Source organism: Haliotis rubra, unplaced genomic scaffold, assembly GCF_003918875.1.
Source record: "Haliotis rubra isolate DU_JTF1 unplaced genomic scaffold, ASM391887v1 Scf640, whole genome shotgun sequence".
In the NCBI taxonomy this organism is placed as follows: domain Eukaryota; kingdom Metazoa; phylum Mollusca; class Gastropoda; order Lepetellida; family Haliotidae; genus Haliotis; species Haliotis rubra.
Window position 1 is genome coordinate 300,317 of NW_025767347.1, and position 144,179 is coordinate 444,495.

Consider the following 144,179-nt stretch of genomic DNA (forward strand, 5'->3'; position numbering starts at 1 on the left):
ATAGCAGATTGTATGATAGCGGATTGTTTATATGATAGCGGATTGTATATATGATAGCGGATTGTTTATATGATAGCGGATTGTTTATATGATAGCGGATTGTATATATGATAGCGGATTGTATATATGATAGCGGATTGTATATATGATAGCGGATTGTTTATATGATAGCGGATTGTATATATGATAGCGGATTGTATATATGATAGCGGATTGTTTATATGATAGCGGATTGTATATATGATAGCGGATTGTATATATGATAGCGGATTGTATATATGATAGCGATATATATGATAGCGGATTGTATATATGATAGCGGATTGTATATATGATAGCGGATTGTTTATATGATAGCGGATTGTATATATGATAGCGGATTGTATATATGATAGCGGATTGTTTATATGATAGCGGATTGTTTATATGATAGCGGATTATGGTCTATGTTTCATTATTGATTGAAACAAATTCAACCGAACCTCATTCATATCCCTTCTTATAAAGGCAGATGCATTTTGGCCACACGGGAATGCTTGAATGACACCCCTTGACCTCCAGTACACTGACCAGTGAGTGAATACTTTCTGGCACACCATGATGTGGAGAGCAGATGGAGTGCATCGATCATCCCTCGACCTCGACTTGCACCCTCTCGTCCATCCAGTGACCGGAAGTACTGCGGACAAAGCCTTGCAGATAGTCGGACCAACTGCTGCAGACACTTCAATGGCATCAGTGGACGTCTCACGATTTCTGGTCCCAGATTCCACGTACAGGTTGTAACCAATGTCTATGTTAATTACCTATGGAGGAAACAGACATAACTTTGCCATTTGGGGTGATGATTGCAGATAATGAAAATAATATCCTTGTGCAGCAATATGCGTGTGTCTGGTACGTCCTGCCAGGGACCATATAATAGATATATGGTCTCTGGTCCTGCAAGGGATCATATAATAGATATATGGTCTCTGGTCCTGACAGGGACCATATAATAGATATATGGTCTCTGGTCCTGCAAGGGACCATATAACAGATATATGATCTCTGGTCCTGCCAGGGACCATATAATAGATATATGGTCTCTGGTCCTGCAAGGGACCATATAATAGATATATGGTCTCTGGTCCAGGGACCATATAATAGATATATGGTCTCTGGTCCTGCAAGGGACCATATAATAGATATATGGTCTCTGGTCCTGCCAGGGACCATATAATAGATATATGGTCTCTGGTCCTGCCAGGGTCTCTGGTCCTGCCAGGGACCATATAATAGATATATGGTCTCTGGTCCTGGAAGGGACCATATAATAGATATATGGTCTCTGGTCCTGCAAGGGACCATATAACAGATATATGGTCTCTGGTCCTGCCAAGCGGACAAGGCTTCATCTTCAACTGCGGCGTTAGTCATGAGGCGAAAGAAAACAAGCTCATCGTCAGATAATAACAAGTTTCGATTATTCGAAAAAGACAGATTCCATTGTAAAAGGCAAAGCAACGGTGTAAGTTACAAATAGATGGATGAAAATGTGTGAATATGTTGGGTATGTACGGCATACCGGATGCGCCCACCCCTCAAATAATTACAACTGAAAGAGTAGGTTTGTTACCTTACACCACACAGCAGAAACCAGACAGGCAGGTGATGGATCAGAATATCCAGTGATACCATAACGCATTTACTGATACCCCTGAAACCAATTACCCATAAAGATCTGGGTCTCCAGCAGCCAATGCTTGTCGTAAGAGGCGACTAACGGGATCGGGTGGTCAGGCTCGCTGACTTGGTTGACACACGTCATCGTATCCTAATTGCATAGATTAATGTTGATGCTGTTGATCACTGGATTGTCTGGTCCTGACTCGATTATTTACAGACTGCCGCTATATAGCTGGAATATTGCTGAGTGCGGCGGTAAACAACAAACAAATCATGCAACTAAAACTATATATTGACGTATATCTGAATACAGTAATTCTGCTCTTTTAAGTACAGCAAAACGTTCAATAAATAATACCTCAAGTGATGACGTACCGTGACGTACCAATGCTCATGCTCTCAACCACTGTAATCCTCAGATGGCTAGTGTATGTACAGGAGGTCGCGACAACCGCAATATCATTAAATGCGGCAGTTAATAACATTCACTCACTCACTTAAAATGATCAATTCCATTTCTACTTGCTCGTCGACGAAGACCTTCAAGCGATACCGTTACTTCATTGTCTGATGCTTCCTTGCCGAACACGTGCTATATATACCTCCACCTCGCAGACAACAGAACACAACTCCATAAATCAAAAAGAAACTGTGGCTTAATTACTTTCTCTTCCACAGATGACAAATCGCCATGCGGCTCTGCAACCTTTTGGGTTTTTTCACAAACGTATGATGTAGGCTGCCTCACACTGCACACTGCATGTAGAGCTCATGACAGTGCATGAGTCATCCGAGCTCCATGCACTGCAGGCGAGTTCATTCTAATGCAGATTCCACCTGCGGCTATGGATGTACAGTCAAGCGGAGGGTAGCCCGCGTCAAGAGCCACTATGGAAAATCTGTACTTTACTTCAAAATTTAAAAAAAACCCGTTGTAGTGGTAGCAGATGGAGTTTAACGCTGTTACGGTTACGCAGTTTCGGTTTATTCTGCCAGATATATGTGATTTGCTTGGAGGTAAAAGTTGGAGTGCTTGATGTTGTTTGAAGATGTTCCGGCCGCGGGCACGTTGAGGAAGATGCCTACTTGGGGATGCCGAATAGCGGTGATGTGGTCTTCTAAAAACTGGTTGTTGTGTATGGAGTTGAACGCCGTCACGGCAGCCGTTGGTGTGTGTTAGAAGCTCGTTAGACATTCCAACATGCTCTAGCCTGATGACCTCATAAGATTGACATCTTACTTGATTTCTTTACCTCTCTCTGCTGAAAATGGTAATAGGTTCTACTTAACGATGTCAGTAGGTACAAACTTGCCTCCGTGAAAGTGGTTCGTGTGTGTGCGTCTGTGATTGTTTGTATGCGTGCGTGTGTGTGTGTGTGTGTGTGTGAGAGAGAAGATTTAAGTGTGCATGCGTGTGGTTGCATGTTCATGTGTATGTGCGTCGGTGCTTGTTGGTATGCACGGGTGTGGGGTGGGACGTGTGTGTGTGTAAATATAAGTGTGCGTGCAAGTTGGTGCATCTACGCTCTTTGTGCGTGCGCGCTGCCTTGCTGTACATGTGCGTGTATGCCTGTTTGTACGTGTATGTGTGTGTTTATATGTGTGCGTGTATGTAAGCTAAATTTCCTACTAATATGTTTCACACGCATTTACACTTAATGGAATACAAACAGTCTACAATGAGATCTTTGACTCGGTGCGCTAACCCTTTGCGAGATCGCCCGAATACATCTCAGGTAGACAACTGCAAGAAGCACAATGTGCCAGGTCAGCAGAATGTGATTGTTGTTGCATTGGTGCTCATGCACCTTGCCAAGCCCCAGCTAGACTAGCCTTTCTCACAGTCCCTGAACCACATTATTTCTCCTTCTGCCTAGATCCCCCTGCACTACTAAAGCCCTGAATGAAGGAAGTCTAGATTCCCTCAGGTTCTGAATTTCCCATCTGACTCGGGCTCCCTTTCAATTTAAATGGACCCGTGATGCTCATGTTGTTGATCACTGGATTTTCTGGTCCAAACTCGATTATTTACACACTGCCGCCATATAGCTGGAATATTGCTGAGTGCGGCGTAAAACTAAACTCACTCAATTTCAGTGGGATTATTTGTTACTGTCAAAATTATATATATACAGGGACTAAGCGCTAGTTTACAGTTAGACCTTGTTACGTCTGGATTAAGCCTGATACAGCCAAGGCCACGTGACACGGATTACGTCGTTAAGATAACCAGCAATGATTCATTATAACTGACATCATTGCGCAGCTCCGTCAAATGGTTATAAATTAACAATACAAGGAGGCCGTGAGTGACACCGGAGATAAGTATCTAGATATGTAATGGCAATTGTATGATGCTTGACATATACATGTCACAGATACAGGTAATTATCCTTGAAGTACATTACTCATCCAGACAAACGTTATCTTGAATGGGACGCCATGACAGCACATTTACCATGCGTCAAATTAGATACTCGTGAAGAAGTATGGCCACAGTATGTCACCCCGGCTGGGGAAACTATGATACTAATTAATGGCTTAATGTTTCATAGTAGATATTATAAATCCCTTTCCTTCCGAGACACAGTTACAGGTCCTGATATATCATCTTACAACACCGAACAAGCTAATAGATTAGAAAAACTTCAACTTGAAGCAGCGCGCATAGTTACTGGTCTTCCAAGATGTGCATCTTCCAGTTCATTGTATTATGAAACGGGATGGGATTTACTTTCTGAGAGAAGGAGAAGACGCAAATTAACATTATTTTATAAAATTAAAAAATGCCTGACACCAGTTTTTCTTCAAGATTTACTCCCACCTGTAGTTAGCAACCAGACAAGTTATGAGTTAAGAAACTCAAATAACTTAAGTCAACCATATACAAGACTGAGGTACTCAACGTCATCTTTTATTCCATCAACAGTTAAAGTGTGGAATAATATTCCCTTAGCTATTAGAAATTGCAACTCTGTTGCCACGTTTAAATCTTATATCCACGTGAAGGAAAAATGTGCACCTATATATTATTCATATGGAATAAGGAAGTTCAATGTTATGCACACTAGATTAAGATATATGACGAGTACACTTAATTATGATTTATATAGAATAAATGTCCAAAAATGACGCATCATGTCAATGTGGCCATAGATGTGAGAATGTTTTTCATTACTTCCTTGAATGTCCTTTGTTTACTATTCAAAGACATAAACTGTTAAAATCTTTAGAACATATTGTCAAAAATAGAACACTGGTTGATATTATTCTTATCTTACAAAGCAATGCAGGTCTCTAAATCATTGACAACCAGAATGTTTTCAAATGTGTACATATCTATATCTCTCAAACAAAACGCTTTCTCAGTTAACATCTGTTGTACATATCCTAGCCTATGTCTGTCACTTGTGTACTTTGTTGTAAGATGAATTGTGTAATTATCTGGAGAGGGCTTTTCTAAGTTGGATAACTTGTGCCCAATCCTTTTCTTGAATGAATAAAATATGTTTAAAACAAAACAACACCGAACTTACTTTGATCAGAAACAAATCTCGTGCCCTTGGGACACACAATAAACAACACATGAATGAATGAATGAATCAACGATGAACTGACTGATAGACTGACTGATAGACTGATAGACTGATTGATTGAATGAATGAATGAATGAATGATAGACTGTCTCTCTGACTGGCTGGCTGAATGAATGCATGAAATTAATGAATTAATGAATGAATTAATCCGAAGATCATACAGAGGCAAGTACATTGTTTACAATACATTATTTTACATTACTCTACTATAAATAATAAAGGGAAGAGATTAGACTGCCCTTGATTCTCTAAACTGAACATATTTTTTCAGAAAAAATAGTTTCCAAATTATATCCTCAAAATATAACAAAAGGGGCCCAAAGACTATCTTCATTTTCAGAACTGTGGAAATCTAGACTTGTCACATATTCCAGATTTTCATGGGTTGTGTTGGGTATATTTGTTCCAGGGTCTGTACATGTGGTATACAGCTCTTTAACACAGGAGCACTTTACAGTGTACAATTTGTGAGAGGTGGGAGTATGTATCTGGCCGATATACATTACAGGTTCCCTATGAAGCGATGTATTCTCATGTATTTTAATCAATTTCGTTAATTAAGTCATGAATATCGGCGCCGGGAAACACTACCAGTATATCATAGTTTTCAAGTATATCCATTTACATATGCATCACCATTAGTTCTATCAGTCAGACAGACAAGGCATGATTTCTGTAGGATAAGTATTCTTACCAAGAAGTCGAGACCTTTGGAACCTTTTTCCAGATGACATTAAATAAATACAATTTTCTAAATCTTTCACGACCCGTGAAGATCCGGGTTAGAATGAATCTTCAGTAACCCATGCTTGTCGTTAGAGGCGACTAACGGGATCGGGTGGTCAGGCTCACTGGTTTGGTTGACACATGTCATCGGTTCCCAATTGCGCAGATCGATGCTCATGCTGTTGATCACTGGATTGTCTAGTCCAAACTCGATTATTTACAGACCGCCGCCAAATAGCTGGAATATTGCTGAGTGCGGCGTAAAACTAAACTCACTCACTCACTCTAAATCTTTCACAGATAACATCTCACACACCCCAGGTATTAAAGTTTCATATGATACAAATTTTGAAATTCTGTGGAAGCCGCGGTTACTGAGCGGGTTAGGCGGCTGACTTTGTGTGCTGGCGATTAGGTGCCTGACTCTGAGGGTGTGGGTTCAAATCCCGGATGGGACTCAACCCAACAAAAGTACTAGAATCTGTGACAACCGTTATTGGCATGAGTATAGTACATGATATTCATTTTCAATATAATGCTGGTGACTGGCTCTACAATAAGGACATAGCCTTTGGTTATATTCAATTCCATTATACCTGCCACATTCAACAGCCGTATTAAAATTACTGCATGTAAACATTGATATAGCAATTCTTAAATGCATAGGGATATCACAACACAAATATCTTTCAACATTTAACAAAGTTTTGAACACCTTGTAAAATCTACATTTAGGAGATTCACTAGTTGATGAGAACCAAGACTGTTTTAAGTTATCACCTAGCCTTAGCTTGAATAGATACACAAACTATTCCACAGTTCCAATTTCTTGGCTTAGCCAAGCATAACCAAATCCATATTAAAACAGGATGTGCCTAACCTGTTTTACCCGGGTATTATAGTCTAAGCTATCTAGTGATCTTAACATTACATAACATTGATGTGGGAGTCTATTTTCTACACCAGAATGTGATCACTCTTGACATGTACAAATGCTGTAATGGGAGTTTGCCACACTCGCCAAGAACCATACCATTTAAGGTAGTTTGTTTCACCCTTAAGTATTGTTTACAAAATTTAATTTGCACAGCCTCTATTATTTTGGAGTGACATGTTCCCCAGATTTCAGAGCCATAACAAAGAATAGGCACAACCATTGAATCAAAAATAATAATTGTAAACCTACTGTAAATTAATTCATTTCATTTGACCAAATTTAATGTCAGTTAATTATTCTTTGTGTTTCTGTGGATACGTCAACCAATGTTGTTGTACTGGAGCGACATTAAGATAAGCATTTGGCTTGTTTGTCAGTCCTGTTCATTATTTATATGAATAAAATGTGTTTAAACCATAAATATTCAAAGAGCAAAATGATATATCAATCAGAGCCATAGATCTTTCGATTGCAGTGGCTACATTCGTTTCACACCCCAGGTCGTCATCCGATTTTAAGTTGCAGGGGATGTACATGTACACAGAGATGCATTATATTATGAAGAACGTGTATTTGTAAGTCTGTATGAACTGTATAGTGAGAGATCTGTTCTCTGTGCTAGTCTACCTCTCCACTTTCGTTCATTCTCCGAGATAAGTCTAATTGCCAGAGCTCGCCAGGATCATTTGGTTGAGAACTAACCGCTGTCAGTAAATTCTTTGATATAGCAGTATATATCCATGTAAGATATGCAACAATGAACAACATGGATATCTTGTTATTTATAACAATAATAATATTTATGTTCTCGTTATATATACACTAAAATATATATCCTTGCGATATATAATTACGAACATAATGTATTCAGGAGATATAAATTCACAAACAGCTTTCATTCTGCTGCTACAGATCATCACCAAGGCATATTGCGTATGCGCATTTAGTTAAGTAGCGTCTTTAATAAGAAAGCCCAGTCGAAATAACCTCGGTACTTGAACCTACTTGAAGCGTTTCTAGTGGCCCGCCCCGCGTAGATTCCACTTGACTGGGTATCATCCCCCATACCGTGAGGGGAATTAGTCTGGCTGGCTTATAGCAGCCTCTCAAAGATCTTACCAAACTCTTACGGTCTCTAAGACCACCCTGGGAAGCGTGGCGACGTCTCGCCGAGGCGTCAAGCTGGTCAATATATAACACAATGTTCATTTCAGCCATGTTTTTTCACTCGGCAAACATCGTCAGTTTTCGTGTGGTAATGTCGTCGTTGGAACATGAAGGTAAACAAACTTGTATCCGGGTTTCGCCGGTTATAAAAAGTGTGAAGCGCAATATAATTGAATAACCAGTCTGTTCATTTTGTCTAACCAGTACCACGCGTGACTCATCTGTGATAAAAAAAAACAAAAAAAACTATAGAAAGCAATTCCCTATTTTGCGTTCTTCCGTTTTTAGACGAATAATTGACTTGCCTTTGAGCGTATTTGTGACTTCATCACCAACTCGCAAACGTCTGATATTTTTACTATTTGTACACTGATTCATTAACACGTGATTATGATATACTCATAACAGAACACTAAACATTGAAGCAGAGGTTTCCTGTGATTGCGGAAAAGATTTTGTTGCTATTATTTAAGATCCCAAACAACACCAAACAGTCGTGAGACTGAAACAAGGTCATTTATGATAGTTAGATAACCTGAGTCTATTATGAAATATGAGCACGTGAAACCCATGTCCGGTGTCCCCCGCCGTGATATTGCTGGAATGTTGCAAAAAGAGGCGCAAAACCTCATGCACTCACTACCCGAAATATCAGCTCCTGGTGCAAGAAAACAGTGCTACCAGTTGTACAGGACATGCATTCCCTTTTCCCGAACACCGGGTGTCATAACTAATTTCAGTGATATCCACTAATTTGCTTCATGCAACAACATTTTCGGTGGATAATCTAGACTGGTTACCTCCTGGCCTTGACGTGTGTTTCCTATATAACTGAACGTTTAATGACCACAAGATGTGTACCGCCATGTCAAACATTGTCATCCCCAGGCTTAGGAATGGGAAGTGAGACAGAAAGAACTACGTGGCTGAAGATGGAAGGATGGCTGATGGATGGCTGGCTGATGGCTGGCTGATGCATGGCTGATGGATAAATGGCTGATGGATGGATGGCTTATGGATGGATGGCTTATGGATGGCTGATGCATGGCAAGAAATTACTTTTGGCTGATGATGGATGGATGGGTTGGTGGATGGATGGATGGCCTGGCGGAGGGGTGGATAGAGAGGGTGGATGGGCGGACGGACGTGTGTATGGATTGGTGGGTAGGTGGATGGATGGGTGGGTGGATGCATGAATGGACGGATGGATAGAGGGATGGATGCATGGACGGATGGACTGGTGGGTGGGAGGATGGATGGATGAGTGAATGAATGGGGAGTGAGTGAGTGAGTTGAGTTTTACGCCGCACTCAGCAATATTCCAGCTTTATGGCGGCGGTCTGTAAATAAGCGAGTCTGGACCAGACAAGCCAATGATCAACAGCATGAGCATCGATCTGCGCAATTGGGAACCGATGACATGTGTCAACCTAGTCAGCGAGCCTGACCACCCGATCCCGTTAGTCGCCTCTTACGACAAGCATAGTCGCCTTTTGTGGCAAGCATGGGTTGCTGAAGACCTATTCTACCCCGGATCTTCACGGGTCAGTGAATGAATGAATGAATGGATGGATGGATGAATTGATGGATGGGTTGGTGGATGGGTTGGTGGATGGATGGATGGATGGATGGATGGATGACCTGGTGGAGGGGTGGATAGAAGAGGGGGTGGATGGACGGACGGATGGAATGGTGGTAGGGAAGATGGATGGATGAATGAATGGACTAATGGATTGATGGGTGGACAGATAGACAAATGGATGGATAGGTTGTTTGATGGAGGGATGGATGGATAAATAGACAGATGGATGTTACAAAATCACAACGACCACTGGGATCAAGTGTAAGCTCCATCCCTGCATCCCCGTGTCTGATATGGTTCGAGTAATGGATTTCCTCAGGTTCAGTCTGAACTTCTCCCTAGGGCTCCTTTTCAATATAAATGGGCTTGTTTGTTGCCAGGTTAGTCTAGCTCCATCACTGCATCCCCGTGTCTGATATGGTTCGAGTAATGGTCTCCAGACCAGTAACGTAACCCACTCCCCATAGTTGATTATCACAGCTCAGACTGTATGTCAGCTCAATCCTTCTCACAGCTCAGACTGTATGTCAGCTCAATCCTTCTCCTCGGACTCCAAAATCCCACGGCTCAGTGTTATTCTTTCGTGAACTATCTCCTACAGATTGATCTACAGTGGATCAACATTGTGTCGACAGCAGAGTTATGGGGAAAAGCTAGGCCGAATTCGACACCAGTCTAATGGCCCCCCTGCGGTTGTCTCTTTCAGTCGCCGCTAAACTAGCGGCAATAAACTCAGGTGTGCTTTCAAGAATCGGAACACCCTCCCCGAGACATAGGACAATGGGTTCATTCCGTCCTGGACAATGGGTTATTGCTGGGTCATAGACACAGGATTAACTGTAGAAGTACTGGGTAGGTGTATGTTCTACTTGTAAATTACAAACAAGGCTAGGTTATATGGCTGAACTAGATTTGTGTGAGGCATTAATAAGTTTTTATTTGAATTTGACAAATGTTGATAAATAACCACCAGAATAGGTTTGATTTGAGGGTTTTGGAATCCTAGAAAAGACTCTGTTCATTGTCACGTTTTGATAATGTTTTTAACTTCACTAAAGGGTGGCAGGCAGTGTGACAACACAGTGTCCAGGGCAAAATGGCGCACTGGCGCGCTTTGGTTAATATGGACGCTCTTTTCTTATTTTTGTAAGAGCGACAACACGAAAAAGGCCCTCCTGGCATTCCATAATACCTATTTGTGGATTGATGTTTGGGTGAGACCTTTGTTATAAAATTCATTGTGCATCATTTTGACCATGTTATAAATGTTCCCGCCACATGTATATCGATCCGGGCGCCCCGATGCCGTTCTGCATTTGAAGATAATTATAGACTTCAAAATGCCAAGAGCTGGGACGTCAACAATCTCGCATGATTGTGAAAATTTATTTCAGACATACTGATGCCACTTATTATCTCAATCAACAAATGTGCGAAGGGCTCCGTGTCCTAAGAGGCGATGTGGAACGGGCGTTAAGGCTCGGAGATTTGGTTGATGGCGTGGCCTCGTTGATCTTTGTTCGTAATATCCGTCACTTGATTGTCTGGTCCAGACTTGACTGTGTACAGGCCACGACATACAGCTGGCACGTTGCTGAGAATGGCGTTAAACAACACCCGCGCGCAGATATACAGACGCACACAAACGCATACACACTCTCCGCCCCCTCTCTCTCTCTCTCTCACACACACACTCTCTATCCCTCTCGAACTCAATCTCTTTCAACCTCACTCCTTTTCCCACTCCCTCTATCACGCACGCATGCACGTACACACACACACGTACACACACACACACACACACACACACACACACACACACACACACACACGCGCACGCACCACGCACACGCACACGCACACACACGCACACGCACACACCAATAACTTAGGGCTTCCCTTGGAGGTTATTCTGACGTACTTTCAAAGTGATAATGATACACCCGCTCCACAAACCTCAGAACTAACATGCTCTTTGATAGTTTTTCGATGCAAACCAACGAAGCACTTCAATGACTCATAAAAGGTGTATTTCAAATGCGAAGTGTTGTTTCTCTGAGTACAACATTGTGATGAGGTCACACCTCACATGATTGTGTCGACAATGACCCGTTTAGCTCGAGTTGGTTTTGTGATGTTTGTGAAATAATGGATTGGGTTTGTGGGGTAGGTGGGTGTGGGGGTGTTGGTGGGTGTGGGATAGGTGGGTGTGGGGGTGTTGGTGGGTGTGGGGGTGTTGGTGGGTGCGGCGGTGTAGCCCAATGGTTTAAGCCCTTGCCGGAATGTTGCTAAAAGCGGCGTCAAACCACATTCACTCAGATGGCTAGAAATATTATGTTAAAGCTACGAATCAATATGGAATTGTAACAAAGGTGCCTCTCCATGGTGACAGGGGCAGAGCAAGGATACATTTTAATGTTTGTGATGATATTTGGCCTTAAGATGAAAGGGATTCTTTCAACAATCCGACTTCATGAATGTGTGGAATTTGCTGGTTTCCAGTATTTCGGCTACAAGCGTAATCATCACCATAATGTGGTTGGGTGGCCTCGTGGTTAAAGCGTCAGCTCATCACACCTTGTTCGATTCCCAACAACGGTAAAACGTGTGAAGCTGTTTTCTGGTGTCCGCCGTAATATTGCTGGAATGGTGCCAAAAGCGGCGTAAAACCATACTCAGTCACGTGACAATATGGCTGCCCGCGCCGTAAAGCAACATTCATTAACTCATTACAGCGACCGCTGTCGTAGTTGTAGCATCGATGTTGACAGGACAGATGCAGATATCCAAACAATTTAAATGTAAATACTTCATCAATTAAAACCAAATAAAACCCGGGGAAGAGTGTTTATGTTAAACCGTTTCCGCTGAGTATATATTTGTCTGATAACGACCTGACAGATTATCGTGAGGGGATGCCATTTAAACCAGCGGGCCCATAAAACAAACATGGCGTAAGGATCTTGGCACGCTAAGAAAAATCTCTTTAAGACGTCGTCATGCTTGATGAAATGCTTGAACAACCTCGAGTCGATTACTGATATTATTCAGTACAGTAATTACATATCTTCCACCAGTTAACCGCTGGAGATGATTTAGGGCATGTTTCCGTCCATGCGTCAGCCATGTCAGCTGGAATATTGTGTAATGTGAAGCGTTATGTACAACAACTACATCCACGAGAACACGGTGGTTGTGTTGACGCCGATGTAGCATCACTAATGGCAGCTGTGCGTGAGGGTTGTTGCATAATTGTCGACGTCGTCGTGATCACGCCGCCGTTGCTGCGGGAAAATTACAGCTGGCGTTTTTATTAGTTTATGATTATATTGTACGAATGGAATTAATTGCTGTGTCTGTGAATATCAAATGTAAAATGAGCGGGTGTAATGGGTTGTGAGAAATGCATTCTCCTTAGGTTCCAACACGCACGTATCTGGTATTTGAACGAGGAAAAACGGATGCAGGAAACGTTTGATGTCCTAGAGCTTCCTTTGTTGTGTTTCTGTAATGCTTCCCGGTCAACACAATATGTAGTGATGACACAGATGAAAGTGATGATGAAAATGAAGATTATTGTGATTGTGAAGACGTTTTTGCTACTGATGGAAATCGTCATAAACAAGATGGTGATTACGATGCTGATGAGCATGAAACGATAGTGAAATGTCATGTATGTATGTATGTATGTATGTATGTATGTATGTATGTATGTATGTATGTATGTATGTATGTATGTATGTATGTATGTATGTATGTATGTATGTATGTATGTATGTATGTATGTATGTATGTATGTATGTATGTATGTATGTATGTATGTATGTATGTATGATTGATTATCTTTATTTCCTCCAAAAATATGAAGATTGTTACATGTTACAACAAAGTGTCAAGTTGAATATACAATGAATCAGTAAACAGTTAATTGTGCAGATATTTTAGAGTGACAGACTGACATAAACTCAGCCACTTATAACATAACTCCCTCCCATTCTGTCATATACTCATTGTAGGTACTGGTATACAGACTTCAAGCACATACTCATTGTAGGTGCTGGTCTACAGTCATCAAGCACATACTTATTGCAGGTACCAGTCTACAAATCTCAAGCACATACTTATTGTGGATACCAGTCCACAGACCTCAAGCACATACTTATTGTGGGCACACGTCTTCAGTTCTCAAGCACATACCCATCATATAGGCACTTTCAGTTCTCGAGCACATACATATCATTGGCACCGATCTTCAGTTCTCAGGCACATATTTACTTACTTACAAGCACATACTTCGACCAGCATGATGAAGTAGTCTCGTCTATCTTTCAGTCTGTTTATTTGAATGTGTCCTTTTAATCTTTATATAAATTTATGTGATTAATCTTATCAAGGATAAGTGATTCGAATTTAATACTGTTTTGGATCTGAGCTTAGCTGTACAGAGGTTGACAGCCAAGAAAGCCCATTTCCTGATAATCATATAAATTACCTCTTATTTTATTTTCATCATATAAATCTATTATCTTATCATGGTTTATGATACACGACCCCATCTTTATCTTGTACTATCTTATCACATATTTATAAATGTTCTTCACATAAAAATTAGATAAGCATTATATTTGACATGTTAAGTATGTAAGTAAGTGAAGCTGATAAATCTTCTAACAGTAAGCCCCTGTTTACAGGCCAGTATAATGAGACATGGACCTGCATTTATTACGCGCTAAATTTCGTTCGCCACGTGATAGCTCATGGTGCTGTATCTATACGTTTAACGCTTCATCTGAGTGGCTAAATGTGTGATGTAAGGATAAGTGAGTGAGTGAGTTTAGTTTTACGCCGCTTTTAGCAATATTCCAGCAATATCACGGCAAGGACGAAAGGATAAGTGCACGAGCTGTTGATAGTGCTAGCATATCTTTCCGGCAAAGACACCTACTTAATGCTAAATTGGTATATTTGGAATAATTATTGATTTCTTCCATATACTACAAGGAATACATCGTCCACAACAGTCATGACTCTACCAGTCCGGATTACAAGGGTTCTATTCTAGCGCTGATGTCACGTGGGTGTTAATTTGTTTGTTACGTAGCGTCACAGTCGGCATGAGTACATTGTAACGAGTACATTTAATATATAATGAGCAACGAACCACGCGGTCTGAGTACAAAGACACGCACTTAACCATGTCAATCGAGTAAAAGCGTTCTCTCGTCACGCCGAAGGCCAGGGTGATTCCCCACATGGGTACAATGAGTGAAGCCCATCTCTGGTGTCCCCCGCAGTGATGTTGCTGGAATATTGCTAAAAGCGGCGTAAAACCATACTCACTGACTATATTTAATGTCATGTCATGAGACATCGCATGTCCTTAACGTCTTAGTGGTATACTATACACTTTGTGATAATCAGTGATCCTTGTAAAATATATAATCCGGACATAAGTAGCCTCAGCCAAAGTATTATATACTCAAAAAATGGTTTCTTCCTCTCATCTCTAATTTACATTGTAAAATATTTCACAAAAAATAAAACGGTTATGATATTCTTAATGGACGTAAAGAGAGATGATATTTCGCCAATAATCCTTTCGTCTTGGGCATGGAAGAAAGCTGAATGTTTGTTCGCTGACTCATCAATATATCGGCACAGAAACTAGATATATACTCATAATAAGAAATAAGAGAACGGGTAAAAATACTGTTCTCTTCAGATGTCATCAAATTATCTGCCTAGGGAAAATTGAGCACCGCTCTATAGGTCATTATATATCTCCAGCTTTAATGCATTTAATTTCAGAAAAATATGCCGATGACTTTGATCTCATATTTAGAAAATTATAGGAACACTGGTCAAGGAAGGTGTATTTTCCATGGAAGGTCAAGTTACAAGGTCAAGGTCATACATAGAGCAAAGTAGCAGAGGAAATAATGAAAGTAAATCAAACTAATTATTGGTAACATTATGCTGTATTTGTATATTCAAATCAATTATTACAATGAAACTTTACATAATTATACTTTAATTACAAGACATGAGATTAGTCATTTGAAAATCGATTTCGCTTTCTGAAATTTACAATTCGAGTATGTCACTTTGTAAAACAGTTTGTTTTTTGTCAGGACGGTAATCCTGTATTTGTTGTAACTGAATTATATACGGTGTGCCTAACTGTTGTCAAGGCGTGGGAGCCACGGGGAGAAATGATAACTTCATGATCAAATAACTGTGTCTCCTTGGGACAATTTACACCATTACATCCGTTCCCTTATTACTTTCCATGAGTATATACGAGTGCCTAAAAACATCATGTGTAGAAGGGCGGTGTCGTAGCCTTATGGTTCAAGTCTCGCTCGTCACGCCGAAGACCTGGTTGTAATTCCTCACATTGGTACAGTGTGCCCCCGCCGTAATATTACTGGAACATAGTTACGGCGTAAAACCATACTCAGTCAGACATGAGCAGAAGCAACTGTCACCACAGGCGCGTCTCGGGCCCATCTGAGCGGATCTCAGGCAGAACCAGATCAGAACCGAAGGCTTTATCAACACAGGATCTTGTCCAACTTGATACAAACAACATAAAATACGGATTTTTTAGAATGATTTATATCAAAATATTCAATGCAACATTGGCAAAAACAAATGCTGGGTGATGACGTCACAATGGCGAGAATATCGAGAGAAAATATGATAATGAGCAGAGCGACTGTGTTGATTTATCACGATTTACCAGACTATATCGAACTCTCAAATTTTATGTCCGTGTAAATTCTGCAAACGGACCTTCAGTTTTTTTAAACACACAAAATTAGGTAGAATGAAAACGTATCTAAAAGTGGTTCGTGAGACATTCAACATGTCAATGAGCGGAGGGACATGTTTAGCAGTCGTTAGTCTGGAAGTGAAGGATCGAATGTGGACATGGGTTTAGTGAGATCCTACATGAAGGAACGTACTGTCCTGGAATGTGGACGTGAAGGATGTGGATGGTGGTGTAGTATGGGCGGAAGTGGGTCGGTACGAGGGTAGATCGGTATAACGGGTGGGTGTAAGGGTGGGGTTTGGTGTGGACACGGTGCTGCTGGCGGGGTAGCTGTGGGGTACACAGGCCAGCGTTTGTTCTACACTGTAGGGCAGCGCTGCTGAGGTTGGGAATGTGGACTGTTGCCGTTGTAGAAGGTAGGCATGCAGGTGAGGATGTGGATGTAGATATAGGGTGTGTATTGGGGGGGGGGGGGGTGTCCGCGACTACTCTGCAACGATTGGTCTCATGACGTTCGAGTACATGTCACAGTATCTTTCTGTATATATCTGGTACATGATACTGCAAAACGTTAACAAAGGTCAAAGAAAACCCAACGCCCTCCACTCATTAACATACATCCAGCGCACACTTTACACCTGCACACTATGTCTTTGTTGCACTCAGCAATATCCCAGCTATACGGCGGCGGTCTGTAAATAATCGGGATCAGACACTCCAGTGATCAACAGCATGAGCATCAAATTGAATATATCATTACCACAATACACTTGAGGTCCTGGCCATCAGAGAGATGATATATGATATACAATTATGTATGAGATGTATAAATATGACCATCGCAATAGCCAATCAAACAAGGTAATCAAGTGTTACCGTGAAATTTGCAAAATGCAAATTTCACACAAAATGTAAATTTCACAGAGACTGGTTGCCCTAATGACCTAGATATGATATATACAGCAGTCGGCACAGCGTGAAATAGGTCAGTTGAAAACGACGATCAAAACAATTACACGCGATTGACAGGTGGATCGAAACCTTTCGTGGCAATCGCTAGAAACACGGAAGAGATCGAATCTTTTCCAGGAAATCATGATAAATCAACGCTAGTTTCAAATCTGATAATAGCATAAACAACATAGCATGCAAATGATTTTCAGGTTTCTTACAAAAGAAATCAATTACAGAAAAGTACGCCACTGTTTGAAATGAATCACAAACGACAGCACATCATTGCTCAACATAAATATCATATATCGTCAATAATGTCGTTAATATACCGCAGTTAAATACTGGTGCCCAACCAATATACATGATATACAATAACCGCCGTTAAAAACGGTTTATAACCTACGCAGACACCACTTACAAGAAGTGAAAGACCACCAGTCTTTCATATCAGTATAGTTCTGTCATCAATTCATCTGATGACGTCGCCTGTCATCACCATAAGCTATAGCGATATGAAAGTACCGGCGGTCTTTAACTTTTTTAGCGGTATTCCTTCACTGGAATGGGTTCCGGGGAATGGTGATGTTAATTTCATACTGTTTGTTTACACGTGTTCATCACAGTCGTGAAATCTACATGAAATTGACAACATGAAACATGTTCAATCACATTTGGATCTTTTAAATATTGATTTACGCCGCTTTATGCAATATTTCATCAATACGACGACGGGGGTACTATACAGATGTTCTTCACACATTGTACCCATGTGTTTCGAGAGCACTATTTGTTAGACAATCAAGGCATGTTCAGCCTTTCACAGAAAGAGTATATTCAACTTTTACTTCACAGAAAAATGTCAATTTCAGATATATATTTTCTAAATTATCCCTAAATTGCGCAAATATCGTAACAGTTAAGTAATTTTAACAACGCAATAAGGCTCGTATACTTTTAATGATAAATCGATATACAACCCAAGCCAAAAGTATTTTCTCGCCACAACTACGACGCTGAATGAGGTATGACGAATGTAAATGTCATACCGTATATTCCCTCCTATATTCACATGGTATGTCATACATATTTGACGATATGGTCCTTTTACCCGACAGTCGAGATGATATAAATAGAAAATGGAACAATTTGGTAATTTGGTAAATTTTCAGAAATAACACAAAATGCATTCTTTGTATGTGGCATTTCAAGATAAGAGCCGATACTCGCATTAATTTGTTGACGAATTAATTTGTGAAATTGAAACTGTATATTTCAACGGGTGATGGAACACATGTAAACAACCTCCTCTTTGTGGTTATATTCTAAATAATTTGAATATTTGTAATAAATTGCACTTTCAAACAGACTGTACAAGGTATCCATTAAGGTACAGATGCATCTCGGATTTCAATACAGGTATCTTTTCAAATAGGCATGAATAATCATAATGCACAAATTCTCGAATACACCCGATTTAGTAACAGTGATGTCTGTTCGTGTTACACAATACATATCAATTTGTACAGTTCAAGATTGTGTAGCGAATTGTCAAAGTCAAATCCGTGTCAATTTCAAATATAGACACCACGGGTGAAACTCACTAACAACAACCGTCCCATGTGTAGTCCAGTGGAAAGTTTCTATTGCTTTCATTAGATGTCGAGACACAGCGATGGAGGAATATCGGCATCTGGCAGCAAGCCGTGTTGTACATAATTACATTCACAACATCGGTTTAATTCTTTAAAAGCAATTTCAGAACACACGTCTCTGTTGCTGGTGTAATTTCAAAGCTGATCAGGAATTCCCAACACTGTCGGCACAGAGGCCTCGCTCGCTGAAGCAACGAGTATCACGTTTTTCGCCGTTGCCTGGCAACAGGAAACCTCTCTAATTAAGGAATCATACAAATCGCAACACAGACCACAGATTCAACAGTTCCACTGTGGTGTTTTTCCTGCTGTCTTGCTGCTCGGTGCTGGGGGATTGAATACTGGGAGGCCGCGGGAAGATGAGTCTATAGGTGCACGACAATCGACTACCCAGGTCAAACACAACATTGTCGATCGTTCCAATACGACACACCATCCCGTGTAATGAGTCATGGTTCTCCCAAGATAGACGATGCTAACGATTAAACACATACACGGGTCTCGCTTAAGCCACTTTCAACAGCATCCATTTCTCTTCTCTCGGCACAAGTTGTCTCCCCTGTCTGCCATTAATCATCTCACGTGACATATTGTCATCGGTTATTTGTCATATCATTCATCTTGAAATTGAAATTGACATCTTGACACAGTTAACTATCGCCGTAAGGCACAGACTCCTTTGTACTCGCCGTGGTGTCATAGTCTTGAGGTAAAAAGTCACGATTTGTAAAAAAAAATGTCACATACAAAATTTATTTGTAATACATTTTCTACGTTTCTGGTATTTTTTGGTGTGTGTGGGAATGTATACAAATCACTCCCGGTGCCTTCGCTTTTCGGTGTTCTGTCCAAAAATACACTTCCACAAAACCTCCAACAAAACATTCTTACTCGCTCCATCATTTGACAGAAGATTCCAATACTTCTGAACATCCATCGCGAATAGCACTTTCAAAACCTTCTGAGCAAAACAAGGTCACCGCGGCCTTGAAGGCAAGGTGAGAGGTCAGATCAAGAGTCATAGGTCATGTGAAGCATGTCTGTTGGTGCCTCTACATTATCCAAGGTCGTGAACTTTGTACACACGAGGGATAAGTGCTAAGTGTGTTTCTATGTTGAGAAATGAGACAAATAAATATTCCAGTTTGCACAATGTTGAGTGTGATTGGCACACTTGTGTTGGTGGAAACACAGACTGGGTGAATACAATGGATTCAAAAATGTTTTGGGTACATACAAGAAGAAGACTTCCTCCATCTTGAGATTGTTCACCAACACCCCTGACACACGAGGATGAATCCACTACACAGATGTGCCGAGTCTTTGATATTGTAATATCAACATGAATCACGATAGTTGTACACTTTGGTCCAAGAGTCCACGGGATCCTATTTAAGTCAGGTCCGAACCAGAACCCACGCAGGTGGCCATCAATACCTTACCCACATCACTATCATATATCAGTTTATGCACTTGTTTCCGTGTGGGTCTGAAGAGGGACTCTCTCTGGTCCGGGCCCGGCCCCACCGGGTCTCTCTCTGATTTGAGCTGTGTGGTGAAGGGAGTGGGCAGCGATGAGGGGGTGGTGGTGGTGGGGTGGGTGATGAAGGGTGTGGTGTTTGGGTAGGCCCCGGGGTGGCTGGTAGGGCGGGGGTGGGTAGTCCTCAAACAAAAGCTGCGCTGGGAATGCCGGGTGACGCATGTCCTTGACATATGTTGCATGCCTTGCCCCGTGGGCGTGGGGGTGGGGGTGGCCGTGAGCGTGACCGTGACCATGGGGTACGGCAAGGTGAGTGTTGATGCTCTCATAACTCCGTCTCTCCGGGATAACCTCATAATAGTTCTCTGAGCTCGACTGGCTGTAGTCCGTTTGTCCCTGATCGGACAGGGACGGGTTCACGTAGAAGACGTCGTCCTGTGTCATGGTTGCTTGGCTCGACGTCACGGAGCTGCCCTTATTCGCAGTCCGGTTCCGAGTTCCCAGGAGCCACAACGCGAAGAATATGGCAGCCAGAATGAGGGCAACGCCTGCCACCACCCCTAGACCGATAGCTACAAACATGTACCTATCCGTGGGAGCGTTCACAGGAGGAATGTAGGTCTTAGCAAGAGGGTCGTCCTCACACTCGCCATAAAATCCAGAAATATTAAATACATAGTTCAAATTCAACGGAGTCTTTGACCCACAGCGACTGAGAGCGAAATACCAAGTTCTGGGCCCGCTTGATCGGAATATTCGCTCCCCGAGACACACATAGTAAGACTCTCCGGTTTTGTTCCAGACATTGCATCCTACTGTTTTGTTGTTCTTGTACAACGGGATCACTTGATTGTTGTTGGCAGGGAGAATGTTCTCCCGTTCCTTACAAGTCATCCCCTCTTTTAGTTCCCGAATCTGATCATCGTAGTATATAAGCAGGTTGGTGCAGCATTCCGACACGGGGTATGAGATCTGGTACTGAATCTTGGCCCAGTCTTGGTGGAAAGGTTTCTGAACGAGATAACCGTACCATTTCAGTTCTGTATATACACGTCCTTTCACTGTACACACGGGAGGGTCCTCGCCCCTCACGGGGAGCTCACAGAGGAGAACTAGAAGAATAAATCCAGGGGTAAAACCCCGCACAAACATCCTTGCAGTGAGAGAAACAAACGCCATGTTGGATAGCTCGGTAATCTAGCTTACACTGACTACAGCAGACGATCAATACCCTTCAACCTGGAAAATCAACATGGCGGGAGAAGCAGACGACACGGTGCGGTTACCTGCAGCCTCCGAGGAAAGCTCGCGATCTGAGTGGAGGGCTTGTTTACTTTTCGTTGAAATATGTCCGGAATTCCGTCGTCTTCGATTTTCAGTGAAATTTTATCACTGAAATCCTGTCTGAGGTTGTTGTTCACGTTTGAGTTAAGATGACGGGTTGTATGTTTGATAGCGACCGTCCGTCAAACGTCTTGATGATTCTCTCAGTATTGGTTTTCACAACAGCACAGATATCTCACAAAACTCCGCTGTCTTCGGAAACGAATATAGATTTGGTTAGTTCTAGCATTAAAGGTCGGTGTGGTTTAAGTTGTTCCTTGAATATAGTCCCTTGGTATATTCAAATTCAGAATTCACTCGAGATTAATTCCTTAATTCCCTCAATATGAAATTCCTCGATATCACAAGACAATATGAAACGTGTAGGGTAAATCGGTAAACAGCAAAATCCTGAACTCTCCTCCGATCACAACACTTTCAATCCACAACAATCCCCTGTCCGTGTACGATCCGAGAATACTAAGGCCCGCTGGTCCTCACAACAGCTGAACACTCACGCGACTCGGCAGTCGAGTACCACACCGCTAGCCCTCCGCTTTGTTCTGAGAGGGAATCTCTGCTTTGCCTCTGATCCCGTTCGTTTCCCTTGCTCGACTGTGTGGCTCTATCAGCTCCGAGGAGAGACTACCACTAAGACACTACGGGCAGGGCTGCAGCGCTGTGGAGCACCGCTTCATGTACCAGGCAGGTCGTTCAGCAACAGCTGGAAGGGCAGCAGTATTGGCAACAGTTGGTGAGACGGGAGGGGTCGGTTGTCAGTGATGTGTGGCCGTGGGTTTGGGTCGGGCACAGTGAAGTGGGGATTGTAATACGATCCCTTTCTTTATCACGGTCTGTGCGGATTCTGTTTCACTATCGTTCTTTGAAAACCGCCTCAAGAGATGTCGTCTGTTTGGCGATTATGACTGTCCTGAAATTTGGAAGAAATTTAATTCCACGTCGTTTGTTGTGGATGCACGCACCTAGTGAGATGACCTCTGTTTTAGGTGTTACATCCAGTCGGGAAAAATGTGGCACACAAACTGTCGTCTGCTTACATTCGCAACCAGACGATTCCGTTGATGTTATCAGCAACCGGCGTTTGTTATCACTAACTCAAACAGGAAAATTCCGAGGATGCACAATGAGTTTCGGGTTTGTTTCACGTCCTCACCCCGTCTTCAAATGACACATACAGTATGTCGTCTGCTGTGGGAACTGTCGTCTGCTCCAAGTAATCCCGTGTCAGCAGACGATCCTGGCTCACAAAGACACGAAGGAACGCGGGGATTGCAGATCGAGAGTTTTGGGGGGATCAACAATGTTTAAAGAGCATTCCTTGAAACTTTTCTCTCTGCTCGTGGAATTACTGGCATAAATATCTCTCTAATGATGGCGAGCTTCGAACAATGCACTCGATGACAGACGTCGCATTCGGAGATTCCAGTTATCAAAACTGAACAACATAAAAACTTTGAAAAGTCTCAAATTGTTCCAGCACAAAAATGTGTCACTGTGTTTGAAAGAGTCCTTCAGGTTTCAAATCGCAGTTTACTCTACACTTGAAATGAACATCAACTCCTGGGAAGGATGGCGAATTATTCAACCCCAAAGTTTCATTTGTTCTCTCACTTGAAGTAATTTGTCACTTCTGTCATTAATGACAATTCAAATAGTCCCTCGTCAATCAGGGTTGACTGACAGGTCGTCCAGCGATTTGATTGGGTGATCACCAGACCACCTGCAAAGGAATAAAGGCTATAATTAGTCATCTGTGAAATTGACAAGCAATGTAACACTGAATAAGACATCATTAGTGGTATGAATTGGGAAAGGCACGTTAATAAACTTGTAATAAATGATGCAATCTTACCAGTAATAGGACTCTTAGTAGTAATACTATAAATAGAACACACGTGTTCAACATTTGCGTGCCCAGAGGAATACCAACACGAATTCCACAGCTACATAAATAACATCATATTTATTCTATGGCCTTAGTAATGCCCCGGAAGGCATATTCCCCGAAGATATTTTAGTTATACAAAACTAGCTGATTATATTTTGACAGTTATGTTTATTGTTGTTTGTTTACTATTCAGCGAAAAACATGGCAAGTGCACGTGCAAGTGTTTGCCAGTTTATCATAGTTACTGAAGATCTTGATGTAAGCGTTGAATACAATCACCCATATTAACAATATACACAGGCTTCACAATATTTATAACAACAGTTGCGCAATAATAATAATTAATATCATATTAATAATTTTCTTTACAATATGATGGTTATTCGTATAAAAAATCATAAGAATTTTATTATTGTGAGAAAAATAATTTATTTAATAGTGTATAGCATCATAACCAGTGTGAGCGTTGTATGATGCCACTGACGAAGATATTCTAATTCCAACCACCTAACATGAAACGTCGTACTTTTGCTTTACCGTTGACAGGTTTCCACCCAGAAATTCAATACATATAACTACACCATGTATACATAAAACACAATGTGTTGATGCCTAACACAATGTGTTTAGACCTATCAAATATTTGCCTATCTTACACATCATGCACACATAACGCAATGTGTTCCCTTAACACTTGACAATACTGTTCTATCTATCCAGCACATTGAGAACGTAGATTTTACCTTGAACAAAAAAGATTTCTATCCCGCTCTAATAATATCTTATATTCGGACAACGGCGAAATCATGACGAATGGCTGATTGTTTTATGACGAATATGGTCAAATTACAGGTGGAAGGAGATTCATGAAATTGAGCCAGCAAAATTATCGCAGCACGCGTTCCGCAAATATTTACCACCTGTATTTCCAGGTAACACAGTACTCAAAACATATGTAATAACAGGCATACTCGGAGAGCGGCGAGATCAAAGAGATTAGTTGCTAACAAAGGACATAAGACGATGATAAGATATAAGGTAGAACGTGATAAGTATTATTCGGCACGTGTTTATTATCGTCAGCGGTGTGAGCGGAACAAAACGCTGTGTTGGGTTTGTGAGATTTTATGATTTAATTAACCTGTATTTCCCAGAACTGATAAGATATGTGCAATTAGACACAGGTGGCGGCTTGTTATGTCAAGAATGTTCAGGTAATAAGCTGATCGGGTTTATGGTTTTACGGCTCAGGTATCGCAAAGTAGGAATCCATGTTTGTTGATTTACTTTGAGCTGATTATAAACAGATGACGTCAGAGAAAGGAATTTAAATCAGAGAGTGTGAGTGAGAATAATGTTACGCCGCATTTAGCAATATTCCAGCAATATCACGGCGAGGGACACCAGAAATGGGCTTCCCATGTGGGGAATCGAACCCGGGTCTTCGGCATGACAAGCGAACGTTCTAACCACTAGGCTAACCCACCGCTCCAGTTCTTCGTGGAGCGTTTTGTCAGCTGGGTGTATTTCCAAGGTGAGTGAATGAATATGGCTTTAATACGCACGCTACGACGTCAGTAATGAGGGTGCATCGGAAATGAGTTTTAAAATAGTATCGCATCTGGAACCTGATCCAAGTTTTCAGCGTAACCAGCTAATCTGTAGACTAACGCTTAGTTTCTGAATTTATGTAAGTTTGTTAGAAACAAATAATTCATTTAAACTGAAAAGGAGCCCCATTGAGATTCAGAACCTGAACCCGAGGTTCTAAACTTGCTTTATTTAGGGCTTTAGCATTGCAGAAAGGGAAGGCGGAAGGGAAAATAATGTGGTTCAAAGACTGTGAGACAGATCATCCAGTCTGTTCCACAAACCTTGGCAAAATATACCCAACACAGTCCATGCAAGTCTACAATAGTTGGCAAGCCTTGATCACTGTAGAAAATAAAACGAGTTTCTGGATTCATTATTATTTTGTATTATGATAACTCAGCACTATTTTGTTCTGTAAAATATATTGATTTCCATGACGAGATGTAAGTGTATGTGATGAGCGAGCACCACCCACCAGACAACACATCGCCCATCCTGTCTTGGTGGGCAGTGAGACTGGGTTATCAAGACGCTTGGGTGAGTGAGTGAGTGGGTGGGTTGGGTTTACTCTTACAGCAGCTATCAGCGATGAAGTAATTCATCATTCATATGTCGGCTTAGCATATATTTCCGTCTTGGAACTGTCACAGTAAGTGGGACTATAGTGCCATCAATGTTGTGGGAGGGTCGCCATATTGACTCAGGACTGGAACGTATATTTGACTAGCATTGATTTTCTAGTATTTACCTGTAATTGTATGTCGGCAAACAATTAACACAGGATACGTTTTATTAAATGTCTTACGCGAAATATACACAGAAGGTGACTGAATAGTTTCCACATTTGTTCATGTAATCGCATCACGGGATAAGTTTTATAAAGGCAAACTTAATGGTTAACAAGTTTTTTTATTTCTTCACATTCACGAAAGTTGTTGTCCATAAAATGTGTCTATATTGTACTTCCGAACATCTGACATAGCACTCAAAGAAATATACGTTTTATTAAATGTTTTACGTGAAATATACACAGAAGATGTGTTTAGATTTTATTGTGTATTATTTTTGAAATGTTTTTTTTTTAAATTCAAAACATTGAAAAGGATCCTGAAATATGTTCCCTTATCAAGCGTCAAGCGTTATATTCAGCATGTAAGCCACGATTCATATTCAGTATATACATATTTAGTATATGCATATTTACAAAAAAATTAAATTTTCCGTTACAGTTGTTGACATGTGTCGGAACTAAGGAACCATGCGTTCCATTGGTATGCACATAAAACTTTATTAATAATTCATTGTTTAAACCTAATAAGAATTTGTGTTTGTAAAAACATTGCAAAATATATAAGCAACTTGTTGTATAAGTTTCCATATATCATTAACTTTTTACAAATCTTATCCTGTATTGAATTTCAGACAATACCCATTTGTTCGAAATATACAACCAAACTCGGTTCAGGAGCTCTCCAGGAAATATTCGAGATGAGATAGTGAGTGAGATAATGAGTGAGTGAGTGAGTGAGTAACTATCTGGATAAATATTATTGATCATGCATAATCTTATGATCTAGTATTGATGGCATTTTAAATATTTATGAAATACAAATCAGTGGTATGTGCAAATATTTTCAACAAAAACAGAAACATAGGTATAAAATTACAGAAGTGTTTTCGCATAACCTTTTTCCTCGAGTATATTAATTTTTCATAGATCAAGATAATCCCTGGTGGAAGTAGTGGGTTAATGGGTGGGGAAGGATGTGGAATGACGGTAGGGTGGGATGGGGTCACGTAGGTGGGCTATACCACACACTGAGAATTTTCTGTTGTACAAGGTTGTAAAGTGTGTGGACTCACTATGGCGGGTGCTATTTGGTATACTCGACAGGTTGAATACAAACAGTGATATCTTTTCTTGTGTGTGACACCCCATATAACATTGGATAAATAATATATACACCCACACCTGATAATGTAAATATAATAAGATATTGGGTAAGAAACAATTCAGTAGTTGACGTCGATAATGCATGTTTATAATTTTTGTCTATATTTTTCCAAAGTAAAGACATTGCTGTGAGCTCGTAACATCGAGGTTAATATGTCAACAAATGGCCAAGGACGTGCACGAGTTTGTCCTACTATTAGGCTATCTGCCTATAAGCCCTGTTTAATGTATCTCTGGACTGGTCAGTAGTGAAGAGTATTTTATCAATTCTAGTCAAGATATCATTGAATATTGTTTACATTTATGACGGTGATATCACTGAATATTGTTTACATTTATGACGGTGATATCATTGAATATTGTTTACATTTATGACGGTGATATCACTGAATATTGTTTACATTTATGAGGGTGATATCATTGAATATTGTTTACATTTATGACGGTGATATCACTGAATATTGTTTACATTTATGACGGTGATATCATTGAATATTGTTTACATTTATGACGGTGATATCACTGAATATTGTTTACATTTATGACGGTGATATCACTGAATATTGTTTGTTTACATTATGGCGGTGATATCGTGTAGGAACTATTCAGTATATCACACTTCCTTTATTTAAACAACTTTATCGTCGTGCAACTCACAGGTTTAGCACCGTAACAACAACCCCAACAACATCTCACATTGTCTCAAAGGCCTGTTTGATATCTAACGCCAAACTGCGAAGGTATACAAGCTACAAGACTCTGAATTCAGATAAACGAGTCTGGATCAGACCAACCAGTGAATGATGACACAACCACTGCGAACATCGAACACAGCGTCTTTATACCCAACACTCCGTGACATGACGACCAATCATTCCAGTCTCACCACCCGACATGATCACCTGGTACGAGAATTAAGCTAAGATTGATGGCGACCTAGTTCACGAGGACTCTGGGGCGTACAGACGTACAGTAGGTGGTACAGTACATCACGACAGTTAACATTCACAAATTACAGAGTACAGGTCGTGCAATCAAGGAGGCCATTTTCAGCCTGTCACAAAGAAACTTGTAGCCCCAGCGACCAGTTCCGTCATGGCAGCAATAACTACATGGTGTAAAACTGGGTGGGGCGTCAACGTTCAGAAATAACCCAGATTAGAGTCAGATGTTGACGTTTCGTCCAGACACTGACAAAACAGCTGTACAATTGTTATTTTGTTGGGAAGAATGTGGCATACTCTTTTTCCCAGTCCTCGCGGCATATAAACATTATTTTACCTTGTCACTTATCCCGAGGTAAGCTGGAAGCTTGTTAACTCAAGACGCAAATACCTCGTACATAATCCCTCGTGTGTGGGTTACATGTCGTGTTTGGCAACTACGTCCCCGGGACACGCAACGTTTATGTCTTGCCCGATGCATGAGACTTTCCAATGAAGGTTCGACAACTGAAAGCCCGAATATGTATTTTTAATCGATGCGTATCGTATGGGCACAAGTGTCCTAAAACACGCCTGTGAATATTGAATGAAAGTGAGCGAGTTGGTATAATGGCGGAGCCTCAGTTTGGTGTCAGAGGAACCCCTGGAGCAGATCGTTCACCAATTTGGAAAAAGCCACTGGAACATTATGGAGCTGACAAAAACAAAACCAGACCGCGCAAGGACTCGGACCCACGATACTGGGTATCTGCCTTGAAGAAGATTGTCTCGCGATACATAATGTTCACCATTACGTCTTGAGATCCCACATTTTTTTATGACTGGTGCCGAATTTCTTTCTTTGTAAATTACGTGTTTGGAACATTTTAAGGGTATCCGTGTTTGGACATTTTAAGTCTATCCGTGTTTGAAACATTTTAAGGGTATCCGTGTTTGGAACATTTTAGGACATGTATCCGCCATATTGAAAGTAAGAAATATGCTTGGTCGTATTGGTGTGTTGTATACATGTAATGCTGGATTAACATTAATACTATAAACATATATTAGATATATACAAGCAACTGCATATATTTTATACAATGAGAATTAGCCTAAATGAGATGGAAGACTTCGTAGAGAACATTTGGAAAATCTCGACTTACTTCATTTAGAGCAGTGGAATTACAGAATGGACCGGATAGAAGGCAAAAATACTGTTCATGGACTTAAGGACATGTTAGTATTTTACCGATTTCACAAGTGAGTCAGGAAGTATTATCAATAGGGATATTAAATTACGAAATTTACATTGTATGAGCGTATATCCTCAGAGACCATGATAGACTAGTCTACAACAATTAGACAACTACTATGTTCTGATGAAGAGATTATCTAGGATCCTAGACTAACATTTGACCAACACTGGATGCGAACTCGTTACAGGTTTAACCATCAATGAACCTGTGGCGCCAATGTTAACAATATCAACTGACTATCGAACCAGTTATCAATATACACACACTCCAAGTACTGTATGGTTTGTGTCCATGTTCTACTGAGGGCTCTAGGTACAATGATTAAATCAATACTACCCGCAGAGTTGTACCTAAAGCACCGTGGATATATTTTATTCAGCAGTAATATTTGCTACATTGTATATACATTGTCTACATAATCACCGGCATTCCTAGATGGTACTGATATATCGACTGGCCACCTGGAATGCCCCTTACTGCATATCGTATACCACATTCATATACCACATTCATATACCACATTCCTATACCACATATCCAGGTACATAACAGGTACAGGTTTCCAACATATCAAACGTTAATGTCAGAGGTAGTTTCGAATTAAACTGTATTAAAATGAATACGAGTTAATTTCCAAAGTTTTTCAAAAGAAAGGAAAACACATTCTTTAAACATTCTTTAAAATGAACGGTATTCGCAGACCACTTTACGTGAACTTTATCAGAGGTATTGACGTCACAGGGTTCGGGTTTCAATTTACTTTTTTACAATTTGTAGTTTCGGTATCGCCATTTGACGTTATTAAGGTAACAATGACCTCTGTTTACGGCGGGGGACACCAGAAATGGGATTCACACATTGTACCCATGTGGGGAATCGAACCCGGGTCTTCGGCGTGACGAGCGAACGCTTTAAACACCAGGCTACCCACCGTCCCGACCTCTGTGAAACCTGGGTTCAGAGGGGTGGGTTTAGACGGAATCTTAGTCTATGACAACATTTCTTTAAAATCTATTTTTCACATAAGGACTTTTCCTTCGCTGTTGTTTTCGTACGTGGATTCAAGAAAATATACAGGGTTTAGTTTTATCCGGACTTGCCAAAGTTTTTAGTGAAAATGGCAAAAAATATAAATTCCACAGTCGTGGTGTAGACCACAGGTAAACACAGTCTGCACGGTATTTCAGTTGTAAGCTCACAATGACACGGGTGTAGAAATGGTTCTAAAATGTGTAAGTGTCCCCTGACCCCCTGACGCCAATGTGTGACTAGTTACAGGTGTCTAACGAAGCCCATCAGATATCAACAACTTCATCACACGGCTAACCGACTCTAAAACAGACGCTAAAAACATGTCGGTAAAAATGAAGAGATTCTCTAGGGCCAATTCTAATATTTATCTGAGGATAAAACAAAACCCCACATCTTAAAACATTTACATTTCAGAGACATATAAGTATCGACCTGTCCCAATCCCACATAGAAGGGTATGCTGTCAGCGTTGTTTATAACCCAGCGAAACGCTACACGTCCAGGCATATTGTTAACGTGAAATCCTGAAGTAATACACTGACAACGGCCGATACTTATCCACAGAGCAAACAACTAAATCACCCATCTAAGACCTAAGACACGTTACCTTAAGCTACAGGTAAAACGCCATCGGTATATCCAGTGACTTAATATCCCAAGCCTTCAAATGGCAAGCGAGAGATGGTTGAACCTTCGCGTTCCACGTCTTGCTCAGAATGAGACACTAGTGTCTCTACAGGTAAATCGTCGCGACCCCTGGTGGAGGTCACAGCCACATTCCAAACAGGCGGGTTGTGTTTGAAAGGCCGACTGGGTCGGGCCGGGCTCTCTATGTAATTACCCCTGGGTCAAGAAACATGATATTAACAGGTCCTCTTCACAATCTCCCAGACTCAATGAAGCATTGTGTGTAGGTAGGGAGGGGAGAGGCCGTAGTTAGTTCGTGTATGCCACGTCGTGTGTGTCAGTTTTCGCGGCAGGTAAAGAAAAGGGGACTGTTATTTTCTCGATGGATTCTGGCATGCAACACGGCTTTTGTGCGTATGTGGGTCACGGGAACTTGAGTGGATGTTTCTAAGGAGGTATAACACTGAGTGTGTCTTTTTTTGGCATAGCTGAAAGTAGATTATAGTGTTTGGGAGATAGTCGGGTCTCGGCTCGCGACGGAGTGATAGGGTACGTTGTTGTTACAACAAAAACATCGTCATTGAATTTCAGCGAGATTGACTTGAGTGAGATTGCTGGTTTGAGGGGTTGATTTAGAGATCGTGTTTCTTGGTGATAGCTAGCTTCTCAAACTTAATATACATCAGCCATTAGGTAGCTGACATGTAAATGGGTGTTTTTTTATGTTTTTTGAGAACGCGGTATCCTCGTTCTGTTTAGTCATGTGAGGTAAAAATGACATAAAAATGACAATTCTGTGTAGGAGTGTGTGTTTGTTTGCCTTTAACGCCGCAGTCAGCAATACTTCAGCTAAGATGGTGGACTATAAATGCTAAAGTGTGGACCAGACAATCAACTGATTGAAATCATGAGTCTCCGGTACCGCTAGTCACCTCAAACGGCAGGTATTGGTTGATGAAGCCCATGTCACTTGGTATGAATGTGCCAGCTGATTTAAATATTTATTTGTTTGTTGGTTGGTTTGTTTTAATTATTTGCTTAAAGCATGTTAGAATAATGTTGCACAGAGCTTAAACGATTACCGCTCTTCGGAACTTGCAAACACGCGTATTTGGCGAAAGGACTAAGAGTTATCGTCAAGGCGAATCTGTCATTGGAACCCAAGACCCCCAATTCCTTACGTGGCTCGTGGCTCCAGACAGAGAAATATACCACTAGGCTACAAAGTCTATAGACCACAATCGGAATAATGGGAAAATATTCGACACGTTATTTACCTTGATGGAACAGTAACGTAATGAACTCACGTTATGCTCAACGTTATTCCACGTCACACGTTTACTCAAATTCCTCAAAGCTCCACAGCAGCGCTAGTATCGCTACCGTCTGACGTTAAATGTTTACAATGGTGAAAAGTAGCCTTAATACATGGCGATATATTCGGCTTTGTCAGAGCTTCGGGTCGTTAAAATGTCACACTGTGGTTATATATTTGCTCATTAGGTAAACATTTTCTTTTGAGAGTTTAGTTTGATCTTTGCTTGAAAGTCAACTAAGTAAAATGACCGGTCCCTTGGCGTCAGAAGCCATTTGCCCTTTACAGACTATTGTCCACACTGCGCAAAGAGGTATCGCTTATCACACATTCGCTCTCAAATAAATGACCCTACAATGCAAAGAGTCTGTATCCTCCAATACCTTATCTTGGACTTGGTAACTTATCTGTCCGGGGCAATATGAGGGATCGTTCATTATACTCTAATAAGGCGAGTGATTCAATATATCTGGTGCTCGGATGTTTCCGGCAGTGACAGGTCATATATCGGAACGTTCTCAACGCAGCTTCAATTTGTTGGGAGTTATATCTGGAAAGCTGGTGTAAGTGTGCTGTGTGTTTAATCGGATTTGAAGACTACAGTAGCACATCTTTTCTGGGTCTGTCTTTGTACTTTCGTTCAGTAAGGCTGCGCTTGTATAAGGGCCTCTTCATGGTATTTAGAGAATGAGCTGAGTTGATTGGACAATCAGAGGTTTCAAATCACATCACATGCCTATTGTGACAAAGCATCGTCTGGTCTTTATGCCTGGTATTTAATTTAGGACTAATTGAAAACTATCTAACTTGTCTAAAATACTCTGGTGTGATTGCTGTGGAAGGTTTCAAATCACAGTTATATGCCTGAAGTAACATGGTGTCTTTCTGTGTCTTACGTTAGCTTTGTTAACACTTATAACTGTATGGCGTATATAGAAAATAGCCAGATATGATTGATCAATCAAGAGTTTCAAATGCATTTTGAAAAAAACCCAACTATGTAACATATTCAGAAATAACCTCTGCTGTGTCAGAGGTTTCAAATGACAGTGTCAAATCAAAGTATAAATCTTGAAGAAAACTCAATGTATCTGACAAACATACCATCGAGAATCGGCAGGACAACAAACCATAATAATGGGTGAATGAGTGAGTGAGATGTACATCGTTTTCAGCAATATTTCAGTAATATCACGGTGGGTGACAACAGAAATGGGCTTCACACATTGCGCCCATATGTGGAATCGAACCCGGGTCTTCGGCATGACAAGTAAACGCTTTAACCACAAGACTACCCCACCGTCTCCCTTAATAATATTTCTTAGAGACAGTCTACACGAATAATGGGTGAAAATGGATAAAACGAGCCAGTGAGGGATTATTCTTTAGCGCCTTGTATTTAAGAATATCACGATTGGTCCACCCGGAAATGGGATCCACCCGATGTAAACATGAGGCGAATCAAACCCTGACCTTGATGATTGAAGAGAATTCCAGAAACTCTAATCTTTCAGCGTGTAAAACAGTCGGAATATTCGGTCTATATATATTTTTCGATTACTGGTAGACGGACCTGCATTTCATTCTTACTGAACAACCTTCGTGCAAAATGTCATCTCATTATAGGAGACAGTAGATTTACCATTACTACAACGGCTCGCTATGGAAAGATCCACTGCATACGTCAAATACGAGTCTCCAAAGTTCGGAATATTCTGTGGCGGACAAGATCGATAGCCACGAAACAACATACGTCGGAATAATGCATTTGCCCACAAGCAAAAACTATATCAGAGACCTGTTCCACAAAGCGATCCCAGAGCTAAGGTGATTGTAATTGCTATACTTTACATAGGCTTACGGTCGACGTTGTGTTTAGATCGCCTTGTGGAACAGCGCCCAGACCAGGGTTTAGAGCAGAGAAGATAGAGAGCCGGATGTTGCGAGAGGAGGATATATCTGTGGAAATTCGTTTATCCATTAGTCCGGTTAAATGACATGGCACTAATATTACTCCTCATACCATTTGTCACCATTATTCTCATAATTTTAGAATTAATTGACAAGCAGAAGATTGGTTCTGGGGTTGGGTGGGTGGTGGACAGTCAGGCTGGTCAGGATCACCTCAGTCACCTCTGCTTAAGGACGTGACTTCAAGAGAGAGCAGCCGATTTGAGCCAACTAAGAACTTTCTGGAAAATATGGAGACTCCCCATGTCTGAATCAACGAGACTGAGAGAAGGGCTGTGGTCCGAGCGGAGACCATGGGTTCTCTCCTGACTTCCGATAAGGTCAAGAGGTACCAAACAGGCACCGAGAACAGTGGTCAATTGCTCAGCTGTGCGCAAGTCATGGTTTCTTATTAACTCTGCGCAAAGAGTTATAACGGTTTTCAGATTGTGCTGAGGTCGTGGTACAGCTCATCAAATGGATCTCGGTACTACAGGTCCAGAATACAGGCCGATGCAATATCAATATTAGATACCAGAAACAGTGTGCGAAATAAACACTGACCCGCTAGTCCGTGGCTAGTAAAAATCCAGTCGGGCCAGTAAATCTCACGGCCTTGGCCCAACTATGGACCAGACAATCCTATGACTGACATCGTGAACATAGGGATACCTTACATGACTTGGGAGGCGGTGGCGTAGCCTAGTGGTTAAGGCGTTTGATCGTCAAGCTGAACATCCGGGTTCGATTCCCACATGGGTACAATGTGTGAAGCCCATTTCTGTCTTCCCCTGTCGTGATATTGATGGAATATTGCTAAAAGCGGTGTAAAACCTCTCACTTACTCGCTCACCCAGTACTTGACCACCACCACTTCCCTTCCCCCCCCCATTTAAGTCGCGTCTTACAAGCGTAGGTGTTCCTCGCACAAAGGGGGTCGGAAGTGACCACAGTTTGACCAATGCGTCATTACGAATACCAAAAACACCTGCGCAGGTCGTTATGAAAAAAATATTCACATTAATTAACAAAAAAGGTATTCTCTTAATTGAATGGGATCTGTCTTAAGTTTAGCTCAAAAGCATAAGCGGCTACAGTCACGACTGTTCGTGTGCAGCAACGTTGTAGATGCACGCACCTGCCGTCATTACGTGGACGGCACTGTGACACACATATATATCTAAGCCACCACTGCCTATGTACATTGCTTATTTCAAGCATATCGATTTCTATGTCTTGGTTTCCATGGAGATAAAAACCTCTCTATCACGATTCGTTATCTAAGCGTCTCCTGTTGCCTGCGGAATTCTTGCTGATCACACACATGAGAAATTAACGTAGATAAGATAAGATTTGAGCATGTCACGTGACATCACTCGCTTTCCAATTTCACTCATTATTGAGCTGAATGTGTGGCAATAAAATCGGGAGATTTCATTTATAACTATGACGGGGGTAAAATGATTCCTTGTCACATCATGTAGGTGTTGAAATTAGACACATAAAATATTTCTTTCTTTCTTTCTGTAACGCCCCTCGCTCATCAATATCACCGCGATCCTGAGAATAATCGAATCTGCATCAGACAATCCAGTGATTGACAACATGAGCACTGATCAATTGGGATACGATGACTCTATTCCAGTTACATGTGGGAGGAAAACCCAGGTTACTCAGTGGTTCGGGCCTCAATCACCAGAATCGCGGTACCATGACGACTAAATACATGTATATAAAAATAAATCGAACACGGGCTTGAAAAATTAGTGATTGATATCATAAGCATGAATTATGCCATTGAAGTGCGGCGGCACCGGATTGCCCAGTTCACCAAGCCTGGTACCTCTACCCATACGCGAGTGAGTGAGTATAGTTTTCCGCCGCCTTTAGCAATATGCCAGTACAATCACGACGGGAACACCGAAAATATGTTTTACACATTGTACCCATGTGGGGACTCGAACCCGGGCGTTTGACCTGACTAGCGAACGCTTTAACCACTGGGCTACCCACCGCCCCTCGACGCACAAGTCTTTTGTTTCAAATACATTTGCATGGATATTTCCATTCTCTACTATCCGGGTATAACATACATACATTATTATTATTATAGAGTATAGCTACATTGAACGTTGGAGTATACGAACAGAAAGATGCAGCGGCGAATGGCAGGCAGAGTATGTCAAGAAAGAATGGACACTCCCAAGATACTCGAGGATTAATCGCCCCCACCAAGACGCTGTATGTAACCACGCACACTTTAATCATCAGATAATGTAACCAATAACATATCTTAACCATTCTAAAGTTATCGCGTTTCACCAACACCGAGAAACCTCCACGCCCAACCCTTTGGATCTCAAACATCACATGCATGGTTGTGGGCGATGTAAAGCATGACACGTTCCAGTGATTCCATATTATAAACTGCACAACCTGTGTCTGTGAGGAAAAGGTTATCCGGTGGTCTTCTGCTCCAGCAAGCAATATCACCAAGCTCCACTTCACCTCGAAGCGCTAAGCTCATATTTTATTCAGAGCATCCCCTTTTTTATCCTTATCTGCTGAAGAGGGACGTTTGACACATCGAGGGCACCTAGAGTTGCATCTGAACACACGGATGCTCTTACTCAGCAGCATATAAGCACAGATCCATGCATACAACCACTGATCAATCCATACAAACAAATCCATGCATACAAGCACAGACCCATGCATACAACCACAGATCAATCCATACAAACAAATCCATGCATACAAGCACAGACCCATGCATACAACCACAGACCCATGCATACTAGTGTTGAGATATTGGTAAAAGTCTAATAATTGATGATTGGTCCATTACAACCGATTAATCATCGAAAATAATTGGTTAGCGTCATTTATCAAATGTTCCTGTTATTTTTTGTTAATGCACACAAAAAATAAAGAAAAAACATGTAGTGTTTTGGGATTTTTGCAAATTGCATAAAATCCATTTACAAATTTCGCATAGTTAAATGATGATAAGTATGTTAGGAACACAGATTTCCTGGATTCTTTAAGATAAATTCAATCATGACTTGGAACGAGCTTGTAGTGCTTATGACATGTAAATTTCATGACACAGACAAAACCATCCCTGTGAAAAATATTGTTAATGCAAACAAGTGTTCCAAGATTGTTTGTGTTCGATTATGAGAAAGCATGTTCGATTGCTTGGTCGTTTAGTCACTGCGACCAATCTTCGATTATTTCAATTAATCGGACCACCACTAATGCATACAAGCACAAATTCATGCATACAGCCACATACAAATGCATACAACCACAGATCTATCCATACAACCACAGATCCATGCATACAACCACAGATCGATCCATACAACCACAGATCGATCCATACAACCACAGATCGATCCATACAACCACAAATTCATGCATACAACCACAGATCGATCCATACAACCACAGATCCATGCATACAACCACAGATCCATGCATACAACCACAGATCCATGCATACAACCACAGATCCATCCATACAACCACAGATCGATCCTTATACAACCACAGATCGATCCTTACAACCACAGATCGATCCATACAACCACAGATCGATCCATACAACCACAGATCGATCCATACAACCACAGATCCATGCATACAACCACAGATCGATCCTGCATACAACCACAGATCGATCCATACAACCACAGATCCATGCATACAACCACAGATCGATCCTTACAACCACAGATCGATCCATACAACCACAGATCGATCCATACAACCACAGATCCATGCATACAACCACAGCACATACCCATGCATACAACCACAGATCGATCCATACAACCACAGATCGATCCATACAACCACAGATCGATCCTTACAACCACAGATCGATCCATACAACCACAGATCGATCCATACAACCACAGATCGATGCATACAACCACAGATCAGATACAACCACAGATCCATGCATACAACCACAGATCGATCCAACAACCACAGATCCCATGCATACAAGCACACATCACATCCATACAAGCACAGATCCATCCATACAACCACAGATCGACCCATCCATACATACAACAACACAGATCCATGCATACAACCACAGATCGATCCATACAATCACACATATACAACCATCCATGCAAGCACAGACCCATCCATACAACCACAGATCGATCCATACAACCACAGATCCATGATACAACCACAGATCGATCCATACAAGCACAGATCCATGCATACAACCACAGATCCATCCATGTATATTACAACCACAGATCGATCCATGCAACAACCACAGATCCATGCATACAACCACAGATCCATCCATACAAGCACAGACCCAAGCATTCAAGCACAGATCGATCAATACAACCACGGATTCACGCATGTTTCTAAACCAATACACAGATCACTGTCAATTTTATTCAATGTTTTCATCACTGTCGTTAAAATTTGACCTATTTAAAACATTTTGTCGCAAAAATCGTGATCAACTGACATATTATCTGCTTTCATTGAAACATGTTTGTTTGAAACACCCTATACAAACTAGACAGATTACAGTGGCTGGTTTGTCCATTATTATTTAGATATAGTGATTAATTATCATTGCCTTCGCTTTACTGGGACTGTCTGTTTTGAGGCATCTTATTAAGCAGACATACTATCGTTAGGAAGCAAGTGTCTTAGATTAATACATAAATCCTTACAAAGTACAAATTAATGTCATTTCTAACAGGATTATTAGATTATTTTGGTCTTCACCAGACACAATATCGTCTTCAATGTCTTAAATTCTTTATGGAAGCAATATCTGAAAATGCATTGAATATCGGTTAACGGTGCCAAATAGTTTCACTTTGGGAAAACGGTATTTTAGATACGTTCAAACAATCCAATCAACATCAGCTAATTGCTAACATCGCCACACTCTAACTTACTATAGCCATTGGGGCGATTAAATATTTATTCGTCGAAGATAAAACCGATATTTAAAGGTTATCATGTATACTACAGCAATGAAGAGCAATGGTGTTCCTTTGCTTCTTCTGAAGCATATCCTACATCGTGTCTTTGTCAGAAACTACAACAACGTCAAACTCGTAATTACGATAGCATTTAATAGAGCCATTAAATATTTATTCGCCGAGGACGAGCTAGGTTTTAAAGGTTAATATGCTTTTTGAAGACCTCGTTTTGATAAATACAAACATTATTCAGGATAAATTCATGCCTTCAAATCAATAAGTTACAAGGCGGACCATATCCGCTAATCTTTAGATGTAAGCTATTAAACCGAACATGTAAAATATCGATTATGCGAGATAGAAATTGTTATTATTAACTCTTATCTCGGAGATGTCGTCGGTCTGAGGCCGGGGACGTGTTGGACGTTGTGGTAAGACATGCGTGGGTTTGGACAACGTATCGATGGTGACCGTAACGCGACCTTTGACCCGCAATATGTCACCTTGGGACAAGGGTGTTAATTATCTAGCGTATCCAACACGTGCGTGAAGCATTGTGGTTCGAGGTGGGGATGGAGCGATATAATGAATGTAATGCCGGCAAAATATCGATAAATCCTGCCAACAACAGCTGAGGCTAATTAGAAAAACCGGTAAATAGTTTACTTCAACAGCACTTTAGTAGTAGTCATAGAAAGGTGATTATTTCTTGAGATAAAGTTTGATTTGGGTTTTACCGGAGTAATGAGGTCTTACGTTCATCAACAACGAATCAGAATCGATAACTGATGAATTTAAGTGCAACCCCGTTAACTCGAAATTAATTATCTCGAAACATAAAAATATACATAGTCATAGTTACGGCAGAAATCGTATTGGTATGAGGCCTGATACCGGCATCGCTGAATTACCTCGAAATAACGTGAATATATCACATCATGGTCATAGCATAGTTTATGTTGGTGTTACGGACTAAAAACTACACCCCTTTGTCTCGAACGTGAAGTTAATTATATCGAAATGTCGTAAATACTGTATTTAACGTAAACGTCACGGCGCATTTCTTATGGAGCTTACGGTCTAATATCGACACCCGTTCGTCTCGAACCTCGGAATCCAAATATTCGGAGGCCCATGATGGTTACATCTGTTGTCTCGAATATTTTAATGCCGGTAAAGGAGAGTTAACTTTCTGCCCACCTCTTCTCGTCAGTGGGACTTTGGGGTAGCCTAGTGGTTAAAGCGTTCGCTCGTCACGCCGAAGACCCGGGTTCGATTCCCCACGTGGGTACAATGTGTTAAGCCCATTTCTGGTGTCCCCGCCGTGATATTGCTGGAATATTGCTAACAGCGGCGTAAAACTAAACTCACTCACTTCTCGTCAGTTGCCTCCTGCAACAATCACGGATTGCTGAATCCAATCATATCATAGAGTTTCATTCACGTAAAAGAGGTAGATATTGTTGTATGCAATTGTGCGGACTCCTGTGTCTTTTCCGTTGTGTCATTAATCCAAAAGATACCATTTCTGGTTGATCATTCTGGACATGATTATAGTATTCTTAAAAATAGTACTGTACGCAAACATCTGATATCGTTGCTTACCTGGAACAATAGAGGCTATGAAATTGGAAAATGTGTGTTTTTACTCGAAAAGAGAAATGGTTCCCGAAAGGAAGTTCAGTTGTGTACGACCATGAGTGTAGACGGCTTTGCTCATCTGTGTGCATGTTTGAATGTGATTTCAGTTTTATGTCTGCACAAACAGAGCTCTTTCAAACATTCGGGACGATGGGGTAGGGTAGCACAATGGTTAAGGCGTTCGCACGTCATGCCGAAGACCCGGGTTCGATTCCCCACATGGGTGCAATGCGAAGCCCGTGTCTGGTGTCCCGCGGCGTGATATTGTTGGAATATTGCTAAATGCGGCGTAAAACTAAACTCACTCACTTTATGCGATATGTGACAATAGTGCACGTTCAATGGGCCAGTTGCCCCTTTACAAGAATAACCGCCCGCTGTTGGAGTACATCAGGACAGACATCATCACACTGCTACCTGTGTATTATATCTTCTCAGTCACCACAAAACTCTCAGGCCACCCACCTTGTAAAGTTGACCCTCGCGACAGCAAACCTATGCTGAGTCCTGACCGGGATTCTGAGATATGCCTTCCTGTACTTGAGAGCACTGAATGCTCCTGTGTGGGGATAGCGGCATTTTTCTGAACAGCAGTAATGAGAATTCTTTTCTGAATTACGCCATTTTCCTGCCATAAATTCACCCCCACAGAGAGACACGACACATTAACAACATATTCAGATAAAAGAAGCAGCGCGTCGCAAGGCATGCTGGGTGAAAACCGACCATGCGCAAAAGAGGGAATAAAGAGAGCGACGCCATTTTGATACAGTTGTTGAAAGGTCATCAACGTGTTCTGTCAAGTTGACAGTCAGTGTTTACAACATCTTAAATGCGGTGTAACTACAGACAGCTTCGTCTTGTGTTATTGGTGACTTTTTGATGCATCGTGGAGGCTTTTTGATAGCTGAGCGGATGTCGGGATGAATGAAAAGGGTGACGTTGGTGTATAAAATAGGGTTTAACGTCGCTTTCAAGATTATTCAACTTATGTAGTGACATGCATTCATACGGGTGTGTATATCTGCTGGAGTCAGTCTTATTGTGATGGCTGAGTATCTTCTAGTGTCAGGCAGGTAACAACACATGCTATTTTCTAACGTGTTCTGGGTTTAGTAAGCAAAAATCGAACAACCGCCCTACTGTGCTCATGGTAAAAACACCACCCGCTTGACCAGGCACCCTTATGATGTTTGATGATCCCACAGTTATTTAATATTCTAACGATAATACAGATATTCGGATGATTTAACTTCTTATTAAAGATACATGTGTACGTATCAGGCTCCGGGTGGCACCACATAGAGAAATAATAGTGAATTAATAATTGAAAGGATTTCAGACATTTTTTTCTGAGTGAAACGCACATACTTTAATCTGGAATCACTAGTTTATGTGGACTCCACTAAACAACATATCTCTGCATCACATTCACGTACAACATACAACTTTATAACTTCTGTATCAACAGTAGCGCGATATACACAAAATATATTGCATACAGGTGTTGTGATAGTAATCAGAGGTTATAACATTAAATATATTCTGGATGCCCCAATTTTACATACACGAAAGTAAATAGCTTTCAGACATGCTAGATGTCCTGTGTTAAAATAATAAACTGATCGGTCCCGTCTAAGAAAAAAATGATATCAGAACATTTGAGTTCTTTGAGGGACATTTAGAAGAGACGAACTTGCGTCATAAACAGTTGGTATATCAACTTTTCTATTTGTTAAACACGATGTTCGGAGCCACTTTTAACTCAACATTTGCTTGACACCTATATAGTCAACTTCAGGCAAAGGTGTTGTCCTTAGTAAAAGTTCAGGTATATATGCCTTGCACTTGGCAGAGGAGCAATAAACACGCCGTGTGACTGTGCGGATATCAAAATGTAAAAAGGCAAATCAAGTTGGGTAATGTTTGCAAACCTCTTAGGTTCAGGACCAGTAACGGTACTGAAACTATCAGAAGAAGTAACATACATCACTATCACGTGTTCTGTGAGAAACAATCCCTTATCAATATCCTATTTCAAAAACCTCAGAGACCGGTTGACCAATACATAATTATATATAACAATACACCAACAATATACATCGGCACATTATGATATACATTATACAAGATCTATATTTATGAACGTGTTTACAAGATGCAAAGGCACAAAGGTACTTACGTCAATATGAATATATCCTACTTCTTCAAGTGAAGTGACCATGGACAAGGTCAGCAAGAACTGCCACCACATCTTCTGACCGCTTGACAAACCCAATGTTTATAAACTTGCTACAACTTGACATTGCTGTAATCTACTAATCCCTATTCATGTCTTCAAGTCGTTAATCCGCTAAGAAGCGTTGAGGGTATTAAGAGCAAGATCGGATTTACAACACAGGGGTGTTAATTCTCGGATTAGCAAACAGCGGACTACAATGTGGGCATTGTTACAAACGTGCATATTACTGTACATGCCCTTTCTGTCACGACCTGCACAATCTGTACGATAGGCTACCGGAATGTTAAGCATGAGTATCTCGACCATTGTCCGGTACACTGGTGAAGCAATGGTTGAGACTACACCAGCAAATGGTTTGTTTTCAGACACCGAATAGACAATAGGCCAATCAGGAGTTATCTCCCCCTACTCATAAGACTATTACCGCTAGGGTCGTGTCAAATTAGTTCTCCTTCATACTTCGGCGATGTCGATGTTTTTTTGGTAACGGGCATTAATTAGAGTATTGACATTGAACAATGGAACCGATTGTATCGGACAATTAATGTGTGAATGTGTTTTCTCTCTTATTAACAGCGGAATTAGTGGGCGTTTTAAATTAGTCATTATTCTGATTGCTGATTATGTGACTAAAATTATTTTGAATGGAATGTTTGAAAATATTCCAGACCACACATTTACTCGTATCTGATACGGTAGATCGTGGATTCGATAAGCACATCACTGGAGTATAAAGACAGAGGTATATTAAATTGTATCAACAAACCATGTGACCTCATGGACCAAGACGCCAAATTCGGCTCACTTTGTTGAGACCCCACCCCTAACAAAATCCTTAACAAAACACACAAAACCCAAGCCAACATAAACTGTCAACGACAAAACAATAATCAGTCACACATATTTGCTAGAAGAGATTGGGCGTGAAAGCCTACACAACAGTGCAAATAATAAGAACTGAGAGATGAAAATCAACCTGAACACCAGGTGTTCAAGAAATGGAAAGAAACCTGTCACTTCGTATGGACAACCTTTGTTCGATAAGATGGCATTTGTTTATATGGGAGAGTATAATTACATTTCAATGCCCATATACTGAAACGGGACGGTGGGGTAGCCTAGTGGTTAAAGCGTGGCTAGTCACGCTGAAGACCCGGGTTCGATTCCCTACATGGGTACAATGTGTGAAGCCCATTTCTGGTGTCCCCTGCCGTGATATTGCTGGACTATTGCTAAAAGCAACTTACTCACTCACTCACTCACTCACATCATGTAACTTTCTGTGAGCACTTCCATAATTATGTTACGAATCACTCTGGTTAGCTGTAAGATGAGGATCTTGACACAGAAATATGATTTTTGAATGAGTCATTTCTCTGCATCCCCCAACAGAGTCAATTTGGACTTCGAATTCACACAATTTGTATAGAAACCCAGGATACTGAGAGTATGTATTGAGTGAATTATGTTTTATGCCTCAAATAGTCCTCAATATCTAGACGAGGGACGGGCTACACACAATATACACCTGAGCAGAATTAATCTCGAGATTCAGCGTGACGAGCAATCGCTTTAACCTTTACGCTATCCCATGCCTTTGTCCGAAAGTCGATGCGGCGTGAAACTAACTCACTCACTCACTCAGTCCGAAAGAGGGGGTGTCCGTATTGTCGAGGGAACAAAGATGGGTAACACTCCAAGTTCACCCCCATGTAAATTAACCTTGCACAGCAGCTAACTGTGACCTTGAATGGAGGCGAGCGGTGACGCGGCCCTGTCTGTATATAGATGTTGTGCATCAACTATGGGTCTGTCCATGACGCAAAAGAATGGAAAGGCGAACAGCAAATAGCATCAAGGAGCGCACTGGGACTATTTCCATCAGTTTGTGAACTTGCTTGCTACATTGGGGCGAAAATAATGCTCATGTTTGTGGTTACAACTGAGTGGTATCGAGATGCAATATCCCACTGTATGAAGACCTTTAGTCTCTCGAGGACCACCTAGGAAACCATATTTATAAAATGCGGCAAGTCTAGATTTCTCAGCAAAATGAAGAAAGTCTCAGGGCTCCTTTTCATTATATATATTTTTTTCACTATGAACTGTTTTCAGGAAAATATGTTCATTTCAGAGACTAGTTGTTAGTCTAGAAGACCTTATAAGAGGACCACTAAGGGAACCATATTTATATGCGGGGTGTCGACTAACAAATAGTCTCTGAAATGAACATATTTCACTGAAAAAAGTTCATAGTAAAAAAAATATATATATAATGAAAAGGAGCCCTGAGACTTTCTTCATTTCCTGAAGCTGAGGAAATCTAGACTTGCCACATTTTCTAGACTTGTGTGGGCTTTCTTGGATATATTTGCTTCAGGGTCTGTACGACAGACTAGGCGGGGTGATGCTGGTTACAAAATAACATTCGGCATCTTCAAATAATTAACATGTCAAACTATTTCCATTATCTCAGAAACGTCCCGATAGATTAACAATGGTAATAGGTAAGAATCTGGTGGTCAGGAATTTGTTTAGTGGTATATGGTTTAAACAATACTTATTCTTGTACTTAAGGCATGTACAGCGGGATTGACAAACAGAGTTTCCCCTGTAGTAATGTCTCTCCCCATACAAATACATATTACAACAGGATATTTACATCAACAATTATTATACATTCATGTAGAAAAAGCATTGTGACACACTGATATTTTCACGTAAAACGTTTGCTTAGGGATATAAACTTATGTGAACGGATTGGATAATTTTTACATTGACATGATTGATAGGTTCTTATTGCCACATACTACAGTGTATATGGTAGTGGTATAATGTATGTAACTACTAGCATTGTTTGTTCAGATACAAGGTAGTGATGTGACTAAAGACTACTTAGTTTTGTGTGTTTAGTTTAAATATTAAACTAACAGTTACAATTAGTCATGTTCATTCTGAAAATGAAACATACAACTTTTGGATGACAACTTCTTGTTTATTGCGTTAAGCTGAATGTAAATTTTGAATGTATGTGTCTATGTGAGTATGTGCCTGTGTGTGTCTATGAGAGTATGTGCCTGTGTGTGTCTGTATGTGTCTATGTGAGTATGTGCCTGTGTGTGTCTGTATGTGCCTGTGTGTACCTCTGTGTACGTGTGTCTGTGTGCCCCTCTGCCTATGTGTGTGCCTGTGTGTTTGTGCTAAGAACAATGGTTGCTGTTTCACAGTTGATGTGCAAATAATCCTGAGTCGGTTTTTTTATAGTCTGTGAAGCCGACTTTTAAAAGGTCTGATATACTGTGTTAATCCATGATCGTAGGTGAACTTACCCTGATGTCAGAATTGAAATCCATGTCAGTATGCACGAAATGTGGGCCTAGCGCACCTGCTTCATGTCACTTCAACTGCAATTGACAATGATGGGTTTGAAATCGATCCTATAGCTGAGGACCTTGGTAATCCTGTGAACGCCACACCAGCCAGACCTACACTGCTGGGGGTGTTTATAATCGCCCGGGCAAATGTACCAAATCGTTTAGCATGTAATCGCAAATAACCCCGGCTCAGCCAACGCAGAACACAACCTTGCGAACTAAGGTAAATTATGTACATGATTAAAGGCTTCAGGTGGGGTAGAGCAGTTTGGACAAATGTGATAGCCGATGGGTTATGTCACCGAACAATACTTAACGTGGGAACAAACGTTTTGACGAGGAAACGGGCGCTGTAATTGAACAAACAGAGCCATAAAGTGGCATTGCGTAACGTCAAGATGGCGGCATTGTTTTGTGACGTAATACAAGATGGCCGCGTTATGACACTCGCAGCTTTGTGTAAACATTTAAACTCAAAGGAGAGTCCGAGTTGATTGAGTGGAAGAAACGGCTTAATCGTTGTTTAAGTGACCGTAGGTGATGGTTGTGTGTTTTTCAAGGTTGTAGTCTTGTCGCTGCTTTGTCCGAGCCGTGCTTACAAGGAAGATAAAAGATAGGGCTTTCAATCGGAACGTACGTTCTCTACGTTTACACAAACGCCACGATTGTACAGATGTATATTGTTATGTTTGCTATTAGAAAACGCTAAGATAAGAAGTGCAATGTCACACGACCGACCGTTATAATGAAAGATTGAGATGATGACAAATGGAAATGACTTACTGGAAAATAACATGCCTTTTTAAAGAAAAATGAGCTAAGAATAGGTCTATAAAGAGGCGTGCCTTTGGTAAATATAATGGACGAACGGTATAGAAGAACAACAACAAGGGGAGGGGCGGGACAAGAGGAGGAACGACGAAGAGACGGTATTAGCGGAGAAGAAAGGGGAATAGGCAGAGGCGGAGAAGAAGGGGATAGCCGTAGGAGGAGAAGAAGGAGAAAATATATTAGAGGAGGAACAGGCATAGACGGATCAGAAAGGGGGGGGGGGGAGCATTTGGGGAGAAGAAGGATGAATAGGCATAGGAGGACAAAGCATGAGCACGACCAAAGCAAATTGGTATACGTCATAGGTTGCTGACGTATGATTATACAGTGTAGCCAATGGTGCTGTCCTTAGGAACAGAGTGAAGGTGCACATGGATTGCAGGAACATCATATAAAAGAACGAAGAGATTGTGTTTAAATAAGGTGTTGGTGTACTGAGAAGCATTTGTAGTGATATACGTATGTATTTAGAAGCATTTGTAGTGATATACGTACACATGTGTTTAGGAGTTGTCGTAGTGATATACGTACACATGTATTTAGAAGTATTCGTAGTGATCTACGTACACATGTATTTTGAAGAATTTGTAGTGACATGTACACATGTATTTACGAGTTGTCGTAGTGATACGTACATTTACATGTATGTAGTGATTACGAACATGTATTTAGAAGTATTCGTAGTGATATACGTACACATGTATTTAGAAGTATTCGTATACGTACGTTCGTAGTGTGATCTACGTACACATGTATTTTATTTGTAGTGACATTACACATGTATTTAGTGATATACGTACACATGTATTTAGAGTTGTCGTAGTGATATACGTACACATGTGTTTAGGAGTTGTCGTAGTGATATACGTACACATGTATTTAGAAGTATTTGTAGTGATATACGTACACATGTATTTAGAAGTATTTGTAGTGATATACGTACACATGTATTTAGAAGTATTTGTAGTGATATACGTACACATGTATTTAGGAGTTGTCGTAGTGATATACGTACACATGTATTTAGAAGTATTCGTAGTGATATACGTACACATGTATTTAGAAGTATTCGTAGTGATATACGTACACATGTATTTAGGAGTTGTCGTAGTGATATACGTATTCATGCATAGTCGCTAAGTGTACGTTGCGTTTTGGCTATATACCGTTACACAGTGAGGTATACGGTGTCTTGGCTCATGATCAACGTGTCACACCTGATTCAAGGCGCATGCTGAAAACATTATCTATTTGAGAAATTCTTACTTCAAAAAAGTTGCAGTCAGTTAAAACTGCTGTTTGTGTAAGAAATGTGTCGGACAATAAAGCAGAATTCATCAGGTGCTCAGGAACCCGAGTTTCTGCAACACGGATAATTAATTTACAAAGATGTCATGTTAATGAGCGTTCGAGCACCATAAGATACGGAATGTCATACTTGTATCCAGTTCAATTAACACGTATTCATGTATTCTGAAACACTTTCCTTATCGTTGAGAAGGAACGAGTTCAACGTCAGTAAAGATGGACTCTCGTGGCACCGGTTAAAAATAGAGATCTAATTATAAAACAGAAATGGATAATTTGAATATATCGACCGACGTAGTATACACGAGTTGGGTTCAATATCAAGCTGTGAAATGATTGATATTGATTTTCTCAACAGAATGTATCATTGTATCGGAATCTACACAATGAGACTATAAAACTAGGAATTCGTATTTTCCGGACAGAACGCTTGGACGACTGGATAAGATTGCCTTTGATCTATACGCATTCATTGGGGTAATACAAAAAGTGGTTTAATCAGAGTTCGATTTACTTTAGTTATTACATTAGGAGACAGAAGGGTAATACCTGTTTAATCAGAATTACGGTAATGCGAGAGTTCAGAGACTCATCAGAGAAGCGGTTTCTCGATATTAGCAAAACGGACCTTGATGTAATAAATACGAACGGACTCACAGAATTATTCAGATGTGAATTATGGATTCAATGATTCAGGATGATGCAGTTTAGAACCTATGTTTTATACGAGACATGGCTCAAGGAAGTATGATTCACAGTGGAATATCTAATGCAATTCTTCAACTAGAGCTGGTGACTCACATACGGAACGTCTTCATCCTCGTTTACGTCTGTTGTCTAACGCCGCACTCAGATATATTTCAGTTATGTGTCAGGGGTCTGTAAACAGTCGAGTCTGGACAATCCAGTGATTCACATCATGAATCAACCAACTCTGCGAGCATGACCACACGGTCTCGTTAGTGAGTGAGTGAGTTTAGTTTTAAGCCACACTCAGCAACATTCCAGCTATATGGCGGCGGTCTGTAAATAATCGAGTCTGGACCAGACAATCCAGTGATCAACAGCATGAGCATCGATCTACACAAATGGGAACGGATGTGATATACGTATTCATGCATAGTCGCTATGCATGATATGTGTCAGCCAAGTCAGCGAGCCTCACTACCCGACCACGTTAGTCACCTCTTACGACAAGCATGGGTTACTGAAGATCAATTCCAACCTGGATCTTCACGGGTCTCGTTAAGGACCAGCATGGGGTGATGAACATGGAAGCATGGCTTACTATTTTTAAAGACCAATTTTAAACCGGAACGTCCAGGGAAGAAAAGCATCAGTTGAAGCTGAAGACGCTGAAGTCCAGATTACCACAGTATCAGGGATGAATAAAATCACCTTTTTACTGTATTTTATTAATCTAATTTTGGAACTGTTGTTTTCTGCATACTGTGTTCATTTCAGGAGACAAGATCTCAGTCTAGTGGTAAACGGGGCGTACAAAGGTAGATTTCCTAGATTGGCCTTTGGACTCCATTATACAATGGGCGCCCCATACACTACATCTCCACCCACTGCTAAATAATTTCCAATTCTTAATAGTTTTAGTTGAGAAATTTGACCCAAGAAAGAGCTAACCAATGACCCGGCTATCCCACCTCTACCACCTTTCCACCCTTATAGTTACGGATATGGTGAACCCCATCTTTCGCCACGCCATTTTTTTATGCAACCAACACCCCACCCCACCCCACCCACACCCTTTAAACGTTCTATATAATACATAACCAATTCGATTCGGAGAAAACTATACATTTCCCTTTCAAGAGATTTAGAGTTGGTGTAGCCTCGCGACTGGAGTCGTTGGATGGCCAGAATGTCTTTTAATGCCTTTACCATGATAAAAAAACACACACTTTGGTAAAGCAAATTTTACCATTTACACTGCTCTACATTTACAGCTTCCTGTCCACCTGCCTGACATTTGTGGACTCCACGGCCTTGGACACATCACGATCAATGACGCTACACGAGGAGGGCCTGGTTGGGTCTGATGGGCCAGGATGCATTATCCACAGTACGTAATCAGGTAATAGCATTTACATCAAAGCCTGTCAGTGTCAGATCTGCCAGGATCAAATGCGGCGCGGCGATCCTTGAGATAGTCAGTGGCTTGTCATTTCACTGTACAGCTTTACTGTAATTAACGCGGGAGAAGCAGACGACATGTGACCAGACGAAGAGCTGATGTTTGACGAGCAGTAATGGTGGATATATTTCAGGTTTGGTTTTCTCATGCCTCGATGAGAAATCACAGCTTCGTTCTGGTGATAACGAAAACCGTTTATTGTCTCACCGGAGCAGGCGATGTATTATGACGTAACAACATGGCCGCGCACTTGAAAGTCGACAGAGGTAGATACAGGCCAATTGACCTTTGTGTCCCAGTCTTGGCACTGTGTTGAGATGCGCACCTTCTGATTGGCGACAGATGCTTACTTAATATGTGTTAACACAAAGCGGGATTAAAGATTTGAGTAAACAACGGGACAGATTGTCAACAGAGAGCAGGAATGGCAGATCCCCGTGACGTGTGTAGAAGTTCTGCTTCGTCTTTGTTCGTTATACCCAGAGGCGAATTTAAACAGATGTGGTCCCCGCCCTGATCACTTCCCACAGTAATGTAAGATTGTGACGAGATTTGATTACACTATTACATGATTACTTCATTAACAGGTTACGTAACCAATCAGAGACGTGTTCTCAAGAAAAGTTAAGCATTTTAACACTAACCACTAGTCTACCTTCAGACACAGTGCATTATACGTGTTGTATTTGAAGGATTGAAAAGCTTTCACGAGTTTGGACTTTGTAGCGAAAAGCCTGCACTGAGTGTGTATCTGACTGTACTGGACTTGCCAGCTTCATAGTGGTTGCCTATACTGAGATACCATGACCTAGTTTAACCTATCCACTCAGTCCCAGTTTGGGTCTCGGACCGACCTGACCATTAATGCCGAGCAACAGGCAACATCAAGTACCATATTTTAGCTTAGTTTGGTTTGACACGAAAACCTAGACTAACGTTTAGCCCCTGAATACATATAATTTTGATAGTAGCAAATAAACCCATTTAAATTGACAAGGAGCCCCAGGGAGACCAGAGATTCAGGACCTGAACCTGTGGAAATCTAGACTTGCTTCATTTAGGGCTTCAACATTGCAGGGAGGGCTAAGCATTGGGGAAAATAATGTGGTTCAGGGACTGTGATACAGACTAACGAAAGCCCTGCAGACGCTCTGTTGACTTGACCAGGGATAAGATCTGTTCTCATAGAGGCGGGTGTGTTGGGGCCATTCGGACTATTCAGCAGAACAACATGTTCTGGTCGTCGGTCCCTGAGAAGGCTGGGAGAGTGACATGCTATCCTTAATGTGCTCTCAAGATTCTTAACTGAACTACAATGTATTACAATTTTCAATCCAATGCAAGTTCGTAGTTTACACCCATTCGGCTCTTGTGAGGTGAGGTGAGGTGAATTTAACGTCGCACTTGAGAATATTTCGCTCATATGACGACGTGCATGCATTTGTATGTGTAGGTGCGGCTGCTTGTACTAGCCCAGACTGAAGCTGGTTTTATAGTGCTAGCCCACTGAGATACCATGCCGCAGTGAAGCATGAATACCCCACTCAGACACATTATACTGACTCCGAGCCGACCAGTCCTTGTTGTACCCATTAATGCCGAGCGCCAGACAGGGACCAACAAGTACCATATTTTAACGTCTTTTTGGTATGACGCGGTCGGGGATTCGGCTCTTGTAATGCAATCATGAGGTAGATATAGGTACCAACAATTCCAGTCACTGTTATCAAAGAATAGTCTATGTATAGGAGCAATGACAGCAGAGCATATTCAATGATAGTGTCTCGTAGGCCTTATGGCCGGATGGTATACTATTTAACCGTATTTTCTGTGTGACACTTTTTAGTAATGTATATCATGTGACACTTAAATAAAATACTATCTTATCTTATCTTATCTTTTCAACGTTCATGCCAGTCTAGAAATACGGCGACCTCTTTTAAATCCGACGTAAAATGACACTACTCAGAAAGATTGTTATACGCCAGTGATTGCAACATTTTCCGCAATATCACTTGGGGGAACAGCAATGGGTTTCACCAATTTGCGGGATATTGAGCTCTCACTCGACGTGATAAGTGAAATAAATACCCACTAGACTGTTTCCCAACTCCAGAACCTACAGGGCGGGGAGACTAGGCCTGCACCTCATGCCCTAAGAATCTAAGGAACCGGCGAACGTCGGGGATAGTCGTACACACCAGATGTACTTATCTAATATCCCCAAGCCCAAAACATGGACACAAGAGCCATATACATGAACAAAACCGATAAACAGTCCGGGTGACGGTTACAAAATATCATGCATCGAAGTTAAAGCAAATATACATTATTTCAAGACCAGAGTATTTTCATACCGTAATATCGGGCACTATTCATGCAATCAATCATAGTCCTGTTATTGCACAATGGCAATCTTGAACAACATTATTGCCCCTTCCGCCCTGCCATTTCTACAATACTCAAATCCTAAATGAAGCAAGTCTAGATTTCCTAATGTCTGAATCTCTTAACTAACTTGGGCTCCTTTTCAATATAAAAAGGAAATATTTGTTTCTACCACAATTATATATCCAGAGACTAAGCGTTAGTCAGTAACTCGCACAATCGGTCCACCTATAACACTGGCAATAGTGGTCTATCTATTGAAAGAACTCTCATAAATAAACATACATTATCAATACAAGTCATAGCTATAACGCCCCCAAGGCAACTGGTGGAGCAACTGTCTGCTGGGCACCGTCTGCTGGTCCCGGCTGTATGATGTAACGCGACCAAGCAGTCCCCCATCACACCAATTCTACACCGACGATGTCTCCGTCGTACCAACGACACTAATTGCCATGTCTAGACCGCATTGTCATGTGCGCACCAGACCATGGAGAACGGTTCCTAGTCAATACATCCCGGATGTAGCTAGATGGATTTGGTCTTCAAGACAGCATTGTGACTGCATCCACGAGAACGGAATTACATGTAATTACGAAATATAACATATTTGACCTCATCCAAGATAAGAATGTTTGTTGTTTAAAGCACTCATCAATCTATATAACGGCGGTCTGTGAAAAAAGAGTATGGACCAGACAATCCAGTGATCAACATCATGAGCACCGATCTACACATTTTGGATACGAAGACATGCATCAAGAAGTCAGCGAGTCTGATCACACGATCCCGTTAGTCTCCTCTTACGACAAGAATTGGTTGCTGAAGACCTTATATAATCTTATAATTCTCAATGTAGGAGCTCTTCGCAATGGAGCATAATGAAAGTATATAACTCAGTGAGTGAGTTGGAAGGTGACTGATTTGGTGGGTGGAAGGGTGAGTGAGTAAGTTTGGGTAACAACACGTATCATCTTGAGTTTAGAGGGAAGCTCATGTTTAAGCAGGTCTAAGAGCATCTGCTGATACAGACAGTACCTCAAACTGATACATGTGTGGACATCGTCAAGATTAACGCCTTAACGATGTTCCTAGGATTACAATATCGTTGACTTGAGTTGAGTTACGTTTTACGTCGCATCGGCCTTATCTCAGCCATATAGCGACGAGACTAAGTCTACATATATAGGCATTTTAAGTACTAAGCCTAAATCTGTCTTTTTACTTGGAAAATGGAAGAAATGGTGGCTCTTTCCATTGTTCGATGACGCCGTGCATCCCCAGGCAACGCAATACACCATCGTACCATTTACAAATACGACAGAAACAACACGATTTGTATTACTGTAGCGCTTGGTCTTTGGCAACATGGCGGACGCTAGTCACATATGACGTCACGAGCGGAAAGGTCACGTGAGTTCCAGCGGAATATGCATAATGGCCGAAGCTCAGAAAACAGACACTGATTGCGCGATTAAATCATAAATAACCATATTTTGGAATTAAAAATTGGGGTACTTGTTTCTGATGACTATGTTTCACCCAGCAAATTATTGCAATTGTCTAGTATTTTCCTTTACATGATTTTTATTTTGTTTTTAATTACAATATCGATGTTCAGATATTCAAGCGTGAGTGAAAGATACATAATGTGTGGACTTTGTCAAAGAATAACGCCTTAACTATGTTTCTATGGTTACAATACTTCTGAAAGCAGCGACTAAAGCTAGGAAACTAAGAGAGGCATCCCTGCCTTCCGCTGATCTACATGTCACCCGTATCTGTATTGTGTAACGTCATGACGTCGCTGCACGCGCAACAACAGGAAGATAAATATACCAGGAACCAACATGTCTTCTGTCAATATTGTGTAACAGTTACGTCAATCTACTTAAAGGAAGAACTACTCTGTACCACACACACACAAATCGGACAAAAACTTACTTTGAAAAGCAGAATCTACTCCGCTCGGATTTACTCTGGAGCTCTGATTGCAGGAGGAAATCTTTTAAAAGCAAATATTGCCGAGGAGAACAACGTATTTTCGTCGAGAGACGTCACGTAATCGCCGTGCCTCCACATTAAATGATTCCAAATAGGACCGTGTTTGCTCTCCAAGCTTTAACCGTCAAAGCGTTATTTGGTTTCGTGCCATTTTGTAGGATTTCGCATGTCCTTCGAGGGATAAACATGGCAGCGTTGCATGATGACAATATCTGCTCAAAATATCACGGGGGACTTAAGGCAGATTTCGCAAACCTTGAAATTTGAAAAGAATTTGGCCAGCATGTTACCCAAAATATGGCAATCGTCTTGGAAGTATGTCGAGATTGTTAATTTGAGATGTTAGATCAGAGCAGCCATTTTTGTGCCAACAACCGGGTGAAGGTCACCGTCATATCATAGTGGCAGTTGGCCCGGTTTGACGCATGTGCGTGGTAAATTGAATCGAAGGTCGTTTTTTGTACTTGTTGCCGAAGTCAGAATTGTCTCACGTTTTGGAGTATTGAGTGAGTATTCTCGGTGTTGACAGGGTATTGACGTCACAGACCACGTGACGAGGAAGTTATAATCCTATGAATGAATGTTCACATGGCAGGGTGGGTCATCACATGTTAATGTGTCTTTGTACAGACGGACCTCATAATCTGGACTAAAAGTTCCAATCGAAGAAGTTCAGATTACCAAATGTCCGGAATAGCGGATATTGTTTTCATGCAGGTGATTATTGCACATCTGATCATTATCATAACTATTTGTCCGGATTGGAGGGTATTCGGATTAACGGGGTTTCAGTGTATACATCAAACTTTCTACGACCCAGCAATCCTTTTTCCATATGAAAGTCAGATACCACAGATGGTTAATTGGCTGGTTTGTTTTTACGCCGTACTCAGCAATATTCCAGCTATATGGCGGCGGTCTGTAAATAATCGAGTCTGGACCAGACAATCGAGTGATCAGCAGCATGAGCATCGATCTACGCAATTGGGATACAATGACATGTGTCAGCCAAGTCAGTGAATCTGACCACCCGATCCCGTTAGTCGTCACCAACTCTAACCGGGATCTTCACGGTTATTTGGATAATAGGGGTTGTGGGGTAGCCTAATGGTTAAAGCGTTGGCTCGTCACAACGAAGACCCGGGTTCGAATCCCCACATGGGTACAATGTGTAAAGCCCATTTCTGGTGTCCCCCGCCGTGATGTTGCTGGAATATTGCTAAAAGCGGCGTAAAACCAAACTCAGTCAGTCAGTATTTGGATAATTGCTGCTGCTGGGAAACACTGTCATGCTTCTCGCCCATCAGAACTAAAACTATTTTCTAAACTTCCTTGTTTTAATCATCCTAACAACGTCAAGATCCTAATTGAGAACAAACGTTGCGTTCTTTACAAACCAACCAAGGCACCGCCACAACCTCGACCCAAACCAACTGATATTTCCCTGACGCAAATCACCGCTCTTAAAGACAAATGTTCCATTTGAAAACTTTCTTTGGCTTAGTTTAAAAGCAAATTTCACGACTCAACGTTCTCTTTGTAGCCCTAGTATCGTCGTCCCTTTGTAAATGGTCCTGTTAGCGATGTAGGTAAACATATAGCCCCGCTTCGTGTCGAGCTAAGCGTCACCGCCCCGAGACTCAACACAGGCCGCCGTTCTCCAGGTATGTCGTTCCACTAGACAAATACAACTCTTCGGTGCCAGGTGTTAAGGGCATCTTCAAACAAGGTCCTGGGGGGTTGTCTATAGTTGGAAGACGGCGTTCCGTTTGTCCATTAAGGCGGGTCAATTAAAAGAGGCCATGAAGTTTAATTTTAAGCGCCCTGAGATTTTTTACAGACGAGTTTTGTTAAACGTACCAACGTCGTTGGAGACGATTGGACACCTCCGACAACGTTGTTACTTGTATTGCGTTCAGTTTTGTTGTATTACCCAGACCGTTTGAGAAATGTTATCAAAGTGACATTACCGAGGAAACACCCACTACAAGCTTAAGACAAACGACAGAGGAAATACGTTAAACATATTCCGATATAATACAATGTAATAGGGGCGTTGGGGTAGTCTAGTGGCTAGAGCATTCGCTCGTCACGCCAAAGACCCGGGTTCGATTTCCCACATGGGTACAGTGTGTGAAGCCCATTTGTGGTGTCCCTAGTCGTGATATATTGCTGGAATATTGCTGGAATATTGCTCAACCAGCGTAAAACTGAACTCACTCACACCAAAATAATAGGTGAGAAGTAATGGGGTTTAGTCGCGTACGCGATGATTTAACTCGTATACCGACATCCATGTATGTCTGTGTGTGAAGGTACAAGTCCGGACTAGCCGGTTTCAGAGAGCCAGCCCACTGAGATACCACCAGTGTAACATGGATACCCCACCTAGCCACAGTATATAAACACCGAGCCACCCTTTATCCATAAATGCCCAACGTCAGCCAGGGTAACAACAAGTATCATATTTTAACGTCATTCAGTGTGATTCATCCAGGGAATTGAAGGCCGAACTGAACAACCGCCGGCCCGATCTACCCCTACCCGCTGACGGGCAGCGGGTAGGTCCACCACGGACGCGAGACACCAGAAACGTGCTTCACACATTAATTGTACCCGTGTGGGGAATGGAACACAGGTCTTCGGCGTGACGAGCGGACGCTTTAACCACTAGGCTACCCAATATGACTACGGGCTGCAAATACTAGACTTTGGACCAGGCGATCCGGTGACTGACGTTATGCAGTCAACCGTCACCAGACTTGACGTGACTGGTCTCGGCTACACGACGGCTCCTTTTCAACAATAAATCTTGAACAATATAATGCGAAAAAAGATGAATATTCATAGGAAATGGACCCAACTTCATTACTCTGCGGAATAAATCTACTTCCCATTCTACAGAACCCGCCACACGCTACACTAGACAGTATTGATTTCCTGTAAGTAAATTAAACTTTCCTTGCTTCCAACTACAATTACACTTTTTTTAAATGTGAAAGAAAACGCGAATTTAACAAGAAATTTGAGTCTGAAATTGTAATTATTAGCTGAATTTATTCAACAGCAGCACTCGATTCCTCCATTACATTACATCACCAACCACGTGGGTTTACAAATCAGCTGTTGGACGATTCACTGAGCAATTTGACTGGATAATCTTCTCCCTAACGTGATTACGTTGTAACCCAGTGTATCTGAATTGAAGTGTATTACATGTAGATTGTTCTGTAATACATGAACGTTTGGGGTATTTCAGTAACGTTGTGGTATATTATGTAATAATTGTAATTAATTACGTTATAAACGCAATGTATTACATATAAACTGCAGCGTATTATGTTTAGAATGTAATGTATTGCATTTTATATGGTGTATTGTTTTTGTTCTACAATTCTGCGCCCAACAAGGAACTGCAATCCTGTTACTACGGTATTCAAGACAGTGAAACCTATTAAAATTGTTTCAGAGTGAGTGAGAGAGATTTGAATATCAATTGTTCAGATTTGTCACGGTATGCCAGCATCGTGCTGGATGAAAGCCCAAATGCAGGGGAATGTTCGAAACAACTGAACCCACGATCATAGGTTTCTGGTACAATCAAGGGATGTAACTCTGACCACAAATTGCAGTGCCTTATACGTCTGGCCACCCGTGCCCTGCGATACCGACGTTGGCAACGTGCATGGCCGTGTTCCACAATCACAGGCCACAGTACCAACACCGATGCATCTGCATCGACACAGACATTACATGGAGGATTAGGTAATCACGAGAAGGCCGTCAGAATATTCAAGGCTTAGATACAGAGGGTTAGTGCAATTCTCGCCCTAATCCAGGGAAGAGTGAAGGCAGCGGAAGTTGACCTCGCCAGACAAGATGACTTATGGTCACAAAGATTCTGTCCAACTGGGATATGACGGGTGAACTGGCATGCCAACCAGAGAAACGATTCCTGAAATTCCCCAAGTCTGGGAGAGCGTATTATTGGACAACGTATATGTTTTATTTAGGAGCGTCCGAGACCAGATCGAGGAGCTCTATGCACATATAGAGTTACTTCACCGGCTACTGAACGAGTGACACCTCGCGTTTAATTATGTTGACACGTTTAGGAGACAGAGAATTTACATGGAAGCCGGAAAACTAGATTACCGTAATCTCGGCGCTCGCCGGAAAACGTCCGCCATGTTTGTTGAGGGACATCCTGTGGGACAAAGCGGACTGACCGGCAAACAGTCCGTGCTGCGTTTAGGCGACTGTTTCCTATCAGGTCTGTGTCCAGTGTTTTACGATTATTCAGAACTCGTTAAAAAGACAACTTTGAAACGTAAAATGATCTTAAGTTTTAAATTTTCTCACGACAGTTGCTTTTGTGGTATCGTTTTATTCAGTAGGTACTGTAGTTCAATTCTGAGAATAGATTTAGGTTCTGGTTGATGATCAAAACATTGGGATATTGGCTGGAAACGTAAGGATGTATGATTTTGAGACACATCTCTGAAATAAATCAAAGTAATCTGATCTGGAAGTTCCTCAAGGAACACGCAAAATATCCATATTTTTCACATGTAGAACTGGAGCATTAAACTCTTTGATGTAGGAAGTCCGTCCAGGAAATGACTATATTAGATATAAGGTTATGAATCTCATTCCTTTCTCAAAGTGGCGGGTTTTGCTTCCGCATAATAATTTAGACGTTCATCTGCAGGCTATGCCTCATAATAGCCCAGGACTATAATAGCTAGCTTCTAAGCTATTTTCGTACAAAGACGATCGTAAATCCTATATCATATAGTTCTTTGATTACGTCATGCAAGGGGCTTTTTTCGCAATTTCTACTCAGGTCCAAACTGAAAGATAGTCACTTTTGTTTAATCGAAATGGACACTTTGGTACAATATCGACTCTCAAGTTTTATATCGATATATTGGCATAATATCATAACTAGCGTGAAATATCGGTAGTTTGGTTTAATATCAACACATCTGTATGATATCGATATTATGCCATGCTTTTATCTTACTGTCTTATAATATTATTATACTATATCATGGCATCACATCTAAGGCATAATCTTGTATCTGTGCTATAACACACAATGGTATAAAGTTGTACACTTGTATAGGTACAAGCTTACAGGCAATATTTCTGCATAATATTGACATTATCGGGTGATATTGGTCCTATCGGGTAACATCGGATGATATCGGTGCTATCGAATGATTTAATCGCTCTGTGTATCTCGTACCGCAGGTAACTGAAAGAAATATGTTCATGACCCCAAGGAGTCCAACACCTCGTTGTTTCCCTACGAGGGAAAATGCCGGAAGACATTCAGTATCATTCGTCCTATTTGGGGTCCACATTCTCAAAGCCATCTTAGTGTTACAGTCATTATAATTAATGTTAAATATAGAGTTACATGTCTTAATCTTAATATCGTTTTGTGCAAGCGATCCATGGTGAGTGAGTGAGTTTAGTTTTACGCCTCTTTTAGCAGTGTATGAAATTAGGCCCGTCCGCCCGCCCGAGACGGTCTAGATTTCTGACGGACGGACTAAATTTACAGCTAGCCAGCCCGATGGTCTGGTAAATTGACCATATTTGGTCTGGTTAAATCCATTTTGGGCTGGTAACATTTTAAAGTTACCAGCCCTGATGTCTGGCTGGAGTTTTGGCTTATTTCATACGCTGCTTTTAGCAATATTTCAGCAATATCACGGCGGGGGACACCAGAAATGGGCTTCACACATTGTACCCATGTGGGAATCAAACCCGGCCTTCGACGTGACGAGCTAACGCTTTAACCACTAGGGCTACCCCGCCGCCCCCACCATCATGGGACCCTTCACTGAGCAAAGTATTTGTCGACGGGTTCTTCCCATTTTCCTGTCTATATTGACCATACGCTGCTTTTAGCACTTAACGCCATCCCCGACTGCGAACGTGGATCTCAATAAGGTCTAAATTCATTTTTCCCTGCCAACACAGGCATAAAATCACACGATTAACCTGCTAAACAGGGCTTGAGAAATCGCAATCGATTTCAGGGAATGATTGACGCGAAGCAATCTCTTCCGACATGTGTCAGTCATATGGGATAGCTGGTCAGATATTGATAAAACATCATAGAAATATTTCCCACATGTGTTCAAATATTGTCTCAGATTTGAGCTCTGGTGTGTCAGTTTTTTCTGCTAAGTGCTTCCAGCCGAGTAAGTCGAAGCTTATTCTGTGTTTGTGCAGTAAATTAATCGTGAAATAGGTTCCTGTCAATCAAAGAGACGTTTTCTGTTTGATGTGACGCAGGCCGCATCGTCAGTATCAGTGGTTGTCAATCAAATCCAATAAATATCGATGGCACGGGACAATTTAGCTTTGTTTTCCGATATCAAAGGTGGATTTTAATTATTAAAATTAAGACTAAACGGCCAAGATCAGAACGTTTTATGGGTTCAGCGGTGACAGACATGCGAGGTAAATGGAAAAAAATATTTGTTACGTAAAACAATCAACATAGTCGTCTTAATTTTCAAGCATAACGTCTACCACAGTCTCTTTTGGCAAGCTCTTTCCACTATTCCGTGATATATTTAGACTAACGTTCTTTGTTTATAGGTGATGGCTTTCAGCGTCAAGTGAATGAGTGAGTCTAGTTTTACGACGCTTTTATTCCAGCTATATTCCAGCAATTTCACGGCGGGGGAAACCAGAAATGGGATTCGCACATTGGGTAGCCTAGTAGTTAAAGTGTCCGCTCGTCACGCTGATGACCCGGGTTCCATTCCCCACATGGGTACAATGTGTGAATCCCATTTCTGGTGTCCCCAGTTGTGCTGGAATATTGCTAAAAGCGGCGCAAAACTAAACTCACTCACTGATCTGTCCACGCGAAAGATAAGGCGAAACGTCTTGTGTTGTTTTCAATATATTGTCTCAAAATTGAATTGTAAAACAGCCGAAATGGCTTGGGTCTAACTCACGAACAGATAATTGCGTAGTTCGCTGTTCTCTACTGTAGATTCAAAGTGATCGTTTCTATATGGATCATGAACCTACTCCAGTGCCGACTAGCCATAGCTACACGCCACTTACATTGTCGTTGTATCGCGACATCGTTCATGGAAGAGTGAGTGAGTGAGTTCAGTTTTTAATCTGGGGAGATGGATATGGGAGTGCTTGGTGTAACACCGGACCCTGGTGACTGCCTGTGAGGAAACAAACAACTGAAGGACTGAAGAATCATAATCTCGAGATATAGTCTATGTTGGCCATCCGTAAAGCCACCCATGCATACTCCCCCCACCCCAATCACCCCCACAAGCAATCACCCTCACCCACACCCTCACCCACTACACCCACACCCACACCCACACCCACATGATGGCAGGCTAGTTGAGGAGACATCCAATAACTACTCCAACATAGAAAGCAACTTCAAATACCTCAAATGGACTGTATGTCACATTTCGATATAACGGTCTTCATCAAGCTATTTTGGTTTGTGTAACTTTAGATCTAATCCTACGACCTTGTTTTCGCCAGATTCCGAGACCTTGACGTTTCACTGCTATGAAGGAAAGTCCTTGACATTTGGAAAGCCTAAGTGTGTATGTAGCTTTGTCATAGAAAAATATTTATAAATGAAGGAGTGATTTCATGTTATATAAGCAAGAGCCAACACAAAGCTGTGACAGACCCAACTCAATCACGGTAACGTTCTTAACTCTGTACACTGAATGTAACGACATTCTTCAACATAATTATGATACAGAATTTAATATTTTTACGCCCCATGCTTGAGTTTTGATTGGAGTTTGTTAGAGGCTGCATATGTATTTTGGTCATCAAATAACCCCAGGCCTTTCACACACGATCGAAAGGCTTCTGAACATTGTAATGAGCTTTTGTAACGAAAATCCGACGATGTGCGCGCGCGTTTCTTTAGCTTTTTCGGTTTTACTGTTTTCGTCCACTAAGATGTCATGCCGACGTTTATCATGGATACCCCTCTGACACACACAATGATGACTATGAATCGACAGTTCCTTGTTTTATCCTCTGATTGTCGAAGAACCGGCAGGCTAGCAACAAGTACCTTTTATAAGAATGACACAACAGTGGATTGGACAATTGACCTCCCGCGCTCCGAGAGATGCTCTATCTATACACCATGGAGGCTGTTATATTTGGGCCATAAACAATCATGAAGAATGAAGTACTAATTCAAGCATTTCTACCGACCCCCAGACGTGAAGGAGCGACAGGCAAGGAAACAACAAGTAACTCTTAGCTCATTGTGTTATGACGTGACTGATCCATCTAACTCCCGACAGATACCTTACACACGACAGAGGCAGCCAATTTTCGGCGATAAACAATCACCAGACCCGAGTACTAATTGCCAGCATTTCAACTGACCCTTCCCAGCAAAGAGAACTTCCAAGCCATGCCATCTACAGCTGCAAGGTACGGCGATTGACTCGGAGACTGTTTATGGCCACGCCGGGACGGCTGCGACCCTTGGGCTCGAGCCAATAACAGCCGACAAAGAAACATAATGGTTCGGAATTCCATAAAACAAGAATTAGCCGTCACACATCCAAGAAAAGGGTACCCTCAGAGGGTTGCGTCTGCCATGTTACTGATTAAATGAGTGCTGACTGGACCGCATGGCTTTTTGTAACGCTAACGTTCTCTCCCGCGGGGATAATCACTGTGTTTGTGTACATATTGGACTAAGAAGAGACGGAATGTTTGCATAATTGTCTTTGATATATATAAGTATTGTATTAATCAGATGGATGTTTTGAGTTTGGCTGGCAGTTGGCCTACGGAGATCTGAACAATGATATGAATGGCATCCGTGCCTACAAACAATAGCAATAACGCCCAATGGCTGTTGGTGACCTTTGGATTCCACTAAGCCTGTGGCAAGAGCACAACAAAATTGACATCTGTCATTGCAAATAAATTTACTGGTCATATTATTTTGTTTAATTACTTCAAGTGGTTCTGGATGTACTGTGGAGACACGCACAGCATAACTTCCATGACTTTGTAATCTCGCATTTAGTATTAAACAATTGCCACAGCTGACAGAAACAGCTGTTTTATAGTAAAGTTAACTTATATTTCGAAACGCTTCTGGTCTGAAATAATTGTATACTTTCTCAAAAGCGACCTGGATACATTAACAAAAAGCGATTGTTGAACTCCCAGATCCTGGTTAGAATCGTTTTCAAAATGTTGATATAATGAAAGTGGGGGTCACAGATCGTACCCATGGGAATCGAACTCAGGCCTGCTGCGCTACAAGCGAACGCAATACCAACTTGGCTAACCCCACATCGTCTAACCAGATGTACACCAATCATGACCAAATCGAACGCCTGTATCCAGTCTACAACATTAATCACATCCGAAAACCGAACCCCCGAGTCTAGGTATAAACCCAATCCCGCCATCAACATCAGGAACTCGCCCGCGGCTACCTCGTCTTCACCGTCCTCCCGACGCCGACGGAGGCCCGCCGGGGGATACAAAGCACGTTCGATACAAACCTCTAACTATGGAGTCTACAGCTGATGGCACAACGAGGTCGAAATCCACTATTTTACCACCAGAATCAATTGTAAATGCACTTCCTATGGCAATTATGGCGCGGCATTACCATCCGTCTACATTACCGTCATCAAGACCAACGAATTCTCAGCCGTTAGATCTCCAAATTGGCTTTATCTTTCTGTAATGGGGAAACGCCTACCATTGAGATTGAACAACGCTTAATAGTTTTAACTCATGGTACTAGTACTCTGGATGAAGTTTGTGCTCATTACGGAGTAGGTGAACGTGTTTTCGAATCAACCGAAGAGTGGAAATGGAGTTTATATAAAAGCAGGATCATGCTGCGAAACGAAATGTGCAGTGACGTGTAATAGAGGTTGGATGATTGCTGTGCATGGCCGGAATGGGCAACGCGGTACTGACAGCCTTGGAAAATTGGAAATGTGATGTTTGCTAGTGGAGTAGGTCCAGGAATAGAAGCAATGGGGGGATATAGTGGAAGCGGAAGGAATGGAGCTTTCCACATAGGAAATAACGGACTCAGTGGAATCTTTAAAAGCATCCATCGAGCGTCAAAATAAGGCTTGAATACCTAAAGCAGCATGTGACTGATGACATCATAATGGTATCACTACAAAGTCGTTTCTGATGTCCCAAAACAAGAGCAAAGGCACCACTTTGACACTCCTGAAAACGAACGGTTTTTGGGGATCGATTCTACCTCTGACGTAACTCTGACATGTGACATGAACATATGTCTGACATGTGACATAACCGTACCTCTGACATGTGACATGACCTTATGTCTGGCATGTGACATGACCGTACCTCTGACATGTGACATGACCATATGTCTGGCATGTGACATGTTACATAACCGTACCTCTGACATGTGACATGACCATATGTCTGGCATGTGACATGTGACATGAACATATGTCTGGCATGTGACATGTGACATGACTGTAAGTCTGGCATGTTATAAATAGCCATATGCCCAGCACTGTAGTAAGAACAGTGTGTCTAACATATTACAACGAGTAAACGCGAGGCATGTTTCACACCAACGTATATTCAGCGTGTTTCAAATGACCATCTGCTCGGCATGTTATAAATGACACATCCAGCCATTATCATTCCATATAACAACTCCAACTGGCTAATCTTGTCACAACACAGCTCAAATGGCTGATAGTGGGCAGCATCTTCCCATATCATATGTCAGACGCGCTCTCACATCACCTCATGCCAAACATCAAGAACCACAGTGTTGCCATTCACAAGCCATCTCAACTCCCTGAGGAGAGTCCGACTTCACGACTTCGGTGTGGTAATAGGCATCAGTGACGCCCTTAGTCCCAGCCAGATCTCTTTGATAATGGATGAGGAGACTCCATCAAGCGGAATATCTCCACCCTCGTGGGTGACGCTGCAGCACACACTGCTCGGTAGCAGCAGGCGGCACAGTCCCTGGAGGGGAGGTCGTCGACAGCTACATTCTCGGAATCTGGCTACGCTGTGGGGATCCTTCGTAAGATGGTGTCCCCTGCAACCCATGCTTGTTGTTGTGCCAACTACATATAGAGGGTTGCTAGACTTCATGGCCTGGTCGATGGTATTACATTGGGCCCTTATTGCATAGTGGGGTGGGGTAGCCTATTGGTTAAGGCGTCCTCTCGTCACACTGAAGACCCGGGATCGATTCCCCACATGGGTACAATGTGTGAAGCCCATTACTGGTGTCCCCCGCCGTGATATTGCTGGAATGTTGTTAAAGGCGGCGTAAAACCATACTCACTCAACGAACTCCATAGATGGGTGGCCTAGAGTCGACTTTTTACAGACCGCGGTTATACAGCAGGAATATTGCGGAATGCGGAATTTAATCACCCCAAAAAAGCCACTTGATTTACGAAATGTGCATGTACAAATGCTAGATCAGCCAAGTCAAAGAGTCTGACCACCGTCGAGCTCTTACGACAAGCAGTGGGTAGGTACGACGCGATCCCTCTAGCTATATGGCGGCGGTCTGTAAATTATCGAGTCTGGACCAGACAACCCAGTGATCAGCATCATGAGCATCGATCTACACAATTGGATACGATGACATGTGTCAGCGAGCCTGATCACCTGATCCAGTTAGTCGCCTCTTACGACAAGCATGGGTTGATGAAGACCAATTCTAACCCGGATCTGCACGGGTCCGCGGATGGCGATGGAAGATGTCGTTGATCACTGTACATAACCTGTTAGGGAGACTATGGGTACGGACGTAATGCATAAAGTCCATGCTGTTTCCCTTTGCTAGGATGTACGCTACAACGCCGTAAAACATCACTCACTCATGTCAAGTAACGTGAAACGACAGCCTATTAGTAGTATCTGCATCAGCTGACAAGATGACCAACACGTCATATGAAACTATATTTCCTCGCGTGGACGACTACAGCGACCACCAGCAAACACACCCGACACCGTGGCGTTACAGTTGTTGACATGCATGAAGCTACTTATTCCAATACACAAGTACAGAGCACTCCCCATGGAGCCATCATGGAACCTATTTACATAACCACGTATGTCTTCTACCCCGAGGAACTTCCAATACAAGCACTGGTATTAATACTCGCTTTACTCAGGAACCCAAATATTTGGTGCTTTGTAGCCAACGAGTGAACATAAAAGGATTTCTCCCCCTGAGAGCCTCGTTCTGATCCATAGCCTCTTTCCTAATGACTCTCCAATTATGCTTCATTGATTTTCCAATCAGGGTTCTGGGAGAGGGTCGGCCATCCATCATGGTCCTCCCAACTCGCCACTCTGTGATTTCTGCGACTGACGTTGCCGTTTTATTACCGTGCGATCGAACAAAGAACGACAAAGGGAGACAACGCGGTACGAAGCCAGTTGATCTCCAGGAAAGAAGATAAGGAGTGATAATGCCGCAGCATATGTCTATCGGTACTGTTAATGATAAGGATAATGAGGGGACGGGAAGGGGGCAAGGAGGGGATATTGATTCCGTGTTTGTAAGGACTCTGGGCTTCAACAACGACATGGTTTGCCCTGTAGAGGTGGTAATTACAAACGGGGTCCACCAGAGAAAGGATTGGTTCATTTGTGTTGAGATAAAGGTACACATGGAACGGTCATCCAAAGTGCGGCTCAATTCCACAATGAGGCTGGCATCTTCGTAATATGTATATGTAAAGATTTATCTTCACGTGTTTCCCCAGTGGCAATTAGAAAACCCATGTCATGTACACAACGTCACGTGTTACTTTCGGTCGTCCAGTCTTTGGGTATCGCTCGATGGCTTCCTTTACAACATGATATCATGGAATTATTTTCTAGTAATCATTATGCTATGTTTTAAAATATAATGCGCGTGAAGCCATTGCAAAAACCACATTATCAACAACGTCGATGTGAAAATCAAAGTTAGCGAGTTAATTTGACTGAATGCCACCAATTTTATCGCGACGGAGGACGCCATATATGGACTCCACACATTGTAGCCATATTGGGTATCGAACCCGGGTATTCGACGTTGAGAACAAACGCTTTAACCATTCGGTTTTACCAGAGCCTTGCAGGATGTTAAGCATAACAACAGAATAAGGAAGACTGCAAGGTGTATATTCTGGTCAAGACGAAGACAACATGTCACGTGGACCATGGCTTCATAATCACAACACGCGCCTCACCTAATACTATTTTCTACTAATTACGATACATACTGGAGCTAGTGTAGGGAGAACCATGTATTAAACATCACACCATTATGCGAGTTAGGGTGGGAAAGTTGAACCAAAAAAACCTCTTCACAAAGTGAAGAAGCTGGCAAACTTGATGTTCTGTAATTTGATTATAAACCCACACACCTTTTTCTCACTCGACCACCCACCCAGGGATTCACATCCCTGGATTCACCCACCCACCCACTCTCACTCACTCACTCACTCACTCACTCACTCACTCACTCACTCATTCACCCACATTTGTTAAAAACCTAAGGTGTGCTGCGCCAGGGTGATACACCAGCATGCGAGTTACGGTTGGTACGTTTAACAGGAAAAAACTCATCACTAAGTAAAGAAGCTGGCAAACTGGATGTTCTGTGGTATGATGAAATACGACGCGACCCACTCTCCTTTCACTCACTCACTCACTACCTCACTCACTCACTCACTCATATTTGTTAAAAACCTAACGTGTGCTGCGCCAGGGTGATACACTAAGCCCTATCCTCTTTATCCATTTTGCCAACAAATCTTAAATCAGTGATTGAATGAACTGGAGACAAATGTCATTTCCTTTAGCATATCAACTCGAGCTGATCATAACTAGGAATACAAGAAGCCAGTGTGGGAATCGCGCTTGGCGGGGTCAACACAACTCCCGACTTTAAACTTTTAATGTGTTTTGTCTGTCAACAAACAAATGTTGACGGAGAAAACGCTGACAGAAACACAACACACGAGTGCGGGGCTGCCAATAGCACAGGGCTCAACGTCAATTTGTTGATCTTAGCTTCACTGGATTGGGAATTGTTTGCAGTTATTCATTTGATGCAATGACAATGTTTTCTGGACAGTGAGCACACCAACAAGGGGGTCGCTTGTTCAAATGGTAACACATACACTGGCATCATGGACAAGTAAATTTTCTCATTAAATAATCTCAAATTGGAGGAAAAATTAAAAAAAGGTTTATCTGAAAACTTGCAAAGAAATGTTCAGCCAATATCGAAATATCATAGGAATAGTTAGAGTGTCCAGTTACTATAGCAACTGTAGCTTGTTATAGTTGACACATTGGTCTGGTTGGTTTGTTGTTTTACGCCGCACTCAGCAATATTCCAGCTATATGGCGGCGGTCTGTAAATGATCGAGTCTGGACCAGACAATCCAGCGACCACCGTCATGAGCATCGATCTACGCAATTGGGATACGATGACATGTGTCAACCAAGTCAGCGAGCCTGACCGTCCGATCCCGTTAGTCGCCTCTTACCACAATCACTAACACAGATACAGGGACATACAAACACCTGCGATATTCTGGACACAATATTCTTGCAATACGACGTTGGTTTGTATCCAGTCAAGATCTACCAGACAATCTGGTGATTGGTATTGCGGACATCGATCTCTGCTATCTGAGTTCGAGTAAACACAACCAACCAAACACTGATCATTTTATATAGCTGTATTTTGTAAATATATATATTTATGAATATCTAATTTTAATAATGCTTAACATGTCTCTCATAAGTCGCTGAGCGACTAGTAGTAGCATATTATATTTATATTGTACATGTATATGACTGACTGACTGAGTTTGGTTTTACGCCGCTTTTAGCAATATTCCAGCAACATCACGGCGGGGGACACCAGAAATGGGTTTCACACATTGTACCCATGTGGGGATTCGAACCCGGGTCTTCGGCGTGACGAGCCAACGCTTTAACCAGTAGGCTACCCAACCGCCCCATATATGTATATGAAGTTATATATGTTTTTATACGTACTACGAGCGAGACTTTAATAAACCAGTTTGTCTGTCTGATCCAGGCCCTGGATCTATTGCGCATCATCATAGTACCAGCTCACAAAATGTGAAAGCGCGTGTTTGTGGGTACATACGTACGTATTAACTACGCGTTACCTATTATCTACATCCTAGATCACAGTCCCGTTAGGCTGTTAATATTCCATTACCGACTGGATGCAAGATTAATGAAATCTCCAACCCCGTGACACACTAACACCATTGAGTCGACTAGCCCCATCTATATGAATTGATGTACAGAGCTTTCACGCACTCAATGTTTTTAACACAACGTCAGACAGCGGTATTGATTCCGTTGTTAGCCGAGTCTATTCTAGGTGTTTACAGTGCCTAATGTAATTACACCTTTCCGTCCCACAAGTGTCGAGCTAGCTGGGCATGTTGTAAGGTGACGCTGCTTAATGAATAACTACACTTCCCTGTAATCATGGTCCACAAAAGTAGTCCTTTGATCTGATGTATGTGTCCAATTATTTAGGCGGATGTGGAAAGGTGTTTTATGTCCTGAAGATTACTGTGTTTCTGGGGTCATTTCCTTTTCAACGACATCGGTAGCATCAGTGACAGCATCATCCACAATACCGACACTAACATCGATAACATCAACAGCACCAGCAGTAACAGCAATAGTCTCTCGTACAGACCCTGAAGCAAATATATCCAAGAAAGCCCACACAAGTCTAGAAAATGTGGCAAGTCTAGATTTCCTCAGCTTCTTCTGAAAATGAAGAAAGTCTCAGGGCTCCTTTTCATTATATATCTTTTTATTACTATGAACTTTTTTCAGTAAAATATGTTCATTTCAGAGACTAGTTGTTAGTCTATAACAGCAACAACAGCACCAAGGACGTTTTTTTACGTCAATAACGCTATCATCATGTATCTATTAGGAAGCTACTATTGACTATTCCGATATCTGTGGGGGTCGGGGGACAGAGATTCCAATGGATGTGTATTTTAAGTCACAGCTGCAATTATTTTTTATATTTCTTAATAAAAATACATCAAACTGTGCATATATATATTTTAATATATTGTATTTTGGGCCTACAATTTTTCACAAAAGTCAGTAGCATGAGTATGTTTCTCAAACATTTTGGGAACAACGCTTTTAGACAAAATCCACTGCCTACTCACGCTCCCCACCCCAGACCCACTAGACACCCGGTGTTACTCGCCATGTGCGTCGTTCAACAAAACTTAAATTAAATTTATAATGTTGCAGATGCTTGCAAACTTGCTTTAAATGTAATGAAGGAAAGAAGACGCCTTGGGATAACCAAAGTTCGATCTTTTACTGGATTGTCTGGTCCAGATTCGATTACTTAGAAAGCCCGTCATGTAGATGTAATGTAAAACGATTAACAGCAAATAAATAAATTAAAAAAATGTGTGATGTGTGATGGAAAAGTTTCTTATGCTGATCGTAAGCGCTGGTTAGGGGAACGCTAGGTGGGATTAAACGTATACAATAGGCGTCCGTTGTACACCGTAAATCGTCACTCATACATTCCACCACTGGTTTGTCAGGTTCGGGTGGGGGCGGTGGGGTAGCCTTGTGGTTAGAGAAATCGCTCGTCACGCTGAAGACCCGGTTCGATTCCCTACATGGGTACAATGTGTGTGAAGCCCATTTCTAGTGTCCCTGCCGTGATATTGCTAGAACATTGCTAAATGCGGCGTACAACCATACTCACTCACTCTTTCTTGGGCCAGTAATAATTTATTTAGATACCACTGCCGACGTCAGCGAAAGGTTCTTACCCTCCTACTCGCACACTACCCTGACCAATGGAGGCCATCAGCTAAAGCCTCCTCTCTAATTATTACATACGTCCCTGCGATGTATCTATCTAAATCAATTACCCGCAGAAAAAATATCGAAGAACATTCCACAATCCTCCGAGCAAACATTGCCCAACCATCGCCGCACTATACCCATATTATAAATCTATTAGCTGGAAGACATTAATACACTGAATAATGAACTTACCACGACAATTGCCCTCTGGGATCTTGATCAGAGAATCTCGTCGACGTTATCTCGCGTGATCTCGCCTACGAGACTAGGAAGTGAGCCCCCTGCAGAGGAAGAAGAAGAAGATATGGTTGAGCAAGGTTCCTATCTTATCACAGGGTCGGAACGATGTAGACATGTGTAGCTTGGCTGTGTGATCAGGGCAACTTGAGACGAATATTGATTTCCCCCGCTAGCTCGACGAGGCTTCCTGATCAGTAGGAAGTCATACATATTGAATGCAGGCAGCAGATCAAGGCCCACAAACTGCAGCTCGCGCTCTGTGTGCCGTCCAATTGAATTTACAAATTATTTCATTTCAAGCGCGAAATGATTTTAAGAAACTGCTTTGGTTTAATTAACTTCATACTGATATCCTGATGTGAAACTGCATTTCGTTACAAGATATATTGTGTATATTTTGTCTTGTATATTTTCAGGGTTATGTCATGTGTATTTTACGTAGTGTAGGGACTAGGCCGATAGGAACTTGGTGGATGGCTGATTGGTAGGTGGGGAGTGAGTGAGTGAATATTTGTGAGAGTGGTATGTTTGTGTGAATGAGTTAGTGAGTGAGTGACTAACTCAGTAACTGATTGGGTGAGTGAGTAACCGAGTGAGTGAGTGAGTGGCTGAGTAACTGATTGGGTGAGTGAGTAACTGAGTGAGTGAGTGAGTGAGTAACTGAGTAGCTAGGAGAGTGAGTGGTTGACTGACTGAGTAACTGAGTGAGTGAGTAACTGAGTGAGTGACTGACTGACTGGGTGACTGACTGCGTGCCTGAGTGAGTGAGTGACTGACTGACTGACTTAGTTTTTGGACAGTGTTGAAAACATACCACGATAGGTCGGCTTAATGTGGGAGAAGTGTCTGAAGGGATGCATCTCCTAGACGTTTACGGCTTCGGTGAAGCACACGAGCATGGATGAAAAACCAAGTCAGGGATTCGAACCCACGATCAGCGGATCAAGGTAACGTAATCAAATACAGATTCGCAATTCGTGTCACCAATGATTATGGGGTTTTCACACTATTCTTTCTGGGCATGACTAACAAAGCTACCACCAATCTCTAAATTACTTGCCAGTATTAGAGATAGTGAGTGAGTAAGTAAGTATGGTTTTACGCCGCTTTTAGCAATATTCCAGCAAAATCACGGCGGGGGACACCGGAAAAGGGGCTTCACACATTGTACCCATGTGGGGAATAGAACCCGGGCCTTCGGCGTGACGAGCGAACGCTTTAACCACTAGGTTATCCCCACCGCCCGTATTAGAGATAGTGAATACTGTTAATACCTCTATGTACGTTTTATAGATCGGTTTGCTATTTTGATTTCCTATATTATATAATTCAGCTTCGAAGTCCATTTGAAGGAACGTGGCGATAATCCAGAATGTTCGAGGGCTGAGATTTTTCGATGTTATTTTGGATATAGGAATAACGAATGGCAAACTAAATTCTGTCCAATCGATCCGTATTGGCAAAGAAACAGTCAGCGTTTCTAAAGACAAGATGTAGGCATCCCCATGGGCACCAATTATGCTTCCCTTCTCGCTGATCTGTTTTTCATGTGTATGAATCAGAATTACTTCTCGGAATAGCAACACCATAACAAGGGCACGCAGCCAACACGTCCCACTCAACATTCATGTACATGTGGATGATCCTTTATTTTTAAAAATGATTAAGTATCCAGTTCTCCTTCATTGGTGTTCCGATCTGGACTGGAAATAACTGAAAACACGGTGGTCCTACTCCTATTTGGATCTGTGCAGGGTGACAAAAAATAACTTCTTTGAGAGGCATTTTTAGAAGTTGTACAGGTGAAGGAAAACCAAGTTTGATGGATAGTCAACTTCTTTATTGCAATGAGTGCGACGTTTCGGTGTAAGTACTAACACCGTTATAAAGCAAGTGCTTGCCATTGCAATAAAGAAGTTGACTATCCATAGCATTTGGGTTTCGTTGACAAAACATAAGTTACATCAGGATGGCCTGTCATACAGACCCTGAAAGAAATATACCCAATGCAGCCCATGCAAGCCCAGAATTTGTATCAAATCTAGATTATCACAGTTTCAGAAAATGAAGAAAGTCTCTGGAAACCTTTTAAATATATTTTACGAAAATAATTTAGAAAAAAGTTTGTTGTTTTTTATCTGTAAAATATGTTCATTTTAGAGATTAGACTAAGATTGGGTTTACCTAACCTAACCCTAACCCAAGGCCCGGGAAAAGTTTTGGAAACGTTTAATAGCAGACATGAAGAGAATTTTCAAATTCAGGGACCAAAATGATGTCCGAAACAACTCACTTGTACATTATGTACCCATCTTGTTGCATCTGAACAATTGGCTTTCCTTGCATGTGTTTGGGACGCATGCCAAAGCTTGCATAATATGGTCACGTGTTCACGAATAGCTTCTACCATCACCCGTTGATAGTGATTCATTGGGAGAAGATTATCATACAGTCGACCTCGTATCGTGGACTCTGCTTCTCTGGTCATGGAAATGGGACTCTTTTCGGCTTTTATTTTACCCCCAGAAAAAGTACCCCGTTATTGCAACGCAAGCAATTTCAAATCATTTCTGCCTGCACCAACAACAAATGCAACACAGATTTAAAGGACCAGCCCAAGAGACAGCTATTACAAGACATCAAAGAGAAACGGCTTTCTAATACATGTAATTGATAAATGGCATCTTCGCACTAACGACATATATTATGTAACATGTGAAATTGTTAGGAAGAGCTGGCTACTATTCCCATGTGGGTCACAACCGCCCTGCTCTCTGTGCACCTAAACGGCATTGCTGGCTTCAGACATTGGATTTCTTCCACAACTGGTTTGATGCAACAATTTGGGTGGCGTTTTGATCTTGTTTCCACCAAACAGAGTGTATCATTGAGGTTGAAGTTTGGCTCCTGTAATTACTGACTTGAAACAAAAATCGATGAAGTGACCTTTAAAGTTACAGTATTTTAAAGCTAAACTTGGCTATTCAAGAATCCATTGAAATTTGTTAGTATTGAAAAAACACAAAATGAAAGGCGATTTCTTGTCCCCAAACTAATCACAGAGCCACAAAACTGTCTGAAACGTTTTAGTGCAAGTGTTTGACTTGCCACACAATTGAATTGAGCCGGAAATGCCTGCGTGAATTCATTATCAATTTATCAGATTTACAGCGGGACATATCTGTATGTTAAAAGTTTGCGGGTTAGAAGATGTGATAGCTTTGCTTTTCTGGTAAAAGGTTTTATCGGTCAGGTCACATGAGACACCTGAATATCCCGATACTATTCCTGAGATGTTTTACATATATACAATATAAGGTCACCTATTGAATCTGGAAATGAACGCTACGTCACCTATTGAATCTGGAAATGAAAACTACGTCACCTATTGAATCAAGGAGTGACAGCTACGTCACCTATTGAATCAGGAAGTGAACGCTACGTCACCTATTGAATCTGAAAGTGAAAGCTACGTCACCTATTGAATCTGGAAGTGAACGCTACGTCGCCTAACGCTACGTCGCCTTTTGAATCTGGAAGTGAACGCTACGTCACCTATTGAATCTGGAAGTGAAAGCTACGTCACCTATTGAATCTGGAAGTGAACGCTACGCTACCTATTGAATCTGGAAGTGAACGCTACGCCACCCATTGAATCTGGAAGTGAACGCTACGCCACCTATTGAATCTGGAAGTGAACGCTACGCCACCTAATGAATCTGGAAGTGAACGCTACGCCACCTATTGAACGTTACGTGACCTATTGAATCTGGAAGTGAACGCTACGCCACCTATCGAATCTGGAAGTGAACGCTTCGCCACTTGTTGAATCTGGGCGTGACCGACTGCAGTATCGTGGTCTTTACGTCACCTACTGAATCAGGAAGTTATAGTTGGTAGATGAAGGGCCCTTTCTATAGCGTCACTCACTGAACTAGCAGTCGTATTATGAAGCAGTGGACATCTATCAACACAGTCAGCTACTGAATCAAGTTGTCAACAACCATAGCGCCTATATTTCTACAGTCAGCTATTGAATCAAGTTGTCAACAACCATAGCGCCTATATTTCTACAGTCAGCTATTAAATATAGTTGTCAACAACCATAGCGCCTATGTTTCTACAGTCAGCTATTGAATCTAGTAGTCAACAACCATAGCGCCTATATTTCTACAGTCAACTATTGAATCAAGTTGTCAACAACCATAGCGCCTATATTTCTACAGTCAGCTATTGAATCAAGTTGTCAACAACCATAGCGCCTATATTTCTACAGTCAGCTATTAAATATAGTTGTCAACAACCATAGCGCCTATATTTCTACAGTCAGCTATTGAATCAAGTTGTCAACAACCATAGCGCCTATATTTCTACAGTCAGCTATTGAATCAAGTTGTCAACAACCATAGCGCCTATATTTCCACAGTCAGCTATTGAATCTAGTTGTCAACAACCATAGCGCTTATATTTCTACAGTCAGCTATTGAATCAAGTTGTCAACAACCATAGCGCCTATATTTCTACAGTCAACTATTGAATCTAGTAGTCAACAACCATAGCGCCTATATTTCTACAGTCAGCTATTGAATCTAGTTGTCAACAACAATAGCGCCTATATTTCTACAGTCAGCTATTGAATATAGTTGTCAACAACCATAGCGCCTATATTTCTACAGTCAGCTATTGAATCAAGTTGTCAACAACCATAGCGCCTATATTTCTACAGTCAACTATTGAATCAAGTTGTCAACAACCATAGCGCCTATATTTCTACAGTCAACTATTGAATCTAGCACTCAACGGCCGTATCTGCAACGTCAGCTATGGCACCTAATTGTCAACAACCATTCTGCCTTGTCTTCTACAAAGTCAGCTCTGAATCGTTTAGTGACGTCAGTTATTGAATCAAGCCGTCAACGACCGCAGCGCCGGGCTGTTCTGGAACGTCAACGTCGACCATACTGAGGTGGCAGCTAAGCAAATTGTTTATTCGCATCAGCATTGTTTTTACTATCTATTATTCATGAAATTCATCTGGAAGGTAGCTCAGGAGAAGACGGCAGAGCTCAAAATCAATACTCGTCCTGTTTTCGTGCCCTGGAATTCAGTCAGATGTCAGGAATTGCCAGGAAATTGAAAACTTAGTTCCGCGTTAGTTACAATATTTTTGCATTCCTTTTCATATTTTCAATTTTCCATCAAAGAACATTATTTTTTGTTTAATGGATTCCAGTTTCAGATTAAGCTTTCAATAGAAGCATGAGTTATGGTGTTCCAATCTTGTTATCATTTAGAGAAATAAACAGCTCTTTAGAAATTAAGTTTTAATACGTGTTTTTTGAAAACTGGTCTCCATTAAAATTTCCTTTCAATTTGAAACTGATCTCCGATCTTCAGGTAAAGGCGGACAGGAATTGCGATATGACGTTCTCCTTAGTGTTCTCTCTGTCGAGCAATGAGCTCCTAACACCGTTATATAGATAAACCTTCTCATATTCCACGGGCTTTTGTTAAAAACAACTGAGCAGTTTATCTGTTGTAATCTATCTTCCCCAGTGCGCTAAATACCATGCAGTTGTACGTCCTCGCCTCCCGTGTCAGTTGCACTTTATGAATTAACAATAAAGAATGTTCCGATATATGGCACATATGTGCTGAAGTGTAAAGTGTACCAGTAATAATAATGCATAATTTAAAAACGCCGGTATTGTGTCAACAGAAATATAATCCGTGGTTTGCAAGGTGCCCTGGCAGAGCTGGCTGTTCTTGAGGTTTAATTGTGAGTGCTTGTCGTATTGATGTTAATTGTTATCATTACCCCAATGTTGTCATCTTCACTGTAATATTGTCAACGTCACCCTAAAGTTGTCATCGTCACCCTCATGTTGTCATCGTCACCCTAATGTTGTCATTGTCACCCTAATGTTGTCAACTTCAACCTAATGTTGTCAATGTCACCCTAATGTTGTCACCCTGTGTTGTCAACTTCACCCTAATGTTGTCAACTTCACCCTAATGTTGTCATTGTCACCCTAATGTTGTCATTGTCACCCTAATGTTGTCAACTTCAACCTAATGTTGTCATTGTCACCCTAATGTTGTCATTGTCACCCTAATGTTGTCAATTTCAACCTAATGTTGTCAATGTCACCCTAATGTTGTCACCCTGTGTTTTCAACTTCACCCTAATGTTGTCAACTTCACCCTAATGTTGTCAATATCACCCTTGTGTTGTCAACTTCACCCTAGTGTTGTCAGCGTCACCCGAAAGTTGTCAACGTCACCCTAGTGTTGTCAACATCACCCTAGTGTTGTCAACGTCACCCTAGTGTTGTCAACGTCACCCTAAAGTTGTCAACGTCACCCTTATGTTGTCAACGTCACCCTAGTGTTGTCAATGTCACCCTAATGTTGTCACCCTGGTGTTGTCAACTTCACCCTAATGTTATCAACGTCACCCTAGTGTTGTCAACGTCACCCTAATTTGTTAACGTACCCTAATGTTGTCAATATCACCCTAGTGTTGTCAGCGTCACCCCAAAGTTGTCAACGTCACCCTAAAGTTGTCAATGTCACCCTAATGTCGTCAACGTCACCCTAATATTGTCAACGTCATCCTAATGTTGTCATCGTCTACCTTAAGTTGTCATCTTAAGCCTCGTTACCCTAATGTTCCCACAGCTGACTGTGGCGATATACATCACTCGTTCACAACCCAACCCAACCCACACCTCTCTCAAACCAGCGTACACAATGTGAAGGCATCATATGAACTACCACCATACTTCGTCGCTGGATTGTACCAAACTCGGCATCCGATTGATCAGTGATGGACGGACAAATGGACATTGTCCAGAAAAGAGTGAATGACCTTGACCTCGTGACTGGTGTCAGCATCGGATAGCGGGTCAATCGGTACTGTTCTAACAATATCCTCCTTGCAGGAGAAACACGACAACCACGCCGGCGGTACTTGTGGTACGTATTGATCGACGTCATTTAAAACCTGGAGGAAAGAAATGTTCCGTAGGGACGTAATCATAATGTGTACAACTCCAGTCACTTGACCACTGAACTAGAAAGTTCATATATATATATATATATGTACTGACGTGGGGAGTCAGAGTTTCCTCCCTTAGTTGGCCAGAATCCACTGGTCGTTAGTTCAGCCCACGAGAACACCAGCGATATACAATCCAATGTTACGACATAGAGGCAGTAAACTCAATTATAGCATGAATTAGGGAAATATTCTATTCTAAATACATGATTCGTTGTAAGGATAACAACTTCCTTTCATTCTTTGTACGACGTTTCAGAGCTGGTTCTTGCGCCTTCATCTGGTGAATGATGGAGCAGGTATTATGAGGAACACGACGTTTCGGAGTACATACTTCCTCCTTTATCTCGTGAAATGTGTTCCTCACAATAAAGAATTTGACATCCATAAAATTTTCTTCCTTATGTGTATTACTTCTAAATGCCAAGCAAAGACCTGAGCAAGAGTTAGAATGAACAGAACTTATCAGTACTACGGGCAATGTATTCATGTTCGTCCAACTTCTAAATGCCTTTCAAGAACTATAGCCTATTCTGGACGACAAATCAGAGGATTCAAACCACAACAACCATCTCTCATGGTAGCGATACGTACAGAAACATATCTCCCTTTATCAACGGGGCTGTTCACGTTATTATACGGTCGTCTAGACGCTAACCTACGGTCGTCTAGGCGCTATTCTACGGTCGTCTAGGCGCTTATCGCTATTCTACGGTCGTCTAGGCGCTATTCTACGGTTGTCTAGACGCTAATCTACGGTCGTCTAGGCCTTATTCCACGGTCGTCTAGGCGCTATTCTACGGTCGTCTAGACGCTAATCTACGGCCGTCTAGGCGTTTTTCTACGGTCGTCTAGGCCTAATTCTACGGTCGTCTAGGCGCTATTCTACGGTCGTCTAGGCGCTTATTCTACGGTCGTCTAGGCGCTATTCTACGGTCGTCTAGGCGCTATTCTACGGTCGTCTAGGCGCTATTCTACGGTCGTCTAGACGCTAATCTACGGTCGTCTAGGCCTTATTCCACGGTCGTCTAGGCGCTATTCTACGGTCGTCTAGACGCTAATCTACGGCCGTCTAGGCGTTTTCCTACGGTCGTCTAGGCGCTATTCTACGGTTGTCTAGACGCTAATCTACGGTCGCCTAGGCGCTATTCTACGGTCGTCTAGGCGTTATTCTACGGTCGTTTAGGCGCTATTCTACGGTCGTCTAGGCGCTATTCTACGGTTGTCTAGACGCTAATCTACGGTCGTCTAGGCGTTTTTCTACGGTCGTCTAGGCCTTAATCTACGGTCGTCTAGACGCTAATCTACGGTGGTCTAGACGCTAATCTACGGTCGTCTAGGCGTTTTTCTACGGTCGTCTAGGCGTTATTCTACGGTTGTCTAGACGCTAATCTACGGTCGTCTAGGCGTTTTTCTACGGTCGTCTAGGCCTTATTCTACGGTCGTCTAGACGCTAATCTACGGTGGTCTAGACGCTAATCTACGGTCGTCTAGGTGTTAGTCTATGCGAGGAATCTACAGTATTTCTACACTGAATCCACGGTATTTTGATACACCTACTCTCTCAAGAAAATACTTATCGACACTTCATTAATCTCACTGTTACGCCCCTCTGTACGTGTAAACGCTCTTACGGGATTTGAATTAGGAATAGACTGTTAGCAATGTTCTAGTCATCCATAGTCATGTGACCTTGGGTGCAAACGTCCTCGTCCCTTCGCCCTTAACGACAGCCAGCGACATCGTATAGGCAGTCCCATTGCATGTAATCCATTACCCAATACAACTGGTTCAAATGAGTTGTTGCGCTACACCCAAACCACTTTACTGATCCAAGGTATGTAATGGATCACTTGGACTTCATAAACCGGTGAAAGGGTAGCCAATAAAACTCAAAATATACATTGAACAATATTGGATCTGATTGTCGTTGTAGGCTAACGACTCATTAATAAGCACATTTGTCTCCATTTTTCATCAATTCCTGGTTTATTCCGCAATTCCGAGACGGAAATCGCGGACGTAATGGGGACTATTTTGGCACGGAGTAATATCTAACAAGGTAAACCGATCACTCGTATTACGCCGCAGTCGTTGTTCCGTGTGAAACCTGTCTTTGACAAAAACGAACAATGACTTGGAATTTGACGTCAAAACGACGTCTTGCCTGTCAGTAACGTGTGAGGTAATTTGAGGTAGAAATGTGTTTTTACTTGACGACAAAGGCTGCCTGTGTGATAACGCCAGCATCAAACAGAGTATTGTTGCATCCTAATGAAGCCAGATGATTCTACATCAAGAACTGGGAAAAAGAGAAAGATAAAAAAATTAACGAGGGGATATAAATATTAATATCAGACTCTGGCGGAGTGTTTGAAATTGCATTCTATCATCTAACGAAAGTGACTTTGCGAAGTAAATTAAATGTTGATAATTTTCGCAGATTTTCTATCATTTCACTGTTATTTTCTTGAATTATTGTACGGATAACCAATGTGTCGCGATGCATGTAAAACACCATATCTATCGGAAATACGGGTAGAAATACAAACAATATAACACTTAGTTTGTTGATGACGATGATGATGGTGGTGGTGGTGATGATGATGATGATTGATGATGATGATGGCGACAGTCTTCCTGTTGTTGTAAGCAAGAAAATCGTGCATGTTCTAGTTTTTGTAGCTCTTATCAAATGAGTAATTGATTTGCCTTTGCATGTGTTTGTGACAGATACTTTGGTTTGGTCCGGGTACGCTCACTTATTTGCCTACACCTGGTGCCATCACGTGTATTGGGATGTAAAAGCTTATGGTACAGTCTTAATCGTACTGTTGTCTCCGCTTGGCGCTCAGACTTTCCATGATAATGCAATCGGGTTTATCGCTTTTGTTCAAGACAATGGAAGCGACCTCGATCTTCAAGGTGACACAAGTTAAATTTCTTCACACGTCCATTTCTTAAATAGGACTTGAAGAATTTGTAATTATTATCCAATCCGTCTTCTTCAGATTTTGCCAGCCAAGTCTAGATTGAATTCTAATGACTTGTCTCAAGACATGTAAAATTCTAACCTAATTGATGTAAATCTCGCTAAATTTGAATAAGAGCAGACTGAATTTTAATTTCATCCTAATTGGGTAAAATTAATCTTAATTAAAATTGAGAGGAGACTAATTAATTTACATCATCCGACGTGACTCATATCTGAGGATCTCTTTTAATTAGTGAAACCAGAGACGCCTTAACAAAGCGAGACACGATGTGATAATCTCATTTGTCCATCAAAGATTTCCCTCATAATACAATCAAGCTTTGTGATCATTTGTGCATATGAGCCAATGTGTTCTAAGCCTACAATGACCTTTGTGACCTAATTTGTAAATTTAATTAAATTAAAGCATCTTCAAATCTCTGTTTGCAGGGGTCAACCAAGCCTATCCGTCAGGGTCGACCAGTGAAAGGCGAGCAAGGATGTTCAAACAGATTAGCTAATGTCCGAAGCTTCGGTCAAACAAACACGGACATTGACTGGTCAGATAGTGGTCAGATAGTGGTCAGCCTTAGCCAGCAGGGACTACAACTGACTGGGTACCTGTCTAACGAGTAGAAAGCTACAGGGCAAAACCGGCTGCGCGAAACACAAGTACCAGTTTGAAACGATTGGTCAAGCGCGAGGCGTGAGTCGGTGAAGGCGTGACAATGGTCACACGTGACTTGTTGACAACGGTCAATTAGACCATTGTGACGCGGACAATGGAACCGGGAGATAATAAAACTTCTGTCAATTAATAAATGGCTCTTGGTTGATAAAGCAGGTGTTCAAATACAAACTTCTGCATATTTCAGAATAATACATTCACTACCAGATGTATTGGTTTAATTATCTGGTGGCAACACTGATGCTCAGTTTGAAGCTGCACATATTCTCAGAGTATACGCATTTACGTACACTGTGCTTCAACGGTCAAGGACATGTTTGTTTTGTGTGTACACTACGAGCCAAAGTAAACGTTCCCACGATTAGGCGTTTTGTCTGTCCAAGTTGAGATCAACTTCTTACAGACGAAAGTGAAAGTGAGTTGGGTTTTAACGCCGCTTTTGACTGTATTCCAGTCGTCTCTGCAACATGTCGGGTGAGTGAGTAAGGTTTTATGACACTTGTAGCAATACTCCAACAACATCGCACAATGCAGAAAGTAATCAAATGTAGCATACGTTATATGCTGTGGAAGCTGCGTTGGCTGGGTGGGTTAGATGGTTGACTTTGGGTGCTAACGCTTAGGTGCCTGACTGTGTGAGTGTGAGTTCGAATCCCGAATGGGACGGAACCCTAACAAAATTACTAAAATCTGTACTCTACTGAGAAAGTGTAATCCCAGATATAAAATTTCTTACAATATCACATAATAAATGGTCTCACACATTGCACACATCGATCTGGGGAACCGAATCCAGGTGATTTCACAATGCCATTTAGAAGGTGGTCAAATGTAACATATGTTATATTTGGGAATACGCTTTCTTAGTAAAGTACAGATTCTAGTACTTTTTTGAGTTGAGCCCCCATCCGGGATTCGAACCCACATCCTAAGAGTCCTCAGTGACGTTGGTCCCTGACGTTCATCACCATGGCGAATCCCACAAACACGGTGACGGGTCGAACCGGGATTCGAACCCGGTGTGGCAGATTTTCTGGAGCGTCCAAGGGACGTAAATCTGCGCAGCAAATCGCGGCGTCTTGACCGACTGGACAATGCGTCCATTATTGTTGACAACACAACAACCTGAACAGGACGCAAGCTGTATCACAGACCAACGTTTAGTATCTGAATATATATAACGTTGATGGCAACACATAAACCTATTTCAATTGAAAAGGTGCCCCAGTGAGGAAATTCAGACTGAACCTGAAGAAATCTAGACTTTCTTCATTTAGGCTTCAGCATTGCAGTGGGGAATATAATGTGGTTCAGGGACTGTGAGACAGACTACATTGCAGGGAGGCCTTGGCAGTAGGGGAAACAATGTGGTTCAGGGACTGTGAGACAGACTACATTGCAGGGAGGGCTAGGCAGTAGGGGAAATAATGTGGTTCAGGGACTGTGAGACGGACTACATTGCAAGGAGGCCTTGGCAGTAGGGGAAATAATGTGGTTCAGAGACTGTGTGACAGGCTAGCTATATCAGAACAGGCGTTCGTCGTCTCGAACTCAACTATGTTGACATGAATGATGTAAACAGGTGATCCATCCTTCCCATATCTACACTCGGAGTCTCCAAATACACATATACATGTATATCCAGGGTTTGAGAGACAACCCAGAACTTACGACAACAACTCCTGTCCACTGACGTCATCATCTACTCCCCAGGTTGCCTGTACCCACACACCAGCTAAATGACCCCCTCGTCACCCGCAATCCTACCCCCGACCTCTCACAATCCACCACACCGCCATATTTTACAAAACCACAGGCGTCTCCCGTGGCCCCCGTCCCATACATCAAGTATACCTTACTCCCTATCTCTGACTGTCATGAACCGTATCTTTGTGTACGGCACCCACAACAACAAACCCATCCCCACCCACATCCACATCACCGCCCCATTTACTCTCCAACCCAACATCAGCCATATTACTCTGGGCTACGGCACCCACAACAACAAACCCACCCCACCGACACCCACATCCACCGTCATTTCCTCACCGCTGTTTACATTATCCAGACTCCTTTCTCCCTGGCTCCAATCCCGACATGAAGCATTCCCCGCCACTGGCCTCTAACCCAACACCTCACCCCAACCCCACTCCCATCAAACACAGACCCTTCCCTGGCCTCCGACACCACATACCCCTCCTCACCCCCTCTGACCGTCTGTTCCAAGCCTCATCAGCCTCGTCCGTCAGTCTAATTACCCTCTAACGACCGCCAGGAACTGACAACCCACCCCCTCCCCGCCCCAGCTCATCTTCCCAGACAGATCCCGGCCAGCCAACAATGACTTTTCTGTACAGCATGAATGGTCAGCACTCCGACCTCCATCATCGGACCTGTCCACGCCGACCGCTTTGTCTTGGGAATGAATCGAACAGTGCCCGCTGATTAACTGGACATTTGGCCCTGCAGTAAATTACACGTCATGAAAACACGTTGTCTGGACCAGTATTCAGGGATGACCGGGACGGCATTCCCTCCATTGTCCGGCATCTGACCTCATGTTGGGCTGGGGCCCGCCGTTCGGACAACAGCTGGTGTGGCCACGTGTTTCACCAATGACGGTGGACATGACACTTTTGTTGCTTCTTCACCAGAAAGGCATGTCCCACACATATAACAGTTCCCGTATGAATATTCAGTCGATGATTGTAAATGTGTCACTCTCATCAAATACAATCCAATTCACTTCTTGTCGACGAGACCATGTAAAATATTCGTTTTCAAATCTGTTTTGATGGAGATTAACATACAATTTCGGAATTCTTATAATTTGTCTTATAACATATAAACGAGCCCAGAGAATCTCTTCATTACAGAAGAATCCAGAACTCTGAGTGAGTGAGCATGGTTTTACGCCGCTTTTAGCAATATTCCAGGGCAAGATCACGACAGGGGGACACCAGACATGGGCTTCACACATTGTACCTTAGTTTGTCCAGATAATATATTATATGGTCTCTGGTTTGTCTCACAGCCCCTTAACCACATTATTTTCCCAACAGCCGAGCCCTCCCAGCAATGCCGAAGCCCTAAATGAAGCAAGTCTACATTTCCTCAGGTTCAGGTCTCAGGTCTCTGGTCTCCTTTTCAATTTATAGGGGCTTGCTTGTTCCTATCAAGATTATATATATTCAGAGACTGAGCGTTAGTCTATCTAGGGGTGGGGGACCATCAGGGGTGGGGGGGGTGGGGACCATCAGGGGTGGGTACTTTGGTGTATTATTACGTGGGTGGTCATAATCTGGAAACGGTAGTTCACTGAGAAAAGCGGCATTAGCGGGTCCTCAAGGTCATGAAACAAAACAAAAATGGAATCAAGAATTTCTGAACATTTTAAATACGTCCGTACTGTTCAATAAAAGGATTATGTGGTGGTAACCTAGTGGTTAAAGCTGTTAGAGCCGAAGTTTAGGCATTTTTTGTACATACAAAATATTGTATTTGTAACTTTGTTAGGGTTTGTGCGTGAGAGGCTGCATGTGCTTATTATGTATATATATTAGTTGAGACATAAGAATCTGCCAGCCCCTGTTGCCAGCAGATGTCCCAGGCTACATTCCCAGGACTGATGACAGCTGTGATTTACCACTGTAACTAAGACTTATAGACTATTTGTCTTTGTGGGGTCCTATGGGTTCTGACCTGATCAACAACGATAAGTGGACGACCAAGAATATAAGATACACATGTGAAACGATATAGTGTGAGAAAGAGGCAGAGAGCTTTAAGATACTGAAGAAGTAAGACATGTTTTCAAGTTTCTAAGAGAGCGTTATAGGATTGTGTGTTGTGGGCTTAGAGGACATACGATTTTTCAACCTGTCCAGCCACTGTCCAGTCACTGTCCAGTCATTGTCCAGTCACTGTCCAGTCACTGTCCAGTCATTGTCCAGCCACTGTCCAGTCACTGTCCAGTCACTGTCCAGTCATTGTCCAGTCATTGTCCAGCCATTGTCCAGCCACTGTCCAGTCATTGTCCAGTCACTGTCCAGCCACTGTCCAGTCACTGTCCAGTCATTGTCCAGCCACTGTCCAGTCATTGTCCAGTCATTGTCCAGCCACTGTCCACTGTCCAGTCACTGTCCAGTCATTGTCCAGCCACTGTCCAGTCATTGTCCAGCCACTGTCCAGCCACTGTCCAGTCACTGTCCAGTCCAGTCATTGTCCAGCCACTGTCCAGCCACTGTCCAGTCATTGTCCAGTCATTGTCCAGTCACTGTCCAGTCACTGTCCAGTCATTGTCCAGCCACTGTCCAGTCACTGTCCAGTCATTGTCCAGTCATTGTCCAGCCACTGTCCAGTCATTGTCCAGTCATTGTCCAGCCACTGTCCAGCCACTGTCCAGCCACTGTCCAGTCATTGTCCAGCCACTGTCCAGTCATTGTCCAGTCACTGTCCAGCCATTGTCCAGCCACTGTCCAGTCATTGTCTAGTCACTGTTAAGTTAGTGGTTAGCTACTGTTATTCTTTTAATGTGTTCACTGAATTTAGCAGTGTCATAAGAAAAGCTTGGAACTTGTGATTAAAGGACATTTTGAAACCACTGGATCGAGTTGAAAGTTTTAAATCCTCTACCCGCAACAGTTGGATATTATAAGAACTCACAAAAGCGTTCGCTCGTTACGCCGAAGCTCGGGTTCGATTCCTCACATGGGTACAATGTGTGAAGCCAAGCGTATTTCTGATGTTCACCACAGTGATATTGCTGGAATATTGCTAAAAGCGGCGTAAAACTAAACTCAGTCCGTCGGTTCAATAGAATTATTCATTTATTCAGATTGGGACAAATAATGACTGTTTGGCGATGGCGAATAACTCCACCACCAGTTGATCATCAAAGGGAATCATGAAACGTGATGACTTTCAAAGGCGGACAGTCACTCTCTCCCAGCACCCGTGAATAAGCTATGTCTCACAGAAGTAATTACAACTTGCAACATTTGTTACAACAAAGTGAAAAAGGAAATCAAGTTCTTTCTTTGCGTCTTTTCAAATTTCCAATCTCAATTTTTGCATTGTTCTTTTATGTCAAATATATCCACCTAATCACGCAAGGCCACTCTATTCACAAAACGCGACCCGTGCTCGAATCCGTGACTGTTCCGAATTCAATAGGCTACGAGGCTACAAAGTAAATCTTTTCGAGTTTTACATTTTATCTTCGACCTCGGCCGACCTCTACCTCAATGCACGCTTTCTGTCATAACTCGCTCTCTTTATTAGCCGGGCTGAATAGCATTTATTCAAAACACTTCATAATATTAGCCCGGTGCACGCCACGGCCGCCATCTTTGTAAGCTTTTGTCCAATCAGCGCCCCGAGACGGCTTAACCTCGTGTCTCAAGCCTCTCTGGTCGAAGATCACTGTTCTTCAATGTAGTAAAGACACTCGACATTCTTTGCTTGTTGATTCCCGGGCCGCAATAAAAAGGCAATAATTCTTGATGATATCATCGATATCAGAATTATTATGATAAGGAATCGTAGCGAGGGATCCCAGTAATCAAACTGGCAATTATTAGTTACGTCAAAAACACGCAACATTGCTGTCCAGGTCTTTTTTCAATAATAAAAACACGCTGTCCATTTTTTCGCTTATTTTATGCCGATGTTCCCCTCGATTTGGATAATACCGAAATTTGATCGGATTTAATACGAGTTCAGCCATGCATTTAGAGAGGTTGATTTGTCTCGATAAAGTGTATTTGTAATTTAAATGAATGCATGTTATCAAATATTGTCGGCGGGTTTATCCAGCTTGATCGTTTGTGTACACACGCGTTGTGACAAGGGATTTGCCTGGGTTCGAAACACAGAAAAATGTCAACTCATTTCATGTGAACTTTGATACTATCAACGAATACTGTTGACATTTTCACCATAAGAGCAAATATTATTATTTCGTTCATCATTATCAACATCATCGTCGCCGTCGTCGCTGTGTTATTGTTGGGAGATGATTCGAGTATACTGCAACATTTATGCTTAAAGGACGTCATTGATCGGATCTCAAAGGCCGGCAGATCCGAAGTTACACGTGGACTAAATACGTTTCATTGGAACCAGTGTTAAACATGACAGTCAGGACTTGCGTTGAGACCACAAAGCGAAAATGTAAGCCTCGTTTTGGACCAGGCAGTACTTGTTATGAGAATTCGACGACCACACTTCACATTACACCGTATTTATTTGAACAAACACTCTTGTAACGAACATACGGATATCACGAATTGTTTAACAGCTTTTAAAGGTCCCGGCCGTTTGCTACATATTTTAGTCGAACGACGGTTATAACGAACTAAAAGAAGTAGTGCTCTTGAGTTCGTTATCACCGTACCTTACAGAATGTGCTTGGACACCTGCTCCTCGTATTGGGTCCTCGTAAGGTTGCATACTGAGTTCGTCGTGGAGATCACCTGGCGGTAGACTTTATCAATAACCATACGCTAATATGGCAATATAAGTTGGGGTTTATCGGAAATCGTTCTACTTCTGACACTTTATCTGTATTAAAAACTAATTGGCGTCGAGGATAACATATGTGAAGAGGTGTTATGAGACAAATCAGATTACTCCGCCAATCATAAGCCACGTGGGAACTCAGTGATCGGCGCAACGAAAAAACATGCACCAGGAACATAAACTGACGCATTAAAGAAAGTACACACTTGCGTTATTTTACCTATTACTTTCAAACAAACAACGTAAATATTTTGAAAAGTGTTTTGATTGTGACTTGCATGTCACAAACATTGTTGTACTTCAATACAAATATCTAAAACATGTACGGCTTTATCTCATTTTTCACTTGATAATAAAGTTGACGGTGAGAATGAGTCTTCATGTAAGTATTCAGGCATTATAACTGTGGAGATACACGCACGCACCTACGCACGCATTTACGCACGCACCTGCGCACACACAAGCAGCCGGACACGCACTCAGGTGCATGGGTGCATAAATCTTGAACGCGACACATGTATTGGCGGTATGTCAGGTATTTAGGAAGATGTGTATAAATATTACAAAATAAATACCGACACAGAATACACCGAATCAAGGATAGGTTATCTCTATCCAGGGTATACATATCACCCTACCCTAACCGGCGGCGTTTTCCTTCCTGGGACTAACAGACATGACACACGCAATGGTGACACGTGCAAGATAAGTATTGTCTCAAACACGAAGTCATCCACGGTCACAGAAATAAAAGTCGACAATAATACCTTCCACAAAGGCGTGCCAAGAGGAATAGTTTTACCAAGGCAAAGAGAAACAATCTTAGAAAATAAATCACGCGTGAGGTGATTGTTCCGTCGGAGAACAAACATGTCATAAATTGTCCCCAAATTACAACGGCCCACCCGGTTAACTCATCCTGTTGCGAAACCCGACCGTCTCATTGCGCTGCGACAGTTTATTATCCTCGCCCTTTAAGCCGCCAGTTGATGTCCTTGTAAACAAAACACGTTAAACGGGTAGATTTATGAGTTTATCTCGGTTGCTCGGAGGTAGGGTTTCTTGGTGGGAAAGGAATTTTGATGACACGTTGATTCATTCTGAAATAACATGTCAATTGGGAAGGATTGACGAGACGTTGGGTCACGTGATTGGGTTTAGGAGCGATTAAAAGAGGATTTCAGTAGTCGGATTTGGAGCCGAGGTATTTCGTTTTACGGACAGGTTTGGTAAACACGGTGTTTTGACTTGGGATCAATGATTAATTTCAGAGAGTATAGAAATCGATAATTCATTGACTTGTGCGGCGGACGGGATATCAGGTCTATATGATAACGGTACGATCTGAGGTATTTCTTCAGCGGAAAAGTAGAATTTGCCATCGATTATTCATGAGAAGGTTCAATATTGACTTCGAAACTGCCGGCGTTCTGCTGGTTTTGACTCATTACCTTCGTTGTACGGATGATTAGCTGCACGAAATTCCGCTACTTTGGATTGTATATTCCCCAGGGAGTAGAGAATTTAATTTGAATGCTTATTGATCCATTAACCAGTGTAATATGATACCATGGTGGAGATGCATATCTCACAGCGGGCTTTAACGCGAGATCAGTCAGTGAGTTAGGGTGAGTGAGTGAGTGACTTTAGTTTTTGGCCGCTTTTAACAATATTCCAGCAATACCACGGCGGGGGACACCAGGCAGTGAGTTAGGATCAGTGCCCTTTGATCAGCGTGCATACAGTTTGATCACATGTCGGCGGGATGTTGCTTTGTTTGTTTGTGTATTTGATTGTTTGTTGTCGGACGTATATTTGGACAATATATTCGGAAAAGAATGGAGACTTGACCAGTCAATCTAGTGATTGATATCACGAGCATCGACTTGCGCATTTAGGATAAGATGACATGCAACAACCAAGTAAGTGACCCTGACCACTTGATCATGTTAGTCGCCTCTTACGACAAGTATGTGTTGCTGAAGACCAAATCTAACCCGGATCCTGACGGGCTTAAAATATTACAGTGACGTCCGACATGGTGTGGAACTCAGACGCGCATAATATCTTTTCACATTGTTGATTACAGGGTAATTTGTGTCATAAGATTACACGTCCCTTCAAGTCACCTTATTCCTGTTCGCTTCCAGTCAGCAGATCACACGCCTTGTCTTGTCACTATCTATAAAGTGTATATACACCCGTTGATCACTCTAAATATACATCAAATGTCAGCTGACACATTCCAAAGTTGAATTTAAAAAAACTCTATTCCATTCCCAGTTGTAAATAATATTGTGGCACCGTTGAAGCGATTTACAACTGTGAGACAGGGTGAGGTGTTAAAGAGTTTACCATGTAAGCATATTTTCCCGGCTACCTGATTGTTCTAGAGGCGGCCACGTGACTGTCGACAGAAAAGCATATTGATTCCAACCCAGGGCCTAGATTTTCGAAGCTCTCTTAGCCCTAAGATAGTCGTAATTATAAGTTAATGTATGGCACTTACGACTATCTTAGCGCTAAAGGAGCTTCGAAAATCTAGGCCCAGGTCATATTGACTTGAGTTACTAAAAATAGATTTTGACGTCAAGCTATGACGTCATTCTATTGGTTACATATCACAGTATTGTTGACATAACGTTATCGGTTTGTAGCGAAAATAAAATTACTTTTCTTGACTAAGTGGACATGTTTTGGTTTTTAGAAGCTTTTTTTCGGTAGTTACATAATAAAACAATATGGACTGGTGAATTCGGTCAATACCTGTTTTTATGGACCCGCGAAAAGCTATATTGACCGAGGAGCCGCGAAAAGGACCCGCGGACGGAGGACCCGCGAAAAGCAAATATTGACCGATGACGATTGCTTTTCGCGGGTCCTCCGTCCGCGGGTCCTCCGTCCGCGGGTCCTTTTCGGTCCATAAAAACAGGTATTGACCGAATTCACCAGTCTGTAATTGTATAATGTCACAACAGTGTCTTTTGATATGAAAGTATATCTGCGAAAGTCGGTAAAACTTCCAGCAACGGATGCTGATATATTTGAAATAATAAGAAACGAGGCTGAGATTAGATTCACCAACCAGCATCATTCTTCCAGCTTTTGCAGTTTGAAAACAGTAATAATACTCCCTTCGGGCACAAAATACAACTTATCAGTCTCACAAGCCGGGAGGTTAGTGATGTCATTTTACCGTGACGTCATATACCAAATGACGTCATTATGGTATATAAAGTACTGTGATCTTGGAAAGATCGCATGATCTCACACAGATCTTCTTCAGAGGTCAGTTTGAGATGATAAACATGATAAGCTTTTTACAGACAAATTCGTTCGATATGTCCTCGTTCATAAAACGGGTATTGACCTCCCGAGAGTCTCTGATTGTATATTGTTTTGAAAACTAAGTTAAAAAACCCAACTATTTATTTTCCTAAATTGCCGGCGTAGGGAACTTAGTGTGGATCATAGAGCCACGTTGTTGCAATAACAACACATTCACGTGTAAATGTTTATACTGCACGGTACCACACGTGTTATCTGGTGCTTCGTGGTGCGGAGTAATTCATCTCGCGTGGAACACGCCACGTGTGTCGGTGTTCACGGGGGTATTCACTATCAAGGTGTTCCTTCAAACGAGCAAGAACAGCATGTTCCTGCACATACTGGCCATTCATGCCCGCCATAATCATCTCAGCAACCTGTGCTATCCCCACTGTAAAGCTGTCGACGTTGGGCGGAAGGAGGAGGAGAGATTAAGCAAGAATGTACATTTAACCAGGACCAACACGATAAACATGACATGGCCGGGTTAAAATAACAACTCAGCTTTATCGGAAAACACAGCTCGTTAATACAGCCCCAGTCTGTCTCTCAGTCCCTGAACCGCTTGATGTTCCTTCCACCCAACCATTTCTGCAATGTTAAAAGCTAAATGAAGCAAGTCTAGATCTCATCGGGAGTCTCCCATCTCACTGGAGAATCTTTTCATTTAATGAAGATATGTTTCTAGAAAAATTATTCAGTGCTAAGCGTTTACGTAAGCCTCTAAACTAAGTCTTAGTCTCTGAATATATATAATTTTGATAGTAACAAACAAGCCCATTTATAATGAAAAGGAGCCCTAGGGAGACAAGAGATTCAGAACCTGAGGAAATCTAGACTTGCTTTATTTAGAGCTTTAGCACTGCAGAGAGGGCTTGGCAGTAGGGAAAATAATGTGGTTCAGGGACTGTGAGACAGACTAGTTAGTCTCGTACAGCTTTAGCAACGCGTTGTTTTAAAGGCTAGTTCATGGTACTATGGAGGCAAGTTGTAGAGATTCTGGTAACGTGATACATAACCAAGATCTTACCCCCATCCCCATCTCCACCCCCATCCACACCCACACCTACCCCACACACTAAGCTGCCGGTCTGCGAAGAGCTCTTGGGTCTGAGAAGTCTCTTAGGTCAAAGTTAATAGTCTAAATTATAATTTCTAAAAAATAATAAATAACAGACTGGGGTCCTTAGATGCACTGTGCGCTTATCTAGACTTGCCTCTTCGAAGGATAGAATTACTATACATCCATGGTCTCGGCATTCAGTTAAGCCTTGGAGCAAGGCTACGTAGAACACTAAACCTCACGGTCAACTCAAATACCCATCTGTACACTGAGTGTTGGAACTTCTTTTTAAAATAGCGTGAAAAAACCCCAGACAAACTGTGGTTGTAAGATACATTCATAACACGAAACGAGGCAAGAGGAAAATGGATTCACGCAGTGTACCTATAAGGGAATCGAACCCGGGTGTTCGGCAAGGTGAGTGAACGCTTAAACCACTAGGCTACCCAGCTGCCCTTTAGCCATTGTTACTTACCGATCTTCCATCCTCTTTATCTCATCTCTCTTAAAAGTATCGCAAAAGTGACATTTGAAAAATAACCATATTGCCTCGACAGTTCCGTAACCTTAGAAACAAGCATCTGTGCAGTCATTATCCACACTTGTTTCTTTGTATCAACTGATCGATATCTATAACTCCCTGTCTGAAGATCAAAGACTGGTATATGTGTCATTTCGGAAATATATAATACGTCAGTTCGCTGTTGCTGGATGTAGTGGAAGTGGTCCTTCATATTTGATATGCAAGACATATAGTACATACGACCCTGGCAGGCATTAGGAACACGAACACTAAACAACAGTACACATACATATGTTTTATCGTTTGTTGTAAAACGCTGCACTCAGCAATATTTCAACTATATAACAGCGATCTGTAAACAATAGAATGTCGCCCAGACAATCCAGTGATTGACTCCACGTGCATCGATCAATGCAATGGGGGATACTGGCTGACTGACTGAGTTTGGTTTACGCCGCTTTTAGCAATATTCCAGCAACATCACGGCGGGGGACACCAGAAATGGGCTTCACACATTGTACCAATGTGGGGATTCGAACCCGGGTCTTCAGCGTGACGAGCGAACGCTTTAACCACTAGACAATGGGGGTCGATGACTGGTCTGACTGACTTACTTGAAATAAACGTTTGGTTTACAGATACCCGGTAATTAAAAATAAAGGAATATTCCAGTCAATTTCCAAAACAATACGGGGACACCAGAAATGTCGGCTGTCACACATTGTTCCCCATGTGGTAATGGACCCTAAATAGACTAATGCTTAGTCTCTGAATTCGAACCAAACATGCCCATCTTCGGCGTGACGAGCCAATCAAATGCTTTAACCACTAGGCTAAAGATCTAGAAAACAACACAATGCAGAATGGAATCGTCCTAGGGTTCGTTTCTGTATTCTGATTTTGGATAGGGTACATTCCTTGGAAATTGCGGAGGTTGTTCATGTAGGGAAATTTCGGTGAGTCCGTAGTACCCGTGCCGACCCCTTCAGCGAAACGATACGTTTTCAGGGACAAAGCGTTATGCTAGTCTCTCTCAGCTGTCCTGTTGACAGGTGTCGATAGCGGCTGATCTGGGTAAATCAACACAGGGTCCCACTTGGGGTTGATTATGTTTACTGAAGGGTTTATACGGATTCTGTTTGGCAGCCGTGTGGAGCAGAGATTTGCTGACACTTCCGGAAGCCCAATAACGCTTGGAGTTAGTGAGTTAGTGAGAGACTATTTTTAATCCCCCCCCCAACAATATCACGGCGGGGGAAAATCAGAAATGGCGGGGGGAAATCAGAAATGGGCTTCACACATTGTACCCATGTAGGGAATCAAACTCGAGTGTTTAGCGTGACAAGTGTATATTGGAATATTGCTAAAAGACGTAAAACAATATTCACTCACTCGTGGGCCTTAATACTGAGTAAGTGTTAAGTTTATTTTTACGCCGCTTTTTGCAATATTCCAGCAATATAACAGCCGGGGACACCAGAAATGAACTTCACACAATGTTCCCATGTGAGGAATCAAACCCGGGTCTTCGGCGTGACGAACGAACGCTTTAACCACTAGGCTACCCCACCGCCCCCTTAATACTGAAATATAATGATGAACCTAGGAAAAGAAGGGGCGGAGCGTTACATTTCCAGCTGTGTATAGCAACATATACTCCAACTGACGTTCAAACAGTTACCCACATGCAAATGCATTTCCCTTTATTTGGACAGACAATACACAACTTCTCAAACCTGCCGTCATTCTCGAAAATAATATGTAAAGGCATGTATAAGTACGTTTACTTTGTGAAGAGTCCAAAACGCCCTCCCTTTGAACTTTCGAGGAAACTGAAGTTTCGCCAAGAAGGCCATGTCGTGAATCCGAGATTACACGCCATAAACCGTCAAGAGCTATTGTCGTAAAGTCTACATTGTCGTAAAGTAGACCTTTGGAACGGGTCTTGAGGACGGTCATGCGTGTTGAAACCAGTGCAGGGAGAGGCTTACCCCAACCTTAGGAGACGTGACGTGCAACGTGAATCGTTGGGCGGATTCGACATACTTGACATATCATGTTTATTGACAGTCATATTATGTGTTCAATTTATCTCGAGTCGGCTGGAGACCAAGATATATATAAATATGTTTTTTGTAAAGTTTTAGTCACCCTGGGTATGCTTTACAGCGCTGCATGGGAGGTCGGGTAGCCTGGTGGTTAAAGCGTTCGCTCGTTTCGCCGAAGACCCAGGTTCGATTCCCCACATTGATACAATGTGTGAAGCCCATTTCTGTATATTGCTAGAATATTGCTAAAAGTAAACCTAAAACCCCACTCACTCATTATAAAGCTACACTATTTCTATTACCCTCGATATTTATTCTCAGCTCCCTGGCAACTGTACCACCCAAGATGATCGTTAGGCGTCAGAAACGTCATATATCTCCTCCTACCGGGTACCCGTTAACTGCTGGGTGAAAAGAGGTATGTTACGAACACGGTTGAACCATATGTGCTGCAGGGTAGACACCCAGCTCTCTGGAGTCGAACACACTCACCCATCTTGGCCTAAAATAACATTACCTTATTCTTGAGGAAGTACACAGGAGAACGTCTCGACCCTGAATGAGTGAGTGAATGATGTTTTACGCCACCAGCACCATTACTGCTATATTATGAGGTCGTCGAAAGCGCTCCAATTTACTATGCAGATTTATGATCCTTTGATTAGTCATATATAGCCTAACACCGTTTGTGTCGTTGTAGGGGTCTAAGTAAATAATTCGAGTACTGCTTGTGTCGAAGTTGAGGGGGTCTAAGTAACTAATTCGAGTTATCCAAGGTTCGACACAACCGAAAAACAATCAATGAAGAAGAAATACGAAGGGACCAAGCTTTCACTTCGTGATTCCAGATTTAGATATTCGCAATGATTCAATTGTTAAAATTATGCATCGTTTTCTGGCTCCAGAGGTAAACTTTCGTTCTCTATGATATATTCAACATCCGCTTTGCTCGAAAAACGTTCAACTTTGCATGTGCTTTTTCAACACAGGCAGTGTATCGACCACTTCATCCAAACAGTTCCTAAGCCTCTTGGTAAGTACTTATGTACCGAGCAACAAGCACCTTGCTCGTATAAACATATTCATGGTCCAGGAGGCTTTTGTAGTTCACTAACGCTGAACTGAATACATTTACAACTAAATGGCGCGACTGCAGACATGTCGAGTACAATCGCCTGCAGCACATAGAAGCTCAACTTCGGTCACACTGCTCTTCGCGGGAGCCTGTGATACTTGTTTGTTAAACAGTACATGCGCACACATCGACAGTCTGTACATGTGTACAAACACCACATGTGTACAAACACCAACAGTCTATACACGTGTAAACATCCACTGGTCACGTATACATGTTAACATTCATTAACATATACAACAACCCTGGGTGGTCCTACTTCTGGACATGCACATGTACAACAACCCTAGGTGGTCCTACTTCTGGACATGTACATGTACAACAACCCTAGGTGGTCCTACTTCTGGACATGTACATATACAACATCCCTGGGTGGTCCTACTTCTTGACATGCACATGTACAACAAGTCTAGGTGGTCCTACTTCTGGACATGTACATATACAACAACCATAATTGGTCCTACTTCTGGACATGTACATATACAACAAGTCTAGGTGGTCCTACTTCTGGACATGTACATATACAACAACCATAGGTGGTCCTTCTTCTGGACATGTACATATACAACAAGTCTAGGTGGTCCTCCTTCTGGACATGTACATATACAACAACCATAATTTGGTCCTACTTCTGGACATGTACATATACAACAAGTCTAGATGGTCCTCCTTCTGGACATGTACATATACAACAACCATAGGTGGTCCTTCTTCTGGACATGTACATATACAACAAGTCTAGGTGGTCCTCCTTCTGGACATGTACATATACAACAACCATAATTGGTCCTACTTCTGGACATGTACATATACAACAAGTCTAGGTGGTCCTCCTTCTGACATGTACATATACAACAACCATAATTTGGTCCTACTTCTGGACATGTACATATACAACAACCCTAGGTGGTCCTTCTTCTGGACATGTACATATACAACAACCATAGGTGGTCCTACTTCTGGACATGTACATATACAACAACCATAGGTGGTCCTACTTCTGGACATGTACATATACAACAACCATAGGTGGTCCTCCTTCTGGACATGTACATATACAACAACCATAGGTGGTCCTACTTCTGGACATGTACATATACAACAAGTCTAGGTGGTCCTACTTCTGGACATGTACATATACAACAAGTCTAGGTGGTCCTACTTCTGGACATGTACATATACAACAAGTCTAGGTGGTCCTACTTCTGGACATGTACATATACAACAACCATAGGTGGTCCTACTTCTGGACATGTACATATACAACAAGTCTAGGTGGTCCTACTTCTGGACATGTACATATACAACAACCATAGGTGGTCCTACTTCTGGACATGTACATATACAACAACCCTAGGTGGTCCTACTTCTGGACATGTACATATACAACAACCATAGGTGGTCCTACTTCTGGACATGTACATATACAACAAGTCTAGGTGGTCCTCCTTCTGGACATGTACATATACAACAACCATAGGTGGTCCTACTTCTGGACATGTACATATACAACAAGTCTAGGTGGTCCTACTTCTGGACATGTACATATACAACAACCAGGCTAGGTGGTCCTACTTCTGGACATGTACATATACAACAACCATAGGTGGTCCTACTTCTGGACATGTACATATACAACAAGTCTAGGTGGTCCTACTTCTGGACATGTACATATACAACAAGTCTAGGTGGTCCTACTTCTGGACATGTACATATACAACAACCATAGGTGGTCCTACTTCTGGACATGTACATATACAACAAGTCTAGGTGGTCCTACTTCTGGACATGTACATATACAACAAGTCTAGGTGGTCCTAACATGTACATATACAACAAGTCTAGTGGTCCTACTTCTGGACATGTACATGGGTGGTCCTACTTCTGGACATGTACATATACAACAAGTCTAGGTGGTCCTACTTCTGGACATGTACATATACAACAAGTCTAGGTGGTCCTACTTCTGGACATGTACATATACAACAAGTCTAGGTGGTCCTACTTCTGGACATGTACATATACAACAACAAGTCTACTGGACATGTACATATACAACAAGTCTGGTCCTACTTCTGGACATGTACATATACAACAAGTCTAGGTGGTCCTCTAGGTGGTCCTTCTGGACATGTACATATACAACAAGTCTAGGTGGTCAACAATACAACAAGTCTAGGTGGTCCTACTTCTGGACATGTACATATACAACAAGTCTAGGTGGTCCTACTTCTGGACATGTACATATACAACAAGTCTAGGTGGTCCTACTTCTGGACATGTACATACAAGTCTAGGTGGTCCTCCTTCTGGACATGTACATATACAACAAGTCTAGGTGGTCCTACTTCTGGACATGTACATATACAACAAGTCTAGGTGGTCCTACTTCTGGACATGTACATATACAACAACCATAGGTGGTCCTACTTCTGGACATGTACATATACAACAAGTCTAGGTGGTCCTACTTCTGGACATGTACATATACAACAAGTCTAGGTGGTCCTACTTCTGGACATGTACATATACAACAAGTCTAGGTGGTCCTCCTTCTGGACATGTACATATACAAGTCTAGGTGGTCCTACTTCTGGACATGTACATATACAACAAGTCTAGGTGGTCCTACTTCTGGACATGTACATATACAACAAGTCTAGGTGGTCCTACTTCTGACATGTACATATACAACAAGTCTAGGTGGTCCTACTTCTGGACATGTACATATACAACAAGTCTAGGTGGTCCTACTTCTGGACATGTACATATACAACAAGTCTAGGTGGTCCTACTTCTGGACATGTACATATACAACAACCATAGGTGGTCCTACTTCTAGACATCTGTAGCATGTGCCTTAGGTCCCTTGTACAATAGAGTCTATTATATTCTTCAATGCCTCAGTTTAATAGATACCCCACTCAGATAATACACTGCTCTGGGCGGTGGAGAGACGCTGTATTCAGTTAATAGACAGTGGCGGTCTTTTTATATGAAACTAAGTCAATCACACTTCACAAAGTATGACCACGGTCCGAGAGTATCCTAGAGAGCGCTCCATCCACCAACCCACGTAAGCGGCCTGTCCAGTCTTAAATGTACAGGCGTTCTCGCACATTTCAGAAACAATATCTTCAGAAAACAGTCTCTTGGGAATAATTTTACCGCAGAAAAGCTTGAATCTTGTCATTTTTTAAAGTGGCCATTGATTTTAAGAGAATGGGTGAGTTTAGTTTGAAGCCACTTTTAGCAATATTCCAGCAATATCACGGCGGAAGACACCAGAAATGGACTTCACACATTATACCTATGTGGGAAACAGAACCCGGGTCTTCGGCATGACGAGCGAACGCTTTAACCACCTAGGTGAGTGAGTGAGTGAGTGTGTTAATATTTAACGTCACAATCGGCAATATTTCAGCCATATCGTGACGAGAACATTTGATATTGAAATCTTTAACAACTAGGCTACCCCATCGCCCCAATATTGGAATTGGTTTTAATGCATGCCTGCTTCACTTGTAATTAGGACATGTTTTTTTTTTCTTATGAAGTCCACAAAAATATTTCACATTCCTTGAAAATTGGCCTCGAAGAAAAAATAATAATGCCTTCATGAGATGTTTTTCAGCAACATTATGGGCCTGTTATACCATGCCCATTTTCAGGCCGTATTATACCACACAAAGTGTCAGGATCTCGCCTGCACACCACTTAATATAATGTTCTGCTTGCACAACAGTTAATGACTGCCTGCACAACAGTTATTATAGCCTTCTATATTACACAACGGATATCATCAACATCAAAGCAATCTCTAAGTCTGTAAAATGCTTATCACGCAACGCAGTACATATTTCACCGTCAAAGTTGTCAGTGATGTGTGTCGATAACAAATGACATACGATTGGTATCATGCATTCATTAACAGCCCGCCATCAGTGGAGATATTAACACAGGAATTCAGTGTCAGAGGGCGCCTCGTACCACATTACTTAGATAAAAGTAACAAGCGATAGAAATCATCACGACATTCTACCAACGTCATTTTACGACAATGGGAGTCAGGTCGACATACGGCTACCAGAAACGTGATCACTTATGGGAATGTCATTTGAGAAGCGAACCCATTGTCGATGGTAAGTCATCCTTGCGGGAACGATTAAAAAGGTAGTGGCTTTTTCGGAAACCCGAGGAACGTTTGGTTAGGCAGACAGCGTATAAGATGATATCTGGCGCAGAGGGCACGACCTTTCGGTAATAAACGAATTCAATGGCGACAGAAGGCATGAAATGTGACGAACAGGTCGACTTTGAATACAAAAGGCGGGCGTTTCATCGCTTTGAAATGGTGTAAACGTTGAATACGGAATAGTGATGTCGAGAGTGGGTATTGTATGGTTTGGGCTTTACTGGATATATATGTTCTGATCAGGATAATGTGATAAGAATGTTTTTATCCATTATTTGATAGTTTATGGATAACAGACAGTTAATGGCACTGTTATCCACGGTCTGGTAGCTTCTCCTTGTCGTCTTGATCTGTTCTTGTCACCCTCTCAGCTATATTCTCGATGTATAATAAAGAAAGTCAGATAGAAATGAGTGAATGAGTTTTGTTGAACGCCACTTTGAGTGAGTGAGTTTAGTTTAACGCCGCTTTTAGCAATATTCCAGCAATGTCACGGCGGGGGACACCAGAATTGGGCTTCACACATTGTACCCATGTGGGGAATCGAACCCGGGTCTTCGGCGTGACGAGCGAATGCTTTAACCACTGGGCTACCCCGCCGCCCCGAACGCCACTTTGAACAGTATTTTCAGTAATAACACTGCTTGTCGTCTTAACATCGGAGTGAGTGAGTGAGTATGGTTTTACGCCGCTTTTAGCAATATTCCAGCAATATCACGGGACGCCAGAAATGGGCTTCATACATTGTGGGGAATCGAACCCGGGTCTTCGGCGTGACGAGCGAACGCTTTAACAATAAGGCTACCTCACAGCCCCTTAACGTCGACGAAAATGCCGAGGTGATTCAGACCTCCCACGTTGATCTCTTTGCTGTACAGGGAACAGGGATTCGAACCACGATCATAGGCGCATTAGACCCGCCAGAGTGAGAACAACTGCCTATGAGACCCATGGTTTGTATTACACGAGTGTCTTACTGGGTCGTATGAGCTGTGATGTCACATTCCACACCCATGTGACCTGTTTATGTACTGTATAGTACACGTTTACTTCCTGTGTATGACATGTATGTACCATGTGATTTTAGCAAACAATTCTCTCTGCAATGTGTCAGAGAACCGTTTGTTTGTTGATGGTTGAAGATCGGGTAAAATCTGGGCATTAAACTATATTCGCCATCGAAGGGGAGGTTGATGGGGGAAGCCTTGTGGTTAAAGTGTTGGCTCGTCACGCCGATGGGCTGGGTTCCCCACACGGGTACAATGTGTGAAGCCCATTCCTGGCGTCCCGCGCGTGATATTGCCGAAATCTTGCTAAAAGCGGCAAAAACAACCCCATCCCACTCACTCACTGGTGTTTCGGTACGGCTGTGAAACACCTCGCAGCGAATGTCAGCGGTACACACCAACAGGCCGCCGTTGTCTGCCACTACGCCGCAGGCCGAGCGACGATGACAGGCTGTTTGTCTCGTCTAGACAAATATAACAATTTAAAATACACACTTCCCGTGTCACGTGATCAAACTGAGTCAGTTAGCTCACTTTACAAAAAGCTATGGCTCCAAAAGTGAAAGGAAAATTGCCCTGTTCTCGTCCGTAATAGCTTCCCATTGGTGACCTTTAAAGCGTGACCTTTTCGCAAAGGGTTTTTGTTTGGGAAACTTACAACGAAATAACTAAAATGTTGCACCACAAATTATGTTGACATTTGACACAGCATGGCGTTACAGGTGACCTTGCGACACGCTGTGGACGTGAAATACATATCCAGAGGTCACATCCGTGGTCAGTTGAATACATCTATCTGGAGAGCTAAAGGTCGGAGGTTCCGTACATACATACTTCATAAGAGGCGACTAACGGGATCCGATGGTCAGGCTCGCTGGCTTGGTTGACACATGTCATCGTATCCCAATTGCGTAGGTCGATGCTCATGCTGTGGATCACTGGATTGTCTGGTTCAGACTCGATTTCTTACAGACCGCTGCCACATAGCTGGAATATTGCTGAGAGCGGCGTAAAACTAAATTCACTCACTCTGAACTAAAGGGGGCGGTGGGGTAGCCTAGTGGTTAAAGCGTTCGCTCGTCACGCCGGAGACCCGGTTCGATTCCACTAGCTTCAGTTCGTTAATTATAACCGTAGTCCGTTATACGTGAGTGAGTTTAGTTGTAAGCCGGCTTTAAGAAATACTGCAGCAACATCACGTCGGGGGAGACCGGAAACGGGCTTCACACATCGACTCATGTGGGGAATCAAACCCGGATCTTCGACGTGACGTGATATGGCTGGAATATTGCTAAAGTCGGCGTAAAACCATACTCACTCACTCACTTTGGCGTGACAAGTGGACACATTAACCACCAGGCTACCCCACCGCCCCAGTTCGTTATACGCGTTTAGACCAAACAATATAGTAAGTTCATGGGACTCCCCTAACAGATCGTTATATCCTACAAACGTAGTTTGTTGAGCCTGTGTCGATATATATATGGTGAGCGACAGGTTATCAATATTATCAATATTTTAACAAGTGGCCCGCAGTGTCTTCTGTTAAAATTGAGGGTCGGAACATGAAGTGAAGCGGTAAGGTATTCCATAATCACAATGACGTCCTGGTTTGGTTGCCCACATGGGTATTATAACATGCAATTTACTGGTGTTCGTTGTGATATTGCTTAAGTATTATCAAAAACGGCATAAAACAATACTCATCTACTTTACCCACCAATACTACACGCGACATGGAGGCTCAGTCTGCCCCACAGCCCCTGAACTCACTCACTCACTCACTGAATAGACTTGACTGACGTTGTTTTGTCGTTGAGGTGCTCTGAACGTTCTGATATACTATAACGTTGCTGGAACCCTCACCGTCCATGAAGAGGCCTGTCTAGCAGTTCCAAGGCTGTACTGAATGCTGAGCCCATGGATGTTTAGTAAATCAATCATTGCAAGAGGTAAGTCTAGATAAGCGGGCAGTACACTAAGGACCCGAGTCTTTATCATTTTTCAGAAATTATCATTTAAACTATTAATTTATACCTTAGAGACCTGTGCAAGTCTACGGTGTGTCTCGCAGTCCCTGAACTTCATTATTTTCCCTTCCATCCAGTGATTTCTGCAGTGCTAATGCCGGCGCCCTTGATGAAGCAAGTCTTGATGTTCTCAGGTTCTATGAAGATTATATATAATATAGCCTGTCTCACAGTCCCTGAACCACATTATTTTCCCTACTGCCAAGCCCTCTCTGCAGTGCTAAAGCCCTAAATAAAGCAAGTCTAGATTTCCTCGGGTTCTGAATCTCTGGTCTCCCTAGGGCTCCTTTTCAATTTAAATGGGCTTGTTTGTTACTATCAAAATTATTTATATTCAGAGACTAAGCATTAGTCTAAGAGGTGAGGTGAAATTGGGTTTAACGTCATGCTTGAGAATATTTCGCTCATATGACGACGTGCATGCGTATGTGTATGTGCGGCTGCTTGTACTAGCCCAGACTGAAGCTGGTTTTATAGTGCTAGCCCACTGAGATACCATGCCGCAGTGAAGCATGAATACCCCACTGAGACACAGTATACTGACTCCGAGCCTACCAGTCCTTGTTGTACACATTAATGCCGAGCGCCAGGCAGGGACCATCAAGTACCATATTTTAACGTCTTTTGGTATGACGCGGTCGGGGATCGAACCCGCGACCTTCCGCTCTCCGGGCGGACGCTCTAACCACTACACCACGGAGGCGGTCCGTTAGTCTAAGAGTAAGAATGACGGGGTCGTTGTCGTCACGGGCACTACACTGTGTACAGAAACGTACCCTTGGACGATTCCATTCCGCACCTTGTCGTTTTCTTGATCGGAACTGTCATACTGTTGTATTAGATGCATTTGGTTGAGTTCTAAAAGAAACGAGCATACACAGTAACGAATATGAACGGGAACAACAACATACGGTTTCGGTTTTGGATTGCGGATTATGGACTCGTCCGCCGTTTAGGGTACCGGGTATGTTTCTGTATGTTGACTTTGTTTTGGGTACATTTCTGTATACCTGGGGTACATATCTGTAGTACCCGTGCCGACTACCACCCCTTCAACAAGAGTAAGCGTTAGGGTAACCATCAAGCCAGCCGGGCCCTCCTCACTGAGCTTTGATCGTGAGACGACAGAGAGGTGACTACGGTATCGTGCAACGGACAGAGCGATTCCGGCCATTTGACAAAACGCGGATCGGGAGATCGCGTCAGTTTCTATTCTCCCGCCTCTTTGATGTACGGAGGTACCTAAGAGTCATAAATCACCAAACCTTTGTTCATAAATGGCATTCCTAACGCGGATGTCGCCGGGGGGATATTTCCCCAAATCTGTAATCGAAAATGTCCTCCAATTTCTGGCCTGATAACAAAGGGTGGTAAGTGCCCTGTTTGTTTGCGAGCTGGTGGAAATATTGGAGGTCTTCTCCACTAGATACGTGACGGATAACGACAATAAAAGCGTGTCACTGCCAATCTGTTGCCTTTGTCAGAGGAAGAGATTGTTAACTTCAAAGACACGTAATAACGACATGCGTCACCTAGCGGAGAACCATCTCTGGGGGCGCTCATTACCGGCGACCGTTGGAATCACTGAAGTAAAGGGCATAGTTATCTCCCTTGGATGTCTCCGGTCGTGAAAAAAGCTCAATTTCCTACTTCCGGAGTTTGACAGAGGAGCCGATGGATGATACGGATTTGGGTTAGTGAGTACCTACACACGACACTGAAGTAGGGTGGGGAGTGGGAAGGTGTTGGGGTGTGTGTGTGTGTTTCTGAACTTCGTTTAAACGGATGTGAAGAAGCATAGCAATAGTTTTAGAGCGGCATGAGGCTCGAGTAGGCAATCCTTGCTGATTGAGGAGTGAGTTTAGTTTTACGCTGCTTTTAGCAATGTTCCAGCAATATCACGGCGGGGGATACCTGAAATGGGTTTCACACATTGTGGGGAATCGATACCGGGTCTTCGGCGTGACGAGCGAACGCTGTAACCACTAGGCCACCCAACCGCCCCAGCTGACTAAGGCTCAGTCTCTGACGAAATATAGCTATGATACAACAACTTCTTGTAAGTGAGTGAGTATGTTTTACACCGCTTTTAGCAATATTCCAGAAATATCACGGCGGGGGACACCAGAAATGGGTTTCAGGCATTGTACCCATGTGGGGAATCGAACTCAGGTCTTCAGCGTGACGAGCGGACGCTTAACCATTAGGCTACCCCACCGCCCAGCTTCTCTTGAGAACCAGTAAGGGGCTCTTGTGAGTTTGCAGCCCATGGAAAACCTAGACTTGCTTCATGTTCAGCTTTGGAATGACTAAAGGGCGGAAGGATAAATACTTGGTTCAGGGTCTGTGAGCCAGAATGATTTACCATTGGTGCTACTCGTGTAATGTGATTCCGAGATAAACTGAGTCTTATGATTCATCCATTACCAAATTCCAAATGGTCAGATATGTGTTGTTATGTACCAAGGACCACCCCGACATCGGCCACCTCCTCATTATGAGATAGGACCAGAGACCATATAATAGATAAATGGTCTCTGATAGGACCAAGTCTAGACTTAATGATACCCATCTCTGCTAAGATGAATATTTTGATGCATGCTCTTTGAGGGTTTTTTTCTGAAAGTTGATAACTACTTGATATTGAAAGACACATTCACCGCTGAAAAATTCATTTCCAGAAGAAAAAATAAATTTGAAAGTTTTTAGCCAACCAAAACATATTACTGTTGATATTGATATTTAATGTACTATATCTCTATTGAGCCCACAAACTGTTATGTACGCATATTCCTCTGTATGCTTGCATTCAACCTATTTGGAACAATATAAAAAAAGTCTAGACTTTTCACAGTCTCTAAAAAAGATGGTCTTGATAACAAATAAATCGCGTCATAAATCGAAAACGAGCCAAATTACGAGGGAGATGCAGTCTAGTTTGCTTTGAAAACACACTGTCATTTAGAAAGTGGTCAAATGTAACATATGTTATATTTGTGTTTACACTTTCTCAGCAACATACAGATTCTTGTATCCATCTGGGATTTGAACCCACACTCTCATAGCCAGGCATCTAATCGCCACTCTGCGATCTAACCCACTCGGCCACCCACTTGTGAGACTTGCTTCATTTAGGGATGTTGCATTACAGGTTTCGCTGGGAGGATGGGAAAATAATTGTTAAGGGACTGTAAGACAGACTAAGATCTAACCCACTCGGCCACCTGGGACGCTGCAGCTGCTACCGGGGATGCAGGTGTCACATTCCCAGCACCAGCACGTGTGCGACGATGCCGACAGCGATGTGATCACACACATCAATGTGTACATTCCCATGCCAAGCAGCTGTCTGTCACAGGAGATGTACATTCGAGTTGTCAAAGCATGTCATTCATGCACGCCATGTTAGTTGTCAGCGATGTCTTCAGCGGTCCATCTCAGCTGTTACAGATGACGTTGTATCTCGGACACAGGAGAAATATTACAACCGAATCCAACTGAATCTAGCTCGTCCCACCTCTAAAATGTTCCTTGTTCTGGGCAGTATTCGGAGATTTTATCTATATATATAGATAGATGTTAAAACAGATGACTTCATTTCTACGGTGAGTGAGTGAGTTTAGGTTTACGCCGCTTTTAGCAATATTCCAGCAATATCACGGCGAGGGACACCAGAAATGGGCTTCACAAATTGTACCCATATGGGTAATGGAACCCAGGTCTTTGCAGTGAGTGAGTGAGTGAGTGAGTGAGAGATTTAATGCCACTATCAACTAATTTCAGTCACTGTCAGCAGCCTTACTGGGGAGAATAGCCAGAAGTGATGCAACTATAAGACGTTTACCACTCTGGAGAAAACCAAGATCAGAAAGATGCAGAGACACCTAGATATAACTGGGATTAAGCATGGATCCAAACCCATTATAATTATAACAGGATTCTGGCATGCCTAAGGGACATAACTCAATCCAGTGAATTACTTTACGTAAGACAACAGGGGGACACTGCCCTGCTCCATTCCGATCACAACCCCGCCGCCCCTACTTCATTTCTAGGAGGGGCTGGGGTAGCCTAGTGGTTAAAGCGTTCGCTCGTCAGCACCGGTTCGTTTTCCCACATGGGTACAGTGTTTGAAGAGGCAACAACGTGGTGGTCCAAACAAGGGACTTGGTTGGTGGTGTGTCATTGTAGCCGAACACGCCGGACGCTGCTCATGCAATCAATCACTGGTTTGTCTGGTCCAGACAGACCGCCGTCATATAACTTGAATATCACTGAATGACGCGTTAAACAAAACAAAAATAAGAAAATATAACACTATTTACATTTTGATTGTCAGTCACCAGATATAAACGCACACACTGTCAACTTTCCCATCATGAATAGTGTTATGAATATGACTAGCAACATTAATATGCTCCTATTTTGTACTCATTAAGAAACAGCGTTCTCCACGAACAGTGAACGTGCTTAGAAACTGGTTAAAATAGGTACTGCGTGCACCATGATTACGTTTCAAATGCCCGAAAATGGGGATTGGGTGGACAGACTGTGGATTAATGTTCCGTAACCTGAATACTCTGATCTAGTTTGTGTCATAGTCTCTAAAACCTGACATTAGTCCTAGATCAAGCGCGCGCGCGCACGCACGCACACACACATGCATGCACGTCTCTATATTACATTTCTTGAACACGACAAAATACCTGGAACACATCACCGACTACAACATTCAACGACAAAACAAACAAAACATCCAATTAAGGTACCATTTTAGCAAAACTGACCAGTGCATGAAGATCCGGGTTAGAATTGGTCTTTAGCAACCAATGCTTGTCGTATGAGGCGACTAACGGGATCGGGTGGTCAGGCTCGTTGACTTAGTTGACACATGTCACAGTATCCCAATTGCGTAGAGAGATGCTCATGCTTTTGATCACTGAATATTTTGGTCCAGATTCGATTATTTACAGACCGCACCATATTGCGAGTGCGGCGTAAAACTAAACTCACTCACTCACAGACTCGTCGCTTTTGACAACGAAATCATGCGAAACTGACATAATGCCCTGTTGAAATACGTGCATGTCAATCAAGCGCTGAAGCACGGCCTGGAGCATGTAATAACCATGCATTACAATATCGCACAATGTGGGCATTGTGTCGCGGTATAAAGGGACCGCCGTGATATACAGGAATTTATTGTGTTGACGGATTGACAGCTTGCATTCTGTTGTGTACTGAACTTCAAAAATAGATAGTCTGATGATTTGTGTGCAGTACATTTATGCGTCATAGATGTAGATGGGTTTTATTTCTATAGCCTGAGGTCACGTTAGAACACATAGAACATGTCGGATAACTATCACAATGTCTTCATATCTACAAGCCCGGTTATAGTTTTCACTTCACCTTATAGACCTTTATAAGTATGTGATGCATATATCAGTATTGCTGACTTTTCACGTGGCTGTATCGCAAAGTTTCAACTCGATACGTGGCAATTAAACATATGGTTTAGCAAGGATATTAGTGACGTGAAATCTGACCGGACGATGCATAATTTTAAGGAGAAATCGATTTTTCATTAAAAATATGAATCATGAGATATCAAATTGTTCCTTCGTGCGCTGAAAGTAGATGTCTGGTGTATATGTCGTATATGTAATGGGTTTTTGTAGTATAATAGTATAAGTGTGATTAAAATGCGCAATAATAGTATAAGTGTAATTAAAGTGCGCCATAATAGTATAAGTGTAATTAAACTGCGCCATAATAGTATAAGTCTTGAGAGTGTTAACTTTGTACATCATATTCAGGAGCCTCATCCGGTGTTAAAACCCGTTGTTAAAATTGACACTCACCTAAAAAATGTGGGCGCGGTGCTTTGACGACAGTAGCGACAGGCTCCGGTGATCACACAAAATGTTACTCGTGAAGAAATGCTACACGGGTAAAGTTCATCAGTCACAGCACTGAGGATTACTGTACATCCATGGACTTCTGACAGGCTTCTGTAAGTCAGTACGGCCAGTTAACATGGACAACGTCCAGCAGGTCAGCAACAGTGGCGATCTATCACGTACAGCACTGGAGGCGGTGTTTACATCAACTCACGTCTGCTGTCAGCCGCGCAGACGACATGATTTGGACAGACGACAAACGACAACAAACCGCAGGAACTGTTTCCACGGAGGGTGAGAGCTGTGCGCGAGAGGAAGTAGAGCGTACGAATACGAATAACTCAGATAGCTCACTGTATCGATTCGCCTGGGGAGATTTGACTCAATAAAATAGTCCTTTATTGTCCCCAGCGCTGGGCCAGTCGTGTCTGATTGACGGAAAGCCAAAGGCATGCGTTGTCTGTTAGACTTTTTTTCAGATAAAGATCGTGTAATTTGTTCAGACAGCCCTGTTGAATGTTGTTGTATTTTCCGATACGTTAAACTCTCCTTAACCACGGCCTGTTTTGGAATATTTTTATTCAATCGAATTTCGAGAACGAAAGTTATGCGTCGGAGACTCGAGTGGTAGTGTACAATAACAAAATTCCACACTGAAATTTAAGTTGGTTTTGTAAAGGATGTCTTATGCGGAAATACCAGCGCTGTTTACAGAACCTCTGGCTGCTCCAGCGTTGCGATTCCTTCAAATATCCTTCCTAAATATCACACTCTCATAACCTCCTTCACCAAACTATCAGTGCTCCCGTTCTCAAAAACGTGTGACTAGTCAATTTGTTACCCATTATTCAAATAGAAGAATATTAATATCAATAGTATATTGACAGTGACAACATCCCGAACTGTTTCTGTTTGCAATTTCCTGGACGGTTCTGACACACATGCTTTAAGACGTTTTAAGTATTAGTTTTACGCCGCTCTTGGCAATCTTCAAGCAACATGGGCTTCACACATTGTACCGTTGTGGGGAATCGAACCCGGGTCTTCGGTGTCACTACCGACTGAACGCTTTACGCTTTACGACCCAACGCCCCTGTCTAATTAAGGTTGTAATTAACTTCCGTAGTCATTTATACATTAAGATATTGCTTTAACTGAGTAACAGTGAAATGGACCTTCTCAGGACTGATAGACAACATTTATCTTCCCCTTAAAACGGGTGGCCCAGTTGTTTACAGTGTTGCAGTTCGAGTACTATCCTTGCAGGATCAGCTTGTCTTGGATCCCAACCCAGATGCTCCCTGAATGTGGGACAACCACGTGCTGGTTTTGCTTTTTGCTTCACCACACATGCAATAGTTTTTCATGTTTGGATTTGAAATACCATAATTACACTGAGCAAAGGATTATCTCCCCTTTGTCAAGCAATGTCCAAAGCAACATTTCGAGAGATTTGGACACAATTGTTACCTGCCATGTATGACTTCAGATAAGTGAGTGAACCGGGTTTTGCGTAGACTAAAATCGAGTCTCTGAAATGAACATTTTACCCAACAAAACGGTTCCTGAAATATATTCATAATATAAGACAAAAAAGTGCCCAGATACTTTCTTCGTTCTCGGAGCCTGAAACTGTGATAATCCAGTCTGTATTGGGTATATGTGTTTCAGGGTCTGCATGACAGACTAGATCTGTATGACAGACTAGGTTTGTATGACAGACTAGATCCGTATGACAGACTAGATCTGTATGACAGACTAGGTTTGTTTGACAGACTAGATCTGTATGACAGACTAGATCTGTATGACAGACTAGGTTTGTATGACAGACTAGGTTTGTATGACAGACTAGATCTGTATGACAGACTAGATCTGTATGACAGACTAGATCCGTATGACAGACTAGATCCTAGATCCGTATGACAGACTAGATCCGTATGACAGACTAGATCTGTATGACAGACTAGATCCGTATGACAGACTAGATCTGTATGACAGACTAGGTTTGTATGACAGACTAGATCTGTGTGACAGACTAGGTTTGTGTGACACACTAGATCCGTATGACAGACTAGATCCGTATGACAGACTATATCCGTATGACAGACTAGATCTGTGTGACAGACTAGATCTGTGTGACAGACTAGGTTTGTATGACAGACTAGGTTTGTATGACAGACTAGATCCGTATGACAGACTATATCCGTATGACAGACTAGATCTGTGTGACAGACTAGATCTGTGTGACAGACTAGGTTTGTATGACAGACTAGATCCGTATGACAGACTAGATCTGTATGCCAAACTAGATCTGTATAACAGACTAGGCTTTACGCTAAAACCAGAAATATAACAGTCACTTTAGGTTGGGGGTAGACATGCTGGGAATGGAACCTGCGCCTTCAAGTTCAAGCACTAAAACACTCCCCCGTCACCCACCCCGTCACTCACCCCGTCACCCACCCCGTCACCCACCCCGTTGATCGCGCCAGTCAACTGTCATACAAAAGAAAGTACACAGCTGGTGCTTTGGGATTATTGTTTTTTATAAAACCCCGTAAATACTTTAAAACGTGCTTTCATTGTGACATATAGGAATGTCCCGTTGAAACGATCTGTTTGATATATATGTTTTGATGACATCTCCACTACATGGCGATTGAGATACAGTAGGTGGTAGCCCCAATGGTTACAGCTCTGGCTTAACACGCCTAACACCAGGATTCGATATGGTACATCTGTGAAGTTAAAGAAAGAATAAACTTTTTTTTGCGTGTTCTCTTTTAACCATTACATATGAAAGACTTGTTGGTTAGTCTTAAGCGGAACACCGGACACCGGACAAATCATCTGAGTTGGTCTGTCGATTTCATGTGACTGTGCCTAATTTGGATTAGTTGTAATTATTAGTTTTTGTGTCAGTGAGCAATTCATCGGTCTCAAATGAAATCAAACGGACTATAGTGAGTCTGAACTTTTGATGGGTAGTATATTACACAAGACCCAGATCATGTGACAGTATCACACTTAAATCATTGCTAATAAATAAAAGTTAAACCTTCCAGTCTGACTTCCAAAATATTCCTTCATGCATTCTGGGGCGGTTGCGTAGCCAAGTAGTCAAAGCGTTCACTCGTCACGCCGAAGACCCGGGTTCGATTCCCCACATGGGTACAATGTGTGAAGCCCCTTTCTGGTGTCCCCCGCCGTGATATTGCTGAAATATTGCTAAAAGCGACGAAAAACCATACTCACTCACGTACTCGTTTTATGCATTCAGAACCTACCAGAGAAGAGCGAAAGCCATATCTCTGACTGTTATATTGTTTTTATAATTCCTACTAGAAATGCCTCTGGGTTTGGTATCCATCCTGCTCGAGCCCTTCAAAGTGACGAGTGTAGTGATTATCAGTTACCTTGATCAGTGGAGCAGAAACGATTCGTGTATAACTTGGTGGAGATCTCCTGCCCGATAACGGAGATAACAGAGACATGAGAGAGTTTAACAGATCTCTGTCGAGGGATTGTGTTACTGTGTTATCAGCCGAGACAGCACCCAGTGCACGGACCACCTGCGTCTGTCCATAATTAGTGTTGGGTAAGTAGCGTGGACACATTAGAGGCAGACCCAGCTTTGTGCTGGGATCAAAGATGAATGCAGATGTTATCGACTGGTTTGGGCATATGTCTAGCAAATAGGTGTAGTTGGACTTGGGCTGAGCTTAGGCATGTGTGTGAGCGTGCGCCAGTGCGTGCGCGCATTAGTTAGTTTTATAAGTTAGTCTGTCTCCTACACACTAGAGAAGTGTGAGTATGGTTTTACGCCGCTTTTAGCAATATTCCAGCAATGTCACGGCGGGGACGCCGGACGCTTAAACCACCAGGCTACCCCATCGCCCCTCCCAAGTGAATAAATTAAAAGAGGAGTCCATCTCAAGTCTAGAATGATTGGGCAGGTCAAGATTGCCTCAGTTAAGAACAGTTCTTGGATCCTTTTGGGGTTTTTTTCACATTTTATCGTGTAGAATAAATTTTTTGAATAACGTAACTTTACACCTTGGACTAAATGTATACCTAGCTATGACTGTATGTTAGAGGGAGGTGTCATGGCACAGAGACAGCCCGTGAAGATCTGGGTTAGAATTGATCTTCAGCAACCCATGCTTGTCCCACCCGTGAAGATCCGGGTTAGAATTGATCTTCAGCAATCCGTGCTTGTCGTGTGAGGCGACTAACGGGATCGGGTGGTCAGGATCGCCGACTTGGTTGACACATGTCATCGGTTCCCAATTGCGTAGATCGATGCTCATGGAGTGATCACTGGATTGGCTGGTCCAGACATGATTGTTTAAAGACCGCCGCCATTTAGCTGGAATATTGCTGAGTGCGACGTAAACAACAAACAAACAAACTCATAGTAACAAAGGTTCTTATGTGATCAGGCCTTGGCGTCTGTGGTTTCAAATTTAAATTAAGGACGAGCCCATGCTCTTGGGTTCTGCATTCATCATGCTGATGTTGCTGAATATTTACTTCTTCAGCCCATTCGGAATTCCGATGTACAGTTTCAGAGTTAAGTATCAAGAATGTCCTCAAACCCCTCCCCCCACACACACCCCACCCCATTCTAACCAACACATTCCACATCTCTGAAAAACCAGAACAGACTTGTCTCAAAAACAAATTTTCATTCATACCAAACAGATTTACCGAACAAACCAATCCTCCCCGTCTTCTGCGTCTGTCAAGCACAGGTGTTAAACCATCCCAAAAGGATTTTTCTGATAGCAATCATGACATAAAAAATAATATTTTCCATGCCTGCTGTCTTCCGTAAAGCTGCCGGGTCGTTAAGACAGGCTATTGGGATCCCTATCAGGAATGAAAAAAACACCGGTCCCTGCTATTGTTTTTGTTCCGCCCGATATTTTGCAATATGATGCAAATTCAGCATAAAATTAAATCAGATGACGATGTTCAGTTTATTGTACGGCAGATGTTTCCTCTCATGAGAGCTATTAGCTGATCCGGAAGAGATTAATCTCTTCCCTAATATCCCTGTCCTGCACGTGGTGCCAGGTTACCCGGATTACACAAGAATTATTCACGATCTTCAGCCCCTCCACTACTGCCTTTGTTCTCTGTTAAAATTTGGAATGAAAATTTTATTATTTAATATTTCCTCGATTCATTTAATGAAAACTTGCTTAATGAAGAAGGAACTTCTGGGAGGTCTGGGTTGGAATGTATGAATTCATTTCAGATCATTATTGTATTATTTCAAAGAAAATGGCATCAGTCCCTGATGTCAGGTCTGAACGTTCTGTAACCAATTTTATCACTTTGAAGAGGGCAATCGAATACTTTGATTCAGTTAATATGACCACCCCTGTTCCTCTTTCCTTGTTAATGACTAAACTGTTATGTTCTGCCCAGATGTTGGCTGGCTGGTTGGTTGTTGTTTAACGCCGCACTCACCAATATTCCAGCTATGTGGCGGCGGTCTGCAAATAATCTGGACCAGACAATCCAGTGATTAACGGCATGAGCGTCGATCTTCGCAATTGGAAAACGATCAACCAGGTCAGCGAGCCCGACCACCTGATCCCGTTAGTCGCCTCTTATACGACAAGCATGGGCTGGTGAAGACCTGTTCTTAACCGGATCTACACGGGTCTCTGTTCAGTTGCAATGTAATGGACCGATAGGAATAAGAATGTCTTTTAAGTAAACAAAGGTGATAGTTCTATGGATATACAACGTCTTTACTACAACATATGCGACGTGTGGGTGTAAATTCTAACGCCATCACATGCATGACAACGGTGTAAGCATCTTAACAGATACATCGCATATATTATGATAAAGAAGTTATAAATCCATAGAACTACCCAATTGTTCATCACGCCAGTGTGTGAAGCCCATTTCCGGTGTCCACGGAAATATTGGCGGAATATTTCTAAAAGCGGAGTAAAATCCAAATCCCTCATCACACCAACTTCTACATGCAACACAAAGAAGAAATGTTGAGGTTGTGTTCAGCGTGCACATCTTACACATGACATTGTATCGATGACGACGAATCAACGATGTTTGATGTTTGTGACATAGCCTGACAAAGAGGTAAGAAGCAGTTACAAGCAATACAGTTGTTCTCTGAGACGCCACACTCAAACGTCGTAAGTTGTAATTGTTGTTCCTCGGGGCGCAGGAAGGAACTCCGGATGATTGTTACAAGCAGCGCAAACGTTGTTATTAAAATGGAAACCACAACCCTGGAGTGTCCTTACAAACAGTTTAGAAGTTGTTACCCTTGGAGCAAGACACAAGCCTGGAGTGTCCTTACAAACAGTTCAGAAGTTGTTACCCTTGGAGCAAGACACAACCCTGGTGCGTCCTTACAAACAGTTCAGAAGTTGTTACCCTTGGAGCAAGACACAACCCTGGTGCGTCCTTACAAACAGTTCAGAAGTTGTTACCCTTGGAGCAAGACACAAGCCTGGAGTGTCCTTACAAACAGTTCAGAAGTTGTTACCCTTGGAGCAAGACACAAGCCTGGAGTGTCCTTACAAACAGTTCAGAAGTTGTTACCCTTGGAGCAAGACACAAGCCTGGAGAGTCCTTACAAACAGTTTAGAAGTTGTTACCCTTGGAGCAAGACACAAGCCTGGAGTGTCCTTACAAACAGTTCAGAAGTTCGTATCTTTGAGCAGAACACAAGCCTTGTGCGTCCTTACAAACAGTTCAGACGTTGTTACCCTTAAAGCAAGACACAATCCTGTGGCGTCCTTACAAACAATTCAGAAGTTGTTACCCTTGGAGCAAGACACAAGCCTGGAGGTCCTTACAAACAGTTCAGAAGTTGTTACCCTTGGAGCAAGACACAAGCCTGGAGCGTCCTTACAAACAGTTCAGAAGTTGTTACCCTTGGAGCAAGACACAAGCCTGGAGTGTCCTTACAAACAGTTCAGAAGTTGTTACCCTTGGAGCAAGACACAAGCCTGGAGTGTCCTTACAAACAGTTCAGAAGTTGTTACCCTTGAGCAAGACACAGTTCAGAAGTTGTTACCTGGGCGTCCTGGAAGTTGTTACCCTTGACAAGACACAAGCCTGGAGTTTACAAACAGTTCAGAAGTTGTTACCCTTGTTGTTGGAGGTCCTTACAAACAGTTCAGAAGTTGTTACCCTTGGAGCAAGACACAAGCCTGGAGCGTCCTTACAAACAGTTCAGAAGTTGTTACCCTTGGAGCAAGACACAAGCCTGGAGTGTCCTTACAAACAGTTCAGAAGTTGTTACCCTTGGAGCAAGACACAAGCCTGTGGCGTCCTTACAAACAGTTCAGAAGTTGTTACCTTTGATAAAAAAACAGCCCTTATCTAATGAGCAGTCGTACACGGTCGTTACAGACAATGCAGAAGTTGTTATACATTCATGTTCCTCCTCTTTCTGAGAGGATCAACAGGTTTCAAAGGCCCGTATCACGTCCTGTTCAGAAATACATATCAATTAAACCAGAGACCATACAATATTATATGGTCTCTGATTAAACATGCATGTGAAATACATATTCTGGATATGTAAATCGTTGAATTCAAACGACTAAGAAACCAAAAATCTTAAAGCGAATAAACGTAGAACCAGCACGATAGGGTAAGTACAAAGACAAAGTCTCATAGTTAGGCACATTACCAAAAACAAAAGAAACCATCACAATGCAGAGTACACGAACAAACTGACACATTTCATGAAGTGCCGAACTGTAAGCAAAGAAGTGCGCCAAAATGCCTGCAATGCCGAACTGTTGTCACCGATGTTTACTGCGCGTGTGGTATCAACGGCTCCAAGTTATTCGGCCAACCACCTGGACAGTAGACAGACAGTGATTAAACCAGGGACTTGGTAGACATATACTTTGTACTGTGGGAGCGTTTAGGCAGTTTATGGTGTAGCGTGAGTTTAATGACCGAACCCCACAGGGTCAGACGCTGACCTCCAGCAACCTTTCCAGGAAGAGGCGACTCACGCGATTGGGTGGTTAGGTGTCCATGTGCTTCATGCATGTGCTCGATGCACGTGCTCGATGCATGTGTTTGTTGTATGTGCTTCATGCATGGCATCGTATTATAATATACCGATGTTCATAATGTCAATCCCTGGACAGCCTGGCTTAGACAAATAATGACTAAAACAAAGTAAATATTTTGCACTTCTAGAATTAGTTCGTCCGTTATCGAGTTTATGAATTGCACTGAAAACTCGACAGTTTCCATCGTTGTGATCCATGATGGCGGTACAGGGGTGCTGAAGCATATATTGGGCAATAACTTCCCCGCAAATAGGAAAATAATATTTATTTGATATTCTAATTATTACAATTATTTAGTTATTTTATTTAGTTATTTTTATCAAATTTATTTGCTTATTTGTTCATTCCATTTCTTTATTATTATCATTGTGTGTGTGTGTGTGTGTGTGTGTGTTCTTTGTAGTTTAACGCCGTAATATTCCAGCTATATGGTGGCTATCTGTATATAATCGACTATCTTGTGATCAACACTATGAGCATCGACGCAACAGGGATACGATGACTTGTGTCAACCATCATCAGCTGATGAGGAATGTCCCCTCAAAACGTCGAGTAGGATTATATCAACCTCAAAACGTCGAGTAGTATTATATCAATGTCTTTTCACCTCAAAACATACCAAGGGAAATAACTACCTATTTTAAAAATTTTCATGAAATCTGACACTTCCATCCTTAGGGGGGCGGTGGGGTAGCCTAATGGTTAAAGCGTTGGCTCGTCACGCCGAAGACCCGGGTTCGAATCCCCACATGGGCACAATGTGTGAAGCCCATTTCTGGTGTCCCCCCGCCGTGATGTTGCTGGAATATTGCTAAAAGCGGCGTAAAACCAAAATCAGTCAATCAGTCAGTCCATCCATAGGTGCATATAAACTGCGTTCAGATATATAACCTGGTGTTGACAAGGGCGTTAACTCAGTATTAACTCAGCATGAACTCCTTTACAAAGTCAGACACTAAAAAAGTGCATAGTAATTTCAAATGAAATAATTTAATCCCAGTGTTGATATGGGCAATACATCACTCACTCACTCACTCACATTCACTCACTCACTCATTCACCCACCTACTCACTCACGCACTTATCCAATCTGGCGTACTGAGTCGAGATATTGTCAGATAATTGTAAAAGCGGCGTAAAACAGCACTCACTCACTCTTAGATGGTATTTCTGTGCAGAAAGGGAATTCCCTCAGGTTCTGCAGCCTATCGCTCAGTGGCTTCCTTTAACTAAACGTGGTCTATCAGTTTGATCAGACGGGCATTAAAATAAACGACATTTTGACCACAGACTTTGTGAGACAGGAGCATTATTTACAACAATGGCCGCTCTAAGTCCACCGCAATCCCCACCTAAATCACCTGGAGATTAAATATCCCGGCTAATACTCCCGAGCACTGGCAATTTCGAGATACTCACAAAAATAATTAGAAACCGCACGAAGACCGCACACCCGAAACTGGGATTAGTCGTTCGGAGGTTACAATGAAAGTAAGGCAGTTGTCAGGAAAACAGAATACACAACAATGGCTGCGAGATCTTCAGCTCGGAGCTCCATAATTGGCAATATTCAAAACGCGGTTTGGAATTAATTTTTGCGCTTTGTGGAAACCGAATCCTTCTTAAGTAAGTTTGTGTTGTATTGTAAAGGGTTGTTCAGCTTTACCTGTGTTGCGAGAACTCCGCTGATAGAGGCTGAGATTATGTTTGAACAGAAATAACATCAATGAAGATGATGTTATAACACCATCTCAGCCCCGAGAAATTGAAATTTGAAGTAATACCTTGTTCTCCCTGTCTCAGACACGTGCACGGCGTAGTAAGACAGCGCAGCGCCTTCCAGGACAGGGCCCCGTTTCACAAAGCTACCGTAGCGCTACGACTGTCGTAAGTCTATGTTACAGTATAGGACGTACGACAGTCGTAGGGCTACGGTAGCTTTTTGAAACGGGACCAGTTTGCTAAAACTAAAGGGATTTTTATATTTTACTGTTACTTTATTGACAGAATATATTTCTGATAGGTTGGCTTTATTCAAACGCAGCTGGACGTGCGATATCATGAGCAGTTATCTTGGATAAAGAATGCTGAAATATATGAGTGAGTGAGTATAGTTTTATGACGCTTTTAGCGATGTTCCAATAATGTCCTGGCGTAGGACACCAGAACTTGGCTTCAAACATTGGACCTGTTTCGGAAACGATCCCGGGGCTTAGGCGTGGCGAGCAAACCCTTCAACCATTTGATACCCCGCCCACACTAGTCTCGACTTTCACAATCATGAAACTAAACTGAAAACAGGACTTTCGTTGTGAGTGAGTGAGTTTAGTTTTACGCGGTCTTTAGCAATATCAAGAAAAGGGCTTCAGACTGTACCCATGTGGGGAATCGAACCCGGACGCTTTAACTATTAAGATACCCCACCGCCCCGACTTCCGTGGTGTAGAACGTTATGCTAGCACTTGGTATATGCTTATTGACAACCGCCGCCATATAGCTGGAATATTGCTAAGAGCGGCGAAAAACTGAACTCACTCACTCACTTATTGACTACCGACTAAACCATTACGTTAGCACCTGGTATATGTTTACTGACTACCGACTATACCATCATGTTAGAACTTGGTATATGTTTACTGACTACCGACTATACCATCATGTTAGAACTATATGTTTACATCATATACCATCATGTTAGAACTTGGTATATGTTTACTGACTACCGACTATACCATCATGTTAGAACTTGGTATATGTTTACTGACTACCGACTATACCATCATGTTAGAACTTGGTATATGTTTACTGACTACCGACTATACCATCATGTTAGAACTTGGTATATGTTTATTGACTACCGACTATACCATCATGACTACCGACTATACCATCATGTTAGAACTTGGTATATGTTTATTGACTACCGACTATACCATCATGTTAGAACTTGGTATATGCTTATTGACTACCGACTATACCATCATGTTAGAACTTGGTATAATTGACCCGACTATATGCTTATTGACTACCGACTATACCATCATGTTAGAACTTGGTATATGCTTATTGACTACCGACTATACCATCATGTTAGAACTTGGTATATGCTTATTGACTACCGACTATACCATCATGTTAGAACTTGGTATATGCTTATTGACTACCGACTATACCATCATGTTAGAACTTGGTATATGCTTATTGACTACCGACTATACCATCATGTTAGAACTTGGTATATGTTTATTGACTACCGACTATACCATCATGTTAGAACTTGGTATATGCTGATTGACTACCGACTATACCATCATGTTAAAACTTGGTATATGCTTATTGACTACCGATTATACCATCATGTTAGAACTTGGTATATGCTGATTGACTACCGACTTTACCATCATGTTAGCATTTGGTATATATGCTTATTGACTACCGACTGTACCATCATGTTAGAACTTGGTATATGTTTATTGACTACCGACTATACCATCATGTTAGAACTTGGTATATGGTATATTTTAATCTCAATTACAATCTCCAAATACAATTTTAAAAGATGCCTTTAATGAATCAATAAAGATTGCCAAACACAAAATTGGATGGTACTATAAACTCAGTTGCCTCTTAGATAAGATTAACATCAAGGAAAGTAATCTTACTTCTCAGTACTGAAGGACCTCCAATTGAAATTTACAGATATGTTCCACTCATCTGTTCAAGATCATCCAAACACATTAAATTCAAAGAACAAACTTAGAACATATAGAAAATTTAAATCTGAAATCAACTTTGAACCATACCTGCAACACTGCAAGATAATAAATCACCGTATCCACTTCACAAAACTAAGACTGAGTGATCACAGACTAAACATTGAACTGGGTAGGAGAACAAGACCACCTACACCTTTGGAGGACCGTCTGTGTGATCAGTGCTCTGTCCTTGAGGATGAACAACACCATTTCATGTATTGCACTAAATATTCAGATGCAAGTAAGTCCTTATTTAACTCCCTTTCCTCTAAAATTAATAACTTTCTCAGACTTACTAGTACTGAAAAATTTAACCTCTTTTTTAGAAATAATGATCCAAATAGTATAGAAATTATTTGCTACCACACGTACAACTTTAAACAAATATAGAAGATCTGATTGTCCTAGGCCATTATTATTATTATACACATCTGTATTATTATATGTTTTGTTGTTCATCATATATATGTGATTCATTATATATCTTGTTTATGTAGTTTATAGAATATTGTCACTGTTTCTGTATGGAACGTTTGCACAATAAATATTTGATTTGATTTGATGATTGACTACCGACTATACCGTTATATGTTTGCACTTGATATATGCCTATTGATAGGACTTAGTAAACGCTGACTGTTCTGTTCATAAAAACAATGTTGGCTCTATGTACTATTCTATTCAGTAACAACTCCTATCACACGTATGTATACTATTGTTATGGAAATATATTTTACTTCAACAACAGACTAATTCTGGAACCAGTACGTGGGTAAACCGAGCAATGACCAACAACTGACCGAACTAACGTAACTCGCACCATTGCTTGATGCAGTCTCACGGTTAGAGTTGCACAAGTCTCTAAGATAATAATTAATAGTATAAAAGATAAATTTTATCTTTTATAAATATATAAACAGCAGAAAGGTCTGCTTATCTTGACTTGCCTCTTTAAAGACTAGAACTACTGTTACATTCATGGACTCAGCATTCAGTGAAGCCTTGGAACAAGGCTATATCACAGTCAGTGCGTTGGGATCACGCTACACACAAGTACGATCATAAATACCTCTGTTACAGATATTTTAGCGGAAAGTGTGTAATGTGGACTTGATGTCACGAGGAAGATGTTAAGGGGGAAAAGTTTTTCATTCCCTGTAAGTTGTATTTTACGTCCACGAAACCTGTAAAGGGAGACACAAGGTTGAAATGACCCTATCATCAAAGGCGGGTAACTATTGGCTGGCAAAGGTCGAATGACCCGCGCCTCAACAAGGGCGAGTAACTCTAACCAACACACGGTAGTGACCATGACATAACTGCAGTGTCAAAGGTTAATGTGTTAGTAGAGAAAATCTACCCAATATGCAATCTTAACCGGCCTGGCTACAAATTAGTTGAGTCCAAAATCGATTTTACTCGAACATCCGAAACATCATTATTTCACATTGCAGATAACGACCTGACCTTACTCGCACACTTCAAAGGAAATAAAAAATTATGATCAGTAATATATGCACGTTTTTCAGTATGTTTCATTTTTCAGAAGCTATGATGCTTTTCGTAACAGAATACGCTACAAAAACGAAATTGTAATTGGCAACGTGATCCCGTCTTCGTGCACGGCGGCAGGAGGGTTGCATCCATCAAAGATGCCAGTATTGACGTGACGTACTCCGAGTGAAGGGTCACATGTTCATTGCGCTAATTAAACTAAACCTTCCTCGTCGGTGGTACATTTTTTAATGTTTTTTCTCTTTAATTACCGGAGTTGCGGTAAGACCTACACCAGAGTTGCCATACGAGGTATCGCGATACTTTGATCTCAGTACGAGATATCACGAAGCTTTGTTTTCGATGCGAGTTATCGCAATGCTTTATTCTCTGTTCTAGATGTCACGATAATTTGTTCTCAGTAGTGAATGAGTGAGTAAGTTTAGCTTTACGCCGCACTCAGCAATATTCCAGCAATATGGCGTCAGTCTGTAAATAATCGAGTCTGGACCACACAATCCAGTGATCAACAGCATGAGCATCGATCTACGCAATTGGGAACCGATGACATGTGTCAACCAAGCCAGCGAGCCTGACCACCGGATCCCGTTAGTCGCCTCTTACGACAAGCATGGGTTACTGAAGACCAGTTCTAACCCGGACCTTCACGGGCTTGTTCTCAGCACAAGACATTGCGAATCATTGTTCTTAATATGATATCACCATGATCACGATGCTTTGTTTTTAATACGCGATAAGGCCATAAGGCCATATCTTTTTCCAGTACGAGATGTCGTGATACATTGCAAACAAAGGACATTAATCTTGATACTTTGTTTAGAATTCCAGGTAATACTGGCACCGGGTGTCAGGCTTGGTAATTCTGTTGGCTGGATGTCTTCTTGACAGGGTATCCTTACAATGTTCCCTCGCCTGAACGTAACGGTTCTTCGCAACAATCTCGGTGTTATGTTCACTACGACAACTGGGACGTCTGTTTTACTACCAGTTTCATACTGATTATTTACGGACGGTCGTGATACAACATGGGTATTCTGAGTGCGGCGTTGAACAACGTTCACTCAGTGAAACTGTAACCAGCACATCCCCGTTACTCAACACCTGTTACAGAGAGAAGAGAGCGTGTGGCAAGCTCAACCTTAAATCCCCAACCAGGTCGTTTCCCAGAGATATCTCAGCGCTGAGACTACCGCGCGCGAACGCCCAAAAACAGTGTACGGACGATGTCAGGCTGCTGTACTTTAATAAAGAGTTGAGTGAGTGAGTTGATTCAGGCCACACAGCCGCTATTCACACAGCGATGAGACATTCCTATAGTGTGTAAGACTGGAGTTTTGAAGTTTATGCGACATTTGACAACAAGGCGCAATATGTTCTTTGTGGGATGGCGTGAGGACAAATCTGTGACTGACCCCCAATCGTCTGACATCCCCCACCACCACACACACACACACACTTACACCACTCCGCCAACCCACCCCAAGCCCCTCATCCTCGTCGAACGAAGGGAACAGGTCGGAACGACCTTGAGGGGCATTTAGATGTGTACTTACGCCAACTCGTTGTGAATATCTTGTGTCCCATGACTATGTATGTGTGGCTGGGTTAAGGTGAGGTTGATGTAAAGTCACCTTAACGTGTGTGTCACCTTCATGGTTAGTCAAATAGACTAACGCTTAGTCTCTGAATATGAAAAGAAGGGAGGTTCTGAACCTGTGGAAATTAGACTTGCTTCATGTACGGATTTAGCATTGCCGAAAGAGCTGGATAGAAGAGAAAATACACACTTCTTGGTGGTGGGTAGTTAGGGTTCCATGAACGTTATAACATATCAGGACGGTCGGAACCCTCAACGTCAATACGTCAAACTAACATCAGTAGATTATATTCAACCAACCAGAATCAGGTGAGTTGAAATGGGGTTTGACGTCGTACTTAAGAATACTTCGCTCATGTGACGACGTGAATGCGCGTGTATGTGCGGCTGCTTGTACTAGCGCAGACTTAAGCTGGTTTTATAGTGCTAGCCCACTGATATACCATGCCGCAGTTAAATATGAATACCCCACTCAGACACATTATACTGACTCCGAGCCGACCAGTCCTAGTTATACCCATTAATGCCGAGCTCCAGGCAGGGAACAACAAGTACCATATTTTAACATCTTTTGGTATGACGCGACCGGAATCAACCAATGAGTGAGTGAGTTTGGTGTTACAGTTTTTCAGTATTGTCAGTTCAGTGAAGGAAGAAAGGCCAAACTGCAGCTGGTGCCCACCATAAGCCTCATCACTTGTTAAAACCCGCTCTAAAACCAACAAAAATCACCCGTAAGAACACGAAGCCCAATCTGTTAGAAATTCGTCATTTTTTAATTGTTGGCGTGGCGGGAAACGTCGCCAATGTCCGCGACGTTGTGTTGGTGTGTGCAGGACAAAAGCAGTGACTTATCATGTCTTCATATTAGACGTCAGAGTATCTTTCAATAAAACTTTCAAATTACCGCAATATTTTCCCGTGAGCATCCCAGATGAATGATTGACTTCAAATCGTACATGCCACGTGCTAAACATGTCTTGCTAGCAACGCAAGTAAAAAATATATTATTGACATCTACGAACAAGCCATCTGTGCTGGAGTTAGATTGATTTTGTTCACGACATTTGCTATTATTATCAGATATCGATCTGTCGAAAACAACAAGTTAATGTTGCCATGGAAACGATTCAAGGGCATTTCTTTCGGATGCCAATTGTATACATATTATAAAATCTACCCATGAATATTGTCGAGGGATTATAATCATATCTCGGTAAAAGCGCGGCCATTTGCCTTCTTTTCTTCCAAGTCGAAACATATTATTTTGTTTCCGTGCCAGTTTGACCATTGTGTCAAACACTGCCCGAATTGGTATTTTACCAGATTTGAGTATTGCAGTAATATAACGAACACGATTATATCCACCAGATGGATATAAAGACTGGTTCTTTAGTTGCAATGCGTATCGCGAACTACGGTTATAACGAACAGGCCGCTTGAGTTCGTCATAACCGTAGTTCCCTGCACCAGCATCAGCAAATGGCCACATACAGTATTCATGTTGAAACTTCGTATAAATACATGTCTCCTTCTGTAGTGATGGGTTTTCTTAGTATATGTAATGATGATTTGAAACCGCTGAATGTTCCATCAACTTAGAGGATGTTGTGTCGCCTATTGTCATTTCAGAATTGACTAAAAGATCAAAACCTTTAACTTTTACAGCTCCCGAAAGCATATGTCATCCTAAGAAGCAAGATAATTGACGAGGAAATTTCCACGTACATCCGAGGTTGTCAAATGTCAAATATCTCGTCCTGACCGAGGTCCGTCTTTGATATATATAGCCTGCAGCGCTCGTTGGCCAACATCTTTGTAAGGACGAACGTAAATATGTTTGCGCATGATTTTAATCCACTCTGAGTTTCTGCATCAGTAAACACTGAAGTGGCTACTTAATGGTTCTAAGAGGTTTAGTGTAAGCGTTTTAGCAAGTAGAATTCCAGAAATGTGTTCTGTTGATTCTTTGATGGTGTTAATAGCGGGGCTAGATTGACATATGTCGTTTTCATCAGCGGTGGACATTTAACTGATTAAAAGTGGACAGAACAACGATTTGGGACACGTGTGTTAAGTGCTTTGTACGTTCCTGTAATCTCGTCGGTTTTCTCATGCACATGACATCGTTACCGGGAAAGAGTTCTGAGATTCAGAAATTCTCAAATTTGCAGTTTAAGGAGGTGGCGATCCGCGGAAAAATCATCTTTGATGTCAACAAAAACTCAATTACTGACATCAATCATATTTCTGAGATATGCGAGGGTGAAATCGTGACAGATGGTCGGATATGAAGTTGGGCTGTTTTATGTCAAGGATGTGATGTGATTATGGCTACTCAAGTAATTTGTATCCGACAGAACGATCTCACCACGACCTGTCCGCGTGCAGTGCAGAGTGATCTCCCTTTGACAAGGCAGGCAGAGTGGCCTCCCTTTGACAAGCCACAGTGACAGTCGCGCCCCGATTATGATCCCCATACCAAGGCACGTGGTTTTCATCACAGAGACGTCACTCACGTGAACCGCCGTCATGGAACGCCACACAAGTGATAGTTATGACCACACTTTCCGAGGTTAACAAGACGAAAACTGATTGGATCTTGACAGCTCTAAGAGCATGGCGGAAGTTTGGATATATTTCATTTATACCCAACGTTCGGTCAAGGTTATTTCAATTAATTTGTTTTGAACATGCACACATTCACATTCTGCCAGAATCACGTCTTTTTTGCTCAGTACGCCAGTACACGATTTGTCCGAGTTACACGTGCCAAAGGTGTTGGGCTTAAGTTTACCAGCATCTTCTTTACACTCAATAGGGGCTGAATGTATGAGCTGAGGCGCCCTTATGAGGGACTGTATCAACTCCTGATGCACCTATTGTGGTATCTATTCCTCACTGACAGAAGCATCTTCAAGACACCTACACGTTCAACAAAGAAAACTGGCGTCTAGAAGGGCCGAAACTTGCTGTTTGTTCCACTGTTGTTTGTGGGCGCAAATAGGCCTCTTATTGGCCCACGTCGCCCTAAACTATAAAACCAACCAACCACTGTTGTTTACCGTCGACAGAAATGGGTTACTGAAGACAACTATTATTCTTACCCGGATGTTCACGGGTCCGTACCTTACAGCTAACTCAGTTGTATGCGGTTCAAAGAGAAATGGTTCGCTACACGTACCTGTACATAAGACCTTCTGGTGTTCCTCCCTGTTCGTGGTGTTCCTCTCTGTTCGTGGTGCACCTCCCTGTTCGTGGTGTGGGGATTGTATGGTAACACCGCTCTGTAACAAAACCAAAGAGGAAAGATTACCACATGTTCTATGTCCAATGCAGTCGTCTCATTTCACGCATAAAAATCTCAAAGAAATAGTCACGTCAACCTAACCGTTACACAGAAGCGACAGGTGAAGTAGAACAGTACAAGTTATACACAACATTTTTGAGAAGTACCAAAGATTTGATAAAGTACCGTTATTCGAAAATAATTATGTCGCGGGGAAATAGCAACAGAAGGTGACATGTTTACTAATATGCTGTCATAGCGCGACGAATAAGTGTAATACGGGAGGCAACTGTAAGGGAAGTCATCGATCTCTCGTAACAACCGCTGCTTCACCCAGGTTCGTTCTTAAGCCTGGCACTGTAATAGACCAGCTGTACGTCGGCTCACTGCATATAATCTACTGGCAAACAAGGATAAGTTGAACACCGACCTGACAACTGACCCGTATTAGCATGTATGAGTGCCGCCGACTGGCGCTTGCCATTGTTAGCGAAGTGGCCCCAGGTTGTCCGCGATCAAGTGTAGTGCGAGTTGTTACACCGACGTGAGAGTCTTAGGAGCAAGGCGTGTGCAGCTACGCGCGGAATCAAGTTCATCGTCATGCAATGCACGTGCACTGGCCTACCTCTGCTCTACCTTTCTCAAACCAAATGGGTTTCCTCACCGCCTACTTCTCGTAAACGCGTTCTCTGCGCCGGTCCAACTTATCCTTGTTTGCCAGGTGGTATGGATCAGACAAACTATCTATTTATAGAATGACCAACTTCCAACGTCCTCAGCGTACGATGCCACGTAACCGACCATGAGTGAGTGAGTTGGGTTTTACGCCGCTTTTAGCAATATTCCGGCAATATCACGGCGGGAGACACAAATGGACTTTGCATACCCATGTGAGAAATCGAACACAGACAAAAGGTTCAACCACTAGGCTACCCCACCGCCCCTGTAATCGGCAATGTCAACGAGCCCAACAATCAGTTAACATATATTTATAAGCCTTTCAGGACATGCAGACCCAGAAATACAGTTTCACGAAATAAAATGGAATTCAAATTCGATCGGAGCCCACAAGAACAATGTTTAATGTCAAAGTCAGAGCTGAGGCAATCTGGACTTGCCAAATCATCCAAGACTTGAGTTGTACTCCTCTTTAGATTATGTTCTGAGCTCTGGCTTAAAAATCAGACCAAAAAAATAGACTTTCGTACCGTTGTCGCCAGGGGAAATCAAACACATTTCATTATGTCTTAACAAACATGTTATACTTAATATAGTTTTCTTCTGGTCCGAGAACATGTACTTATGTCATACCAAATAGAAAAAAAATACTAATATATCTCTTCAAACCGAAGACTTTAATTAACATTTTTACATGTTTAGAAGTAATATACACCATGAAATCGGCTAAAATCAACACAGAAGCGCGCAGCAATGTGAAATTGAGTATCGTTTAAACAAACCACCGCCCGCTCTTCAACTGGCGCCTTGTCGTCAGAAGAAGCGCGTGAAAAGTGTGAAGTCCGTGCTATGATATTGACAACGCACTTGTCGTACGGGTGAACCAGGCTTGTATTTCTCTTTCTCCAATAAAAGGATTCTTTGATAGACAAGGTACTTTAGATACAGCCGAGAAAGGGTGTTGACATTGGTACATTAATACCCCTTTGAGAAATATTTACACCAATGTACACGCCGTCTCGCGCTGAAGGTTGAATTTGATTGACGTATGCATGTATGTTTCGCGTTAAATGTTATTGAATAAACATATGCTGCGCGGAGTGTGCTTGTTGAGCTGGAATGAATTTAATCATAAAAAAACGCAATTACATTAAAGAATGTGAATCTGTAATTGATTTTCGCGATACAGATCAACAGCGATGCCATTACGAACAGCGAGCATGAATTTTTTTTAAGTTACGTCAGTTCAAAGAGATTGTGGCTCCGGCAAGCCTAGAAAACATGATTCAAGTATTTTAAATAACTCTCAGCTTGTCTGAAAACTCATATTTTAGTATATTTAGCAATCGATAGTTATCGATAATGCTAATTGCAGAGAGACAATGTCTCAGTTTTAAACCAGGCACTAATTGCAGTGTCTAGACTGAATCAACATACCACAGCATTGGATGGTGGGGATGATAATGTTAAGGGGTGGGGATGCTGTTCTTGGGGGGTGAGGATGCTGATGTTGAGGGGTGAGGATGCTGATGTTGAGGGGTGGGGATGCTGATGTTGGGGTGTTAAGGTGGGAATGCTTGAGGGGTGGGCATGCTGATGATGCGTGGGGATGGAGGGGTGATATGCTGATGTTGAGGGGTGGGGATGCTGATGTTGAGGGGTGGGGATGGATGCATGTTGAGGGGGATGGGGATGCTGATCTTGAGGGGTGAGGATGCTGATGTTGGGTGGTGAGGATGCTGATGTTGAGGGGTGGGGATGCTGATGTTGAGGGGTGAGGATACTGATGTCGGGGCAGGGGTGAGGGTGAAAGGTGTTGTTTACTCAAACAAAGTACGTAGTCAACTTCAAGTGGCTTTTAGAACCTGGTATGATGAAGAGCAGTCTAAGTAAACTTAGGCTCAGTATTATTCGTTACACTGCTATACTGGGTCTAAAAAAAACCTTATGGAAGGTCGCGTCAGGTAACCTTTGAGCGACCTATGACCATCCAATCAAACGCGAGACGACAGAACGAATTTAACCAATCAGACAACGGCTACTATTTAGGGTTCGGCGGGACTTACAAAATGGATTTTCTCTTCCCCGGACGCCAACACTGATCTCACAACAAATGAAAACCCACATAAAACACAGATATATGACCTGCAGAATATACGCTTTGGGGTTTCTGTTGACATGGTTATCATTAGCTAATATTTCCGCAAGCTGACATCCTTGAATACTAATAATAATAGTTTATTTTGGTGTCACGTGTACAGGTGGATAAAATACATATGCATTCATTTTTACCACACCGGGCCATTACTGGCCGAAAATACACCTAAGCTTAAAATTACAGACATTACCAAACATTCTTTTAAAATAAATAAATAAATAAATTATATATATATATATATATATATATATATATATATATATATATATACATACACACACACACATATATATATATATACACACACATACACATACACACACACATATATATATACACACATACATACATATACATACACACATACATAGATATATATACACACATACACATACATACATACACATACATACATACATACATACACACACATATATACATACATATATACACATACATACATACATACATATACACATACACACACATATATACACATATACACATACATATATACATATACACATACACACACACATATATACACCATAATAATCACACATCATACATCCATTCATACAGGGCGGTGGGGTAGCTCTAATGGTTAAACGTTCGCTCGTCACCTAATGGTTAAAGCGTTCGCTCGGTTCGAATCCCCACATGGGCACAATGTGTGAAGTCCATTTCTGGTGTCCCCCGCCGTGATGTTGCTGGAATATTGCTAAAAGCGGCGTAAAACCAAACTCAGTCAGTCAGTCAGTCCATTCATACATCTATTTAATTCACACACTCCAGTCTGTCAGAATCCCATCATCATCTCACTATCACATGTACATTCCATAACATACTATCACAAATAATTGTCAAACATTAACTGTACATACAAGTCATATCATCAGAACAGATGATCACAAAGGCCAAGCCAGACTATCTCTCATCCCAGCACACAGTTTACACTTGTAGATGGTTACAAATGATATACAACATGTTGCAACCAAACAAAGTTATGTTTACAGTTTTACAGAATACAATAAAAAAAGCATACTTCACGTTAAAATAATGGCGATTTATAATATGGACAAACGTCTACTACTGTACATAGAGTTTAAACACTTTTATAGTTGATAATTGTCAGATTTCCGACTTTAGCAAACTGTAATACAACTCATATCATTACAACAAATGATCACAGAGGCTAAGACACCCTATCTCTCATCCTGGCAAACAGTTTACACTTTTCAGGGTTACAAATGATATACAACATATTGTAACAAAACATAGTAAAGATAAAGGTTATTTACAGTTTCATAGAAAACAATAAGTTGAGAAAACGGCGGTTTACGATAGGCACAAACGTCTTGTACTGTACATAGAGTGTAAACACTTTGAGAATTGATATTGGATGTTATCATTTGTAAATAACCACATGAACTTTTCAGAAATTGAAAATTCACGGAAATTTGTTTCTTGTAACTAGCAATATCAAACATATGGAGTCTGTTATTGTCAAAACAGCTGCATTCCACAGCAAAATGAAATTCATCTTCTATGGCTTGTTTATCACAGAGAGTACACAGTCTTTCGGAAAGAGGTGTGACAGGCTTGGTATATCTTCCTCGTTCAATGTTAATAGGCAGGTTACCACAGCGCAATGATGCCATTACACTTCTATATTGTCTTGGAAGAGACATTTTAACATATTGCCATGTTTCAATTTCCTTCTTGAACAGTCTGTAAGTTCTTAACTTATTACCATTTGGATTATTCTTGTCATTAAATAGATCCGAGTACCACTTCTCTCTGTCTTTCTTATCTAATTCCTGTAATACTTGATCCAGGAACAATGCACGGCTTGTGTTATTACAATAATCATATACACTCTGACCCCTGGTGATAGTAAGCTTCTTGACCATGTCCATGACCCTGTAATCCCATGATGATTTCCTCCTAACTGACCACCTGTGAATGATTCCTGTTAATGAGTTTGGATCCACTGTAACAGTTTTATGAAAATATCTAAACACTTCAATATGTATCTTTGTTTGTTGACTCCTCCATCCCATGTCACCTCGTACAGCGATATTTGAGCTGTTTTTCCGCACAACCAGGAAGAAACGACAGGCTTTGTTTTGTACATGGTTAATTTCCTTATAAGCGTTCAGGCCCCATACACTGGCACTGTAATTTAGAACAGGTTGGACATAGCTATCAAACAGTTTAGTGGACACATTGTGGCTTAAACCACCCATGTTATTGACCTTGGCTATCACAGCCCCTAGGGCTTTACAAAAATTTCAGTTACAGTTTTCTTGTAGTTGCAGTGTTCGTTCAGCCACATACCAAGGTATTTATATTCGACACAATAGTCAATATTAATTTCACCAGTTCGACAATGCATTACTTTTGTTTTCTCTTTGTTTACTGAAAGTTTTTTTCCAGTATTTTGACCAATCCGCGAGACAATTCAGAAGTTTCTGCATTCTATATCATCTGGGGCTATGAGCACAATATCGTCCGCATACATAAGTGATGAAATGTTCATGTTGTCTATATCAACACCACAATTCAGTTCACTGAGTCTATCTGCTAGGTCATTTACGTACATTGAAAATAAAGTTGGCGAAAGGCAGCACCCTTGCTTCACACCCACTGAGACGTCAAACCAGTCGGTTCTTACTGTATTATTTTTTACACAACACTGAACTCCTTGATACAGAGACTGGAGGGTGTTAAGCATCAACCCTTGAATTCCAAATTGTTGTCAATTTGAACCACAGTAAATTTCTCTGTACAGAGTCAAACGCCTTCTTCATATCAACGAAACACAAAAATGTCGATAACCTGGACATCTTTCAGCTGTATAGTATTTTTGTTAAGGACTGTAAGTGATCTTGGCATGAGCGTCCCTTGCGGAATCCATTCTGCAGTTCTGTTAGAAAATTGTTACTTTCCAACCAGTTACTTATTCTGGTGTTAAGACTTTTTGCGTATATTTTGTATGGGACACACAGCAATGTAATACCTCTGTAGTTTGTCGGTACTCTTGGGTCACCCTTACCAGAGTTTGGGATAGGGTTGATAATTCCACTTTTCCAAATTTCTGGCACCAGTCCAGTTTTAAACATGATATTAAACAGTTTGTGTAAAATATTCACACTCAAGGAGTTCTTGAGGACTTCAGCCTGAATATTATCAATTCCTGGAGATTTATTCAGTTTAGTGAGAAGAACAGCATTATAGATTTCTTCTTCCCTTATAGGTTGGTTAAGAACTTCACAGTCTGCAGTATCTGTGCTGATATTACAGTCATCCCTATATAGGTGGTCAGTGTTGGTAATGTTGGTGGAGTTGTCTTCACAGTCTGCAGTATCTGTGCTGATATTACAGTCATCCCTATATAGGTGGTCAGTGTTGGTAATGTTGGTGGAGTTATCTTCACTGTCTGCAGTGTCTGTGCTGATATTACAGTCATCCCTATATAGGTGGTCAGTGTTGGTAATGTTGGTGGAGTTATCTTCACTGTCTGCAGTGTCTGTGCTGATATTACAGTCATCACTATATAGGTGGTCAGTGTTGGTAATGTTGGTGGAGTTATCTTCACAGTCAGCAGTATATGTCCTGATATTACAGTCATCCCTATATAGGTGGTCAGTGTTGGTAATGTTGGTGGAGTTATCTTCACAGTCTGCAGTGTCTGTGCTGATATTACAGTCATCCCTATATAGGTGGTCAGTGTTGGTAATGTTGGTGGAGTTATCTTCACAGTCTGCAGTGTCTGTGCTGATATTACAGTCATCACTATATAGGTGGTCAGTGTTGGTAATGTTGGTGGAGTTGTCTTCACTGTCTGCAGTGTCTGTGCTGATATTACAGTCATCACTATATAGGTGGTCAGTGTTGGTAATGTTGGTGGAGTTGTCTTCACAGTCTGCAGTGTCTGTGCTGATATTACAGTCATCCCTATATAGGTGGTCAGTGTTGGTAATGTTGGTGGAGTTATCTTCACAGTCTGCAGTGTCTGTGCTGATATTACAGTCATCACTATATAGGTGGTCAGTGTTGGTAATGTTGGTGGAGTTGTCTTCACTGTCTGCAGTGTCTGTGCTGATATTACAGTCATCACTATATAGGTGGTCAGTGTTGGTAATGTTGGTGGAGTTATCTTCACACAGTCTGCAGTATCTGTGCTGATATTACAGTCATCACTATATAGGTGGTCAGTGTTGGTAATGTTGGTGGAGTTATCTTCACAGTCTGCAGTGTCTGTGCTGTGCTGATATTACAGTCATCACTATATAGGTGGTCAGTGTTGGTAATGTTGGTGGAGTTGTCTTCACTGTCTGCAGTGTCTGTGCTGATATTACAGTCATCACTATATAGGTGGTCAGTGTTGGTAATGTTGGTGGAGTTATCTTCACAGTCTGCAGTATCTGTGCTGATATTACAGTCATCACTATATAGGTGGTCAGTGTTGGTAATGTTGGTGGAGTTATCTTCACTGTCTGCAGTATCTGTGCTGATATTACAGTCATCACTATATAGGTGGTCAGTGTTGGTAATGTTGGTGGAGTTATCTTCACTGTCTGCAGTGTCTGTGCTGATATTACAGTCATCCCTATATAGGTGGTCAGTGTTGGTAATGTTGGTGGAGTTGTCTTCACTGTCTGCAGTATCTGTGCTGATATTACAGTCATCCCTATATAGGTGGTCAGTGTTGGTAATGTTGGTGGAGTTATCTTCACAGTCTGCAGTGTCTGTGCTGATATTACAGTCATCACTATATAGGTGGTCAGTGTTGGTAATGTTGGTGGAGTTATCTTCACAGTCTGCAGTGTCTGTGCTGATATTACAGTCATCCCTATATAGGTGGTCAGTGTTGGTAATGTTGGTGGAGTTATCTTCACAGTCTGCAGTGTCTGTGCTGATATTACAGTCATCCCTATATAGGTGGTCAGTGTTGGTAATGTTGGTGGAGTTGTCTTCACTGTCTGCAGTATCTGTGCTGATATTACAGTCATCACTATATAGGTGGTCAGTGTTGGTAATGTTGGTGGAGTTATCTTCACAGTCTGCAGTATCTGTGCTGATATTACAGTCATCACTATATAGGTGGTCAGTGTTGGTAATGTTGGTGGAGTTGTCTTCACAGTCTGCAGTATCTGTGCTGATATTACAGTCATCACTATATAGGTGGTCAGTGTTGGTAATGTTGGTGGAGTTATCTTCACAGTCTGCAGTGTCTGTGCTGATATTACAGTCATCCCTATATAGGTGGTCAGTGTTGGTAATGTTGGTGGAGTTATCTTCACTGTCTGCAGTATCTGTGCTGATATTACAGTCATCCCTATATAGGTGGTCAGTGTTGGTAATGTTGGTGGAGTTATCTTCACAGTCTGCAGTGTCTGTGCTGATATTACAGTCATCCCTATATAGGTGGTCAGTGTTGGTAATGTTGGTGGAGTTATCTTCACAGTCTGCAGTATCTGTGCTGATATTACAGTCATCACTATATAGGTGGTCAGTGTTGGTAATGTTGGTGGAGTTGTCTTCACAGTCTGCAGTGTCTGTGCTGATATTATTACAGTCATCCTATATAGGTGGTCAGTGTTGGTAATGTTGGTGGAGTTATCTTCACAGTCTGCAGTATCTGTGCTGATATTACAGTCATCCCTATATAGGTGGTCAGTGTTGGTAATGTTGGTGGAGTTATCTTCACAGTCTGCAGTGTCTGTGCTGATATTACAGTCATCCCATCACTATATAGGTGGTCAGTGTTGGTAATGTTGGTGGAGTTGTCTTCACTGTCTGCAGTGTCTGTGCTGATATTACAGTCATCACTATATAGGTGGTCAGTGTTGGTAATGTTGGTGGAGTTATCTTCACAGTCTGCAGTGTCTGTGCTGATATTACAGTCATCCCTATATAGGTGGTCAGTGTTGGTAATGTTGGTGGGAGTTATCTTCACAGTCTGCAGTGTCTGTGCTGATATTACAGTCATCACTATATAGGTGGTCAGTGTTGGTAATGTTGGTGGAGTTATCTTCACTGTCTGCAGTATCTGTGCTGATATTACAGTCATCACTATATAGGTGGTCAGTGTTGGTAATGTTGGTGGAGTTGTCTTCACAGTCTGCAGTATCTGTGCTGATATTACAGTCATCACTATATAGGTGGTCAGTGTTGGTAATGTTGGTGGAGTTGTCTTCACAGTCTGCAGTATCTGTGCTGATATTACAGTCATCACTATATAGGTGGTCAGTGTTGGTAATGTTGGTGGAGTTATCTTCACAGTCTGCAGTGTCTGTGCTGATATTACAGTCATCACTATATAGGTGGTCAGTGTTGGTAATGTTGGTGGAGTTATCTTCACAGTCTGCAGTATCTGTGCTGATATTACAGATCACTACAGTCATCAGTGTTGGTAATGTTGGTGGAGTATCTTCACAGTCTGCAGTATCTGGTCATCACTATATAGGTGGTCAGTGTTGGTAATGTTGGTGGAGTTATCTTCACTGTCTGCAGTATCTGTGCTGATATTACAGTCATCACTATATAGGTGGTCAGTGTTGGTAATGTTGGTGGAGTTATCTTCACAGTCTGCAGTATCTGTGCTGATATTACAGTCATCACTATATAGGTGGTCAGTGTTGGTAATGTTGGTGGAGTTGTCTTCACAGTCTGCAGTGTCTGTGCTGATATTACAGTCATCACTATATAGGTGGTCAGGTGGTCAGTGTAATGTTGGTGGAGTTATCTTCACAGTCTGCAGTGTCTGTGCTGATATTACAGTCATCACTATATAGGTGGTCAGTGTTGGTAATGTTGGTGGAGTTGTCTTCACTGTCTGCAGTGTCTGTGCTGATATTACAGTCATCACTATATAGGTGGTCAGTGTTGGTAATGTTGGTGGAGTTATCTTCACAGTCTGCAGTGTCTGTGCTGATATTACAGTCATCCTATATAGGTGGTCAGTGTTGGTAATGTTGGTGGAGTTATCTTCACAGTCTGCAGTATCTGTGCTGATATTACAGTCATCACTATATAGGTGGTCAGTGTTGGTAATGTTGGTGGAGTTATCTTCACAGTCTGCAGTGTCTGTGCTGATATTACAGTCATCACCTATATCAGTGGTGGTCAGTGTTGGTAATGTTGGTGGAGTTATCTTCACAGTCTGCAGTGTCTGTGCTGATATTACAGTCATCACTATATAGGTGGTCAGTGTTGGTAATGTTGGTGGAGTTTGTCTTCACAGTCTGCAGTGTCTGTGCTGATATTACAGTCATCACCTATATAGGTGGTCAGTGTTGGTAATGTTGGTGGAGTTATCTTCACAGTCTGCAGTGTCTGTGCTGATATTACAGTCATCCCTATATGTTGGTGGTCAGTGTTGGTAATGTTGGTGGAGTTGTCTTCACTGTCTGCAGTGTTCTGTGCTGATATTACAGTCATCACTATATAGGTGGTCAGTGTTGGTAATGTTGGTGGAGTTATCTTCACAGTCTGCAGTATCTGTGCTGATATTACAGTCATCACTATATAGGTGGTCAGTGTTGGTAATGTTGGTGGAGTTGTCTTCACAGTCTGCAGTATCTGTGCTGATATTACAGTCATCACTATATAGGTGGTCAGTGTTGGTAATGTTGGTGGAGTTGTCTTCACAGTCTGCAGTGTCTGTGCTGATATTACAGTCATCCCTATATAGGTGGTCAGTGTTGGTAATGTTGGTGGAGTTATCTTCACTGTCTGCAGTGTCTGTGCTGATATTACAGTCATCCCTATATAGGTGGTCAGTGTTGGTAATGTTGGTGGAGTTATCTTCACAGTCTGCAGTGTCTGTGCTGATATTACAGTCATCCCTATATAGGTGGTCAGTGTTGGTAATGTTGGTGGAGTTATCTTCACAGTCTGCAGTATCTGTGCTGATATTACAGTCATCACTATATAGGTGGTCAGTGTTGGTAATGTTGGTGGAGTTGTCTTCACAGTCTGCAGTGTCTGTGCTGATATTACAGTCATCCCTATATAGGTGGTCAGTGTTGGTAATGTTGGTGGAGTTATCTTCACAGTCTGCAGTGTCTGTGCTGATATTACAGTCATCCCTATATAGGTGGTCAGTGTTGGTAATGTTGGTGGAGTTATCTTCACAGTCTGCAGTGTCTGTGCTGATATTACAGTCATCCCTATATAGGTGGTCAGTGTTGGTAATGTTGGTGGAGTTGTCTTCACTGTCTGCAGTGTCTGTGCTGATATTACAGTCATCACTATATAGGTGGTCAGTGTTGGTAATGTTGGTGGAGTTATCTTCACAGTCTGCAGTGTCTGTGCTGATATTACAGTCATCACTATATAGGTGGTCAGTGTTGGTAATGTTGGTGGAGTTGTCTTCACTGTCTGCAGTGTCTGTGCTGATATTACAGTCATCACTATATAGGTGGTCAGTGTTGGTAATGTTGGTGGAGTTGTCTTCACTGTCTGCAGTATCTGTGCTGATATTACAGTCATCCCTATATAGGTGGTCAGTGTTGGTAATGTTGGTGGAGTTATCTTCACAGTCTGCAATGTCTGTGCTGATATTACAGTCATCCCTATATAGGTGGTCAGTGTTGGTAATGTTGGTGGAGTTGTCTTCACTGTCTGCAGTATCTGTGCTGATATTACAGTCATCACTATATAGGTGGTCAGTGTTGGTAATGTTGGTGGAGTTGTCTTCACTGTCTGCAGTGTCTGTGCTGATATTACAGTCATCACTATATAGGTGGTCAGTGTTGGTAATGTTGGTGGAGTTGTCTTCACTGTCTGCAGTGTCTGTGCTGATATTACAGTCATCACTATATAGGTGGTCAGTGTTGGTAATGTTGGTGGAGTTATCTTCACAGTCTGCAGTGTCTGTGCTGATATTACAGTCATCACTATATAGGTGGTCAGTGTTGGTAATGTTGGTGGAGTTATCTTCACAGTCTGCAGTATCTGTGCTGATATTACAGTCATCCCTATATAGGTGGTCAGTGTTGGTAATGTTGGTGGAGTTATCTTCACTGTCTGCAGTGTCTGTGCTGATATTACAGTCATCACTATATAGGTGGTCAGTGTTGGTAATGTTGGTGGAGTTGTCTTCACTGTCTGCAATGTCTGTGCTGATATTACAGTCATCACTATATAGGTGGTCAGTGTTGGTAATGTTGGTGGAGTTATCTTCACTGTCTGCAGTGTCTGTGCTGATATTACAGTCATCCCTATATAGGTGGTCAGTGTTGGTAATGTTGGTGGAGTTATCTTCACAGTCTGCAGTATCTGTGCTGATATTACAGTCATCACTATATAGGTGGTCAGTGTTGGTAATGTTGGTGGAGTTGTCTTCACAGTCTGCAGTATCTGTGCTGATATTACAGTCATCCCTATATAGGTGGTCAGTGTTGGTAATGTTGGTGGAGTTATCTTCACAGTCTGCAGTGTCTGTGCTGATATTACAGTCATCCCTATATAGGTGGTCAGTGTTGGTAATGTTGGTGGAGTTGTCTTCACTGTCTGCAGTGTCTGTGCTGATATTACAGTCATCACTATATAGGTGGTCAGTGTTGGTAATGTTGGTGGAGTTGTCTTCACTGTCTGCAGTTTCTGTGCTGATATTACAGTCATCCCTATATAGGTGGTCAGTGTTGGTAATGTTGGTGGAGTTATCTTCACAGTCTGCAGTGTCTGTGCTGATATTACAGTCATCCCTATATAGGTGGTCAGTGTTGGTAATGTTGGTGGAGTTGTCTTCACTGTCTGCAGTATCTGTGCTGACATTACAGTCATCACTATATAGGTGGTCAGTGTTGGTAATGTTGGTGGAGTTATCTTCACTGTCTGCAGTGTCTGTGCTGATATTACAGTCATCCCTATATAGGTGGTCAGTGTTGGTAATGTTGGTGGAGTTGTCTTCACTGTCTGCAGTGTCTGTGCTGATATTACAGTCATCACTATATAGGTGGTCAGTGTTGGTAATGTTGGTGGAGTTGTCTTCACAGTCTGCAGTATCTGTGCTGATATTACAGTCATCCCTATATAGGTGGTCAGTGTTGGTAATGTTGGTGGAGTTATCTTCACTGTCTGCAGTGTCTGTGCTGATATTACAGTCATTACTATATAGGTGGTCAGTGTTGGTAATGTTGGTGGAGTTGTCTTCACAGTCTGCAGTGTCTGTGCTGATATTACAGTCATCACTATAAAGGTGGTCAGTGTTGGTAATGTTGGTGGAGTTGTCTTCACAGTCTGCAGTGTCTGTGCTGATATTACAGTCATCCCTATATAGGTGGTCAGTGTTGGTAATGTTGGTGGAGTTGTCTTCACTGTCTGCAGTGTCTGTGCTGATATTACAGTCATCACTATATAGGTGGTCAGTGTTGGTAATGTTGGTGGAGTTGTCTTCACAGTCTGCAGTGTCTGTGCTGATATTACAGTCATCCCTATATAGGTGGTCAGTGTTGGTAATGTTGGTGGAGTTATCTTCACTGTCTGCAGTGTCTGTGCTGATATTACAGTCATCCCTATATAGGTGGTCAGTGTTGGTAATGTTGGTGGAGTTATCTTCACTGTCTGCAGTATCTGTGCTGATATTACAGTCATCCCTATATAGGTGGTCAGTGTTGGTAATGTTGGTGGAGTTATCTTCACTGTCTGCAGTGTCTGTGCTGATATTACAGTCATCACTATATAGGTGGTCAGTGTTGGTAATGTTGGTGGAGTTGTCTTCACTGTCTGCAGTGTCTGTGCTGATATTACAGTCATCCCTATATAGGTGGTCAGTGTTGGTAATGTTGGTGGAGTTGTCTTCACTGTCTGCAGTGTCTGTGCTGATATTACAGTCATCACTATATAGGTGGTCAGTGTTGGTAATGTTGGTGGAGTTATCTTCACAGTCTGCAGTATCTGTGCTGATATTACAGTCATCCCTATATAGGTGGTCAGTGTTGGTAATGTTGGTGGAGTTATCTTCACAGTCTGCAGTGTCTGTGCTGATATTACAGTCATCCCTATATAGGTGGTCAGTGTTGGTAATGTTGGTGGAGTTGTCTTCACTGTCTGCAGTGTCTGTGCTGATATTACAGTCATCCCTATATAGGTGGTCAGTGTTGGTAATGTTGGTGGAGTTGTCTTCACTGTCTGCAGTGTCTGTGCTGATATTACAGTCATCCCTATATAGGTGGTCAGTGTTGGTAATGTTGGTGGAGTTATCTTCACTGTCTGCAGTGTCTGTGCTGATATTACAGTCATCCCTATATAGGTGGTCAGTGTTGGTAATGTTGGTGGAGTTATCTTCACTGTCTGCAGTGTCTGTGCTGATATTACAGTCATCCCTATATAGGTGGTCAGTGTTGGTAATGTTGGTGGAGTTGTCTTCACTGTCTGCAGTATCTGTGCTGATATTACAGTCATCACTATATAGGTGGTCAGTGTTGGTAATGTTGGTGGAGTTGTCTTCACTGTCTGCAGTATCTGTGCTGATATTACAGTCATCACTATATAGGTGGTCAGTGTTGGTAATGTTGGTGGAGTTGTCTTCACAGTCTGCAGTGTCTGTGCTGATATTACAGTCATCCCTATATAGGTGGTCAGTGTTGGTAATGTTGGTGGAGTTGTCTTCACAGTCTGCAGTGTCTGTGCTGATATTACAGTCATCCCTATATAGGTGGTCAGTGTTGGTAATATTGGTGGAGTTGTCTTCACTGGGGTTAAATATACTGTAGAAATCATGTTTCCACTTTTCCATCACATCTTTATGGTCAGTTTAGATTGTGTTATTATCACTGAGGGATACATCAGGGATCAATGGCTTCCTTTCATTTTGTATTCCCATTTTTCAATACTTTTCCAGAATTCTTCCTGTTTTGGTCTTTGGTATCTTCTTTTGTATTTCCTATGAAGTCTATCAAAATGTTTTCTTTCTTTACAAAATTCTTCTCTTAAATGTATTTTGTAGATACGAGAACCTTTGATTTTTGTCCATAGTTTTTCTTTCCTGCAGACCAGATTCCACATTGTCTGTAGTTCCTCACACCAGTATGGCTTCTTTCTGGATTTATTATTCTTGTATTGTCTTTCGCTTGGCTATATTGTTTTG

The 144,179-nt window shown here is 42.0% G+C and overlaps 1 protein-coding gene across 5 annotated transcripts; it reads right to left on the reverse strand.

Moving 5' to 3' along the window:
* Positions 1-16,485: 16,485 nt before the first annotated feature.
* Positions 16,486-111,307, reverse strand: LOC124256854. 5 transcript variants are annotated; one of them, XM_046690822.1, is made up of 4 exons: positions 110,959-111,307; positions 72,475-72,563; positions 46,614-46,688; positions 16,486-23,601 (listed from the first exon to the last, which is right to left on the reverse strand). In XM_046690822.1, exon 4 carries the CDS (start codon positions 21,714-21,716, stop codon positions 20,523-20,525), a length of 1,194 nt encoding a protein of 397 aa, XP_046546778.1. In that variant the 5' UTR covers positions 21,717-23,601; positions 46,614-46,688; positions 72,475-72,563; positions 110,959-111,307; the 3' UTR covers positions 16,486-20,522. The 5 variants fall into 5 exon arrangements, with proteins under 5 accessions (XP_046546778.1, XP_046546775.1, XP_046546779.1 ...); XM_046690819.1 differs by lacking the exon at positions 46,614-46,688; XM_046690823.1 differs by lacking the exons at positions 46,614-46,688; positions 110,959-111,307 and adding an exon at positions 97,245-97,263.
* Positions 111,308-144,179: the final 32,872 nt, after the last annotated feature.

Bases quoted from the DNA above. Each gene is read 5' to 3' on its own strand.
- LOC124256854 (XM_046690819.1), bottom strand. From the start codon at position 21,716: ATGGCGTTTGTTTCTCTCACTGCAAGGATGTTTGTGCGGGGTTTTACC.